Source organism: Nansenia antarctica, assembly GCF_963989245.1.
Source record: "Nansenia antarctica genome assembly, chromosome: 3".
NCBI lineage: Eukaryota > Metazoa > Chordata > Actinopteri > Argentiniformes > Microstomatidae > Nansenia > Nansenia antarctica.
In genome coordinates, this window is record NC_137688.1 from 38,065,714 (window position 1) to 38,209,892 (window position 144,179).

The 144,179-nt window shown below is 44.6% G+C and overlaps 8 protein-coding genes across 10 annotated transcripts in view; 3 read left to right on the forward strand and 5 right to left on the reverse strand.

Annotated features, from left to right (window-relative positions):
* Positions 1-2,879, forward strand: part of donson (DNA replication fork stabilization factor DONSON) — a gene marked incomplete at both ends in the record, with an annotated part of 5,665 nt that extends 2,786 nt beyond the window's left edge. The window contains 6 exons of the mRNA XM_080527782.1: positions 117-295; positions 1,102-1,207; positions 1,432-1,551; positions 1,670-1,868; positions 2,119-2,319; positions 2,739-2,879. Coding sequence (XP_080383908.1) covers positions 117-295; positions 1,102-1,207; positions 1,432-1,551; positions 1,670-1,868; positions 2,119-2,319; positions 2,739-2,879 — 946 coding nt within the window. The remainder of the gene's footprint in view (positions 1-116; positions 296-1,101; positions 1,208-1,431; positions 1,552-1,669; positions 1,869-2,118; positions 2,320-2,738) is intronic.
* A 1,978-nt stretch (positions 2,880-4,857) lies between these two features.
* On the reverse strand, positions 4,858-26,021 carry sonb (SON DNA and RNA binding protein b). 2 transcript variants are annotated; one of them, XM_080526750.1, is made up of 14 exons: positions 25,913-26,021; positions 25,343-25,422; positions 24,860-25,034; positions 24,208-24,245; positions 22,458-24,119; positions 21,053-21,477; positions 20,598-20,732; positions 19,797-20,123; positions 18,457-18,567; positions 17,669-17,785; positions 14,281-14,428; positions 14,004-14,069; positions 5,760-5,875; positions 4,858-5,451 (listed from the first exon to the last, which is right to left on the reverse strand). In XM_080526750.1, exons 1-14 carry the CDS (start codon positions 25,993-25,995, stop codon positions 5,263-5,265), a joined length of 3,672 nt encoding a protein of 1,223 aa, XP_080382876.1. In that variant the 5' UTR covers positions 25,996-26,021; the 3' UTR covers positions 4,858-5,262. The 2 variants fall into 2 exon arrangements, with proteins under 2 accessions (XP_080382876.1, XP_080382875.1); XM_080526749.1 differs by lacking the exons at positions 4,858-5,451; positions 5,760-5,875; positions 14,004-14,069; positions 14,281-14,428 and adding an exon at positions 14,435-15,477.
* A 7,209-nt stretch (positions 26,022-33,230) lies between these two features.
* LOC308153081 (adrenodoxin-like) lies at positions 33,231-38,994 on the forward strand. Its single transcript, XM_080526176.1, has 4 exons — positions 33,231-33,538; positions 34,563-34,687; positions 34,912-35,041; positions 37,362-38,994. Exons 1-4 carry the CDS (start codon positions 33,363-33,365, stop codon positions 37,468-37,470), a joined length of 540 nt encoding a protein of 179 aa, XP_080382302.1. The 5' UTR covers positions 33,231-33,362; the 3' UTR covers positions 37,471-38,994.
* Positions 38,995-42,272: 3,278 nt separating this feature from the next.
* On the reverse strand, positions 42,273-53,645 carry arhgap20 (Rho GTPase activating protein 20; the record flags this gene model as incomplete). The annotated part of the gene is made up of 16 exons (XM_080527229.1): positions 42,273-42,341; positions 42,542-43,164; positions 43,462-43,576; positions 44,426-44,615; positions 45,013-45,128; positions 45,782-45,946; positions 46,112-46,290; positions 47,467-47,667; positions 47,762-47,828; positions 47,919-47,996; positions 48,203-48,287; positions 48,589-48,630; positions 49,038-49,190; positions 49,344-49,514; positions 51,582-51,667; positions 53,559-53,645. The coding sequence occupies 16 exons, from the start codon at positions 53,643-53,645 to the stop codon at positions 42,273-42,275; spliced, it is 2,427 nt and encodes an 808-aa protein (XP_080383355.1).
* An 8,227-nt stretch (positions 53,646-61,872) lies between these two features.
* pspc1 (paraspeckle component 1) lies at positions 61,873-94,498 on the reverse strand. Of its 2 annotated transcripts, XM_080526523.1 has the most exons (9): positions 94,048-94,498; positions 89,955-90,256; positions 82,891-82,986; positions 82,368-82,564; positions 79,234-79,318; positions 79,057-79,162; positions 69,568-69,625; positions 67,342-67,487; positions 64,856-65,873 (listed from the first exon to the last, which is right to left on the reverse strand). In XM_080526523.1, the coding sequence occupies exons 1-9, from the start codon at positions 94,423-94,425 to the stop codon at positions 65,598-65,600; spliced, it is 1,644 nt and encodes a 547-aa protein (XP_080382649.1). In that variant the 5' UTR covers positions 94,426-94,498; the 3' UTR covers positions 64,856-65,597. The 2 variants fall into 2 exon arrangements, with proteins under 2 accessions (XP_080382650.1, XP_080382649.1); XM_080526524.1 differs by lacking the exons at positions 64,856-65,873; positions 67,342-67,487; positions 69,568-69,625 and adding an exon at positions 61,873-62,096.
* A 7,935-nt stretch (positions 94,499-102,433) lies between these two features.
* On the reverse strand, positions 102,434-104,180 carry LOC308152405 (gap junction alpha-3 protein-like; the record flags this gene model as incomplete). The annotated part of the gene is made up of 2 exons (XM_080525380.1): positions 102,434-103,837; positions 104,112-104,180. 2 exons carry the CDS (start codon positions 104,178-104,180, stop codon positions 102,434-102,436), a joined length of 1,473 nt encoding a protein of 490 aa, XP_080381506.1.
* Positions 104,181-108,298: 4,118 nt separating this feature from the next.
* On the reverse strand, positions 108,299-109,456 carry LOC308152176 (gap junction beta-2 protein-like; the record flags this gene model as incomplete). Its single annotated transcript, XM_080525096.1, has 2 exons — positions 108,299-108,665; positions 108,984-109,456. 2 exons carry the CDS (start codon positions 109,454-109,456, stop codon positions 108,299-108,301), a joined length of 840 nt encoding a protein of 279 aa, XP_080381222.1.
* Positions 109,457-119,847: 10,391 nt separating this feature from the next.
* Positions 119,848-122,785, forward strand: LOC308153308 (histone deacetylase complex subunit SAP18-like). Its single transcript, XM_080526411.1, has 4 exons — positions 119,848-119,997; positions 120,220-120,329; positions 120,545-120,667; positions 122,473-122,785. The coding sequence occupies exons 1-4, from the start codon at positions 119,926-119,928 to the stop codon at positions 122,627-122,629; spliced, it is 462 nt and encodes a 153-aa protein (XP_080382537.1). The 5' UTR covers positions 119,848-119,925; the 3' UTR covers positions 122,630-122,785.
* The last annotated feature ends 21,394 nt before the right edge of the window (positions 122,786-144,179 follow it).

A 144,179-nucleotide genomic window follows, 5' to 3' on the forward strand; every position in this document is an offset into this window, starting at 1 on the left:
AAAATCAGGCTGGAACTGTCACTAACTGTCACTCCTTGCCCTGTGTGCCCTCTTCCCCCCTCTCTCTCTCTCTCTCTCTATCTCTCTCTCTCTCTCTCTCTCCCTTTCCCTCCCAGGTCAGTGAGTCTGTCCTCTCTGTACAGTCTGTTGAAGGCCAGACTGTGTCCGTATTTCTACCTGTGTTCGTACCAGTTCACCGCTCTGTTCAGGGCCTCTGGTCTGAGTGGCAGCGGCAGCATCACTGCACTTCTCACCCCCACCACCAGAGGGCTCCGAGAGGCCATGAAGGCAGAAGGTGAGCTATGGGGGGGATCTAAAACCGGTCTCCCAAGTCAGTGAACTACAATAGATGTTGGTATCCAATATGGCACAATTTTACCCTAGCCTATCAGGGCAAGATGGGGCTGTTTTGCATTTTTCTATATGATTATTCTTGATCTAATTCAGCATTTCTCATCCTCTTGCACACTCAGTGATTAAAAATGTAAGAAACTTGAACATTTTCCTGCGCCAAAGCTGTGCATATATATTGAGTGTGCGGAGGATTTGAAAATTGTCCAAGAGCGCAAGTCTGGTTCAAACCAGAGTACCGAGTACTCTGCTTGCGCACGTTTGAAAACCGCCCTGTTAAGCCCAATTTATACTTCTGCGTCGAATTTACGTGCGGCTACGGCGTAGCATACGCAAGGGCTCTGCCAATTTATACTTCTGCGGTCGCGTTGGTCGGTGTACTCAAAGCGGCATAATAGCGATTTTTTTTTGTTATGCTTGTTGTAAATAAAGGTTCTATGATGCATTGAAATGACATTAAACTAAGATAATATGATGGTTATCATCATTTTTCAAATCTTTATTAATAAGTAATTACAGAAAAAGTAAATGACATTTCTGTCATGGCTTCCGCATTTTGGCCTACGAGAGAGTCGGAATCATGTCGGAATCATGTGCTACCAAGCGGACCAATCACAGTGCTTACGGTCTGCGTAGGCACTGCCGCGTAGTTACATTTTTGGAGAGGTGCGCGTCAACCTACGCCGTAGATTTTACGCAGAAGTATAAATTGGGCTTTAGAATCAAACTAAGTTGCAGCTTGTTGAGCAGGTATTGAGTTCACACTGCCCCTGCTGGAGGAGAAGAGGAAGGTCAAGGAGAAGCTGTCAGCTGGACACAGCCAACAGGCGGAAAAAGAAGAGCAACGTCACACAGAGTGAGTCATACACACGCTGAATACAAACTTAAGTAGGGCATAACAATTCTCTAGGGTGTCGCTAGCCTTTTTACTTCCTGCGCCCCCCAGAATCCCAATCAAAAGATGACAAATGGGTTCCAAGCACGTACACAAGCAGGCACACACAAAGCTTTTCTCTCAAACACACATCCTTCTGTCCATTAAGTGACGTTGTTGCTGTGTTGCAGGCTGTCTGACCACAGCGACAAAGAGGAGGATGACGAAGATGATGATGATGATGATGACGATGGTGGATTTTCCTGGCTGATGGAGATGGGGGTGCAGGATAAGATAAAGAAACCAGATAATATCTCCATCAAACTGTATCCTTTTGCCCTGCTTGTGTGTGTGTGTGCGTGTGTGTCTCGAGTTGGCCAAAACCTGGTATAGAAACCTGTGTGTCCCTCCTGTGTGTATACACCTTGACCCTCCACCCTCCAGTCGTAAAGAGCGTAGCTCCGTGTGTTTAGACCACAGGCCAGAGTCGGTGGTGTGTGTGGAGGGAACACACACCTTCACCCTGATCAACTTCCTCATCAACTGTAAGAGCCTGGTGGCTGCAGCCGGGTCTCAGGCAGGCCTGCCCCCAACGCTCCTGGCTCCTACAGCCTTCAGAGGAGCTACGCTACAGGCACTCAAGGTGAACATACACACACACACACTCAAGTTGAGGATACACACGCTCAAGCTGAAGACACACATGCACTCAAGCTGAAGACACACACACACACACACACACACTCAAAATGAAGACACACACACACACACACACACACACACACTGAAGCTGGACACACACACACATCAAATGTAAAAGTGTGGTAGATCAGGCTTCATGGAGTTATCATAAGGGTTAATGTATCTTGTCTCTCTCTCTCATGTGTTTCTAGGCACGGAGTGTGAACGTGAAGACGCAGGTGCGCGCTGGGTACCAGGACGTGTGCAGCCTGGAGGTGACAGGTCCCATCATGCCTCACTCCCTCCACAGCCTCACACGCCTGCTGCGACCAGCACAGAGAGGGGGCTTCTCCACAGTGCTCTACACACATGAACCTACCGCCGTACTCAACACACACACCGCCAGGGAGCAGGTGGGACACACACACACACACACACACACACACACACACACACACCGCCAGGGAGCAGGTGGGACACACACACACACACACACACCGCCAGGGAGCAGGTGGGACACACACACACACACACACACACACACACACACACACCAGAGAGCAGGTGGGATACACACACACACACACACACACACAAAAGCCCACACACTTCACAGACCCATACATAGAGAAGATTTCAGATTTCCAGTTTCACACATTTAAGCCTGGCTGTGTCCTACTGATATCAAACCGTGATCAATATGCTTCATCCTCCATACGTCAACTGTGCAGACCATGACTAGAGCATAAATATGACCAACTTTAATCAGAAATGTGATGGTGTTTGCACACTTCAATCTCACGCTCAATCTCTCCCACAGGGTCAGCAGCAGCAGCAGCAGCAGGCAGCAGAGCTGGTAGGTTGTGGTCTTCACCCCAGCACTGTCCAGCAGCTACAGGAGCCCTCCACTCTCGGCAAGAGTGGCCTCAGACAGCTACACATGAACAATTACTCCTACTCATGGAAGTCCTGAGAGAGAATGTGTGCACACACACACACACACACACACACACACACACACAACTACAGCTTCTTCAACAGAAACTGCCACCATTGGACTACTGAGAAAACACCTTTATGACTGCCAATATCCTTCATACATACAGCATACTTCACCATACCTGTAGTAGAGTGTATACCACTGCCAAGGGACTGTTGTTAAAAATGACACTGACCGACTTCGTGGTCTGCTTATTCCAACTTCCAGAACCGGTAGGATCCAGCGTAATGGCTAATGTAGGTCTTCTCTCAGTATTTGAAATTCATTTGAGGTGGGATTTTTTTAGACACTTCCTAGGTTATATTTGTGAAAGTCATGAAGCAACCTGCCTACCTGTTTTGAGGGTGGGTTGGGGTTGGGGGGGGGGGGTTATTAATAGAAACAAGCATGTTTTACATTATATCTGTACTTTTATTGGATTAAATCTATATATGTTTGGCCTCCTTTGACATTTCCATGTTTGTTTGTTTTACTTTTCATGAGATGGAATGTTTCAATTCTATGTTTTCTGCAAATGAATGTAATATTGTTAGAGTGAAAGACCATGTTATACTTGATATTATGTCATATATCAGATGGATTACATCAAACGGTAGGCTACATTTCCAATAAGTAATGATCGTTATATGCATCAGTGTGGTTCAATTCTCGATTTTCAAATCCCACTCAGTATATTTGCCCTTGAGGAGATTGTCAGCAGGTGGCGTCATTTCCGTGGGTGCATATCTGGCTCATCACTGGGGTTCTACTGATGACCACTTTGGTCCTGGGAGTTCTGTTAGCACTACACAAGATCTGACCCACCAAGACCCAGCAGGAGGCCCAGTCAGTCCGCATACCCAAGTTGAGTCTCTGTACTGTGTCTACTGTGCAAACGGAAAACAAACAAATAAACAATTAGGGTTAGGTGCTACCAAATGAGCTGACTTGCCTAGCTGAGTGCCTCCTTCTGGTCAGTTAATCCAGGGAGGCAGGAGGTCGCCGGTAGAACAACTGGTGATTACCATCAACTGCATGTAAAATGAAATTCACTTCCAAACCAAAAAGCTGCACACATTTTGCTGGGGAACAACTAGATATTCCTGTGTAAATTCTCTTTCATAGCAGATAGCAGCAAACATCATGTCTGAGGCTCTACATCTGGCCTGATATATTGATTTTATTTTCAATGACTGACAAAATAAAAATTGAACATGTAAAACATAATTACCTTCAATTTTATTTGTATTCAATGAAATAGTTGTGAAAATGGACAGGATTTTCTCCAACTATGATGAGACGCACCTTAGTCTGGTCTAAAAGCAGGTTTAAGTTTGGGCTTGTTAGGGAATCCTCTGGAGGGGGCATCATGTCACTTGCAAATGTTTGGGAAAAACTGGCAGGAGTTGGAATCATCATTTGGAAACACAGCACTGAAATGTGTGTGTGCCTTGCAAATAAATACTAAGCATACTTTAGTTGTGGTTCATTCTTCCAGAGCACCAATAACCTCAGCTCCTAGACGTTCTTCTCATCTCATTCAGAAAGCATTGGGGTGGTTGTGGCAGACAGTACATTAAAGAGGGGTGGAGACCTGTAACACATTCAGCCTCCACATCACACTCTCACACCATCTTCCAAGGTCTAGAGAAACTATCAGGCAATTCCATTTAAAGTGAGCGAAGGCTGGTAGAAGTCACATTTTCATTGAGTCTGAACCGAAGTGATCAGCAAAGCCAATCAAAATGTACACGCTGAACATTTGAACACTCCGCCAGCACACCATTCAAACGCACCTTCCAATTATGAGGTCTCCGAACTTCCGAAAGACGGGTACTAATGAGAAAAACACCCTCATCAATATGTCAACAACACACTAAGGTAGACAATGACACACAGAGGCAAAGGGCTATAAACATTATTTAATTGGATAAAACAAACAACATATTACATTTTGATATTCCAAACTGATACCCCTTCCTGATAGCACAGTTTCACCTGACTCTTCGTATGCTATACAGGTTTCAGGTGGTCTGATAACGCTATGAAAAACAAACAAGCCATGACTATATAACCATGACACAGTCAAGTAGTTTGTCCAAATGTGAATTCCGAAAAACAATATTAACAACAGGATCTTTGACACATCATGCATTAATAATAACTTATTAGTGGAAAGAACCCCTTTTAAAAACTCTCAGTCAACCTTATATCCTGTGAACGAGAAGTAATGGTATGTCTCTAAAACAAATGCAGCATGTGACAACCCTCTCTGGATTGGGATACCATGCTCCCATCAACACTCCACATTCCACGTTGTCGGTCAGTAACACTACTAGACCAAAAAGGTGTGTGTGTGTGTGTGCGTGTGTGTGTGTTATAAATTGGAGCCAGAGGAAAACAGAGGCCCAGTGGAGGCAGCGGTGAAGACTGGTCCAGAGAAGAGTCCGGTGTCTCCTGCCACCTCTCCCAGGGCCTGCAGGGCCACAGTGGCAGCCATGGCCTTGGCATGCTTCTTATTAGGACTGGCTGACGGGGGCTGGTACTCTACACCATTCGCCACCACCTTGGTTAGACAGAGGGGGGGGGGACAACAACATTCCATCACAAGAACTATATGACTGTGCATAAAGTGGCGCAGCACACTAAGGCGCATGCCATATCACCGCAAGTTCCCTGGTTTGATGACGGCACATTACATTGTCAATCCTGTCAATCTCTACTGTCTCTAACCCAATAAAGCAGAAATGCCCTAAAAACATGTTTAAACAAAAACCAAACAAATAACTATATTACGATAATAACTGCATAGGTCACGGACCTTTGATTGAATGTTGTATGGACGTGGACGGACACAGAGACACACACACAAACCTTGAAAAGGAAATTCTTGCGGTGGTCTGGTCCGCTGTGGTGCACCATGACGAAGTCTGGAGGGACCCACCTCTTCTTGTTACACAGCTCCATCAGGGCCGACACTGGGTGCTTACCTGAGGAGAGGAGAGGACAGACTGAGTACTCACGACAAGACCCGGGACCGCTTCACAGCTTTTTAACCAACATTAAACAAATCTTAACTGCTGTTGATGTTAATGTGACTGTATCGGTGTATTCTGAACCCTTGGGCAGGTAGACTGGCTAAATTCTCTAAACTCTCTCACCCATCCTTCCTGTCAATCTCTACTGTCTCTATCTGATTAAAGCAGAAATGCACTCAAAATATATTTCTTAGAAATAACAATATTAATTTAAAAATGTGGCTGAAATCAACCTGATTTGGTTTGGTCTTTTTTGGTACATCTGTACTGCAATGGCAGGTAGAAACAACTGTTTAGATGTATATAAAAATACATGGATGATATAACAATAGTTCATCTAGATTTAAGTACGGTATTTGATCTTAATGTTGGCCAGTTTGTTGTGTTTGGGTTTTTCTCACGTGTGTGAGTTTACTTCATGTTTTAGCCTTTCACCTTGAATGTAAGAGAGCGCAGTGACGTGTGTGTGTGTGTGTGTGTGTGTGTGTGTGTCACCTCATCTCAACAGGCCCGTGTTGGGATTGAACTTTCCTACCTGTTCTCCCATGCATACAACCTTCCCTACCCCTAACCAACTCCCCTAACCCTGCCACCCCCCTCCCCCCCTGGACATTGCTGTGTTAATTGTTCCCTGTGCCTGTTGGTTAATTCTGTGTTCTATGTGCTCATGTTATCTGTTGCTTGTTGTTTCTGTGTCTTCTGTTTTTCCCATATTGTCAGCGTCTTTGAGCCCCGGAAAAGCGCTATATAAATACAATGAATTATTATTCAGGGCTTAAAGTGGGAAAAAATCCTGTGCTTGAAACTTTTTCTTGGGGAGGGGGGTCACAGTTTGAGATATTGGGAGAGCGGAAAGAAGACAGCTTCTTGTCTCAATGTTTAAATGCATTAATACTATTTTATAGTCAATACAAAATATATGTCTCAATGTTAAAATGCATTAATACTGTTTTATACTCGATACAAAATAAAATAATATATTTAGATGTCTTTAAAAGAACAAACTGATCCTGGGACAGAATGATTTCTAGATTCGTTTGGAATAGTAAAAGACCAAGAATAAAATTTACGACGCTTCAGCTACCTAATGGTGCTTTTCCACTACGTTGCAGACCTGGTGCTGACCTGGTGCTGACCTAGGTCAGCCCGCTTCGGTCCCCTTTTCCATTCGTCGGTCCGGGTCGCTTCAGTCCTAGGTCCCAGGTACCACATCCGAGCAGGGACCTGGGACCTGGGACCTGGGACGCACGCAGTGACGTGTGACGCTGCACACCGTTGATTGGTCAATGGACAATCGTCATCCCATGTCCCATCCCATATTATTTCTTCACAACCGCCATCTTGAAAATACCACATTCACTAGGAAAATGTCACTACATTTTCTGTAATAGCTTATTAATAACTGAGACTACAGGTGGCAAAAAACAGCATCGTAGGGGATAGCTGTGTGATTATTCTGACCGAAACCTGGCTAAACGACAACATTGTGGACGCTAACGTTAGCTTAGAGGGCCGAACGCTTCATCGCGCTGACCGCACGGAGCTTAGCGGTAAGTCAAGAGGAGGTGGGATCATAATATCGACGAAGGACAGCTGGTGCTTAAACACGAAAACTGTAAGTAGCCACTGCTCACCAGACCTAGAATACTTGACTGTTAAATGCCGACCCACATACCTGCCTAGGGAGTTTAACGCGGTGCTAATTACATGTGTGTATATTGCACCTAGCTCAGACAGCAAAGTAGCATTGGCGCGACTATACGACGTCATTAGTAGCCAACAAAGTTCTGATCCACAGGCTATCCACATCATAGCGGGGGACTTTAATCATGTCGACCTGAAGGCAGTACTACCCAAGTTCTACCAGCATGTAAAATGTGCAACGAGGGGAGAAAAAACACTGGATAAGGTATACACCAACATCAAACGTGCTTACAAGGCTAGTCCGCTAGCTCATCTAGGCATGTCTGACCATGTGTCAATCCTCCTGATTCCTGCATACACCACAATGGGGAAAAGTGCTCCCACCACCACTAAGACTGTCAGAACCTGGCCAGAAGGGTCCGCTCCACTGCAGATCTGCCTAAATGACACCCTATGGCAGGAATATGAGCATGAGGACCTGGAACAGTACACGTCGTCGGTTCTGAACCACATAGTGAACTGCACCAACTCAGTCACCGTGGACAAACGGGTCCGGGTCTACCCCAACACGAAGCCATGGATGACTGGGAAGGTCCAAAAACTGTTAAATGAGAGGGACAACGCCTTCTTCGCAGGGAAGCGCACACCGCTGTACAGCTCCACCAGGGCCAACCTAAAGCGCGGCATCAAAGCGGCCAAGGCAGAGCACAGAGAGAAGATTGAGGAATGCCTCCTGAGTAACGACTCCAGGCGGATGTGGCAGGGGGTTCAGCAGATGACAAACTTCAGAGCCAACAGGCTCACAGCCGCAGAGGACGACCCCCTGCTGGCGGGAAAGCTGAACACCTTCTACGCCCGGTTCGACGAGGGGCGAACGGAGGTAACCACAACACAGACACCACTCTCTCCAGCTCTCAGCAGCCTCACCCTCACAGAGCACGAGGTGAGACGCGTACTGAAGGCGGTGGACCCCAGGAAAGCCTCGGGGCCGGATGGCGTCCTGGGACGGGTGCTGAGAGACTGCGCCGACCAGCTGGCCGGGGTTTTCACCAACATCTTTAACCAGTCCCTGTCCCAGGCCACCGTCCCACCCTGCCTGAAAACCTCAACTATCATCCCAGTCCCGAAGAAAAGCACGGTGAGCTGCCTAAACGACTACCGCCCGGTGGCACTCACACCAATCATCATGAAGTGCTTCGAGAAACTAGTCCGGGCCCACATACTCACACGCCTCCCGCCCAACCTGGATCCATACCAGTTCGCCTACAGAGCCCACAGGTCCACAGAGGACGCCATAGCGACGACTCTCCACGCCACTCTATCCCACCTGGAGAGGGGAAACAGCTACGCGAGACTGCTCTTCGTGGACTTCAGCTCCGCCTTTAACACCATCCTTCCAGACAGGCTAGTGACCAAACTACTAGACCTGGGTCTATCACACTCTATATGTGCGTGGATCAAGGACTTCCTGACCAACCGCCCCCAGAGGGTGCGGGTGGGCCCCCACACCTCCACAGCCCTCAGCCTCAGCACTGGGTCACCCCAGGGCTGCGTGCTAAGCCCCATCCTCTACAACCTCTACACCCACGACTTCACCCCCATCCACCCCAGCAACTACATCGTAAAGTTTGCAGACGACACCACCGTGGTGGGATGTATCTCGGGGGGGGACGAGGCGGCGTACAGGGATGAGGTAGAGCAATTGAGCAAGCTGTGCAAGGTAAACAACCTGCTGCTAAACAAGTCAAAGACCCAGGAACTCATCGTAGACTACAGGAGGAAAAAGTCTGAGATCCTGCCCCTGCTCATCGACGGTGAGAGCGTAGAGATGGTCTCAAACCTCCGTTTCCTGGGACACATCATACGGGATGACCTGGCCTGGAAGGACAACACTAAAGGCACCATCAAGAGGGCACAACAGCGGCTATACACCCTGAGATGCCTCAAGAAACAACACAGCAAGCAGGAGATGCTGGTGGCCTTCTACCACGGCGCAGTGGAGAGCATCCTCACCTTCGGCATCTCCAACTGGTACCACAGCTGCACGGCAGCGGAGAGAAACGATCTACAGAGAGTCGTGAGAACAGCACAGGGGATCACCGGCGCCACCCTCCCCTCTCTGGAGAAGCTGTACGAAACACGCTGTCTCAGGAGGGCCTCCAAGATCTCCAAGGACCCGACCCACCCTGGGCACGAACACTTTGTCAAGCTGCCCTCGAACAGGAGGTACAGGACCCCGGCCGCTAAGACAAACAGACTGAAGAACTGCTTCTACCACAGGGCCGTCAAGGCCCTGAACACAGAAAAGGCCTAAGTTCTGGGCCCAGGACAAGTCCGGACGGATTGTAATGGCAGCTAGTGCTGAGGCACAAACATGTACATTTTCAAGCCTGCAAACTGTGACACTTTAAAAAAATGTGAAAAAATACTTTCTTGTGCAATATGACAACCCTAGTTGACTATCTGTGCAGTATAGTACAGTGGATTGTGTACATAGCCTCTATTGATGTAAACCAGCTCTTTATCTTCTTGTGATTTTATGCATCTATGCTTTTTCCAAAATGTGTTTCTTTTTCCTTTCTTAAACACCAGGGGAGCCTCCCCTCCTAAATTTCGTTGTTTGGTACCTGTACTGTAACAATGACAAATAAAGTCTATCTATCTATCTATCTATCTATCTATCTATCTAATAAAGATTCGGAAAATTATTCTGACCATCGTATTATCTTAGTTTAATGTCATTTCAATGAATCATATAACTTTTATTTACAACAAGCACAACACAAAAATCGCTATTATGCACCGTGTTTGTCCGTGAATAACACCGGCTGTGGAGGTGGTAAAAAAACACAATACTCCTTTGCTAACTTCACCATCTGTCTACGGTCATTTTGAGCCCTTAACCACCGCGCTGACACCCCGAGAAGTTATGCCTTTAACCGTAAACTCGATGAACCGGGAGTTCGCCCGCAGCCGTCCAGCCATTTTCACCATTCACTCATGAGTCAAATGCCGGTTTTAACAGGGAATTCGCTCCGCGCTGTGTCCACGGTGATAGGAGTGGAGGATCGACTCCATTCAAAAACTTTTGAATTCCCTGGCTTCTCCTCTTTCCGGACACGTTTGAATTGTTATCCTAACCCCCGGTAAACCGAAGTTATTAACCCGCAAACGGCACCGTGTTTGTCTGTGAATAACACCGGCTGTGTCAAATTCCGGTAGATTCGCGTCTTGTCGCTGTTTCCCGATGATGATACTACAGTTCATAAAGCAGACAAGTGAAGGCAGTGGTTTTAAGGGTTCAAAAAACATGACTTTATTATGTGTACATAGCTTCCTCTCTCTCTTTCTCTTTCTCTCCAAAAAAATCACTGCTGTTGCTGTGTACACCCGGAAGCTTTTTGCCAGGCTGCGTGTGACGCGTAACTCCGCCTACTATCCTCTACTCCTCCTACTAGTCCGGGTCGGTTTGTGTATAATGGAAACCAGAACAGATCAAAAGTGACCCGACCTGACCCGACCCGACCCGACCTGACCCGACCCGGGCCGACATATGGAAAAGCGGCTTAAGAGTAAAGGGGGAATGGCTTTACCAAATCTCAGGGAATACTTTTATGCAGCTCAGCTCAGACCTTTGGCCTGCTGGTGTAGACCCGATTATGGATCTAGATGGAAAGATATGGAAAGGGAAGTGCAGGGTCATCACGTTCAGGCCTTGGTGGGGGATAGAAATTTGGTGAGGGCTCTGAGAGGTGAGATGGATCCAATAGTTGCATTTACACTAGAAGTCTGGAAGGCGGTAGTAACAAAATACAAATTAAAGAGAGGGGTCCACGCGCTGAGGTGGTTTGCATACGATTCCAATTTCAAACCAGGGGTGTATGATTCAACTTTCAAAGAATGGGTGCGAAAGGGCATGACGGCAATGTGTACGGTTTCAGAGAAGGGTGAATTGAGGAGTTTCCAGGATCTACAGACGGATTATGGTATTCTAGACAGGGATTATTTTAGATACATGCAATTAAGACACTATTTTGTTAAAACGATAACGTTGAATGCAGATGAATCTTTAGATACTGTGACTGGGGTGATTGTGGATGCATACCAGCAGAGGGGGTCTCGGATCATCTCTGCTTTCTATCAGGCTTTGGGGGGAAGCAGGGGGGACTCGACTCTTTACATAAAAGCAAAATGGGAAGCGGAGTTGAAAATCCAAATATCAGAGGAAGAATGGTTTCAAATGTGTGAGACGCAATTTACATCCACAAACTCATTAGTATGGAGGGAGTTCTGCTGGAAGAACCTGACTCGCTTTTTCATAACACCCAGAATAAAGAGCAAGCAACTTGGCGTACAGCAACAGTGCTGGAGGATGTGTGGGTACATGGAGGCTGACCACTCGCACATTTTCTGGAACTGTACAAAGATAAGGCCATATTGGGAGATGGTTAATGCAGTGATCAAAACTATTATGGGATATGGAATCCCAAATACCTGCCCGGTGATGTATCTTGGGAACATTAAAGATGTTGTGGGGGGAGGCGATCTCTATCTGACTAAGGTTTTGCTTGCAGCTAGTAAGAAAGCTATAACCAGGAATTGGCTTAATGTGAACGCTCCGAAACAGGAACAGTGGCTGGAAATTGTACACGATATTTTTGTTATGGAAAAGTTGACATACGTTCTGAGAATCCAAGAAAACGCATTCAATAGGAAATGGGAAAAGTGGAATATTTACAGAGTTGACACCTAAGAGTAAGCTGTGCATTTTATTATGTGTATCTCCAGACAACTAGTGTGTATATTGTTGTTTTTTTGTTGTTTATGTGTTGTGTTGTCAATGTTTCATGAAAACTCAATAAAAACATAAGTGTGAAAAAAAAAGAACAAACTGATTAAATCACTTAAGGCCAAACTGATTGCATCACTTATTAAGCCACTATCACTATAACAATAGATCAATAGATCTACATCAAGTAGAATACTGATGACTAGTGACCAGTCAAGACCATTGGACTCCAGGATATCTGAGGTCCTGCATGAGGGCTGACGAGTTGGCGATGTTTACTTTCCTGCTGACTAGGTGTTGTGTTGTTACTTTGGCCAGATCATCATAAAAAAAACGAACAAGGACATTGAGGACTTATGTTAAGATTAGTAGCTTCGTCGATATTAATTGAAAACGTTGCTTTTTTAAGCTTTTTTAAGCCATGTGTGTTTAAATAGCTGGCGTGCTGATTGGAAACGGACAGCTTTGTCAGTGCATTTTTGTCTTCTGATAGCTTCTTGCACAAATCGACGAGTGGCTGAGCCATTGTGAAAGACAGATCATGTTCAGCTATAAACGCGCACACTCTGATCTTTTGCTCGCAAACACGGTCGGTCATTGAAGATGAAGTGGTACCTGTTGCCGTCGCTCCCGGCAAGGTTGTTGTATGAGCAAGCGCTCCGAAGCTTGGTGACCGGGATCTGAGGCGTGTCGAGCAATAACCTTCTTCCCACTACGATATTACTACTATACTGCCGTAGAGGACTTTCTTTGAGCACGGCGTACAGAAACAAGCACCCGGCTCCCTCAGTTTGAGGCACCACGTCCCATAAGGCTTCCCGTCACTACTCTCCTCTATCCATGCCCAGCGCCATTTATTCCTTACTCCTCGTTCTAGTATAGCTGTGTCTTCGCCAGGTAACTTGGCTTCCATTTTAATAGACTCTTACTAAAGTTAGCGAGATAGCGGGCTTGTTAAGCCTCATTATGTAATAACTGCACATTATGTAATAAAATTCCAAAATGTAATAAAAAGTCACTTTCAATATGTAATAACACCGCATTATGTAATAACCTGCACATTATGTAATAAATCGCCTGAACGCAAAATGTAATAACGTTTGCCTTTGTTAAGCCTCATTATGTAATAACTGCACATTATGTAATAAATCGCCTGAACGCAAAATGTAATAACATTTGCCTTATTATGTAATAAATGTATTACATATTGTGCAGGTTATTACAAAATGCGGCGGTTGCACTTTTTTGTAACACAATTGAAAAAATGGAAATGTAATAAATATATTTCACCATGAAAAGCATTTTAATTCTCCAACATAAAAAAATAATCCAGAATTGCATGGCCCGCCCCACTACTCTGCCTCCGATTGGCTAGAAGTCGTTGGTTGGCTTGAGCAATGTGATACCATTGGTAGGCGGAACTGTCTCTTTGCTGAAGATGACTCTTTAAATTACGATGTAAACAAATAGCATGTGATTTTTAAATTTATTTTTTGCTCAAAATTCCCCCGCGCCGGAGAACTTTAAGCCCTGATTATTATTATTATTATTATTATTATTATTAACCGAAACTCATGTGTGTTCGCGTGCGTGTGTGTGTGTGTGTGTGTGTGTGTGTGTGTGTAAATGAGTATAAGCAAGACCCACCAAGTAGATCTTTCGTCACAACCAGACCACCAGACCTCTGAGGCTTCTCTCCCAGAGCGACCAGACCTGCACACAAACACAATCAGATTTATACAGACATATTATGGATCTGGATCATCAATAGGCTTTATAGATTTCCCCTCTTTCAAAAATCATACAATCCACATTCCCTGTCATCTCATAGGGGAGGTCAGCAAATGTATAGACAGCTGTCCTGCCCCAACTCTGCCTTCTCTACTAGGCCACATGTTGTGAGTCCGTTTGGTTGACCTCTCACCTTTGCGGTCGGTCTTGAAGTCGATGACGATCGGCTCGACGGTGCCCTCGCGGTGCCGTCCTAGTCCCTCCCCTGTTCGCCATCCCATCTTCCTCATCAGGAACTCACCCACCCCCCCCGAAACTGGGGCCGCACGCAGGAACTGATCCTACAGAGACGTGTGAGAGAGAGAGAGAGAGAGAGAGAGAGAGAGAGAGAGAGAGGGGGGGAAGAGGGCACACAGGGCAAGGAGTGACAGTTAGTGACAGTTCCAGCCTGATTTTCCATACAGTTTCTAACTGACAGCAAAGAGCAGAGCGAAAACACCATAACAAACTAAATAAGTGTAACCTCTGCTCTCTCTGTATTTAGCAGTTTAGATAGGTCTGTGTGTGTAACTCTGAAACAGTGTAGCCTACCCTACGGTAGCAGCTTTTAAGTCCATGAAAACTACTATGTCCTGGAAAACCTAACTACTATGTCCTGGAAAATCTAACTACTAAGTCCTGGAAAACCTAACTACTATGTCCTGGAAAACCTAACTACTATGTCCTGGAAAATCTAACTACTATGTCCTGGAAAATCTAACTACTATGTCCTAACTACTAGTCTACAAATTGTGATTATGCGGGGGGTTTAATCCCTCACACTATGGCTTTTCTCTCACTCATTCTCTGTCTGTCTCTCTCTCTCTCTCTCTCTATCTCTCTCTCTCTCTCTCTCTCTCTCTCTCTCTCTCTCTGTCTCTCTCTGTCTCTCTCTGTCTCTCTCTCTCTCTGTCTCTCTCTCTCTCTGTCTCTCTCTCTCTCTGTCTCTCTCTCTCTCACAGCTGAAAGTGACTTAGTTCTTCACAATAAAATGCCACACAAGTGAGTAAATAAGTGCTGTGAGACTGTTTCATACACCCTCTCTCTCACATTGACACCCACACACACACACACACACACACACACACACGTGCATAAGTACACACACACACACTCACTCACACATAAACACACACACACACACACACTCACTCACTCACTCACTCACTCACACATAAACACACACACACACACACTCACTCACTCACACATAAACACTTACAGTAGATGTATAGTAAGGGAGCTGCGTGGCGTACGTACCTAGCCCCCCATCACCGGCCGAGCATCAGGCAGCAATAGAGAGGGGGCCTGACTGTGACCATGGCAACAAGGACAGCTACAAGGACTGACCCTGAAACGAGTGTCCATATAGAGAGGTGAAAGTTCACAGGTCACCCCTGTGAACCTCCACCTCTCCCTTTCTCCCCACTGAGCAGACCCGACCCCAACTTTCTCAATCCCCCTCCTCCATCCCTGCCTCTGTCCCCCCCCCCCACCCAATGGAAGGGGAAGGTGCACAGGCATTGCTACGGATGCCCATAGCTAGGACCCCAGAGCTGTGATCCCCCCCTATGGCACTGGTCTACCAACCCTGGTCCAATGTACCGGGTCTGCAGGCTTATGGTCCATCCCAGCACAAACTCACCTGACATCTTTATAAGTTGAATCTGGTGTGTAAGTGCTGGTTCGGAACCAAAGCCTGCACGCCGTGTAAGCGCTTCAGGACCAAGGTGGGTAACTAACCAGGGGTCTAAACCCCTGGCCCCGCTCATCTCCTGGTTACAGTATACCCCTTGACTGGTTGCTAGGGGCACACAGCAAACACAACCCCGACATAAACACCATAGTCCAGTTGACACCGAGACTAAGCCATGTAACGTTCGCATGATCAGTGTCCCCTGTCACGTCTCTGAAAAGGCCTATAGGGTGGCCATGTCCTTCACAGAGCATGTAAATGACGTGTCATGTTCAATTGAGACTAAAAATACATTTAAAAACACAGCAGGCACATGTTTCTCGACAGATTATGTGACGTTGTTGTTGTAGCCTGACTAGAGGGTGACATTCCTCGGGTCTCTCTAGGTTAGCCCAAGGGCTGCATATTAAACAGCAGCAGCTTATCCTCGCCTGCCTATACGTCCACAGAGGCCAGAGTTGGGTTACACACACTGGTCCCACGCTGCCACTGGGACATGAGGGGACAAGTGGGGGGACGCAAAGGACTCTGTGTATGTGTGTGTGTGTGTGTCTTGTCCTGGTATGTTTGTACTTGGATGTATATCAAAACAAAGACCACACTAAAATCTCCATATGTGCATGTTCAGACTGAAAAACGATGGGCTTCTCTGCTGGACACTGCTCTATACCTCTCCTACGTCAAGAACAGCAGTCAATTACCCAATTCAAAAAACGGGTGGATATTTGGGGCAAAGTGACCGCGTGGTTGCCTCTGGACTAGATGGCATGGGTTGTGGTTTCAATACTCTTGAGTAGCTTCCTCTCATTCTCTCCTCGCAATCCTTCCTTTATCACCACTGATCGCTAAACAAACTGGATAGAGTCGTGTCAGACATGGAGAAGAGACATGGAGGAGCGAGGAGACTGAGCTGAGGAAGCTACTCATGAGTATTGACACCCAGCCATTAGCTGAGTGGTTCAGGAGATGGGGGGGGAGGGAGATCACACTCTGAATACTTTAGAAATGCATCCTTCCACCCTTCCTATGACATGGTTTGATGAATTGCTTGTTTTGCGCTACATTGCTGTCACCCATCAAACCTTGTCAAATCTGTGATTATGGTAAAGGACGGTAGGAAGGAGGGGGGGGGGAAACAATGGATTTCTTAAGTAATTCCAGCAGGGCCTGAGGTGGTAGAAAAAGAGGGGGGGGGGATCTGGGTCTGCAGACTTACGTCCGTCTCTCCTCTTCTTTCCTCCCCCTCCCTCCCTCTTTCTTTCTTTTTCCAAGCCCCTTTTCCCAGGGTGCTCTTTATAGAGGACAGGCTAGAGCACCCCAAGCGGTCGGGGGCCCAGACTGCACTTGTACCTGCTTTGATTAGAATGTCACATGTGAGGCATCTGCATCGCTGTCCATAGATTGTACCCACTTCACAACACAGTGTGTGTGTGTGTGTGTGTGTGTGTGTGTGTGTGTGTGTGTGTGTGTGTGTGTGTGTGTAAAAAGAAGGGGGCTCAATTGGGAGGTGAAAGTGCATGGATATTTAAGTTCTAGGGCATTTCATGATATCTGAATTCATTACACCAGGTCCTACACAGAGGTAACTAAACATTGGCTTGGGTACACAGGGAGACTGTTGTACAAGCCCTGCCATCACGCCAAGAGACACGGGATGACATGGGGAAGGGGCTAGGGATTGATTTGGGGACATGTCAGAGAACTACTTAGTGTGGTGAAGTGGGTACAACAGTGGGCATAGCGGATACATAGGCCTGTATGAGAGTAGGGTGGTATGTGTGGGGGTTGACTGGGGAGAGGAGGGTGTGAGGAGAACAGGGAAGAAAGAAGGCGTGGTGTGTGCTACCTTTTTGATCCAGGCCTGAGGGCCGCTGTTGGAAAGTTCCTCTGAGCTCAGCACTTGGGCTCCGGTGGAACCAGTGAACAGACCAGGGATGGTGTTAGACTGGGCCCACGCATCCACCTGACAATTTAAAGGGGAAGTTAGAGTGTGTTAGAGTGTGTGTGTGTGTGTGTGTGTGTGTGTGAGCCTAGCTCTAGCTTTTGCTATACGAGTATGACCCAGTGTGCTTATTTTTTTATTTCGATCACAAAAACTGTGCTTATTTCTTTACCTCTAAATATGATATGCGCAGCTCCTTGCTCAAAGTAACCACCCCTCTCAAAGGCGAAGACTCACTGATTGGTCGTATCTTCCTGCAAGTGTTTGCAAAAGCAAAAGCTGCAAAAAGCTTTTTTCTCCTGCTTTTCTGTTAAACTGCTTTTCTGCAGATAGCAAGCGCGTGCCTGTTTGGCCATTGCATTCTTTTGATTGGACCAAGCAAATAAAACCTCTCAGATTCACAGAGATAATATCAGATAATAATAGAGATAATATCGTCTCGTCTTACTCAACAAAAAAGAAACAATTTCCGTTTAGTTATCGCTTTTCCTGGGTCTATTTAGTCAGTTAAAATTTCACCACAGAAAATGTTATGTTTGACAAATATTTTCATCATTAATTAACACTGGTGTGTGCATCGTCCATATACATGTTTGACAAGGCTGAGGACGTCTCTGAACGTAGCTGATGATCGGCTGTGTTTGGCATTGAACTGTGACACACACTCTCTCTCTGTAGGATGTTGTCTTTACCTGTTCCTGTGCTCGGTTCAGCATGCACATAGCACTGACGTCATACGGGTTATCAGCCAGACGCCTCTGAGCCTTGATCCTCTCACTCACCGCCTGGGTGATATCTACAGGCTAGAAGGGGAAAGAGAGCGAGGGTCAACTCAGCATACACACAGACGCACTCACACACACAAGCAGACACACACACACACAAGCGCATACAAGCACACACACGTCACTATGCGCTCTCTTACAGTCAAGGTGAAAGGCTAAAAACAAGAAGTCAACTCACCCACGTGAGGAAAACCCAAACACAACAAACTGGCCAACATTAAGATCAAATACTTGTTTCATGGAAATCTAGATTAACTATTGTTAATGTATTTTATGTACATCTAAACAGTTGTTTCCACTTGCTATGGTAGTACAGATGTGCCAAATAAGACTAGAACCAAATCAGCGGGATTTCAGCCAATTTGTTTAATAACAGTTGCATCAAATACAAAACCAAAACACAATCTGCACAGGAAAAACGGACAGCAAGGCCACAGATTTAACCAACTTCTCATTTTCCCCAAATCTGATAATTAATCATTGATTTATCCTACCATCAATTACAGAAACTTTTAACAAATTGTCTTAGAATGGGTGTCAAATTCTTCAGGATAACTTGCATAGCTCTTTAACTTTAAGGGAAAAACAATTCCATTTAAAAAGTATTCAATTTCAAAAGGCTAGGAAGTCAGCATTTATGTGCAAGCCTAAGCATCAAAACATTATGGCCAAGATGTGCTAGTCAAGCAGAACATACAGGGTGACATCAGTCACCGTGCTGCAAAGGTAAGATAGGGTTGGTTATGTGGCATTACAAAAACAAACTACTCATCACAAGATCGACCCCTAAACCTTTCTCTCACTGCGAACCACAAACTTTCATGGTAACCTATTAGGTTAAATACATCTTTCTAGCCAGGACCCGGTCTTACATAGCAACCTAAAAAGAAAAAAGGCAGCAGCTGCTGACAATGAAATTGTTATTCTTAATAAACTGTTAATATTAATCGTTATGGGAATTATTTCAATTGCCATCGAAAGAAATAACTTGAAGTCGCTCACTTAGTATACTGAAGTCAACCATTTTTTTTATTTTGAATAGAATCATTAACTTCAGTCCCTCTGTCCTCTTCCCTCCATTAGGTCTCGACGATGCTCTCCCAACCGAACACACTCCCTCCCTCTCCTACAACTCGTCTCAACCTTTCCCCTCTCTCTCAGGACTTCCTTTAAGACCCCCTCACTTCCAGGCCACCCTCTTGCGGACCTCCCACCTCCCAGCCCTCTCCCACCCCGCCGTGTCCCACCTGTGATGGCGGCTCCGGGAACACACTATCGCTCTCCTTGACGACCGCTGGCTCCTCCGCTGCCGCGGGCAACACTGTGGCTGTAGCAGCAGTCTCCCCCGACGGCGTCGCCTTGGCAGCGGTCGTCGTCGCCTCCAAAGCCGCCTTGGCCGCCGCCGCGGCTTTAGCCTTCTCCGCCTTCTTGTCGACGGGCACCCACTCTCCGTAGGCCCCCGCCCCCTCGCCCTCCTTCTTCCTGTGCTGAGAGCCCGACGACACGGGGAACTCCTTGGCGAACGCCGCGTCACTCCGAGCCGTTACCGGTAGCGATGGACGCACAGACGCGTTCTGAGAGAGGAGGGAGGAGGGGGGCAGCACAGGAGGAGGAGGAGGAGGGGGGGTGGGGTTACTGTAAAAATTGGGGAGGAAAAAGAGGTGTGTTTCAACAGGGTGAATGGTTTAGGGGGGATTGTTGCCTGGTTATAGTATAATGTGTAGGACACCCGCAGCCATAGATACACAGAGCTTGATGATCATCCATGTTGGCACCAAACATTCACAGACAATAGTGTTTTGGTTCTCCAGGTGCCAACATGGCCGCCATGCAGATTCTGCATTTCCGAGTTCTCTGTATCTATGGCTCCTAAGATATCTCTGCACAACTAGAGCGTACCAGGTCAGAAAAACAACAGTCTGCAGTTCACCTCAACCATTCACCCAGTTAGGCACAACTCTTCAACCATAGATACTTCATAATATCTAAACAGTTGTGCCTTGTGTGTATGCATGTGTGTGTGTGTGTGTGTGTGTGTGTGCCCTTACATTGAGGCTGAAGGAGATGCCCTTGACCTCCCTCAGGGCAGCTCCACCAAACGGTTTTCCGTCATCCTCGTCGTCAGAGACGTGGGGCTGAGCGATGGCTAGCTCCCCCTTGCTTTCCACAATCTTCTTGCACTTCTACAGAGGGATACAGCAAAAGGGTGAGGCTCTATTCAATGTTTCCTCCATTCCTACACCTCTACAGACAGAAATAGTGTAGGGGCAGAATAATCCATCAAGATACCAGCAATATTGACCATCCTACACTTTTACAAAGAAATGAAGCAAATGGGCTATGGGCTAAGGACTTTCAATACTCAAGATCACTGAAATCATTAACACGCCAAGCAAATAAACCATACCAACAAGAAATATTTAGCCCTCTTCCCCAGATCTCATAGTACTCATCTCTGCAATCAGTCCATCATCATTGAACATCCACACATTGGATCACTTACGTCAGTGAACTCCTTGATGCTGATGATGTTAGCCTGCTTAGCCACCTTCCTCTTCACATCCTCTATGGTTGCGATGGTTGCCATGTTGGGCTGCGGGGGGCCAGGCGGTGGCTTGTTGGTGATGGTGGGAAGGGGAGGCATTTGGTGCATGTTTGTCAGGGCACCCATACTGGTCAGGGCAGCAGTCATGGTGGCCGCGGTCATGCTAGCCAACGCCGCATTCATGGTCAGGTTCATGGGCATGGGCATGGTCATGGACATGGGCATGGAAAGTGATTGTTGTGATTGAAAAGGATTGTTGGAAGGCATGGGTAAGGGAAGCTGAAGGACGGCTTTAGGCTTCAGGCTCTCTGGGATAGGCATACCAGCCTTGGCACACATGGCGGCTGCGTTAGCCTTCGCAATCTCCAATAACTGGTCTTTATCTATGAGACAGACATAGATATGAGCACAAAACATGAGCATAAAACTAGGGTTTTTCACTTTACTTACATATGTTTTCATGACGGTTACTCATATCATGACAGACATTAACAAAGACTTTTTGAAGAAAAAATTCCCTACACAACACATTTTTTTCCCCTATACCGTTCACTGCTATTAGGTGATACATCAGAGTCTATAGATTCTTGTGACTACAATGTAATTGTAATTGCAATGCCCACACTGACCTGAACATTCCTAACATTGTACTGTACATAGGGCTGTTACGATTAGTCGATGCCATCGACGTCATCGACTACGTCAATACGTCGGTTTGCGTAATATGCGTCGGTTAGTCGTAAATAAACAAAATTTACCTTTATTTTACCAGGCGAGACAATTAAGTGTATGAGTGAAAAATTGATAGCTACTAGCTAATGTTACACAAGCAATATAGCTCACCACAGTTCGTATGTCTTGTCTTCTGGTGTTAGTAACGTTAGCTATGTAGCTGGCTAGCTACGGTAGCCTATTGTCATTGTGGTGCGAGCACCTACTGTACGTTATCTAGCTCGTAGCTCGCATGCTACGTTAGCATCAATTTAGCTAATAATAACATAGCAGCGAGAGTAACGTTAGCTAGCTATGTAGCTACTAGCTAGCTATGTGTTGTGGTGATGGACAGACTTCTAAATGGCCATGTTGGCATTCAAGTTGGCTAAACATAGCAGTGAGGTGGAGACAAATAAGAATATATTTTTAAAAAAAACTTTTTTTTCGAACAGTACAAAAATTATCATTAGACTTATCGATAAATTAGTCGTTAGACTAATCGATAAAATAATCGCTAGATTAATCGTTAGAAAAATAGTCGTTTGGGACAGCACTAACTGTACATTCCATCATTGCTGATCATTTAGGCTATCATTGGAAATTTGACTCATTTGATAGAGCTTGGTTGAAAACAACAAAAAGGTCTTACCCAACTCTGTGAGTCGCGATGGGCTTTTGCTGGCGGTGTTTGTATGCGTGGGGGATCTCTTCTTGCGGAGGATGAGGACAGGGGAGTGGCTGGGCTCACGCTTCCAGCGGTCCCTCTGGCTCAGTGTGTGGCTTCCAAAATTACCCCTCCGTCGCCGTGAATCTGATCGTGACCTCGACTTCTTTCGAGACCTCCGAGTGGGCGACCGTGACTTTGACCGTTTCCTTCGAGGGGAACGTGACTTTGACCGCTTGGCTCTCGTCCTGGACCTGGACCGTGATTTCTTCTTTCGCGTCCCGGACTTTGACCGCGACTTCTTCTTCCGAGACGGCGTCCTGGATTTAGACTTCCTCTTGCGGCTACGGGACGAGGACCGTGACTTCTTCTTCTTTGCTGGTGATCTGGACCTGGACCTCTTCTTCTTTGTGCTGGATTTACCTTCCACTCGTTTCTTCTGAGCCACTGGGGACTCAGACCGCAACTCTTTCGTCTTTGATGGAGATCTGGACTTTGAATGCTGTTGTCTTGAAGGTGTATTTGACCTTGAAGACCGTTCCTCCTTCACTGTTGACTCAGCCTCTCCAGATGTTGGCTGTGGGTTTGACTGTGCTGACCCTTCCTCCTCGCCAGAAGGTGGCACACTCAACTGCTGGTCACAGTGGTTTGAATCATGGGAGGCTTCAAGCTCCTCACTCAAAGGCACCTCAGGGGGGATAGGGCACTTCTGTGGAGATGTCTGACATTCTGAGGGCTGTGGGGTGACTGTTGGTTCTCCAGTCTTCACAGAGGAACTGCTGGGGTTTAAGAAGGGCACTGGTTTCCACCCTGCAGAAGGCGCAACGTCATTCAAACCTGCATCTGTGCCGTTTTCAGAGGCCAGAGTTGAATCATCAATGGGGATTGATGGAGGTTGAAGAATTTCCTCTTCCTCAACAGGCTCAGTTGCAGTCACGGATTCGGACGCTTCATTTTCAACCAGACATGGTTCTTTCTGAGTCAACTCCTCATCTCTTGGGACAGACCTGGATTTGGACTTGCTTTTAGAGTTAGACCTAGATTTTGTTGACCGAGATCTTGACCTAGATTCTGACTGCCTCCTTGAGGTTCTAGATCTGGACCGGGAACGGTTGCTTGGCCGGTTTCTAGATCTTGATCTGGTCCTTCTGTCTCTTCTTAGGATCACGACGGACCGGGACCGGGTTCTCCTGGCTCTTCTGTTGGACCTGGACCCTGACCTCCTCTGCCTTGATCTGGACCGTGTGCGGCGACAGCCTCTTCTCCCAGATCTTGATCTCGAATGGCGGCCATGCTTTGGTGACCCTGACCTGGACTTCCTGCTCCTGTTCCTAGACCTGGACTTAGAGCGTTGGTGTCTTCTAGCAGAACGAGATCTGGAGCAGGACCTGCGCCTGCCTGAAGAAGAATGGTTAGGACTCAGTTTGGGAATAATGTCAGGCAGCTCCTGAGGTTTGTGTTTTGCGTCCTCACATTCCGAATCCTTGGTAGCAGGCTGAGTCTTGCTTGATGGCTTCGACTCAGATTCTGACTCAGAACCAGATGGAGATGAGCTATCTGCCTTGTCTCCATCTTTCTTGCGCTTCTTTTTCTTCTTCTTCCCAGAATGTTGTTTATGCCGCTTGGATCTCCCGTCATCCTCCTTCCCTGTTGGAATAGGCATTTTGTTTAAACTAGGTTTCAAGTTTTATGTTATTCATATTATATTTACATGTTGATACTTTTGACAACTGACCTGAGTTCTTAGCTTTGTCGGATCGCCCCTCTCGTCCACTAATAGGAAGCAGAAACAGAATATTGTGGTTTACAAAACAGGTGAAAATTAGGTCACAGGAAAATGTATCCTAAAGGCACCCAGTCTGTGGAGACAGTCAGATGGCCAAATTCACACAGAACAAGTCATGTAAAATGTATTGCCTGAAATTTTTTGTTTAGAATTTATTAGAATTGAAGAAAATGTATTTGAATGGATAATGAATCAAGAACCTACAGTTATTGTTGTCATGTCAACCTCATGAACAACTATGTAACCTTGCATGTATGAAAAATAGAACAGTAGCTTTTAGGATAATCAGGTATGGGGGCACTGGGCTAAAAAAGGTTGAGAACCTCTGCCCTAAATATTAACATTTACATAATAATAATAATAATAATAATAATAATATAGGCTTGCTTGCAGCTTGCACTCCTGACTCACAACCATAGCAACACCACAGCAACGCATGATGTAGGCATCTGGTAAGCGAACACGTTTGTTAAATCAACTTAAAAGCCGGAACAAAAGCGATGGCAACATTTCATTGAAATAAATAAGGAGACGCCAGCATAGCTTTGTTTAGTAATGATAAGTCTATGATTGTAAAAGTTTAATGAAACTGATTGCCCACCTTGCTCCATGTTGAGTCTCCCCATCCGACTCTGCGGCAGACACTGAGCTGCTCCCTTTCTCTTCCTTTTTTCTCTTCTTTTTCTTTTTGCTCTTGTGTTTTTTGTGCTTCTTGTGCTTCTTGTGAGGGACGTCCTCGTCTTCCTTGTTGGATACGACAGAGGCTTTATCCGTACCTGCATAAACAATATAACTTAATTGTTATATAATATCATATATAACAGCACCAACAATAAAAAGAAGCCACGGTACGGTAGTCACATATGTTTACTAGGGACGTACAGATTAATTGACCATAAACAGATTAATGTCTAATTCATGTCATCCCCCTCTCTTTCACCCATCCTTCCTGTCAATCTCTACCGTCTCTATCCCAATAAAGCAGAAATGGCCCATTTTTATTTTTGTATATATCACACCAAGGACAATAAGTTAAAGCTAGAGTGAGTGCTGAGTGGCATGAAGCCAAGTCTTCTTTACTCACCGGGTGTGTTTTCGTTTGCTCCTACTTCAGCTTTATGGGAATGTGACCCTGCTCCACTGGGATGTCCGTCATCGGTCGGACTTGCGAAAAAAAAAAAAGTAGGCGACAAAACAGTAAATGAACTGAGAACTTGAGTGCTGCGCTACTGAGTTACTAAGTCAGGGAAAGGGGAACAACGTTACAATACCGAGCCACAACACAAACACAAACACACGAGGAGCTGCTTGGTAACGGTGGTTGCTAGCCGGGTCACTGGCGGCCTGTACCAGCGAGCAGAGCAGAACTAGTAGTCGTACGTCCAGTCAATAGTATTTACCCTGAATGATATCAACATGTAGCCTCTCTATCCCTGATCAGGACGAGGGCTATTTGGGTATTAAAGCAGGCCAATAACCCTCGGCCTGGATCAGGGCTAGCTTAGCCAGAGAACTAGTTTACACACATGAATGGACTAGTAGTAGTCGGTGTTCGCTACACTGTAAGTGAGCTCATTGATTTAAAAATAAACATTTTCTATAACGTCTGGAAGCTACAACAATAAATGGGGACTTCATTTAAACCGATATTTACCCGACATCCTGACTTTCATCTTCGATTTCCTTTATTTTATTCACTACAAAATCGCGGAAGATTTGCTCTATGTTGGCCGCCATGTCAAAACCCGAGAATCTTTGCTTCCTGTTCCTTCTTCTTCTCTCCGAGTTTCCGGCAGAATAGACAGCTCTCGATTGGTGTACTGCCACCACCCGCAGGGGGAGGTATACACACTCTGTGACACAGTAGGACATAGGTGCTTGAAATGATCAGGTCTGTTCTTGGAGATTATTGGGTCATATTAGTTTATGGTAAACGTGCATTTTACCAGACATTTTAAGTGAAGGGTACAGTTGGCTTTCTGGGGCTAATAGTCACAAGTCATTAGTCGATTAGTAGCACAGTAGCCATCCCATGATGGATGTATGTTTATCTTGTAGATAGTACTAGTTATTTGTCTGTATTATCTTGTAGATAGTACTAGTTTTTTTTGTCTGTCTTACATGTAACGATGAATTGAGAATCAAGGACCCCAATTGAAATAAGCCAGTGGCTTTCTTGGGTTTTTATCCTGTTAGTTGACCTTGTATGTAATATGTACTTTCATGTACCTACTTCTGAAAATCTTCTAATAAAGTTTTCAATCAATCAATCAATCAGTCAATGTAGAGCATTTCTATTATCGATAGGGTTCATTCTACTGAGCATTGTATTCACCCATTCATAATCCTTGTTTGGACTCTTACCGTCTTATCGTTCTAAAATAACTTCTGACCTTGCTTTTCTTTTCAACATGTTGAAGAAGAGACCCTAGAGAAGAGACCCCTAGAGACAAGCCTAAGAACACTAGTCTCAAGCCTAGCAGGGTTACCACAAACTGTAAAAAGAGACTGGCTACTACAGAGGACAGTGTACTTCACAATGGGTGTGAATGGAAATTGTTGGCCCTGAATGAACACTTTACAAATCCTTCTTCTCTGTTCTTCACTGTTCTGAGAAGGTTGTATTTGTGAAAGCAGTTGGGTGGAATACTTGTGATATATGAGATCAATTGTACCAATCAAATAAACCATTGTGCAATCACAGTCATATGAATCATGAACCTCAAAACTATTTGGCTTCATTGGTCATTGTGGGAGGACACTGTTGCTATAGTTTTATTGAAAAATGTTCATAAGTCACCAGAAAATCCTGCTCTATTTAATACGAGGAGACAACTGTATAATAAGAGACGCTTAATATGCTCAGTTTTTTATTGACAGAAAGGAGAGAATGATTCAGAATGTATTTTCCTGACAAGAACACAAAGAGGATGCCAAACGATTAGCCCATGCCCACCCATTATGGCGACAGAACTGATTTCTGAGTGTAATCATTCTGAATTAATCAAACATTCCAATGACACATCATTGAATATGGCCACCTGTGCACATATCATAGAGGGTGTGTTTGTAAATACGCTCTGGAAATCTGATCAGCCTCATGTCTCTTGTCAAATCAAATTACTTGGTCGCTCTATGACGTTGAACCCAGTGTGTGCTCCGACACTCCGCACCCAGAATATAAAGAATATTGCTTAGTTCAGAATGTTACAAATGATTGTTCTATGACTATGGTGCAGGGCCCCTTATGCTGCCACAGGGTAGGAGCAGATAGATGCTCTCTTTAGCTCGCAGTCCACAGCCGTCCACCAGCTCTCATCTGTGTGTGTGTGTGTGATGGAGAGAGAGAGATGGAGAGAGAGAGAGGGAGAGAGAGAGAGAGAGAGAGAGAGAGAGAGAGAGAGAGAGAGAGAGAGAGAGAGAACATACTAGTTAATCAGGGAATTCTCCATTCTTTGGAATTGAGTAGACCATATAGAATTTCTACTGTCTAACTTGTCATGAAAGAGCTATGTTCAAAGCCTCTCCTTAACTTATCTTGTCTGATTATAATCTTATCAGGGGACTGGTTTACATAATCACATTTCTCTGGGTCCTCTCCAAGCCTTTGTGGTTCGGTCTCATTAATTAAAAAACTCAAAGGTAGTGTTTCATAATGCTTTTATAGCTTCACAGCAACGTTTTTAAGCCTCTTACTGATATCACCCCAAGATTGGATTTTTTTATCAGTGTCTCACCGATTCTGAACATCTCCAGACAGGCTGGCCTGTCCCACTGTTTGTTTGGATGACCAGGCATCCAGTCACTGTAACCCCAGGCTGAGCCATCTATCCACTCATTCTGACGGTCCTGAGGTCATCATTCACACACACACACACACACACACACACACACACACACACACACACACACACACACACACACACACACACACAATGTGATTTAATGAAGAGAAATGTTATTATGAGACATGTAATTGGATAAGAGTGAGAGGTTGATTGAATACTGACCTTCACAACTCCGCCCAACCAGGTCAGTACAGGGCCGTTGCCAGCGCTAGTCACCATGGAGGCCAGGCGGGAGTGCAGTTCGCCGTTGGTTACAGACGCCAGGTCTCCGTTAGGGGAGAGAATTTTGCAGGTAGACTGAACACACACACACACACACACACACACACACACACACACACACACACACATTAGGACAGTTAAAAAAATGGTAAGCAGGACTTAAAATGTGGTAAAATGTAGTCAAAAACAACAACTAGTTATTGAAATAAGATGTGGTTGATTCATTGAGAGTGTATCATGTTAGTAATGTTACTATGTGAGTGAGTTTCACCTCTGCCTCACTGAAGGTCATCGGAGTAGGGTTGAAGTGATAGCAGTGACCTTTGATGACCTCTCCAACACACCCTGCCTCTGACTGACCCTTCACCTTTCTGGAAACCACTGTAACACAGAACGGGTGGTCACACCCACAGTAACATCACACTGTTACCAGGTAATGACATGGGGTTTCAACATGGGGTTTCAACACTCACACATTACATTGTAAGCCATGTAGAAATGTAACACGCAGGGATGAAAACACACACAAACACAGTCTCACCCTCAGGTTTCATCATGAAGCTTCTCTCCATCTCTCCGACTGGCTGAATGACGAGTCCTGTCCTGGTGTCCACCAGAGTGGCCTGGGAGTTCTGGGTGCCCTGTCTAAACGTGTCCATAGAGGGAGGAACATACACTGGAGAGGGAGACATTAACATGCACATTTGACACTTACATAACAACACAAATGTCAGCACAGAAAACACACCTTTTGTTACGGAATGTTTGTAGCCAACATGGAGGGTTTGCAGAGCACATTGCAATATAGATATGGCCCCGGTTCCTACCATGTCCCACTCTCCTGTCCATCTCACTGATGGGTTCCTTCAGCAGGGCGCTGTTCAGGTCCATGAGGAAACGTCTGGAGGGTTCTGTACCCTGTCTGCGATCCTCCACTGGGGCACTGTGGGTCTCAACATGAACCTTAGACCTCACCTGCCTCACATCTACAGATAGAGGGGGCAAAACGTTACAAAATGTATTTAATGTTACTTTCATAACACACACACACACACACACACACACACACACACACACACAGTCTCCATCTCTTCTTCTCTTTCTCACTCACTCACACAGACACAAACACAGTCTCACCCTCAGGTTTCATCATGAAGCTTCTCTCCATCTCTCCGACTGGCTGGATGATGAGTCCTGTCCTTGTGTCCACCAGAGTGGCCTGGGAGTTCTGGGTGCCCTGTCTGAAGCCGTCCACAGAGGGAGGAACATACACTGGAGAGGGAGAGGAAGAGAGAAGGAAACACAAAGAGGCAGGGGGGAACAATATCATAAAAAAAGTCACTGAAGAGACTACGTGCAAGATTTGGTTAACGTTAGCAATAAACAAATGTGTATACATACTATGTCCCACTCTCCTGTCCATCTCACTGATGTGTTCCTTCAGCAGGCCGCTGTTCAGGTCCATGAGGAAGCGTCTGGAGGGCTCTGTGCCCTGTCTGCGCTCCTCCACGGGGGCACTGTGGGGCAGACTCAGAGCATCCCTCACCCAGCCACCACCTGCCCTCTGGGCTGGGACATCTACAGGGACTGCACAGGAAATGTGGTTAAATCCTTCATTCTTCAACCCTGGCTCCTGGGGAACCATGGTGTGCAGGCTGTTGTTCCAGCCCAAAGCAAACAAACCAGACACAACTAATCAGGGTGGATTGATCATGAGTTGAAATAGGTTTTAGAGCTGGGTTGGAACAAATGCCTGCACAGCCAATGCGTCCTGGTATTCTCATGTTAAACACACATACAGTATCAAACACGCACTTCCTCTCTTTCTTACCCTCAGGTTTCATCATGAAGCTTCTCTCCATCTCTCCGACTGGCTGGATGATGAGTCCTGTCCTGGTGTCCACCAGAGTGGCCTGGGAGTTCTGGGTGCCCTGTCTGAAGCCGTCCACAGAGGGAGGAACATACACTGGAGAGGGAGAGGAAGAGAGAAGGAAACACAAAGAGGCAGGGGGGAACAATATCATTAAAAAACGTCACTGAAGAGACTACGTGCAAGATTTGGTTAACGTTAGCAATAAACAAATGTGTATACATACTATGTCCCACTCTCCTGTCCATCTCACTGATGTGTTCCTTCAGCATGCCGCTGTTCAGGTCCATGAGGAAACGTCTGGAGGGTTCTGTACCCTGTCTGCGCTCCCCCACGGGGGCACTTTGTGACAGACGACTCAGGGTATCTCTAACCTGTGCCACACCTTTAGGGGGCGCTACAACGTGATCCCTCAAGGGCAGAGCATGAAGGCCTGGGAACACATGCAATCGCACACAGCAAATTATCAGAGTAACAAAGTAGAGGAGCCACAATCAGATGAAACCCAGTTTGATTAGAAAGCACTGCCCTACTTGTACAATAATTAACCCATGTGCCAGAAAAATTGTATGATAACAATTACTGGAACAAAGTTCAAAAGTGCAACGTCAAAGTAACAAGAGTGAGTGAAAAATACTGTTAGAACATTGCATTTTATGAATTATAACAATTGTATATTCTAGTACTGTGTAATACAACATCTCAATACAATATTAGCTTGAGGGCTTTGATCAATAAAAAAAAATATATAAATTAGTTTTATTCATAAATAATCAAGAGATCGAGATCCTTACCTGACAATGCCAGGAAGAACAAAACAAACGTCTGCATCCTGGAAACACAATAATTATTCCATAAGCTGAGAAAAGGAATATAATCAGTAAACCATGGACATAAATTACCAATACACCTGTCCTACTAGCCTCACAGGTAACCCTACCAGGTAACCCTACCTGTCTCTTGAAGAGTGAACCGATCTGTGGCAGTGTGCTGAGACTGTTCTAAAGGTAAATGCCTCTGCAGTATCGCTACAGCAAGCTTATCAGTGTCTTAGCCTCTATGACTAGATAAAGTGTTGAGTGTCACGCAACACTGAGTGTGTTTCTGTGTCCTTGCGATTCACTCACCTGTTTTAGTGGTGCTGTAGATAGATCTCTGAGTAGAAAGGAGACTCTGGGTAGTCTGAGAAAGGAGATGACTCACTGATCAATAAATATTTAGTGTCAGTCGTAGAGCAATAAGGAAATAAGGGGTGTGAACACTGATATCCTGACAGCATTTATTGATTAATCTATTTGTTTTTTTGTCAGGAACATCTGATCTGATCTGTCTATTCTAATCAAATGTTTCCCGTGGTATTCCACTAAGCACAGTTAGGCCAATATATATTTTAAATGTTTGTTATTTTAGCTGTTTAATATAATTACAGCTCTATATGTGGCCCCCTCTTTTTCAAGGGACCAAAAGTAATTGGACAATTGACTCAACAGCTGTTTCATGGACAGATGTGAGCTATTTCTTTATCAGTTAAGCCGGTAAAAGGTCTGAGTGGCATTTGTGTGGCAAGTATTACAAATTAATTTTATTTATGAATATGTTAATTTTCCAATTACATTTGAGCCCTGAAAACAGGGAACTGTGTATAGAAATTGTTGCAATTCCTAAACGTTTCATATGATATTTTTGTTCAACCCCTTGTATTAAAGCTGAAAGTCTGCACTTCAATTACATCTCAATTGTTTCATTTCAAATCCATTGTGTTGGCGTACAGAGACAGAATTATGGAAATTGTGTCACTGTCCAAATATTTCCTAACTGTAGGCCTATGTCACTCATAAATACTGTCATGTGATATCATGTACAGTAAATACAGATAAATGTTCATTTTGCTTGCTCACACCCTCTTAACTATGATTAGTTCATTATTTTCATGATAAAACGTCATAACATCTTCATATACACCATACAGGATAAATACTGATTTACAGTAGGCTACTTTGACAAATGCCCATTGAACAGATTTATTTATTATCCTACCTTAAGAAAACGAATGTAACACTCTCATCTGGGGAAAGCCCACGGCAAATCAACTGAAGAACTACAAATCCCTGATGACAGGGAGATGACGTATGACTGCACTGATGAATCAACCCCTATTTCATTAATTTTCTCTATATAACGACGTCGATCATTGATCAGCAATGACACTATATAATAGTTTGCCTAACTGGCCATCGGATTTGTGCTCCTAATATCTAAAAAGCACTACGGTTTTCTTATTTTATCGGATTAAAGTAGCAAAGACCAGAAATTCCCATTGACCGCCAGTCAAACTTCTACTCTTCTATCACCCAAAAAGGGGCGTGGACATTACGGGAGGGGAAAGTACCCGGATGCGTTGCTCTGATGAATCGCGTCGGAAGATGAGAGATTGGCAGTGAAATTCCAGATAAAATCCATGATGGGACTTTGCTCATCATCCTCCGTCACACTCATGTTTTCCCCCCTCCATTAATCTTCTGTTATTCATCACGAGTGTGAAAACGGATTGTATCCATGATCTCAGAGACACTATGGCATACAGTTTCTTAAATAGGCCTACTCAATTAATTTGGGTGAGATGATAGGCCTACTTTGCAACTTTACAGTTTTGGTAACTGTTTTTTGTTTCTCTACTGTAACATGACCAGGTACATTAATAATAATAATAATAGTAATACTTATTATTATTAATAATTTACAATAATAGTATTCATAACAATGATCTCTTAACTATGATATAGTAGGAAGGAATATCTATCTACCTATGAGGCTGTTGCCCCTAAGCTAGTACGAAGTGTAGAGTAGTCAGATGTTTTTCTCTAGTTAGTTCGAAAATAAACAGGTCTGAAAATCGTTGCTTTATCGTGTTTACTGTTACTAGTCTGTTCAATAGCGAGCTGTCAGGTACCCGTGTTACGTAACACATGTGACCCAGTCTCTCAGGACCTCGGGGTGTGTGTTTGTTAGGTAAGAGCAAGTTAGCTCAACCTAGCTAGCGCGAAGTCTGCTTGTTAGCTTGTCGTGACTTACAGTGCTTACAGTAGGGGTCACATATCAGACGAAAACAGTATCCCGTGAAGTTAAAGACCTTTTCCCCCGTTGAAACGCCTGTAAACTAAGCAATGGCTCTGGCGACCGCGAGAAGATTGTTTCATGTTTCGTTACGAGAGACTTCGACACGGACAGCAGTCATATTATCATCAAACACAACGCCGGGGAATCCGAATCCATTGAACTGTAGTAGGAGAAGGGCCTGCGTTCGCCAGAGGGGATTCAGCACGCACACGCAACCCCTCAGGTAGGTAACAAAGTTCCCAATCGTATAACCATAATGCCCAATAATTTGCCCAATGTAGCATACTCTTAGAGATGTGAAGGTTAGCTAGCTCGTACTGTCTGAACTGAAGCTAGGTGGCTGATCACAACCAGGAAAGAACGTGTCGTTCGAGTTAGATGTTTGTATCGGATGAATACTAGTCACTGCACCGACTATCTATGAACTAACCTGTGAATAACGTTACCTAGACGTGTTTAAGTCCGTTTGTCAATGTGTCAGCCAAGGATGGCTGGCATTGCCAGGCTCATTTCGCCATTTCGGCATTAAGGCTATATCAATTGGTTCATTCTTCAACCTTTCTTCAATACCTGGCTTTAAATGTCTGTATGGTTCGGTAACAGTTTTAGCCATATTCATGATTTAGTTTAGTACGTCTACAAAATAAGGTGCCCCCCAACCCTTTCCCCTTCATCTTCACTTCACTGTACAGGTGAAAGGCAAGCGTATTGTTTCTGGTTGGTAGTTACAGTCCTGAGTCTCTGATATGAAATGATGATTTATGATTATCACTCTGTCAACTCTTCCTAAGCACTTGATAAAACTGTATCTGTCTGTGGTTGAGCTCTGTCTGTAACCATGTTCATGTACAAGTCAGATGAACCTGAACCTTTGAAATCCAGGCACTGGTCATGTCCTGAATGGTTGCTCAACAGTTTGAAATGTTGTTACTTGTCTTGAAGGATAGTTTATCTTCAATACCCGTGGCATGAAACGTATGCAAAACATATGTGCAATACCGTATGCAAAACATTGTGCAATACAGCTTATATGGATAAATGTGAAAGGTTACAGGATTTGTGAGCAGGAACCAAACATAACCTCTAGAGGGCAGTATGTCTCAAAAAATGTAACACTACCCAGGACACTCTCCAACACCTACCCTTTGGTGTTTGCAGTCTTAAAGGACAACATGGTGTCAACAATGTGCTAGGCTAATGGCTCCAACCAGTCTGTAATATTCATGGTCTTCCTTGTTCCTGGGCAGATCTGACAACAAGGTGACGGTCCATTTTGTCAACCGAGATGGAGAGAAGATAACAGTGAAAGGTTCCCCGGGTGATTCTCTCCTAGAAGTCATCATTGACCAGGACCTCGATTTTGATGGCTTTGGTGAGTTTTTATACTGGTAATTATATCATCACAGACAGACACACACAGACACACACACACACACACACACACACACACACACACACACACACACACACACACACACACACACACACACACACACTTTACAACTGTATTCTGTTGACACATTTGGCAGACATTTGAGTTATTTCTCTGTGTCATAGAGGGAAAAGCTTGTATCTCTCTCTCTCCCTCCCTCTCAGGTGCATGTGAGGGGACACTAGCCTGCTCTACTTGTCACCTGATCTTTGAGGAGGATGTGTATAAGAAGCTGGGCCCAGTCACTGACGAGGAGATGGACATGCTAGACCTGGCCTATGGACTCTCAGACACGTGAGTAATACACACACACACACACACACACACACACACACACACACACACACACACACAGAGCTCCACACTGTTATGTCACACTGGCCCAATCCCATTTCTTTTTTTTTTTACTAGGGTTGGGTTTAACCGTTTTGTCAAAACCGTCATAAATTGCTATTGTAGAGGACGCTATACTGTGAGACGCTTGTTTGCATGGTGGGAATTGGGCGAGGGCCCTTTAAGGGTTTGAGTCACAGTTGTGACGTATGGGGGTGTCATGCAGGATTTAATCGACAGATGTGTTGACTGTTATGCTAGCCAACAGAAGAAGAAGACTGTTAAAAAAAAAGAAACTTTGATTAAAACTCTGACACTGTTTTCATTGCAACCGAAGTCTCTTTGTTCAACTCCTTGTTGACCCTGACTCGTTTTATTTTTTCAACCACCTCCTCAGTGTTTCCCATACATAGTCTCATTACGAACCAAAAGTATTTTTTAGTGCTGTTTGTATTTATTTATTTGAAGCATTTTTCAGCACTGCTCGTGGAAAGTGTTTGAGCAGGTTTGCAGAAAGGATAGGGCCTAATCATTTGAAATTGGCGGCTCAAAGTCTTACAACAGTGTGATTTTGAATGCCACGGTGTAACCAAAAATCGTGGTTTCATTTGGGGACGGTTTCCCGGTATCAAAAATGTTCAGCTTACCCCTCGGAACAGAGTTACAAGGGGTAGTGGTTGAAATCTTCCCCTATGAAATGGGACAACCGTTCAAGACCCTGATACGTCAGCAGTAGTATTGTATAAAAGCATGGACTCTTGCGATTCGTTCACAACTTGTACGTTTCACGCTATCAATCGATCAAACAAGCCATCAAATGAAAAAGAACAATGCTTCATTATCAGGCCAGTTCATGACAGAATAGCAGTGCTCTGTAGGCTCGCAACCCGTGCTCCTACCCTGCCAGTTTGCACTGATATTAGAGGAGCGGTAACAAGACAGTGCAACAACTTCACTGTTGGAATTGATTTCAATTTCGGGCGTCATGCCCTTCATATCAAGGGGGGAAATGTAAATGTAAATATGTAAATATATCAAAATGCGTGAATGTCATGCACAAATCAGGGTTAAAACAATATTGTAATGTTAACTAGCTAGCTAGAGACATCAGCGTACTAGTGATTTTTTTGTTAGAAAGAAAAGGTCTATAATACATTGAAATGATAATACGATGGTTATCATAATTTAAAAATCTTTATTAACGAAGAAAATAATTACATTTGTGGTTTTCTTTTGTTGCTAGTGCGTTCGCCACCACTGTGCCGATGATTCGCAAGGCATTCTGGGAGATTTTGCATAACGCTCCGTTTGGAGTGTGCCTCTGAAAAAACTCAGTCTGGAGGGCCATGCAGCCCTACCACTTCGCCATACCCCTCCATCCCAACAACAATCTGGACACCCTACCCCTACACGTGAACGCGCAAAACGGGGCTAAGTGGTAGGGGCAAGGGGTGAAATGGGATTGGGACACTCTTATCCCTGCAACTGTTCGACCGTTGTATAATGCTGATTAGATTTTAGTTATAATGAGATTAAGAGATGATGGTGGTTGAGCGAACAAAGGGATAAACTCACGTGTCGTGCTTCAGCTCCACTACCCTATTTTCTGCTGTGATCCATCTAGAATCTTTCTCATTTACCTCCACTCCCCATCCCGTTATAGAGAATGGTGACCGTCACTGACTGGATGGATTGACGTTGCAAATGATATTGTGCTTGTTGACGAAAACAACACGGTCACCACCGTGCTTTCTCTATTCTTGGTGCTGAGAATACAGGCCCCCCCTAGATACATTTACATTAAAAAGGGATATTAGGCAGCATGATTATTGCACAGATGTGCCTTAGGCTGGTCACAATAAAAGGCCACTCTAAAATGTGCAGTTTTATCAGCACAATGCCACAGATGTCGCATGTTTTAAGGGAGCGTGCAATTGGCATGCTGACTCCAGGAATGTCCACCAGAGCTGTTGCTAGTGAATTGAATGTACATTTTTCTACCATAAGCTGTCTCCAAAGTTGTTTCCAATTCGAATTCCAATTCGAATTCTCAGAAATGGCTTATGGTAGAGAAATGAACATTCAATTAAAAAAAAGAACTACTGGTAGTATTGTCTCGTAACAAGGGGCAGGCAGAGATGGGTTTTTCCATGACCAATCAGGAATGACTTATATTTTATTACCTTATTGTATATTCGTTGATATTGCTCCCCACCTCTGGCATGGATGTGACCCTCCCATGTTTTTCTCACAATTCTTCTTCTTCTTCACCCTCTTGCAGGTCCCGTCTGGGTTGCCAGATCTGCCTGACCAAGTCTCTCAATGGCATGGAGGCGCGGGTCCCTGACAGTGTGGCAGACATCAGACAGAGCGGAGACGGGTCCTCCTAATGGCATCCCTCAGACCCAGAGCCATAGATGGAGTATTCAGCCACCTCGGGTTGAGATTCTAAGGCATTCTAAAAGGCCACCATGTTTGGAAGATAGTTTGCCGGACTCTGCATGGCTTTCCCTCAAACCGTCCCTCTACACACAAACCTGCCCACAACCTACTACCAAGCTGCCCCTCCCCATAGCCCCCTACTAGGCTTGGGCGGTATCGAATGACATCGAATACATTTTAAAAATGTAATGGTCTGGGCCACGTTAAAGTCTCTTGTTGTTTCGGTCATTATCGTTAGAAAGCGTCACTGGTATTGCTATATAAAGCTATATTGCTATATAAAGCTACGCTCCTGTTCCAACAGCTCTTTATAGAACATAGCTGTTCAATCAGATCACGCATCTGTGTTAATAGTCACATTGTCCATCTCCATGGCTTCAAGTTTGGTATAGTTCACCGGTTGTTTGGTCCTCAGGTGTAAAAAGTTGAATGAAAAAACAATAGGACAAAATAGTAATCCAATGTCACTCATAGATCGGTGAGAATTACAGCGTACAGAACGTAGCTAGAATGTTAAGTTCTAAAAAGAATTTGACAATTGTAAACAGGCATGCGCGATACGGTCTGAGTGCTAGTTAGTTTTTAAATTATTTACATTTATATTACAATTTACAAATTGTTCTGTCATCACTTACATAGCATCTTCAACCATGTTGCTGGACAAACACTCTTATGACGTTTATTATAGCAATTTCTGACGGTTTTATGGCGACATTGACAAAAAAACATTGCTAGTTTTTAAACAGAGGTTTATGGTTTAACCGTAAATCCGCCCAACCCCCTACCTCCCCTTGCCTACCGCCTACCTCCCCTTGCTTTACCATGCCCCCCTCAGCCCTGGTCCTGTACTGTATTCAAAGAGAATGAAATTATTTGTAGTGATATTTATATTTCATAACTATAATTATGTTTTAGAGATAAATCTATTTAATTTACTCCTCAACATCACAATGACATTTAGCAATATCAAGTTTCTCACTTGTTGCATTTGTGAGGCTTTCTTCTGTGCAATGCAGCACAGTGTGGATGTTCTCTAGGGCTACGCTTACTTTTCCAGTCTACTACCTCACTAGTAATTACTTAGAAAGGATGTGGTAAAATGCTAGGGAAACGATACATAATGACTACCTTTTGGTTTCTTTGGGATACAAGGAAACAAGCACCTTTGGACCATTTTGTGATGAAATTGCTGCTTGTTGCCACATCATTTCTCAGTAAATACCAGTTCAATACCAGCTGAAAAGGGACTGTACAATCAAGCCAGACTTTCATAGTGACTCTCACCAATGTGTCTAGACTCACCAGTGATTATGCCTTAAATTCCTGATTTCCATAGGCTTTGTTTTATCAAGTGTACCCCTACTACTCATAGTACCACTCATGTAACCAATATTAATTTCATTTTCCACATGATTGTGCTGCCTGTGTAATGTAAGAAATGCTTTGATCAAATAGACTGAATTTATAATGTCTCTTTCTCTTCTCTCTGTCTCATTTCCTCTGTGTCTGAAAAGGCCTCTTAAGGGCTCTGCACACAGCGTGCGATTTCTGTTGCACGTCAACGTTCCATTTTGAAGTTTGAATGGAAGTCTATGAGAGCATCGCATTTACCCGCACACGGCCCCGATTTTAATCGCACGGCGAACATTCGATTCCATTCATTTTGAATGGGACAAAGCAGTGCGACAAAACTCGCACGCCGTGTGCTTTGTCCCATTCAAAATGAATGGAATCGAATGTTCGCCGTGCGATTAAAATCGGGGCCGTGTGTGGGTAAATGCGATGTTCTCATAGACTTCCATTCAAACTTCAAAATGGAACGTTGACGTGCAACAGAAATCGCACGCTGTGTGCAGAGCCCTTTAAGGGGTTGGTGTTAGTTGTTATTGTGGCTGTTGTTATTCATCATGAATTGGACTAGAACATAGAATGTGGGTCGCATACTCCAAGATGTACATGTGAAAATGATACATAACGTGTGGGTATTCCTTTACATTACTTATAAAATACAACAGACAATGTAATAATGGCAAATAATGTAATAACTTTCTGGATTATCTAATAACCTTGTTGAACGAAATAGCTTTATTTAATTATCTGGTGGTTATTACGTTGAGTAGACGTTTTTGATTAATAATGTCATCACTTACCGAAACCACTGTCTTTCTGTTTTGTGTCATTCATTTTAAGTCACAAACACACAAACGATGAGTGCAACATAGTCAGGTTTACTAAGTTCATTTTATTTTGATCCGCATACATTATATCTTTATGCGTTACATACGGTGAACACAGGAGGAAGCGGATACAACAGCCAATCTACTGTAAGAACGCAACCTGCCCTTTACAAAGACAATCAAACTTGTTAGAGTTGCTTCTTAAAAGCAATACAAGCACAAATCATCAGAAATACAAAGAATGGGCCTATAGAAGGTTTCTTATTAAGAAATGACCTACATGAAAAAGCACATCCACATCATTGGCAGCAATCTGAATGTAAAGAAAATCATGTAAACAATAAACAAATATGTCATACTGCATTGTTTGTACAAATTCTATTGTACAAGGTAAAACCCATATACACATAGGCAAGGACACATTGATACTGTGCATGCGCACAAACATACAAACACAAATACAATCTCACTGTCTCTCACTGTTTATAGACACACAAAAATACACTTGCTATCATACAGATAGAAATACAAATATATGTATAAATTAACGGGTACAGCTTAAAGCAGTCCCTTTGTTCTCATCAACATCTGCATCTGCTTTATTGGCTGGCAACATTTTCTCACATGTCTCGCAATCACATGCTCTATTGAAATGAGTTCCATTAACAGCCAGGTAATATATCACTATAGTCGTAAGGAATGTGGGTTTTAAATTGCACTAAAGGAAACACATAAGATGCTAACCTTTTTTTTACGTTTTTAATCAGCATAGGCAGTGGGTTTCTAAATAAACAAATTATTGTCATTGAATAACACCGAACTAAATAACCAAAAAACAACTAACAACAAAAACACACAACTGTTAACCTGTGGCATTTAAAATGGCTTACTGACTACACAGTGACACCACACAACTCTCTATCCTCAGATGTATTTAATCCTAGGTGACTGTCCTTCATCTAAGCATAGTTGTAAGTGTTTACATTCTTAAGGGGAAAGGCCTCTCTTTTTTCATCACATAATCACTACAAACAACTCCAGATTGATTTGAGTCTTGTAACCAAATTGTTCGAGTGAAGTATTAATAGTACAGGCATGTTTCTACTCCATGATGATTGACCAGTGGTTGATTGTTAGATTAGCTTCTCCTAAGCAAAGTGTGTAGGAGAGGGGGCGGTCAAACGGCTTCAGTGTGATGTTAATTACGGTTAATGTACTTGCTAATGTACTCATCTCTGATATATTACTTTTTTTATTACGTCCATTCAAACATGGCCATCTAGTCACTACCATCTTACCCAGCCCATTCTAACATGGCCACATTTATGGTTGTTTTACACATGGGACTCTTCAGCGAAAAGCAGTTTGTCAAAGTCCGGCTCCACCATCACTGCACCTCCCGAGCCTCTCCCTCTTCCCCTGGCCCAGCCTTGGCAGCACTGTGAATTATTACACCTGTGAGACAAGAAATAGTCCTTCACCCTCTTCACCAGGACAGAGGGACACAGACTGAACCGGGCCTCCATACTCTTCAGAGACTGGCCGCACTGTGGCTCCACGTCAGATATCCTCACCCTGTGGTCACCATTCATACTCTGACCCTGTTTGGCCTCTCTGTGGAGCCTCTCTATGTGTAAGACCCGTTCCAGAACCAGGGCCTCCCCTAGGTGCACTGCCGCAGGATCTGAGGCCCGGCGCTTTGGGAGCCCATCACGGTGGAGGCCCTCGGATGGCCCACGGATGGCTGGTGTGAGAGAGTGGGACTTCTGTCTGTACATGGACAAGGAGGGCTTGCTTCGCTCATAGGACACACCCTGGGACGGGCGTTTGGGCTCACAGACCTCACTTCCTGCCAATCTGCCCTGGGTGGTAGCGCCACTTCCTGCGATCCCATGCTTGTGCTGCAGACAGGCATTGTTGTGTATCTCTCTCAGCTGTCTGACAGTGAGGGGTCTCTCTGAGGGTTCGGAACTAGGGGACCTGCTAGAGTCCTGGATGTGCCCCAAAGACCTCTGCTTCGAAAGGGGACTCACTTTCCCCTGCCTGGGGGCCAGAAGACCTTGTTCCTGGCTTACCCCAGCCATCTCCTGCCCTCCTCCATTTGATGGGCTAATGACCATACTGGCCAAAGTGAGGTCGGCAGACGCCTGTCTCACTACTCCTGCTTTCTCCTGCACTGACTTACTGGCAAGGAGAGTCTGGTCATTGGATCGCACCTGTTAGAGAGAGAGAGAGAGAGGTGGAGCAGCGAAGGAAAAAGAGAGAAGCGGTGGAGACAGAGAGTACGAGTCAACAACTAATTCTGGTTAACACACATAAACATGTCTGTTTATGTGTGTTAACAGTATGTCGCTGGCTGCGTCGTTTGTAAGACAACAACCACCTACCACTACTGCGACACCCGCCACATGATGGTCATTTAACTCACCACACCACTCTCTTCCTCCTCTCCCTCTGCGTTTTCCTGCAGCTGTAGTGACAACTTCTGTCCTCTCTTCAACCAAGTGTTCGGGTGGAGCCCCTTACTGCTGTTAAGAGAACCCCAGGAAAGAGCCTCTATCGGCGGGGCGCCTTTAGGACAAGGCTCTTCGGTTGGTGCTGGGGCTGGGGCTGGGGCTGGGCAATGAGTGGAGGCTGGTAGACTAGGGGTGGAGGTTGAGGGGTTAAGGGGAGGACTGGAAGGGTAGAGGAGGGGTGCAGAGGAAGGAGGCAGCTTTGCACTGGGATGCCAGGTTGGGTTGCGATGGTCAGTAAAGGGGGAAAGGAGGCTGTCCAGGGAGTTGAAGGAGGCGCGTGTGGGGGTTGGGGAGTTGGAGGGAGAGGAGAGGCTGGAAGAACTAACACAGAGGGCCAACGACGTGGCGCCACCCAACCCTGAGCCTTCACACGCACCCCTACTGCGGCTCGCTGTGTGCACTACGCCCCCCTTATACACCTCGTCACCAGAAAGGTTCTCAAAGCTCCCCGCCTGGTCTACGTTCCGCACCAGACGGGCCACCAAGCCTGCCGCAGAGAAGCCGATCGTTGGCTCAGAGCTCCTCCTCTCTCTCCGGTGTCCACCCACTGAGAGGGGAGGATGACTGGCCTTGGTGCCCCCACGTGGGGCAGCAGGGTGGGGGCTGGCAGGGGAGTGGGCTGGGGAAGCTGGGGAGCGTCTCCTGGTCCTGGGTCGGGCTAAAGCAGGCAGCTGTAGGAAGTGGTGGTTGGGTTCGCCAGATTGGGGGATTGTGTTTGTACCATGGGGGCTGCGGTTGCCAGGTTGAGTGGTTGTGTTGGGGTCAGTGTCTATTTCACGCTGGTCCAGGTCGTAGTCACTCAGCGTGAGGACAGAGTCCAGGCTACCCTGTCGGGCTTTGACTCTCCGACGCCCCCTACGGCGACGGCCTGGATACTCACTACTGTCCTCATTCAGCTCGTTCTCCAGACTGTCATAGGACGAGTCTGTCAGGTTAAAGGTGGAGACATCTGTGGAGAGAGAGAGAGACAGAGAGAAAGGAGGGATACTTTTATCACTTCTTAGTGTTGAAATATTGATTGTTGCTGACTGAGCAAGGAGCAAAATCCCAATCCATTTCCGGCTGTATGCAATGTATGTGACAAATAAAATTGGATTTGATTTGAAAAAAAAGAAAGTGACGTATTGTGTGTGTGTGTGAGAGAGAGAGAGAGAGAGAGAGAGAGAGAGAGAGAGAGAGAGAGAGAGAAAGAGAGATGTGTGTGTGTGTGTGTGTGTGTGTATGAGGATAAGTGTGTTGTGTGTACCTGGTTCATGCTCACTAACAGTGCCCTTTTGGGGCGGTCCTCCAAACAGAGTGGTGACATCTTCTCCTAGGACCTGCTGGCAGTGCTCTATCATAAAGCGCACCAAGTCACACACCTGGGAACAGGAGAGAGGGGGCTTTAGTCTGGGGAAATCTACTGTACACATGCACTAACAGTTGACACCAGAACAGAACAGTGAGGTTCTGAAAGGTAACTACGGATCTCAAATAAATCGGATTTCCATACCCCCTATCCTAACCTTTTAAAATATGGAATAAGATTTTTGTGTTTGTTGACAAGGCCTTGATTTAGCCAGATACATTTAAGCCAACCAGTTTTTCTCATGAGAACATGAGAATTTATTCTTAGAACACAAGGCTATATAACTTTTTAAGTGGTTGTTGTAACATGAATATAGTAATGACGTCAACGGTGTGACTTTAAAAGATAAGATAACCCTCTGAGAAACAGATCCAACTATTCTGAGAAGGAAGGACATTTTGTTCATATGGCAATGAATTAACATAATGAAGCAAAAATATGGTACCAATAGCTACATCGTCGTGATGCTCTTCTTTCTTTTCGTTCAGAGCACAAGATAAACAGCTGAACTATGTCCCGAAACACTATTATATAATAATGTTGCAACATTACATTTCTGTGAGCTGAGGTAGCGACAAAGGAATTAGCTGACACCCAATTAGAATTATCTGAAACACACGGAGGGGGGTGAGAGTGGTGTGTGTTTCGTCATGGCAGGAGTGCAAGAGCAGAGCTGACTCTGGGAGTGAAAGGAAATGCTTTGCATATTTGTATACAAACACGCCAGACCCAGTCGGCTCATGAGGTCAAACGGTTTATGTGATGAAGTTCAGTTCAGGGGTGAAATTAAGGTTCATGTCTGGGTAGAGGATTATTGATACTGCGGTAAGAGTTAGCTAACCACCCCCCTCCCTTCGCCCACCTTCTTGGCCCCCTCTCCCTCCACCTCAGGGCTGCTTGGTCCTGGAGCCCAAAGCATGCTGGGAGCAATGCACACCGACAGGTTAAAGGAATTCATCTGGTTGTCGTGGGCGTTTCCTTGGATACCGTGGAGCACGGCGACCACGTACCGTAGCAACAGGGCATTCTGCTTGGGCAGTCGAGCAATCAGTCTGCAGAGAGATGGGGGTCAGTGTGGAGCAAAGTTAATGAGACTTGATTTGATTTGTGGACATGTGCTCTGCTCTCCTTACCAGGGATATGTTGATAATGTCATTTTGTCTGCTTTTTTCCTGATATTTTTGTACTTTTCTGTTTCTGAACCTACACAGTCTCTCTCCCACCAGATATCTCTTGAGAAAGGAGTCTTAAAGCTTTATTAGAACACTGAGCTGAGTGACGCAGTTGTTTCCTCCATGGGGACACACTGTATAATAGAAAGGGGGAATGGCGTGCTGGACTCATTCAAAAAACAGAAAAAAAGGCACCTCTTCCAGCACTGCTAAAATATCAGAGATGTTGTGTGTGTGTGTGTGTGTGTGTGTGTGTGTGTGTGTATGTGTGTGTTACCTCTGTAGAACCTGTGCCTGCTCGTCCTCCACGCCATGTGCTTCCTCCATCACATCCATCCACTCCTCGTACAGATCAGAACACAGCAGACTGCCAGGAATGTTTCGTAAGAAATCCTGAGGTGGAACAGACACTAGAGTCACCAAGCAGAGTCATAAGACTCATAACCATAAGCTATGCTGCTTATAAACCAGCAACCAACAACAATAATTGTTGTTAGAAACCAAAATGCATGGTGCTCTCAGGAAGTAAGAATATACAGTAACACAACAATAATAATAATATTCATTTATATGGCAAGAATGCAGCTCAAAGTGCTGTACAATATAGTGCAAAAGATTAAAAACGAGACGGATTAAGGGCATCTAGATGCAATTTTGGGGTATACTTTAACACGACTCGAACACTCAAACACTGTTATGTCATCCATTGCAATGAGCTATAGATAACTCTAAACAAGCTCATAATGGCCTCTTATCATAAAGAGGATCTCTGTTGGCAGATTAAGAGAATAGATTATGAACTAGATTAGATTCGACAGCAAATCTCACTCAGCTCCATTTTAGTACAGCCTGTGCTGGGATGCTGTGGATACACGTGTCGCTCAGCGTTATATGAGTGAATGAGACTGGATCAGATTAAGTATGCTTCATCTGTTAGGTCAGTTACCGGGCACGTACCCAGGGTTATACACACAGTATGCTCTACCTATGTATTCCAACAGTATGAGTGGGCCACTATTCCGCCAGTAGCGTGTGGTAACGTGTACCTTAAACACAGCAGCAACAATGAAGATGTGTTCCCGTGTGAAAAGGAGGTCCTGGGCTCCATAGTCTAGTCTGTCCCTGAATTCCCGACATGCCCTGGCCCCCGCCGAACGCCGGAATATCCCCCGTGTGAATGACCCCTCATGGTACAGAAACACCAGCATGTCCTGTAGAGGGGGAGGGGAGGAGAGGGGGGAGTGGGTGAGGAGGGGGGCAGAGAAAGAGAGACATAAAAAAAAACAGATAGGGCCTTTGACTAATTATTGCAGTTCTTCCTCAATGACAACCTGATGACATTCTGATGTCAACTGTGACATCATTGCTTCTCTCACCATGACTGGCTTGGGTAGAGCGTCACCCAGACACACGGAGCTCAGAGACTGGCCGAACAGGAAGCCCGGGGCGGGACAGGAGAGGGAAATCGACAAATCGTGGAGCTGGGGGTTGGAGCCCCGCCAAAAAGCCCAGTTGATGAGGGAACGCCTCCTCTTGATGGGCTTCTGGGGGGTATCTGCAGTAGAGAGACAGCCAGTTACAGGGAAGAGAGGAGAGGAGAGGGGGACAGGGGAGAGGAGAAGAAGAAGAAAGAGAAGAGGGGGACAGGGGAGAGGACAAGAAGAGAAGAGGGGGACAGGGGAGAAGACAAGAAGAGAAGAGGGGGACAGGGGAGAAGACAAGAAGAGAAGAGAGGAGAGGGGGACAGGGGAGAGGACAAGAAGAGAAGAGGGGGACAGGGGAGAGGACAAGAAGAGAAGAGGGGGACAGGGGAGAAGACAAGAAGAGAAGAGGGGGACAGGGGAGAGGACAAGAAGAGAAGAGAGGAGAGGGGGACAGGGGAGAGGACAAGAAGAGAAGAGAGGAGAGGGGGACAGGGGAGAGGAGAAGAAGAGGAAAGAGAAGAGGGGGACAGGGGAGAGGAGAAGAAGAGGAAAGAGAAGAGGGGGACAGGGGAGAGGAGAAGAAGAGGAAAGAGAAGAGGGGGACAGGGGAGAGGACAAGAAGAGAAGAGGGGGACAGGGGAGAGGACAAGAAGAGAAGAGAGGAGAGGGGGACAGGGGAGAGGACAAGAAGAGAAGAGAGGAGAGGGGGACAGGGGGGAGGACAGAGACTACATGATCACTAATACATCAGAAGTAGATGAGTCATAGATTAGTGATAGCACATTGCACAAACCAGGGAAGCTCTTATTTTATTACGTCTGACCAAATAAGAATGTATTGGACTACAATTTTGGTTTCTATTTTTGGCTAATATAATATGTAGTGTTGTCCATGGGGCCAAATGTTTGTCATAGCAACAAGCCACTTAAATTTGTTTTCGAAATGTTTTATCGAAAGCACGTCACAAGCATACACGCTTTGTCAAAGGCGTGTGCATCGGTGAGTAGGTGAACCCGACACAGGTCAGAAAACACTGAAGTGCGCCTCTACCTTAGCAACAGCAACTCGTGCCTCGGTTGTTGCTACCGATCTGATTCCGCTATGAATGTTACGGCAGCGCCCGTTCACGGCAAACTGCTGGATTCCTGGATCACTGCCACAATCACATCTCTCAAAGGAATCCATTTTGGTGGGTGGGCAGTGGTTCACTTCATCTAGTTATTTATTCCAAGATGATCGATGGTACAAACAGATCAGTAATAGTTAGCAGTAGTATATGAGGTGTGACAGAAGGCCCTTCTCCTTACCCATCACAGGGTGTGGCGTGGCGGTGACACATCTGTGCTTGAGGATGAACTGGCACTGCTTGTTGGCCTGCAGCTGCGTCTGTTCCGTGTGCGCCATCCTCTGTCTGTCTATAGGAGGCGTCGCGTCCCTGCAGCCTCTCCCAGCCTGAGTCAGAAGGTCTCGTTCGTGACTCATGTAGATACTGAAGGGAAACTCGTGCCCTGGGAGAGGTCAGAGTGTAAAGGTTAGAGATGAAGGGGTCACCGGGGACCCTGGGTCTTGGAGTGCTACAGGCTGTTTGATGATGGAGCTCACCTATGAGAGGGTAGGGGGCATTTTCTCGCTTTGAGTTCACCCACAGCTGGTAGTCCTTCACACAGCCCTGGAGAATGCCGAGACAAAGATACTCAAAGACCCAGGACATTCTAAAATGGGGTTTGCTCATGTTTGCAGTTAGGTCTCAGATACACACCGTGATGCCAAACTGCTGCAGAGCGAGGCGGACAACCTCGGTGGTGGGATCAGCGTTAGTGACAGCCAGGGTCTTCTCCTATACGAGGAAGAAGAGACCGTCAAGAGAATTGCCATAATCAGCAATGTCACACACGTGTACAGACACAGATAAGACACAAACAAACAAACAAACACACACACAAACACACACATACACATACACACACACATACACACACACACACACACACACACACAGAGAGAGACACAGTGTGGCATGAACCTAAATGGTCGTGTACTTACAAGAGTACAATTCCCAATACCTTTCCCAAAGACCTTGAGTGGGATAGTTTTGGGATCTTCCTTTTCTTTCTCTTCTTTTACTCGACTGGAAAGCATTGGAAAACCCCCACAAACAATCAGACAGATAAAGACACCCACTGTCATGGAAATACTATCATATATATATATATATATGGACCAGGCAATGTTCATGCTTCTGTTCACACCTAAGCCTTCCCTGTAAATTCCATGGAATCACACAAGGTCCTGACCAGGGAAATTGTCTGAGCGAATTTCCCTGTAAATTCCATTCACACATACCCCTTACCAGGTCAATTCCATGGATAGCTCTTAACTGTGAATGGGGCTTGAGATTAGCCAGTCAGGATGCTTGATCTGCTATTTACCTTTTGAGGAGGGAGAGCCATCTCTCCTTCTGTTCCACAAAGCTGAGGGCAAGAGGTCACATAAATGTCAGTCATACCAGCAACATAAGACAAAAAGGTAAACACCCCCTCAAGCCTTGTACATAACTGTAAAGTCAACTTGCCACTAACAGAGGGTGGAAAGAATGGTACAGTCAGCAATGTCAGTGTTTCACTTGTTCTATGTGCCCTTAACAAGGTTGGTGTCTGCTCACTAACGCGCATGCCACGTAATCGCAGAGTCCCCGGTTCGATTCCGGTCATCCTGCATGTCATCCCTCCTCTCTCTCACCCATCCTTCAATCCTGTCAATTTCTACTGCCTCTATCCCAATAAAATGCCCTAAAACACATTTAATAAAATAAACAAGGTTGGAGTCAATCATCAGTGTTGTGGTTGTAATGTAAATTGTGGTTGTGGCTGCAGTGTACCTGAATGTGGCCACGCAGTTGCAGGTGGGCCAGCCCATGACGAAGCTCTTCTCTGGGCTTGTGCTCCCCTCACACACCTCTTCCATACACCCAGTATGGGTCCACATCTCACACACGAACGCCTGTGCCTTCAGCTTAAAATGTGTGGGGGACCTAAGGATGATGAACATGAGAGGAAGAAAGAGAGAGGCACACACACATCATGCATTGCACACTGATCTCTCATATTCACAAAGACACATCCATGTTCATCCACTGTTCACTCTTCCCTTTCTTTACTCCACTCCCACTCCCCCTCTCTCTTACTTGGCCTTGGCGATGACGAGTATGTCAGTAAAGAGGAAGAGGTGCCTGTCCTGGGTCTGCAGCCCTGTCTTCAACTGGGCTTGGGCATGGAGGAGAAACACCCTACCAGGAGTCAGGAAGGACTCGACCAATGAGCATGTCTCTGGGCACAACGGAACCAGGAAGTTCTCCCTGAAAAAAGAGACAAGATTTGAGTCTCCCACATGACCTCACAATGCACTGATAAGAGTTACATACTGTATACTTGTTTAGCTCTGTCCAAGCAAGGCATTTGATTGGGCTGATGTGTCACAAGGTGTCACTCATTTCAAATGGGTTTCCACCTTTTTGTAGCTGCTTTCTGCAAAGGATTTCCCCAGGCTTTCCGAACTCTTTAACAAGTTTATTTCTCCCGAATTAGAAAGGCCCAGTCTCAACGAGGTTAGGCTGAATGTAACAGCACCGAGGTATTCTCTCTGAAGAGAATCTGACAAACTAGAACATCTTTTTATTTATTTATTTTTTTACAGTTCTCTGTGGTTATTCTCTCTAGATAGAATGTTCCATTCTTTAATCTCCCTGATGGCAAAAAGCCAGAACAACCAATAAACAAACTGAGACATTGAGCAAGAGTCATCCTCTCTGTTGACAAACAAGGGCAGGAGGAACAATTTATGGATTTCACCTTGAAAAAGAAGAACATCTCACATGACGTCCTCCTCCCAAAATACTACTTTAGGCCATAGCAGAGGGGGGGTGTCTAAAGGGAATTCGAGCACACCTCTAGCATCTCTCTCCTTCCCTCACTGAAAATCTCTACCTTTTTCTATTTATTATGAAGCAGGTCAGGGGGAGGTAAAGGAGAGATGAATGTAACTACAACTGCACCAGTACATCAGCATCTCTTTAACAAGGTTATTTACTTCCTAGGATATTAATAGATCCCAGATCCGTAGATTGCACGGGGGGGGATTATCTGTTTGAAGAGATTATCTAGGCCTGCCAGAAGAATCACTCTGCAACAGGCAGATGTGTGTAAGTGAGAGTGAGTGTGTGAGTACTGGGTATAGAGCCTGTTACTGAGGTCAATGTCGTGGGAACCATGACAAACTCATTCACTATGACATACAGTGCAGATACAGTACAGAGCCATTACAGAGCCATTGAGTCAGATAATGGAGGGCAGACACACTCAATGGGGATATTTTACACAATGATATTCTACCATTGTACCCCTTGCTCCTACCCCCTCATTGTTCAGATATCTGAAAGGACTGGATGACTACAAGCCATACAGTGCCTAGACCTTCATTTAGCCTAAGTGGATCCGCTGCCATATTATGTGACAGCAGCTGGTGAAAGCGGGAACAAGTCGGCAGCTGACCAAATGTTCAGACTTTTATTCTGAAAAAATGTGAATACATTTCAAGCCAAACTATTGCAATGCAATGGATTCAGTGAGTAAATGGTAAATGGACTGCACTTACTATATAGCTCCTTATTCCAAAGCTCTTTACAACGGCCTCTCATTCACCCGTTCACGTACACATTCACGGCCAGCTACCATGCAAGGCGTCGGCCCACTCATTGGTAGCAATTTGGGGTTCAGTGTCTTGCCTGAGGACACCTCGACACGTTGACAGGAGGAGCCGGGGATCGAACTGCCGACCCGCTGATCATTAGACCCCGGCTCTACCTCCGCCGGCTCTACCTCCGCCGGCTCTACCTCCGCCGGCTCTACCTCCGCCGGCTCTATCTCCGCCGACTCTACCTCCTGAGCCACAGCAGCCCCAGTGCGTAATCCCCACTACTACCTAGTTAGTGTAGAGTAGTGGGGATTACTCACCGAATCCATTGCATTGCAATATTTTGGCTTGACTAGCGAGTGTGTCATTGATTTTCAACAACGTTGACATTTATTTACATTTTCTCAGAATAAAGGTCTGAACATTTTGATTGGTTGCCGACTTGTTCCCGCTTTCACCAACTGCCATCACATATTGCTTCTGTAACAAACTGAAGATCGTATACGGAGCGGGACTAGGAAGCCCAGCTGTGGAAATTCAAAAGGGGTTGTTCACTACTATGCTCGAAACACCAGGCTTGGAGCTGGCCGCTAGCAAGCTTTGGCACGCACTGGCACCACTGTTGAAAACCAGCTAATGGAACCAGGCCATACACACGTCATTGAACTTCACCAGTTGACGCTGTCACCTGATGTGGAAAGAGAAGTGTTCCTCTGGCCACAGTGTACAGTACCTGGAGACAGTTCTGGATCTGGTGAGAGCCTTGCTGAAGACCAGGGACGGAGCTGACTGTCTGCGATGGCTATAAGACTTCATCCTCTGTGTGGAGAACAGAGAGACGAGAGAGAGAGAGAGAAATAAGAAGTCACCCAAATATTGAGAGAGATTACACTGATAGGCCCGCAAAATGATAGAATGTTCTTTATTCACATTCTTGTAAGTGTATAACTTGGATCCTCTCCAGATGCAGGGTTCAGATTCTAGGATGCCTACTCCCATGGGATTGATGCACACTCCAGCCCACTATTAGTAAGGCAGCCCCAAAGAGTATATCTACTCTATCTACTAAAAAAGACATATTTCCTTCTTGTAGCATTGTGACTGCCATCATAAGATTTGTGTTTATGATGACTGATGTATAGACGATTCACTTACTTTAGACAAATGTACTCGCTTTGGATAAAAGCGTCTGCTTAATGTCAAACATGTCAAATGTAAATGTACAGTATCATTTGAACACTGCCCATATTTTTGAGAGATGGAGAAAACATTCAAGCAGGGGTTTCTCTACCTAAACACACACACCTGAGCAGTAAAGAGAGAGAATAGACCATGACCCATGTGTTGGACAGTAGACACTGACTCATGTTCACTCAGATACATGTGATTACACAAAACGCACAGAAGCACAAGTGCTGAGCTGTTCCCACTCACGCACGTACACACGCACACACGGTTCATGGACTACCAGAAAAGGACAGGTAATGCATGTAAGTGATTGATGCATTTTTCTTGTTGCTTATGTATAACTGTGAACACATGGTTCCTCTTGAAGGACAATGAATATCATTCATCCAAAGAACACAGATTCTGAAGGGGAGTGAGGGGACCATGTATCAAATTATGTTCCTGTGGAATTCTATTTTGTAGCATATATTCAAAGTAAATAGTTAGGCCAGATGTTCTTACAGTCTGAATTAAACTGAAAACTCAGAAATGATGCCACTGGTTAGAGGAATGTAGTGCGGGTTAACGCAAGTATGCTAAGTCGCACCACATGCACTACATTTGCTGCAATTATACAGTATTTTTAACTGATGTGTTACTAATATAAAATATTATTCAGGTATGCTGGGTCCATTACAGTTCAATCATTGTTTAACCTTATCTGCAGCTACTGAGTTTGCATGGGTAATTACACTCTGGTTACCAAAGTAGTAGCTAGCCTAGATGGCAACTATGAAAGCACTACATGTCCTTAAGGCTTAAGCCAATATCCATGGTGTACATTAAATCAGAAATGCTGATTATGTGGATAATAATAGCCTATATGTAACATGCAGTTTAGCCAATACAAACGTATTGCATTCTCACCAACAAGTTTAAACAGGACATCTTCTCCTCTAGCTCATTGTTCTCACCAATGCATATGTAATATAGCCTATCATTTTATGTTAAAATATTATTTGAAATCCATTCGATACTTTTTTAATAGGGTCACGTGGTTGAATGCTCCTATCTTACAAATACATTCCTTGTCTTTATACATAAATACTCTCTTCAATGTCTAAATATCTCTTCAATCTGAGGTTGCCTGTAACAAGGATTTCCACCTCCCTCCAACGCATACGCACAATCCCCAGCGAGAACACATTTGGACACCAGATGAAACACCACGCTGGCAGGCGACAGTCTCACCTGCCCCACGCATCCATCACAGGCTAAACAACTAGGCTGTGGAATGATAAAGCCTTTGGTCTAGACAGAATTATGGAATTCAGACGGAATTGTATCACACAATTCCGCCTAGAGAGAACTTTATCACACAATCAACGTTATTGATTAGTTGATTATTAACTTCCATACAAAAATCCAATTATTGATTTCCTGAAGCATTTAATCAGCATCAACATGACTTTAGTACAACTAACAACTCACATAGACTCCAATGACTTAGTGCGTAAAAAAAATATGAACAGGGTTAATTTACCCTCTTGTTCTCATACTGCCCGCTGATCTTGGTCTCGCCCGCCAGTGTCCGGCTGCGGCTGAGGCTCTCTTGCTGTTGTGGTGACATGGTGATGTCCATCCAGTTAGCTTCGACGCGCGCGTATTGCTCCACGGTTATCACACGAGGAAGCAATGCCTTTAAAAGTAATGAATTAAATCCATCAAATTAGTCTTCTTTCGAAACATTCCACCGTATGGTGGCCCAGTGCGTAAAGGTATTGGCTACTGATTGTGGCAGTCAAACCGATGTGAGTGACTAAAATGGAAAAACAACAACTCCAGAATATCAGGCGACTCTCTGCACGGCAAGTGAATAGAAGTTTAGTGAAGGGAAGGTCTTTACTTCTGCATTCGCTGTATCTACGGCAGAGGTCCAAGAGCGCATCTCATTCGTATCCGCGCTTTGCGTGGCTACTGAATCAAATTCGGTGTACCACTGTTTACGCGTCTTTACGCACCGCCTCGCAGGAGGCGGCTCCACTGGGTCCTAGGAAAAACGGATTTGGGGTGTGAGGAGTTCAGAAAAGCGGTAGGCCTATTTCAAAAGTCGAACGGGGTTAGGTGGTGTGACACAAATATAGATAGTGTAATACAGTAATATAGATAGTTATTTGAAAAACAACATTATGCCTAATGATCATGATGGTGAATTAGGCTACCTGATAAGCAGAAGGATGGTACTCAATGGCACGTCATTTATAGCGCGTAGGCCATTAACACCATCACACTCACTGGTAGATAAGTAGTTAATTGGTAACAGAAACTACCGGTATGCATATTAGAACGTTGTGGTGAAAAAGAAGATGAAAAAAATACAATACAATTTCAAATCAATTTTACTGCGGCAGAAGTGGGCCACAAACTGGGGTAAAGTGAGAAGAACCAGGACAGAGAGAGAGAGGGGGGGGGGGGGGGGAGAGAGAGAGAGAGTTTAGAGAGACCCTAAACTGGTCCTAATAACGGCCCCATTTAAACTGGATCACACAATCAGATCAGATGGTTACTTTACTGATTATTAAATGCCTTGGGCAGGGCAAAGAACGGCAACTACACTCCCTCAAATTAGAGAACACATGAGGGTATCAAATACCCTGATGACAAAAGATACTTTCTCCTCTAAACTTGGCCGTCCACACAGAAACTAGATGTACATGTGTACAATGTAAACTTATGTATAAGGTATTCAAATCCAGGCCAACTGGTTTTCTCTTTTTCCAGTGGATAATAAATCACTGAGCCTTTGAATGCCCTTTTACCTCTACGCTGGACAAGTGGAACGTATTCAGATATTTGGCTGTCAAACTTGATGCTACTGTAATAAAGTAGACTAGTGTTAAATATTTAACTTTCCCCATCATCACAGAAACATTGTAAAAGTGTGAAACAGTGTGAAAAACTGTGCGTTTTCAGCTACAGTCATGTGAAAAAAGTAGGACACCCCATGACATATTTAGTTATTTTTAAAGAAATATGGACATCAATATTTGATCTTATTTAAAATAATATCTATAGATAAATGTGATGTAATTAAACCAAAAACAATGAAAATGTAACTTTGTTATTATTTATTTAACAAACTAACAAAGATGCCAATTCCTACTCAGGAAAAGGTTATGACACCATATGCCCTAATAGCTGGTATTGCAACCTTTGGCAGAAATAACCTCAATTAGACGTTTCCTAGAACTGTCTACCAGTCTCTGACATGAACTGGGAGAAAGTTTTTCCCACTCCTCCACTCAGAATTCTTTCAGCTGTGTGATTTTAGGGGTCTTGCATGCACAGCCCATTTCATATAACCCCACAGCATCTTAATAGGATTAAGATCCGGGCTTTGACTTTGGCCTTTCCAGAACTTTACATTTCTTTCTTTTGAGCCATTGATTTACTGGAATGTTTTGGGTTATTGTCATGTTGCATGGTCCACATCCGCTTCAGCTTACATTTTTGGACAGATGGTCTCACATTTTCCTCAAGCACCCTCTGATACAATAAAAAATTCATAGTGGATTCTATGATGGTGAGCTGACCAGGCCCTGTTACAGCAAAGTAACCCCAAACCATGACAGTCTCACCTGCCCCACGCATCCATCACAGGCTAAACAACTAGGCTGTGGATAAAGCCTTTGGTCTAGACAGAATTATGGAATTCAGACGGAATTGTATCACACAATTCCGTCTAGAGAGAACTATGCCTTACTGTTACTGTGCCCAAATAATTCAACTTTGGATTCATCCATCCAAAGCACATTGTTCCAGAAGTGTTGGTGTTTGTCTAGGTGTTCTCTGGCAAACTTTAGTTTTGTTTTTTTACAGGAAGGGTTTCTTCCTTGCGCACCTCCCATGAAAATCAACCTTGTGCGGTCTCTTGATGCATGTACTTTGACATCAACTGAGCAAGAGCTACCTGTAGGTCCCTGTAGGTCTCCTTCTCTCAATATTGTTAAAATGAATGTCCATATGGTTAAATATGTTGAAAAAGACAAATGTTTTCATGGTGTGTCCTATTTTTTTATATCACGCTCAAAAAATAGCAATGGTATTCTTTGATTATGATACAATCACTTTACCAGCGTATTAGAGGGAAAGTCTAAAAACTAAGAGAGCTGGTGTGAATTTCAATACTTTTGGTCTGTGTATAAATAAAAATGTATAAATAAAGAAAGAAGAGAAAAATAAATAAAGTAAGAGTAACCTCGATAAACATCTCGCCTGACCTCTGTGACCATCCCACTTATGTCAGAGGGAAGTCAAGGTAGGTCACTCATTTTATCTTGTTTTCATCTTTTAAAAGGTGTTTGGCCTGCACTCTATTGGATTTCACGTGGAGACCACCCACCAGACACTTCAGGTATAATTGCCTCACTACCTCCGCTCAGCATCTCTCTTTGTCTTTCTATGTCTCTCTGTCAATTCCTTCTCTTCTTGCCCACACCTCTCCTCCCTCCTCTCTTTCTGGTCATCCCTCTCTCCCTCTTTCATTCTCCCCACTCACTCATTCTCCCCACTCTCTCTCATCTATCATCCAAAAGTGAAGGTTTAAGAAAAGTGCAATGAAAATGTAATGGCAGTGTCCCAAAACAAATCAACAGTTCATCCTCTCACTTCAAATCCATCCCTGAAGTTTGTAGCCTGCGTTTACGTCACGCAAGACTGTTATGGAAGATACATATTTAAGAAGTACATTGGTGATTGATCTGCCAATCCAGAGGCATCTCTGTTTATGGAAAGATTCCTCTGCTATATCAGCAGTGTCTGAATGCTGCACTGATACAGATTAATGTTACTCTAGAAATGATAGGTGTTTGTTTATCTCACATGTTATGGATAGCATAGTTTTCAGGGACAAACACTGAGAAAACTCTCAGAACACTCAAACTTTCTCATACTTTATAAAACTGTATCTCAATAAATCAACCACCACAGCCTGGTGGAGAAAGAAACTTGTTGGTGGATTTGTTTAAAACTTTACAGGCTGGTTTCATGGATGCAGATTAAGACTAATCCTAAAAGCATCCTCTTTGGAGATTTTCCATTGCAGGTGTGATTTAATCCTGGACTAGGCTTAGGTCTTGTCTGTGAAACCGGCCATACGTATACTCTCTTAATGTTATGGGAATACTAGACATTACTGAGTCCGTGTGTACATGGATTGGCAAACTCGTTTTCTGATTTAGAAATCTGCAGGTTACAGTATGAAACCATGCTGAGAGAAGAGTTTCTGGGTTTGTGTTCAAGACTGGGTCTGTGTGGTTTCTGTTCTAGACTGGGTCTGTGTTCTGGGTTCTGTTCTAGATTGGGTCTGTGTTCTAGATTGGGTCTGTGTTCTAGATTGGGTCTGTGTTCTAGACTGGGTGGGTGTTCTAGATTGGGTCTGTGTTCTAGATTGGGTCTGTGTTCTAGACTGGGTGGGTGTTCTAGATTGGGTCTGTGTTCTAGATTGGGTCTGTGTTCTGGGTTTCTGCTCTAGACTGGGTCTGTGTTCTTGACTGTATCTGTGTGGGTTCTGTTCTTGACTTGGTTTGTTTAATAGAGATACTCTCACAGGATCTGTTATCATCCTGTTTGGCCCCAGGCAGCGATCACCATGCTGATGTGTGTGTGTGTGTGTGTGTGTGTGTGTGTGTGTGTGTGTGTGTGTGTGTGTGTATTGGAAGGTGTTTGGCATTAGGTGAGGTGCTTGGTTATGAGGCAGAAATAAAGAACTGCTCAGATACTCTTAACCAAGTTATGACAAAACATAACAACCATAAACAAGCAACAAAATAACCTGTGTCAAGAGTGATGAATGTTGATTTCTTTCCTATACTGTGTAGTATTTGTGTCATATTTTCTATGTTTGTATTAATCATCTTATTTATTTCATCTACATTTTATTGTATTGCTTTGTATATATATATTTTTCAGTATGCATTTGCTATTGTTTTCTTGCGACCTCCTTTCGAAATTAGATCATTGAACTCAAAGTGAGTTTGCTTAACTTTTTTTTAATACAATTAGTAATAAAATAATACAAAAGTTGTACCCTCCAGCTCCTCTCATGATTTTGTTGACCTATTTTTATCTGATCTGCCTTTTCCAGAGAAACAATTCTTAGTGCCAATTCGTACAGATGTCCATGCTGCGCTACAAATGTCAGTTGTTAGACCCAATTTTGTGCTTCAGACACACCGGAGACACTTATGTGTACTGATTAGTCAGAGTGAAATCAGAGATTAGATTACTACTTAAAACAAATGTTTGGTCTCGTCACCCTTATCGGCTCTGCTAATCATGTTTGTATGGAACTAACATACAGCTGCTTTCCCCCCAAGCAAAGTCATGTCAGCTGTCCTCTGTTAGACTTAAATAAGACGAGCAATCCAAATATCACACCCATGTGGAACAGGAGTGATGAAGGCATTCACCAAATAGGGCCACAGTTCCACTAACCACAGCTGGTCAAGCATATCTCTGCAAGTGCCCCTGTTTATCATCTTTACACATATTTGTATTATTATTATATTTTATGACTTATTTACTGAAAGGACACATTTGTATCCAGGGCAAGAGCCAGCAACACTGTCCTTGTAATCCTACCAACAAATATTTAGGTGATACTGTACTCTCACTCAACTAGGTCCCCAGATTGAAATCTCCCCTAAATATTCTTTTTGCTACTATTTCATTGGATATGGCAATAAAGCTTGTCATCATGGTAGATCAGCAACAGGTCGTTATTCTGTTAATTTAACACTATTTCCTCATTCATCTAATCCTCACTTCCTTCTCAAAAACAACTGGGGGAGAAGATCTGAGGTTCCTCACCTCAAAACGATCCCTGTCAATGCATCTTGAGAAAGGAGAGACAAAAGGACATGAGATGTTGAGATTGACCCCTGACTTTGATAGGAAGTACAGTAAGTCATATTCATATTGGGGAATGACCAATGTGGAGAAGTACTGTGTCAACTGTCACTGTGGATCCTTATTCATTGATCTATCTTTACACCTCTCTTACACCGACAAACTAGGGGAGAGAGACCAGGGGGGTATTCCATCAACGTCGCTAAAGGACGCTTATTTTTGATCAATCCTGTGAGAAGTCTTGCGAGACTTTTTAAAATAAGCCTGGATTTTCCTTTAGCGACGTTGATGGAATACCCCCCTGGTGAGAGTTCAAATTGCACTTACTCACACTGTGCCTCAAGGCGCTAGCGTTGTGGACTCTTCTTGGGAACTTCGCCTTGACCCCCATTGGGTCAGTTGAAATATCAAATATGCTCCATGACGTTGGTGTTCAGTAGGAATGTGGCCTGTCAAACGTCACACCCCAACTGACCCAAACGAGCACAGTCTGACAACATGAGTTAGCACGGAAAACTACTGTGAGTAAAAGGCTCCCAAAGATCTTTCACATTCATGGCCCAAAAAAGTTCAAACATTTTGAGAATCCCAGCTTGGAGGTAGAGGCTGCTCCTATCCACTGATATAGAGGTTTGTTATAGACAGACAGCTAAACACCTTACCGTCATCAAGAGTCTGGAGACAGGATGTCGATCTGATTTCATGTTTGTTGACTTAGAAAGGGTGAAACTGAGAAAGAAACAATAATCAATGATATGGTTTCAAATCCACACATGGACTTGCCATACATCAGAATGGAAAAATGATCTATTAAAGAAAATCTACATATAGGCCTAGCTACAAAAGCTAAAGCCAATATAGCATTGCAATCAATTATTCTCTGTTACCTAAAATAACCAATAATCCCCAATGTTTTTTTAATATAATGCTACTGTTGTATGGTCTCACATTAAGATGTTTAAAAATGTTTAATCACCATGAAAACCAATAGCTACAAGCTAAACTAGCATCTTCCATCATGACAACAATGCCTACAAATCACAAAACCACACAAAGTTACAAAATATGATTTATTTATTTTACCTTTATGTAACCATCCATGAAATCAGATAGTCAGTGAATTTGTTACATACCAACAATGCAATCAAAGGCATACAACTTTTGAATATTGGTGTAGAGTCTTCTTAGAAAAGAATTAAGTCTCCTGTTGAATTAAGAGAGTAACTGAGAGTATACAAGCAATGACCAGGCGGGGGACTAAAAACATTACATTACAAAGGTAAGCGTTAACATTTAGTAAACAGAACATGGTCAGATATGTCTCTAGTGTGGCCAGGAAGGTTACTCAAGGGTTTAAGGGGGGTTCGGGGTTGGATGTTGGTTATATGACTAAACTAAGCTGTGTGATCGGCATCCCTAACTAGCCAGCAGATGGAGACAATGTGAGAGACAACTGGGATTTTAGAGAAAACTCCCCGCTCCCTAAGCCCCTCAAATTCATAGGCAAGAGGCTTGCAAAATGACATCCATTAAATAAAACTTTATAAAAAAGAATGTTTGGCCTAGATTCCCTTAGTAACGACCTCCCCCAGACTTGCTTCACTGTGTTGCATCTCTGGGGTGAGTCCCTGTCACTAGGGAAGCCCAAGGCAAGCATTTGGCCGCAGAATGTAAATTGCCTATGAATACTTATTTACTAATTATTTCCCCCTGACACTCCTCCTCCATCATGCTGTATAGCTGAATTCTGGATGTTTTGTAACACTGCCCGCTCCCCCAAGGCAGTTATACTGTTTTATACAACAGTTAGTTCCGACCAAGTAATTTGATTGGACAAGAGGAATTCCATGAGTGCTGATATACAGTATAACAGCACTGGGACTTTTAACTATATGTATCACTCCGCCGCACAGAAATTCTACTAAATGACCGTTAATTAGACTACATTGTTTGTGTTCAGGTTACTAGTAGGCAACAGTCCATTTTTGATTATTAAATAAACAAACAAATCATAATCTGTTGTCACTTATTATTGTTAACTAATAAATTGCGCTGTAGAACTGTTGTATAAAAGCAATATCACACTCGAGGTCGTGCTGTTATAATGAATATCACACTCCCTCTCGTGTGATATTGCTTAATTATATAACCTACTGACACCCAGTGGAGGAGGTCCAGATTCACGCTGATGCTAAACATGAGGGTTATTTTCAAGAACAAAAAACACATAAAAGCAAACTGCCAAGATAAAGATTGGGAGTATAAATAATCTTTAGAGGCTTTTCATACAAAACAACATCTCACTGGCATGAGAATCACTGTACATATCACTATCATTGTCATGTTTTTATATCATGTTTCACTATTTGCACTTCTGGTTAGATGCTAAACTGCATTTCGTTGTCTGGCACTTGTACTCTGCAATGACAATAAAGTTCAATCTAATCTAAACTAATCTAATTTAATTTAATTTAATTTAATTTAATCTAATAACCTATAATCTACACATTATTCAATTTTATGAATAAATGAGATATCAGACACATAGTTGGGGGTTTATAATCATATTTATTGAGAGCAAATTAAACACATCACACTGTTAGAAGAAAGGCACGTACTTACCTGTTTGGAATCAGTCTACTTTATACTTGAATGAAATTGATCACAGGAGAGGGGGGGGGGACTCTCTGTCAATGCTACCACAAGGACCGGAGAGTTGTTGGTGGAATATAACCAACGCAGGATGGCTGGGGAGTTATATTGTGTGTGTGTGTGTGTGTGTGTGTGTGTGTGTGTGTGTGTGTGTGTGTGTGTGTGTGTGTGTGAAGTGTGTGTGTGTGTGTGTGTGTGTATGTATGTATTTGCAGTTTTGTTTGTGAAAGCACCCATGTGTAGCTTTAGCTCATTATGTGTGACAGTATGTACAATACTGTGAATTGTTGGTTTTATATCAGCTTTTAATCTATTGATTATTTAAATGTAAGGTATCCTTGAGTACCCAGAAATACCAGTACACTGAACAAACAAAATGTATTACTTTTATCATTACCATGTCTTTATGGCACAATTGTAGTTATCATAGAATGATATAGTGTGTGTGTGTGTGTGTGGGGGGGGGGGGGCATTCACCTGCTCCTCTGTCTCATCTCTGCAGCATGTGGGGAGAGTGGACCTGAGGGAGGAGTGAAAGAGATGATTAAAATCACATAATCACTGATTTCTCTAGCCAGGTCCAGACACAACAATAACAATTAGCACTTCAATATTCGCTGACCTGATTCAGGATATGGGATATGGTGATGGCATTTCCTACCGGGCCTCTTCCAGAGTGCTGACACCTATCTGACCCCTTCCTACCAGTACTCAGCCATAGTGCTGACACCTATCTGAGCCCTTCCTACCAGTACTCAGCCATAGTGCTGACACCTATCTGACCCCTTCCTACCAGTACTCAGCCATAGTGCTGACACCTATCTGACCCCTTCCTACTAGTACTCAGCCAGAGTGCTGATCCATATCTGACTCATTCAGGTCCACTGCAGGAGTACATTGACATGTGGTGTAAGTATGTAGTAGTATGGGCTGGGGGGGTCAATTCTGGACTCAGCCTGTACAGTAAGGGATCCCTGCATGGGCGTGCAGGTTTTCAAACGCAGTCTATCATCAATATGGATGTTAACATACATTTCAAATGGCCAATGATAAGGCTATTACATCTATTCACAGAGAACTGTGTAGACATCTTACACATGCACACACACAAACTCAGAAACTCAGTGCAGCATTCCTCGTGTTCTAGTGATTTGCAAATTTGTATGCACTGCCATTTTTTGTAATTACAAGTAAATGCAGGGGGGGGGGGGGCGGAGGCCGGTAGTAGCTTTGGCCCGGGGTTGGCTCAGCCCACCCAAATGTGCGTCTTGCCCACCCGGTCAAAAGTTACGATTTTCTTTCTTTCTGAATGGTTGATATTCCGGGGGTGTGTTTGAATGTTTAATGTCATATTTGTTTGGTCCATATACTATGTCTATCGATTTAGCGCTGCCCATAGCCACTGCCGGCTACCGCTAGCACCCCCAACACACCGCCCCAGCCCATCAGCCCCTGCCCTTGGTTCTGGTGCCGGGCCTGATGCAGCATGTAATATACCTACCAACCCCACCGTAGTCAATGTCACCTTCTACACCAACGCATGCGTAATGTGAATAGTTTGGAGCCTAACATCAAATTAAGTCAAGTCTATTTCTCTCTGATAAACCAGAGTAAACACAGTACAAAGTGCCTAAAATGATAGGCATCAATGCATCAAAAATATTTACTCTATGCTTCATAGTATGGTAATAATGTTAGGATAAAACATTTAGGGCCGGTTTCACAGACAAGTCTTAAATCTAGTACAGGATTAAATCACACTTGCAATGGAACATCTCCATTGAGGATGTTTTTTAGTCTAGGATTAGTCTTAATCTGAGTCCATGAAATCAGCCCTGAGAATAGTAGTACATGCATACAATTGTAACCTGTTTGAACATTTACCTGATAAACCAAAACACAGTCCTTGTTCATATTTGGAAGCAGAGGACAATCTCCAACTCGAAGACATTCAGGTTTGACAGGACTCAACATAAAACAAGTCCAATGTCTGGAATCAGATTTTAAGTTGCTTGCAGAAACAGACTGGGTGGGCTATATTTTCAGCATCCACAACAGCAACTGGACATATTTCTACAGACTACAGGTACCTGCTCTACTTTATTGTTGTTCTGGTGTGCACTGAGCATGATGGGAAAGATGTCTGCTGCTCCCAGACAGTATTCACTCATTCTATTCATGCACACACGCACGCACACACCTCTCTTGTAGTCTTCAATATCCCATGACATAATTGTCGTATCTTTCTTCAACTATTTCCTCTTGCCACCATCCTTTGGGCAGGAACAAACCCTGTATCCCACTGTTCTAAGGAGATCCCATGTGATATATGCTGTGTTCACACTTCACAGTCAGACCTGCAGTTGCATGAGGTTAGTTAAGACTGGTCTATGGGCTTAGACCAGTCTTATTTGAGCTGTAAGACGAATTTCAGTGAGCCAGTTGCATAAACATTAAGTTAGACTGCCTACCCCCAGACTAAAATTGAGACCCATGTGACCATGCCAACAGCTGACAAGTCATTAAAAAAAATACAGTCTAACCATTACCATTTGCTTTAGATGGAACTTTAGTTATGTAAGGGGACAAACAAAAGACAACATTTTATATATCCATGGAAATATGCTTAGTTTGTGCAACCAGCTAGATAGGGATAGCAGGCAAGCTAGCAAATGTGCCTAAATGGCTAGCATGTTTGCCTTTCAAAATCTGATTTGGAATACAACAGCTAGCCAACCTAATATGTCATATACTTATATTAAAATATCTGCCAGCTCCCATGCTCTATTTTGTTGAAAATGCATAATTACAAAGTGTTCAATTGCTAACACTAATTCACTTATCTGCGGCCATGTCTTTTTCTGTTCTGTCTTACTTTTACTAAGTAAAGGTCAGTAGTACTTCAGTAGGACTTAAGTTGACCAAATGTCACTTTTATGCAACAGGTGAAATTAGACATTAGAAATGTTAGTCTGACTAACAGTTAGACTTAAGTCAAAGTCTAGGGGCCGGTTTCATAGACAGGGCTTAAGCCTAATCCTAGACTAAAAAGCATCTTCAATGGACATCTTTACATTGAAAGTGTGATTTAGTCCAGGACTAGGCTTGAACCTTGTCTGTGAAACCAGCCCTAGGTCTATGTTTATGCAATTGGGAGATAGAGAGAACTACTTTACGAGAGAGAGAGAGAAAGAGAGAAAGATCCATGACAATGACACTAAACTGAGGTTGCTTTGCAGTCACTTTGCAATGACTTGTTTTTCGTTTTACTTAAGCCACATCAATTAACATTCCACTGTAGTGAATCTGTAGTAACAGAAAACTAAAATACACAAGACAGGATAGTGGAAGAAAGAGCCAGAAATGGCAGAGGTGATGTCAACCAACCCTGCTGAGCAAGATTACTATAACCCATGTTAAAAGTACTGTTAACTACTATACACAGAGCTGGCATTTCACATTTTAGCAGGCTTTATTGCAGTTAGCCAACCAACGACTACAGGTAAAAAGAACATTCCGTGGATGGGTTGAGGTAACCGAGGTAACCATTGTAGAGGCATGCAGGTCTTTCACTATTACCCTACGAACTACTCAAAACAACAATCATAGGAGAAAAAGCATTTGCGAAAAGCAACAAATAATATAAGTCACATGAGGTTACAAGTCTAAACGCTATCTACAGTACAGACCCTGCCAACAAAGAGATGTATTGCAGCTGACACAACATTTGACTGCCATAATTGAAGGTTTGCTCTATGACATTGATTAAAGGTTTGGATCATGATTAAAGGTTTGGATCATGCTTAAAACATGTGCTCGATATTCAACACACACTGAAGAAGCTGAGGAAATACATCATACCAAAATAAAAAAATATGACAGAAAAAACAACAATATTGATTTTGAAAAACAGAAGATCGGCTCTTTTACACATGATGGAAGGAAAAGCAAGGCCAAATATTGACCCTTGGGGTACAGCTTTAAAAAGCAAAATTATTGTAGTAGGCCCTATTTCACACATTCAGTATCTGCGACGTTTGTTGTTGGGCCCGTCAAAGTTTCCCCCAACTGGGTTTCCCCTCCCAAAGCCTGGAGGCCCCCCCACAGCAGACATTAGCCCAGATCCTCCCCCCACTCCCTGTTGCTGCTGCTGCTGCTGCTGTTGTTGTTGCTGCTGCTGTTGTTGCTGCTGTTGCTGCTGCTGCTGCTGCTGCTGCTGGGGGGAGTCAACCCCGGGACGGCCTCCCATAGGAGAACCTATCTGATTGGGAGCTCCCTGTGGGAACCTATCGTTACGCTACAGTATGAACGAGGCCGGTAGTAGGGCAGCGGTCAGAGCAGTACATGACATGGCCAGTCCAGATGGAGAGGAGGACGGGATATTCAGGCACAATGTTCATACACAAGTTCATTTTTTCACAGCAAAAAGTGTTCCGAGCGTCGCAGTCAAAGACAAGCAGTAGTTCCGTTCAGAGCAAAAAAGGGGGAGAGAGGAATCAATCCATTAGTATTGGGTGCAGAGCTGACAGAGGCTGTGATAACGCCTGCTTTGCCTAGCCCTTCAGCAGCCTCTCAGACTGATCAGTGTTAAGGGGAGTCAATCTAAAAAGGGAGGATTTCACCCATAAAATCTACATTTGTCAGTGTTTCCTCCCTCCAACTTGGTCTTGAGGGGAGGAAACAACACAACATACATTACATGGCCAAAAGTATGTGGATACCCAAACATCACACCCATATGTGCTTGTTGTACATCTCATTCAAAAATCATGCGCATTAATATGGAGTTGGTCCCCCCCTTTGCTGCTATAACAACCTCCACTCTTCTGGGAAGGCTTTCCACTAGATTTTGGAACATGGTTGTGGGGATTTGCTCCCATTCAGCCACAAGAGCATTGTGAGGTCAGGCACTGATGTTGGGCGAGAAGGCCTGGCTCGCAGTTGGCGTTCCAATTCATCCCAAAGGTGTTCGATGGGCTCTGTGCAGGCCGGTCAAGTTCTTCCACACCAAACTCTCCAAACCATGTTATTATGGACCTCGCTTTGTGCATGGGGGCATTGTCATGCAGAAACAGGAAATGGGCTTCTCCAAACTGTTGCCACAAAGTTGAAAGCATACAATTCTCCAGAATCACATTGCATGCTGTAGCATTAAAATTTCCCTTCACTGGAACTAAGAGGCCTAGCCCAAACCATAAAAAACAGCCCCAGACCATAATTGTGTCCACATACTTTTGGCTATGTAGTGTATGTTGTTCAAGAGTTGTGAAAACATCGCACCAAGTTAGATTTTGGGTTGATTTATTAAGTATCGCTATTGGCCTACATACACTGATAGCAGAAAGACAGATAAGTCAATGGTTTAAAACTTGAAGGAAAAGATGCCAGAAGAGACCAGTGAAAAGAACAGCTCGATGCAACAACTAAAACTCAGTAACTGGTCTCAGAAACACCATTCGTGCAGTCAACCATCGATCTAAGTCAAGGTCATTAACAACACTCCTTAGAATATTAATCAGCTTATACTTAAAATCGATTTAGTTATCGCCTACTTCACTGTTTTCTGGCACCTCCTCACCACTGGTTAAAAAATCATGACCATACCCAGGGAGAACAATCACTCTCTTGGGGATCTAGAGTTTGAATAGGAAACCCTTAATCAATACACTATATTGCAGTTTTCTTTTCAGTACCAAAGGTTTAAAGGGGGACAGGGAGACAAATAAGGGGGACAGTTAGAGCGCACATCTTTGCGCATACATTACCATAGCTCCATTCTCTGGCATCATTGGTGCACCCATGTTTGGAGTTCCCTCTGGGCCCATGGCTCCGCCCCTTCCACTCATGCCCATGCCAATCATTTGAGGGGGCCCCTGGCTACCCCCGGCAACAGAGGCGGGGTTAAACCCATCTACACGTAAAACAATGTGGTATTTGTTTGGTCATACTGGAAGTTACACCCTCTCCCCACGTGCCCTGTGGCAATTGTTTCTGTTGTTGTAGACTCGACAAAGCTAGCTAACGTTGGTTTGTCGGTTAGATAAGACGTAAAAATGTTTAGAACAAATAATAATAATTAACGATGCTATGACTTGAACTTGCTGATTAATTGATGATAAAACTAGATTTAAGAAATGATATATAAAAACCTGAAACGTTATACTTGAGCCAGTCAAAATTGTTCTTTAAGAGGTACTTACTCCATTGCAATTTATCGATTATAGCCAAATATCACCAGGTCACATTCAGAAGGCACAATGTCTGAACATTTTACAAACATAAATAAGCTTTCTTCAGTTAGTGCCTCCTCCATTTGTGCCTGACTACCGCAACCCCGAAAGAAGTCAAACAAAACAACCAAAAACCAACGTTAGAATATAGCTTGATGCATGTTCTAGTAGGACTAATCAAAGATCATTACGAAAAAGAAGCAGTAGTATAGTACCGTTTGCAGTTATTACAGTAGGATCAATGTGGGAAAAGCTATGAGAGGCTCAGATTGTATCATTGAGTTTCAGATCTAAGGCAAACACCAACATCCAAATCTGATTTTTTTATTTTAAAAATGTTTAAAAACCTGGACTGCACATCACCATTGGATTTAGGTAAAGGTTTCTGTGAATCTTAAAACACAAATCCAACCCATTTAAGTTTTATAGTTAGAAAATACAGGTCTTTGACACACCTCAAAACAGGCATAGTTTTCCACAGGTAATTAAAAAACAAAACAAATGTTGTTGCTCAACTACTCTGAAGGAAGGAAAACAGCCCAAGAAAGGAATTGATGAAGAAGTAGACAGAGCTAATGCTTAGGTTTGCCACCACACACAGCTGAAAATAAAGATATTGACTTGAGGATGGACACACACCTGTGACCACACAAATTCACACAATAAATCTACCATTCCATTGAAACGCACGCACACACACTCACTCACTCAGGCATATGACATGTAGATAAACTATAGATAATAGAAACGGCTTACACATTAAGAACATTTCAAGTAATGTCCAATTTTAGTAACTAAACAATCTGGGATTCCTGAACGCTTCTTTGGTAAAACAGCACTTTATTCCTCCTGACAACCCAGCCACAAAACCAAGGAACAAAACGGATATTGGCTGGTCAATACTCTGTACGTGACTAAACAGAACTTAAACTTCTTCTTTACTGTTGAGTGGGTCTAGGTTGTTAAAGAGAATTAAAGTACGGATTTAGATATTAATGATTCGATCTTGCTATACTTGTCTTTGCTGATAGGTTGTATTGCATTCCTATGTTATAGAGGATGTGCTCTTCTGCCAACTAAATGATTATCTCTACAATATAAAAAATACAAAATAGTACAAAATGTTTTAGATTTGGTTTTGTTTGTAGGGTGTTAAATTAACTGCAGACATAACACATGAACAGAGTTGTTTGCTTCAGTACTTTCTATGAAAATGAAAATAACTGAATGTCAGAGTAGTAAATTGTATAGTGTACGAGCAGAAATCCTCAAAGGTTAAACAACATTTATGATTTTCAAACAATACAGCAAAGGTAGACATGCTCAACAGTGGAATCATGTACTCAAGCTTTTCAACTCCAGGCTTAACCTCACCATCAGGTCTCATTCAAAGACCAAGACCCCCCGCCCATGATAACCGTTATGTGCATAGTCTGGGTAATGTGCAGCCCTGGGTTACATTGATACATTGGTGAAAAAGCCACCTGAAGAAGCCTCTCAAAGTCAATCCCATTCAGAGCATAATATTATTTCTGGATTCATATTTTCCCAAGGCCCCTCTACTCCTTTGGTGTCTGCAGATCTGAGGGAACCTCATAAGTGGTACTCAATAGGGTAGTAGCTCCCACTTTCAACAGGTTTAGGGGAACGCCATATTGAGAACACGTATCTGATTCTTCCAGATTTACAAAGACTAAATGGGTAGTGGTTGGTTGTTTGTTTGAGCAAATAGGTGCAGAGTTATTGTCATGACGACCCTACCTCCCATATTCATGCCTCCACGAGGGCCCAGTTCGCCCATTCTCATATCCTGTTCTCTCTGGAAGAAGTGAAAAAGAGGTGGAAACCGATAAACCTTGTGAATAAACCCCCGTATGACGGTTCTTCACACAGCAGCTTCAACAGTCACACTAAACAGCCAGACAGGATCCAACTGTGCCACAAAAGGGGCAGATACAAAAGCTATAATATGTGTGGTACTATATAGTATAGTTGGATTATATTGGATTGGATATACAAAAATATGTGTCAGTAAAGAGTGAATGTAGATGGATCATGGATGTTGTGGATTCTTAACTTGGTCCATATTTGTCTGTATGTGTGTAATGAAGATTTGATAGCTTAGCCTTAGAAGACAAGCCAAACTATAAAATAAGAAATGTGGGCTTGTCCAACACTGAATTGATCCTGTAAATGGTCTCATGAGTTATTCCTAACACAGATACAAGATTATTGATCAATTGATCAAGATTATTGATCAATTGATCAAAAGAAAGAAGCAGTGAAACTCCCAGGTCTCCACCCCACATGAAGGACAAACAAACCTATCATTACAACACAAAATAAATGTAGGCAAATACAAATAAAAAAGTATATCTTATCCGTAAGTACACATATCACCATCTTTTGACCGACCGACGCACACACACATATGAATAAATATCTGTATTCTGTTGCTCATCATGTCCCCACACATTCACAACAACCATCACACAAATACATGGTGCGTTATTCTGAATGAATGAATGAATGGTCTTTATTGTCATTGCTATAGTACAGGTACCAAACAACGAAATTTGGGAGGGGTGGCTCCCCTGGTGCTAGGAAAGAAAAAAAACTAAAAAAACAAGAAGGGAAAGGAGCTGGTTTACATAAATAAAGGCTATGTGCACTATCCACTATACTATACTGTACAGATAAAACGACTAGGGTTGTCATATTGCACATAGTGTTATTGCACATTCATTTAAAGTGTCGCAGTTTGCAGGCTTGAAATGTACACATTTGTGCCTCAGCACTACACCTGATTTTTCAATCCAGCAGCTGCCATCAATCCGTCCAGACTGTCCAGGGCCCAGAACCTAGGTCTTTTCTGTGTTCAGGGCCTGGATGGCCCTGGGGTAGAAGCTGAGCTTCAGTCTGTTTGTCCTTGCGGCCATGGTCCTGTACCGCCTTTTCGAGGGCAACCGGGCAAAGTGTTCGTACCCAGGGTGGGATGGGTCTCTGGAGATCTTGGAGGCCTTCCTGAGGCAGCGTGTGTTGTACAGCTCTTCCAGAGAGGGGAGGGGGGCGCCGGTGATCTTCTGGGCTGTTCTCACGACTCTCTGTAGCGCATTTCTCTCTGCGGCTGTGCAGCTGGAGAACCAGTTGCAGATGCAGTAGGTGAGGATGCTCTCCACTGCGCAGCGGTAGAAGGCCACCAGTATCTCCTGCTTGTTGTGTTCCTTCCTGAGGACTCTCAGGAAGTAGAGCCGCTGTTGTGCCTTCTTGATGATGGCTGCTGTGTTGTTCTTCCAGGACAGGTCATCCTGTATGTGCACCCCCAGGAATCGGAGAGTTGAGACTCTCTCCACGCTCTCTCCGTCGATGAGCAGGGGCTGGACCTCAGATTTTTTCCTCCTGAAGTCCACGATGATTTCCTGGGTCTTTGACTGGTTCAGCAGCAGGTTGTTAACCTTGCACAGCTTGCTCAGCTGCTCTACCTCATCCCTGTACGCCGCCTCGTCCCCCCCCGAGATGCAGCCCACCACGGTGGTGTCGTCTGCAAACGTTTCTGTCCAGAGTCTTATTCAGGAGGACGCCACATTACACAACATCCACTCCAGATAGATGTAGTGTCTAGAACAGGCATGTTCTCTTAAAAGAGAATAGATAAATTATGTCAAATCTAAACATAACATTCGGTTGGAATAGAGAATTATATCAGTTCTAAACAGAACATTTCTGTAGTAGTGTATCAACGCGAGCATCTTAATATTGGTCATACAGTTAAATACAAATATCATCAAACACTTTTCCATTATCACGACCTCTCTGGACAAGCCAGGATCTGTTAGTTCCAGAGATTGTTTGAAACTGTAAAAAGAACCAACCGAAATTCACTTGTTGGGTCTCTCCTTTTCTAACATTCTCTGGTGAGATAATGGAGAAGCAACTACTGAATGTCCTTGTAGAGGAGAAAAATATATTTTTTAAATATACAAATATATCATTCTAACATTAAATGTCTCTTAAATATTTCAAATCATACGGTGTTTTATGCTTAATCAGGAAGTAGATCCAAAAATTGCCAATCTGATGCGAGTGAGTGTCATAAAGGCGTACAGAACAGTCAAGAGGAGATGAGACAAATATGAACAATTTAAGAACGTATGATAAAACGCGACGGGCAGCTCTGATCACAACTGTAGAAAAAGATGTAACTGAAATAATCTTGCTAGCTCGCCAAATTTCCCTCACAGAAACGACGCTTTGCTAAGACTTTAGTCTAGCATATATATGTATACATTTTAAAATGTAAATATATCTAATATATATTTCACGTATTAACAGCTGATGTTCTAAAACTGGATAGCTCAGATCAATAAAACCGCATTCAAAAACAGTTGCATCCCCTCTTGGCTGTTTGTATTGGTATCCATCTTAAGAGTGAGGCTAGAAAATAGATAGCTATAATGTGTAAGTATCATCAGTAACATCTCAGCCTGCATATACAGTACTTACCTGCGATATAATGGAGAGGGTTCCATATTATTGAAAACAGTACAAAATGTTCTTCAGACAAGCACACACACCACACACACACTTTTAACAGGGCAGAGATATGCATACAGAAAATATGATTAGAAATTTAGTGTGAACATAAATACATTACAAATGATATCAGCATGTAGCAAGTTAGCAACGGTAATTAATTATATATTATATCAATATCCCTCACTCAATCTAATGTACATCCAGTTGTTGAACCCACAAAGAACAACTGTGAATCTATTAACTAACTGTTCAAAGGACCAGGGTAATTTGTTTAATGAATGCTCAAAGAGAACACAGATGGTCTGAAAAACTGAATTTAACGGTGTGGAATTTGATAATGTATGCCATTAAGAAGTAACACATACTCATCATGGCACAAAATGTATTTTACAATTACTGACCCCCAGCTATCATCTCTTTCACACATGCATATCAATTATCATTCAAGCACTCAAACATTCAAGAGTAGAAATTATCAAGAGAAGCCTTTCGTGTGAAAGTAAGGAATTCAACATGGTTTAAGGCAATCTAAAAATACCTAAAAAAAAAAGTATGTTGTAGCTACTAATTTTGCTATCATAATTCTTACCAAAACATTGGGCCAGTTCTAACTGCCCTGCAAACACATAGAACCTTGAGAATGGTCATAAGGTGTGTCACTGCAGTTATACAGTCACACTAATTTACTTCTTACAATTAATATTTACACGACGGTTTAACGCCTCTTACAATCTTTAAATGTGAAGTGAAGTGAAACTTTATTTATATAGCGCCTTTCGGATGCAACGGATGCAACTCAAAGCGCTTTGTTCACTCTAGCCAAGTTATCTATGTGTTGAGTACAAAAAGGTAACTATATACAGTATCTAGGAAATGTGAGTCTGACAGTAATGTGGTTATGTTGTGTGTGTGTTGTGTACAATGTGGTAATGGTATGTGTGTGTTGTAATAGGTGTGTGTTGTGTCAGGGAAGTAAGAGTGGGGTAAGGATAAAAGTAACAGTAGAGGGAGCTTTGTATGCAATTCCAGCTGGTCCTCTTTCTCTAGGGCCTCTCAACTCACCAAAGAAACAGGGAAGAAAAGTTGTTATGCATCAATTTAACATCATAACACACATCACATCCACAAGCATGCAGTATGATTAGATGCACTGTGGGTAAATGTATCAGTAAGCTCATAACATTTCCTGAAAATGTGAAATATAGTGACGTAAGTTGAAATTGTTTGAAAGTTAAATACAAACACTACACAACAAATGTACAGTTTTTTTTCATGTGAGAGGTAGTCTAGTTTATTTTTAAGTGAATTGGCTGTATGTATTCACAAAAATAAAATAGAAAAATTAAGGATGATATATCGGCCATCATATCAGTATTCAGCAGATACTGTATTTAATAACGAATATTCTGTACCGGTATTGCATAGAGTTAAATCTTAGCAAATATAGTCAGCCACTCAAGTTGTTCGAGTTAAAACTGAGGAGTGTGTGCTACTTTTCCTTCATCCCATTGAAAATCCCATAGACTTTGTGGAAGGACACCGTTTCAAATTCTGTTGTTGAAATACACTTTAACCCACGTGACCATCATCTCCCCAACTGTCGGTCAATAACGTCACTCTGACAGGAAGGCAGTTTTACAAAATTCATACATCAGTTAGAGGCACATTCCAGAGGCTGCTGTAATATACAACATGCATTCTAACACGGAGAACAAAAAGACAGCTGATCTGTTATAAGTCCCGTCAAGCTGGGAAGATTGTGTCATTTATTGGTCATTGTAATGTAGTTTCCGTGTAACCCTCTCCAAGAAAGAAATCTGACATATTCTACTGCCAAATATCACAAATAGGTAGCTAGATAGGGTTCAGAACTTAAGTAATCTAAGATATTATCTTCCACATTCATGTTATGTGAAATATTCATGTTATGTGAAATAAACTCCTCAAAAAAAGTTCGGAAACGTTATTTCGGTCGATTATTCCACCCCTTTAATAATACCAATTGGTATTGTATTTTATATCGTTTGAAAGCCTGATTAGTCACCTTTACAACGAGGTACAACTTGTAAGGATGCATTCGTGGAATGAGCAACACAGCTAAACGTGTGGGTAGCGGCCCAAAAATATATATTATATATATATATACTGTATATATATATTCTTCTGCTGGTATTCACTCTCGTTTTGAGTTGCTTGGTGGATTGGATGATTGCACTCTCCCACAGTAATAAGGAAAAAACAATACATATTGGCCATTTTTACACTTTATTCATTTTACACTGTCAGGGACCTCAGTAGCGTGTGGAAGATCCATACACAGTCACAACAGCTTGGCACCTCCTCCTCATGCTGATCATTCCTCAACCAGGATGTGTCACAAGTCAGCCAACATGGTTGCGTTGGTCACTCTGGCACATACAGCACGCCCAAGCTGATCTCACAAGTGTTCAATTGGGTTGAGGTCTGGATGCACAGCAGGCCATTCCACCCTCTCCACTCCCAAATTCTGGAGGTGCTCTGTGATGATCCTGGCTCTGTGGGGGCGAGCGTTGTTATCCTGGAGGATGGAGTTAGGTCCCAGATTCTGGAGATATGGGATCACCACTGGCCCCAGAATATCATTCCTGTCAATTAGGTGCCATTCAGGTGCCAGTCACACACCTGTGACTGACATACACCTGCCAGCACTTGAAGCTCAAAACGAGAGTGAATACCAACAGAAGAATATTGCAGGGGATTTTGGCAAAAAAAATTGGGCCGCTACCCACATGTTTAGCTGTGTAACTCATTTCACGAATGCAGGATCCTTACAAGTTGTACCTTGTTGTAAAAGTGACTAATCAGGCTTTCCAACGATATAAAATACAATACCAATTGGTATTATTAAAGGGGAGGAAGAATCGACTGAAATAACGTTTCCAAACTTTTTTGGAGGGGTTTATATTGAAAACACTTGTTCGATTCAGCATGGAGCAGTATCCATTGAAACTTCGGATACAATTTATTTTCTGTAACAGCGGTACATAATGCCATGTATTTCTGTACAGGCATGGCATGCTGTGATGTGCAGTGTGATCCCCACCACTACTTTTTCAGTCCAAGATGAGACAGAATTTCAATAATAATAATAATCAAAAGATTATGAACCTCACTCTCTCTCACACACACACACACACCCACCCACCCACACACACACACGTACGTACAAAATGATGATGATAAAATTATTTTTAAAATCAGTGTACTTCTATTTACACCTGTCCCCCCCCACCCCCAAAGAATATATCCCTATATACAATATTACATTTATTATATATACTATATATACAGTATTTTAAGTAGTAACTTTTGTGTGCAGCTATTTTCCCACAGGCCATAATGCCAGGAACCGGGATGTAGCCTTGTTCGATAGCTGGGGGGTATTCCATCAACGTCGCTAAAGGAAAATAAAGGCTTATTTTTGATGGGTCTCGCAAGACTATCACCACACCACTACCACTACTATTATCACCACTACCACTACCACTACTATTATCACCACTACCACTACTACTTTTGATAATCAACCAAGATGGCTTTTAAGTGCTTATCTTCCTTATTTAGTTATGTCCAGCGATCACTCACCAAGCAAAGAAGGTTCTTTGGCCAGAGACACGGACACAGGAAGAGAAATAAGACATTATTTTAGCACTTGAAATAAGTTATTTGGTAATATGCCTACCTCAGAGGACAAATGGTTATTAAACAATTAGCTTTGGAATTTCAAAATGGATGCGTTGGTGCTTAATGGAGAAAGAAGCTTCTTAAAAAAGTTTTTTTTATACAGTTAAACTATCCCCAAATTTAACCACGGTTTACGTGGGATTAAAAATCACATTGTTGTAGGGTTTTGACGGAGCCGCCAATTTCAAATGATGAATTTGTGACAGCCTGGTGAAAGGTGGACCAAAGCCTTTATGCGAACCTGCTTGAACACTTTCCACGAGCAGTGCTGAAAAATGTGCTTAAAAATAAATAAATAAAAATAGTGCTAAAAATACTTATGGTCTGTAATGAGACTGTCGGGACAAATTCGACTATGTATGGGAAACACTGCACTCACCAGAGTACAAAGCACAGAGCGCATTGCAGCAGTGTGCTGTGAATCGCCTATCCTTCTTCTTAGGATAAGCAGTCACATGACACACGATTATGATTGCTTCGAAATAGTATTTTTTGACAAATATTTTTTTTTACAAAACGTTCTGTCATCACTTTCAATAGCGTCTTCAACCACACGACAGTGGTGCTGGACAAACAGATGTTCCTCAAGGCGTGCACATTACGCGCACATTACGCAGACTTCTTTTGAAATGAATCAATGAATGAATGAATGAATGAATGGTCTTTATTGTCATTGCTATAGTACAGGTACCAAACAACGAAATTTAGGAGGGGTGGCTCCCCTGGTGCTAGGAAAGAAAAAAACAAGAAAAAAAACAAGAAGGGAAAGGAGCTGGTTTACATAAATAAAGGCTATGTACACTATCCACTATACTATACTGTACAGATAGACGACTAGGGTTGTCATATTGCACATAGTGTTATTGCACATTCATTTAAAGTGTCGCAGTTTGCAGGCTTGAAATGTACATATTTGTGCCTCAGCACTACACCTGATTTTTTCAATCCAGCAGCTGCCATCAATCCGTCCAGACTGTCCAGGGCCCAGAACCTAGGTCTTTGCTGTGTTCAGGGCCTGGATGGCCCTGGGGTAGAAGCTGTGCTTCAGTCTGTTTGTCCTTGCGGCCATGGTCCTGTACCGCCTTTTCGAGGGCAGCCGGGCAAAGTGTTCGTACCCAGGGTGGGTTGGGTCTCTGGAGATCTTGGAGGCCTTCCTGAGACAGCGTGTGTTGTACAGCTCTTCCAGAGAGGGGAGGGGGGCGCCGGTGATCTTCTGGGCTGTTCTCACGACTCTCTGTAGCGCATTTCTCTCCGCGGTTGTGCAGCTGGAGAACCAGTTGCAGATGCCGTAGGTGAGGATGCTCTCCACTCCGCCGCGGTAGAAGGCCACCAGTATCTCCTGCTTGTTGTGTTCCTTCCTGAGGACTCTCAGGAAGTAGAGCCGCTGTTGTGCCTTCTTGATGGTGGCTGCTGTGTTGTTCTTCCAGGACAGGTCATCCTGTATGTGCACCCCCAGGAATCGGAGGGCTGAGGCTCTCTCCGTCGATGAGCAGGGGCTGGACCTCAGACTTTTTCCTCCTGAAGTCCACGATGATTTCCTGGGTCTTTGACTTGTTCAGCAGCAGGTTGTTAACCTTGCACAGCTTGCTCAGCTGCTCTACCTCATCCCTGTACGCCGCCTCGTCCCCCCCCCGAGATGCAGCTCACCACGGTGGTGTCGTCTGCAAACTTTACGATGGAGTTGCTGGGGTGGACGGGGGTGAAGTCGTAGGTGTAGAGGTTGTAGAGGATGGGGCTTAGCCGTTTTTATGACGGTATTGACGACACTGTTGCTATTTTCAAATACCACAGTTTACGGTATTACCGTAATACTGCCCAAACCTAACATACATATGACATTTCTAACATATTTGAAATTACTAATACTTTGTTTGTTTTTAATCACAGTTAATCCAAAAGATTTGAGGACAAGTGACTGTCTAATTTAACTTTCAAGAAGTGAACATCATGGGTCATTCATAGTAACCGCCCCCCCCCTCCCCCCAATAGGCTAGAGTGCTGTTTGCAGGACCTATACCCTCCTTCAGATAATTCAGAAGAAAGATCAATTCTACTTGTGTAGAAGTGTGTAAGCAAAAGGCTTGCTCCCCGTGGCCCATTGGAGCCATCATAACATTGCTGACAACTACAGTGTTTCCCATACATAGACAAGACTGTGGCAATGTTTTTATTCACTTTTTTTTCTCAATATGTGGTCCACCCGCCACAGTCTCACAAAATCCTGTGGGAAACACTGCAACTATCCTTCCTTTACACTTTTGTGAATACTGCAAGAGTAGGCTGTTTTCAATTTAAGTCGTAAGAAGCTTTCGGGAGGCATCAAGACTAGTGCTATTGGTACTCTGAGAAGCTGACTAGACAGTTAGTAGTCTAGTCTCGACCAACGACCAACAAATAAAACAAAAGATTTCCAAAACACTCTCACACATGACATTATGGTACGTGTGCATGGTTGCAATATAGAGAGCTATGCTTTAATGGTAGTGACAGAGGACACTAATATATCATCAACAACATTGTGAACGTACTCAACACACAGTGATAGCACTGGTAAGCACAGATCAGGATAAGGTTATCTGCACAAAATGACAGTATGGTAAAAAAATACCCCAAAAGGTAGAGACCGCAGACCGCAACCTAAGACCCTCTTCTCAAAACCACCACGATTACAACAACCTTCTGCATGTGTGTATGGAGTACATTAGAAGTTTACATTAGAAGAAGAACATTAGTGTGTTGTAAGTGTGTGTACAAGTTCAAGTATGTAAATACACAGCTCAAGGACCTTGTAGAGAGAGGAGGAGGAAGCAATGATATCACCACATAACTGGTGTAGGTATCTGAACAAGTAGCATGCACGTGTGGCCTAGCTCCCAGTGTATTAACGGTCTATGAGTGGCATGTTTATGTGTCCATATAACACTTAAGAAACCGTCCGGAATGTGTGTGTGTGTGTGTGTGTGTGTGTTCCCAGTGTACTCATGTACTCACGCTGTCCATAAAGTTAGGTTTGAATCCGTCTGACTGGCGTCTCATCTCGTCCTGCTCTCGATGGTGCATCATCTCCTCCTCTCGTCTTCGCATCTCCTCCTCGTGTCTGGAAACAGGAGAGAGTGTTACACACAGAAACACACAGACACACACACAGACACACAGACACACACACACCTCATCTCTATCTGCTTGCGTTTCTGCAGTTCCTGGTTGCGTAGCTCCTCAAGACGTCTCAGTTCTTCCTGGCGCCTCATCAGATCTGGAGGGGAGAAGAGTAGAATATGTTTGGTATTGAATTTAAATACTAACCCTAACCCTAAACCAAAGGGAACATTTATTCACTACATAAGAGTTAAGCAGCGTTTCAAGCACGATGGTTGAAGACAGTCTCCCTATGGCAGGGGTGTACAAACAGTGGCCTGTGAACAGTTTTATTGTGGCCCGCGAAATACAGTTATACAGTTAAATATATGTCCATATACAGTATATTTGGACACAGACTGAATTTTTCTTATTTTATCTGTTTACCAAAACATCTGCAAGCTACAGTTATAATGAATATGGGCTTAAAGTGCAGAATCTCAGCTTTAGGGTAAGGGTTTTCATATCCAAATTGGAGCAAAGGTTTAGGAATTACAGCTCTTTAATATGTAACGCCCTCTTTTTCAAGGGACCAAAAGTAATTGGACAATTCACTCAAAAGCTGTTTAATGGGTCAGTGTGGGCTATTCCTTCATTATTTCTTTATCAATTAAGCAGGTAAAAGGTCTGAGTTGATTCTAAGTGTGGCATTTGCATTTGGAAGCTGTTGCTGTATACGCACAACATGCAGTCAACAGAGCTCTCAATGCAAGTGAAACAGGCCATCCGTAGGCTGCAGAAACAACCCAAAAATCCATCAGAGAGATAGCAGGAACATTAGGAGTGCCTAAATTAACTGTTTGGTACATTCAGAGAAAAAAAGAACGCACTGGTGGGCTCGGCACCACAAAAAGGTCTGGACGTCCATGGAAAACAACAACTGAAGACAGCTGCAGTAAAGGCCTGGCAAAGCATCACAAAGGAGGAAACCCAGCATTTGGTGATGTCCATGTGTTCCATGTTAATTTGTCCAATTACTTTTGAGCTCCTGAAAATAGGGGACTGTATATAAAAATGGTTGCAATTCCTAAACGTTTCATACAATAATTTTGTTCAACCCCTTGAATTAAAGCTGAAAGTCTGCACTTCAATTACATCTTGATTGTTTCATTTCAAATCTATTGTGGTGGCATACAGAGACAAAATTATGGAAATTGTGTCACTGTCCAAATATTTCCGGAACTAACTGTACTGTAGTTTATAAAATACATGAAATGATCACATGATTTTTCCCCCCCCATAAAAACATGGAATAATTTTCAATGTTATATGAAAATTAAAGCGCAAAGCGGGCGTGGGATTTTCCGTTCTACGTTCTAATGCTTTGACTTTTCTTTCGAAAAATGTTAACACATTTCCGCGTTGTAGAAAATCAATGACACATCGCTAGTCAACTAACACAGCTTGTTTTGTGAGCCTGCTAAACAATGTACAGTAGTGTTCTAGTTAACTAGGTAGCAGTCCAATCCATTTCGCTGCAGTATTTTGGCTAGACGAGCGAGTTTGTGTTGTGATTCTCAACAAAGTTGAAACGTAGTTTCACCCTTTTCCATATTTTTGAATAATAAATGTGTGGACTGACGATGTAGCGCAGCCTAACTTATTCTAATAATTATTTAACATACTTTTATTGTAATAATTATTCCCCCCTCCTCCCAGACTTACAAGGTCACATTATTATTGAATTGGTTGTTTGCGTGCCGGGTGAAGCTAAACATTTAACCTGCTAGCTAGCAAGAGAAACATAATGTCACTCTCCAAAGGTCTAAAGAGGAAAGTTGACGGTGAAAACAGGGCATTTTAAGAGGAATGGACAGCGAACTATGCGTTCATCCTACCTGGTTTCATCAATGCAAAGCCGTTGTGAGAGACTCACATTTTACGTGCTCACAATGAATGTTCCCTTCCACCTATACATGCGAGTCGTCCTTTTCATCAATGAATGTGATAAAGACGGACTAGAGGAATCGATTGGTGCATAAAAACCTTGAGAACTGCCGGATTAAAGTCAGGGGTGCAAACTGGTGATGGCCTAAAAAGGTGACAACATTTATTTTTTGCCTGAAAATGAAGAAAATTATCAACATGGTTGATTCACATGGATTTACTATTTTGTGGTAAAAACCGCTAATTTAGCAGAAAGGTGACAAGTTTGCACCCCTGTAAAGTGACGTCCATAATAATAATAAAAAATTATAATACAGACTTATAGCGCACTAGGACACTCAAAGACGTCCATATCACCAGATAACAAATAGTGACCGATGGGAGATGCCAGTTTTCTCATTAAGTGAGATTTAATAGCCTAATATTATTTTTTCTATTTTTAATGAATGGCTCATTGTAATTATTATCCCTAGTAATGTAGCGTGTTTGCTCTGTCGTTTCAGGAGCATATAGGCTAAGCCTATGCACCACCACCCCTCACCCTCCATGATCAAGCGGATTCATCTTTTTTTTTTTGCGCCGATTTTGTTGTCAATGTTTTTCATAAAATTAAACTGCATTTGCTTTGTTACTGTTCACATGTGTGGTGCAGTCACATTCACATAGCCTATAAGTAAACGTTAAGTTTGAATGATTTACTGAGCTGGCGTTACTTTTTTCAAACCACCCACCGCATGTCGGCTATTTCAGCACCACGCGTTGTCCACCTACTTATCACTATGAGGGGTTCAGCGGCAGTGCACCCCGCTCTGTTACTGTCGCATAGTTGTAGCCAATAAAGGCCTATATGTAGGCTATAGGCTATTACCGTATATATCATTTATATACCTAATACCGACATCAAAATAGATTGTATGCCTCTACAAATCATATTACACCAGGTAAAATCCGTCACAACTTGGAATAAATCCGTCGTAGCGACGGAGAACTTTAATCCCTGAATATGATATTTATGTCATTCCTCTGTATAAGTTACTTCTTATACCCCTAGTGATCTAGTGTACAACTACTTTCTATTGTAAATGTGTCATTTATAAAAAATAAAAAAATAAAAAACCAGAACAAAACATGGATTTTGACTGGATCTTAATATCTATTTTTGTATATATTTCTACATTGATTGACATACTTAAAACATGGATTTCCAGCTTAACATTTTCTATTTTGACTGTGTGTGTGTGTGTGTGTGTGTGTGTGTGTGTGTGTGTGTATGTGTGTACCTTGTCTCATCATCATGAGCTGATGCTCATGTCTGGCAGCCTCCATCTCTGCCTCCAGTTTCTCCTTGGCCTCTCGAATGTTCCTGTCCACCTGGTCCCGCTGCTGTTTCTCCATCTCATCCAGGGCCTTCCAGCGGGATGAATACTCAAACTCAAAGGTCCCCGGCTGGGCAAACCGTGGGGGCTCCTCCCTCTCCCTAGAGGAAGACAGGAGCAAGTGATTAGTGGTTACGGGTAGGGTTTGTGTCGAAGGATGGACAGTCTATAGTGGTAGACATAGTGTCTCATGGATATATTATGGTGTTTCCGCCTCTGGCGCAACCACTGGTGGGGTTTTTGGTACATTTCCACCACCTGGGTGAGGTCTCAGGCTTTTTTTTTTTGGGGGGGGGGGGTCATTCTCAGATATGGAAACACAAATGTCTGAAGGGCAGACTCAAGTCAAAAAGGTTTTGGTCCAAGAACTGGTACCAAAAGTGTAAGTTGGAAAAGCGCCACTAGTGGCTGCCTTCTCTAAACGTACTTGTGGTACTGGGCTGACTTCTGCAGCAGCTTCTCAGGAAGACCGTCCTCTTCATCCAACTGCTCTGTGGGCTCCACCATGGCCGGACGAGGTGACCTGGAACACAAACACAGTTGAAAGTTGCAGAGCATTCGGTTCAACAGGTTCTGGAACAGCTTCTACCTACCGGCCATAAGACCTCAAGCACCCCCCCCCCCCCCCCCCCCCCAGTGTTTGCACAGCTACATAACACATACAGTTGGAAGTGAAGTGAAGTGAAGTGAAGTGAAGTGAAGTGAAGTGAAACTTTATTTATATAGCGCCTTTCGTACACCGATGCAACTCAAAGCGCTTTACAATGATTGAAAACAAGATTACAGAATAGAACAATGATTGAAAACAAGATTACAGAGATGGGGGGGGGGGGGACGAGACAACAGGAAGGGAGGGGAGGGAGGGGGTTACATCAATAACACTAATAATAACTAATAATAATTAGGGATGCACGATATGCATTTTTTCCAACCGATACCGATATTTACCCGCTTCTCGTGGCCGATAACCGATATGATAACCGATAATTTTATTTAAAAAAAAAAAAAAAAAAACAGGGGAGCCCCCCCTCCCAAATTTCGTTGTTTGGTACCTGTACTATAGCAATGACAATAAAGACCATTCAGATATAATTTCACAGTTGATAACCTGTAGTTCATGCACACCTGAAGGTAAGAAAGGCTATGTAGTGAGCAAAGATTGATGATTTAATATTCCATAGTGATCTCACCAAATCTAAGTTACATCACTATTGTTAACACAACAAAGAGAACACTTCTGACTCTTCAAATGTTCATTTATTATTTCCTCTAACAAACAGAATCTGTTATAGACAGTGCACAATGCTTTTTTTAGCCAAGATCTGGCCTCCTTTTATGAAAACAAAAAAGGCTCACCTAAGAGTAATTAGATGCGTTGTGCGACCCTCCCTCATCATTGTCCGAGTCTCTCCTAGGGTCATAGCGAGCAGCGGTAAAGCTGTCAATTCCCTTGTCACCCAGTACCGGGAAACCGATGTCAGGGCTATGTGGCACTAAGTCCGCCCAGCATGGTGTCGGTAAACCTGGAGACATGTCCGCGTTAGCGTTTCGGCTGCCTTACACAGAAGCGGATCTTCTCCCGACAGGCTAGCCATGCAACTTAGCCGTCAGCGGAGAAGTTTCTTGGGGAACACTGCACAGTGGATACACTCATCGGTAGAGATAACAGCGGCCTGGGCGTGGATTAATCCCAGACACGCTGCGCACTTAGAGTGGGTGTCCCAGCTAGCCATTGACGTCTCGGCTGTGCTAGGTCCGCTAGCTGTGCTAGGTCCGCTAGACACGCTGCGCACTTAGAGTGGGTGTCCCAGCTAGCCATTGACGTCTCGGCTGTGCTAAGTCCGCTAGCCTCAACGTTAGCCATTGCTGGCTAGGGGTTGTAGGCTAGCTGCTAGCAGGCTAGCTGCTAGCAGGCCTCGCTACTTCACCCGTTAGCTTGTCAGCTATCAAGGGAAAACAGAGGGGCCAGGGGAGGGATATTACTATCTACCCGCTACAAGATGTGTCGTTGTGTTGTAACTCGTAGACCTTTGCCCTCCTCTCCGAACTTTTGTCGAACATGTGTTGCAAATTGCAAACGCACTATCTGCCTCAGAAACTCTGCAGAATGTCAGACACACCGGGGAAGCTCTCATGTTTCGCTCTCGTCTGTACGCAGGCGCAGCAGCATGAGCGCGGAACCGGAAGCAGAAATATTTCCGGCTTCATATTATCGGCTCTATAAAAAAAATAAAAAATAAAAAATAAAAAAACGGCTACAATTTTATAAAACCGATAAAAACCGATAAACATTAATTTCCCATTATCGGGCCGTCATGGCAGGGTTCGACAGTGCGACTGTTTTGGTCGCATTTGCGAGTGAATATATTTCTGTGCGACTTGGAAATACATTCAATCGCACCAGTGCGACAAAAAAAAAAAAAAAAAAATGAACTACTGTCATGCGCAGTCAATCTTATGTTCGTTAATAAGATCACAGCGAATCTAAACCAATGCAATCCTTTGAAAACAGAAAAAAATAAAAAAGCAACAAGCACAACAAGCGCGCATTTACATTTGAAAATCCTGTCAGAAAAAGACCGCTGTTAAAATGAATCCGATTACGGCATACTTTAGCAAGGCTAATGTTAGCACCGTTCCAGACAGAGAGGAGGTAGAGGGGGGTAGTGGAGTCAACATTACAGCTGGAGACGAGTGACGAAGAAAACAGTTGTATGCCACACAGGTGAGTGTAAATGCATAACGCTACACTATACATAAATAATTACTACCTACTGTAAACTATAAATACTATGCACTAAATAAATAAGCCTATGATAACACTACCATATACATAAATACTGTACACTATAAATACTATACACTTAATAAATACTACACTTTAAATAAATACTCATGAACACAACCATTCATAGTTGCATTACAATCTCCATACTCTTAACCTTGAAAACATTTTTAATTAAGTGGCAACACATTTGTTTGAGTCTCTTGTGTTGGAAGAATATGTCTGCTTCTTACACAGATTGGAGCTTGCCATACTCACTCTACAGAAGACAGAGCCAAAGGTGTCGATAGTCTATGATCTCCTGCACCTCATCTGGAAGACCTACCACTACAGTGGAAAATCTAAACGAGAGCTCTGTGCTCTTGGACAGGAGCTTGGAGTGGATGTCCACAATCCCAGCAGTGTCAAGTAGGGATGCTCCGATTTATCGGCCACCGATTTAAATTGGCCGATTTCACTCCAAATGACTCGATCGGTGATCGGCAAAAATGGCCGATCGCAAAAACCGATTTATTTTTATTTTTTTATTTTTTATTTTTTATTTTTTCCCTGGGGAAGACAGATAACTGAACAGAAAACATAGGAGGACGTAACAGTATGTAAACCATGAAGGCCACGTTTATGATGTCTTTTATACAGCCATATTGACTGACTTGGGCTTCAGGCCCTAACTGGGTGATAGGCCAGACCTTTACTATGCCATAAAAATGGGTCTGCGTTTGCTTGGTGCCTAATGGATCAAAACTTTTGTCTAAAAAGCAAAAAATATGTAGGCTATCCAGTCAGTAGGCCTACAGTTATGTATTTTTTTTAAAATCGGTATCGGTTGATCTTGAGGAAAAAAATCGGTGATCGGTATCGGCCCCAAAAATCCAGATCGGAGCATCCCTAGTGTCAAGGTGTTGTATTTAATACTTATCTGGAATGTTGTTTTGTTATGGACATGATTCAGATGTTTTACCCTGTAAAACACTTAATAATAATAATTATTATTAAGGGAACTCGGTGGATCCCCCACATTCACCGGGCGCTGAAGGTATTCCTGCAGTATGGAGAGGGGAAGGACCTTGCCAGTGATCCTGATCAATACTCTGTGGTTCTCCAACATATGGAGCATCTGGCAGCCTCACAGTCCACTTCTGTGGAAGTGCAAGGACGGGCCAAAAAGGTCAGTTTTCTTGTGTTGACCACTATGAATAAATAAACTAAAGTTAGGCTTTAAAGAATAGGTTAAAAACGCAAACACTACTGTCATCAAGTTGTTAGATGGTTAAGTTTATTTTCAACAGCTAACCATTTTTTATCGTATCCATTTACTCAACTACTCAACAGATAAAGAAGGAAATGGAGACTACACTTTTCTGTGTATTCTGCCACTTTCTCTGTGACCTGTTTGGCCTGCTAGCCAGCCTCAGCCTCACACTGCAGAGGAACAGTTTAATCCTCCCCACAGCCACTTCAGAAATAAGAAAAACGTTAACCAAGCTTCAGGCACTCAAGACACAGCCAAAGGAAGGTGGCTTGTTTGAGAGAATCCTGGCCACATTCGCACAGCAGCAGGGAAATGAGATTCCAGGTTAGTTTAGGATAAGTCAGTGTTTGTGATGTCAGGGTTTAACATTGATCATCTTGAGGATTATGCAGGGTTGAGAGAGTTTGAGGATGAAATACTGCTATGGTCACAACCATGATTGTGTAATACTGCTATGGTCACAACCAAGATTTTGTGTGTGTGTGTGTGTGTGTGTGTCTTTTGAAGGGAATGACCCTGAAGGGGAACATGAATGGCCTCACACATCCACAGCTGAAGCGACATGTGGATGCTGCCATTGACATCAGCATGGATGCTATCAAAGCGAGGTATGGGCAACAAACACTAAAGGAGCTCTGTGCTCTCTTTTGTTTTTAAAAGCATCACACCAAGGTAAATCACAAATCGATTGTGTTGACATCGCAATAAATCTTCTTTTTTAGGTTTGGTAGTTTGGTGTCAGATGAGGGCGTCAAGTCTACGCTGGACTCTTTCAAAGTCTTCAACCCTGATGCCTGGCCAAAAGACCAAGCCAGCCTACTCACTTATGGAAATGAGAGCGTTGCAGATCTGGCAAGGCATTTCCATGAGCCTCTGACAGGGTAAGAATGCATTTTAAGACATTGCATTGACAGACGTGAGACACTAGTTGCATATGTGCTAACCCAATTGCTCTCTTCTATCCTTCAGAGCGGGGTGTGATATTCCTGCCCTGCAACAGGAATAGGAAGGGCTGAAAGTACTCGTAAGCGAGAACTTCAGCGACAAAAGCTATGCTGAGCTGTGGGAGGTTCTCCTCACAAAGGACCCCTATAAGAAAGACTACCAAGTAAGGCAAAGTAGATCCAGATAGCCCAGTGTTTCCTCTACATGCATTTATTGGTGGCGGGCCGCCACGAATGAATTTCCTCCGCCACGAATTGATTCAGTCCACAAAAAACAAAACAAAAAAAAGTAAAAAAAAAAAAAGATTTATATAAACATTTTAGCTGATTAAAATATATCTGATCCTAGATCAGCGCTATAATGGATGTTGACTAAAAGTGCACCTAAATCCACGCCCATCTCTCTCTAACCGCTGATCCAAAATCAGATTAATGACATTCAGTTGACGACGTGACACAAGGGCTCCTGATTGGTCTAAATGTGAACTGTGGTATTATTGTTATTGTGTACAGGCCACCGTAGTGACATCAGGGGGGTATTCCATCAACATCGCTAAAGGGAAAATCCAGGTTTAGTCTGATAAATCTCGCGAGAGTTCTTAAAAATATCCAGGCATATTCTGATAGGTCTCGCGAGAGTTATCAAAAATAAGCCAGGATTTTCCTTTAGCGACGTTGATGGAATACCCCCCAGGTCAGGTGGGCAGGTTACGACGAGACAACAAGAGACCGGTATTGTAGAGCTTACAGAGCGAGTTAAAATAAAGACACTTACATTGAAATACAGAAGGACTCACGTGTATGTTTAATAGAATAACACGACATGGTGTCAGAAGTCCTGTAAGTGAGTGTTAAGAGTTAGATCGGCCGACAAGTGTCATTTGAGCTCGTGACGGTGAGAAGGGAGAAGAAAAGATGGATGCTAATGCTAACGCGGGAGCAGCTGCAGTCCAGAGAACGGCGCCAGTTTCAAGTGCTACGTTAGCAGACATTAGCAAGTAAAAAAACGATTCTTATGTGCCGTCACTTTAGCAACGACACAGTATTGTCAAGGGGAAAAGAAGGGGAGACGATTTTTTTATTGACAACGGAATGCTGGAAAAACATGCAGCTAAAATTCAGGGAACATTTGGACAATAAGAGACACACGGGAGAAGTACGGGAAAACAGGGCTCATGTGGGTCTCATCAAAGGTAAGAGTTTGTTTTCTTTAACTCAGCTGATACTCAGCTGTTTACCGAATGCTCCATCTGACTGTGATTTTACTTCTGTAATGTGGTGGGTTGACATAATTCACGCACGGAACTATAGGTTGAGACTATCGTCCGTAGTACCCAAGTTGTTTAGACTGTTCTATTTACTGCTTGAGTGTGTTGTTGACAATCGTTCATGTCCTTCATTAAACGTTTAGCTTTGTCATTTGATACGCCGCCTACGACTACCATCTCTCTGCACTACAGTAAACAGTTAATCAGTAACGTTAGCCGCTTTTGTGCTCATGTAGGCCTACTTCGTATTATATTATAGCTGATGATCTTTGTGTGTGTGTATGTGACTGTCAGTCACAAGTTTATATTCTGTATATTCATATTTAATTTTTTTTGGCCATCCTCTAGTTTTGGCTGTGATTAGAAAAAAAAAAAAAAAAACGTTGTTTTGAGCGCGCGTGCGCGTTTCATGCGCGTGCACGCGAAAAAAATCGCGCGCTGTGCGCGCGGTCACGGCCATCCGCCACCATTGTAAAAATTCCTGGAGGAAACACTGTAGCCCTACACTTAAACACATTCATGTTTATTGTATGTATGTTGTTTTTGAATAGTGAGAGGTGAGGGTTAAAAATTAATTAAAAATGAAAATTGTTCTCCCCTTAGAACATACTGGAACTGGTCCAAATTATGTTGGTGCTCCCAATCTCGGCTGCCCAATGTGAGAGGGGGTTTTCAGCCCAGAACCGCATTAAAGTGCAACCAGAAGTAGGCTGGCCGTTTCTACCACAGAAGACCTAATGCGAATCAGTTTGGAGGGGCCTCCGCTTGAGCAGTTTGATCCAAGTCCAGCGGTTGAAAGATGGCTTGATAGCTCTAAGCGGGCCAGGCGACCAGATTATCAAGACTGCTGGACCACAGACATTCTTTGCATTTAATTGCTCAGAATTTATGAATTTTATATGAAAGCCTGGGCTTAATTATTTATTTATTCATGAATCATTTATTAATAAATGAATATTCTTACTTCCCCTTTACATTGTGTGAGTCTCCATTTTTATTACGGCCAAGAGCCGGTTATGATAATTCTGATATGTTATGATTATGATAATTTGTTGTCGTCATACGAAAATTACGCAATTTTCATTGTGCTACTGAAATTCTTGGTGTGCTACAAAAATGTTTGACATGGTAGCACAGTGCTACCTGGGGAAAAGGTAAGCGTCAAACCCTGCGTCATGGACAAATTCATATAGCTATTAAACACTGACCTACTGTACCACACAGACACACACACACACTTACGTGGTAAGCAGAAGTGCCCCATCAGTACAGCGGTCCAAAGCTTTGCGTGCGGCTGGTTTGTTAGCGAACTCCACAAAACCCTTTCCCGTGGGTCTTCCACGATCGTCCACCACAACGATAGCCCTCTCCACAGGGCCAAACTCGGCAAAGGCCTGCTCCAGAAGTTCGTTGGAAACCAGCGGGGAGAGGTTCTTTACAGTGAGTGCAGAACCATGTGTCGCGAAGCGGATTCGGATCGGCCGATTCCTCAGGACCGTGCCATCCAGCTCGGCTTTGGCAATCTCCGCCAATGTCCTCGTTTCCTAGGAGATGGGAGATGGAAGGTTATAGATAGGCATTGACACAAGTGTACACAAGTGCTTCTCCTGTCGTAACAACTCTTTAACCAATGAGATTGCCTAGTTAGCTCACGTCAATTTACTAATGTTGACAACATGGTCATCCTTAGAAAGCTTATACTTATGGTGCTCCTCATCACATTCAAGAGACGTCGGGGGAAGTACTTTTTCAACCATCTTAAACGTGTACAGAAATTATGAAAACTGTTGATAATTATTTACCTACTACTAGCCTCTCTGCTGTTAAAATCACTTTTTTTCTGCATCTATTTCCATCCATAGAGAAGGTGAAAGGTTACAGGACACTCTGCCTTGTAGTCAGGTTCACTATGTTTCAATTTAAACTTTCGTGGGAATTTTTTGGGGATTTGCTAATCTATACATTTTTGGAAAGGGCATTGTATGAGGAATCAGAAAATATATGTTTCCATTTGCACAGATGTCTGAAAGGCGGCCATCTTGGCATTTACAAAGTGGCCGCCATAATACACACGTTTTGTAATATCTTGGGTTTAAATAAGCTAGAACATTGATTTTAACTGCTAAACCTACATTTTCAGGGTCAATGAATCCAATGGTTGTAGTTACAAAGCTATTTTTTGTATTCTTCAAAATTGGTACTCCAAACATGAGGATGGCATGCTTAAACCAACAACGACAGACGTCCTCCCAGCCCCAAAGTCCATCATTGAGATGGTACAATGCAAATGCAAAACTGACTGTTCTTCTGGCAGATGTTCATGCAGAGCTAAGAACTTAGCCTGTACCGACATGTGTCAGTGCAGCAGCCAGTGCCAGAACGATGACGATTCCCAAGCCGTGACGCACGAAAGTGATGATGATGAACTAATCTAACAACCCAGCTCACATTGGCACGCATTGGACTCGCCATTCACATATCACATCACACATAGCATAAACGCTTATACATAGTCAAGAGACACAACCCGCCTGTCATTACACATAGAGTAAATACACATCCCACAAACAGAACAACCAGCACACCATACACTCCCCACATTCCTCCCAATCATTTATTTTGTTTCATTCCCTATTTTTATCATTAAATATGATATACGGAGCTTATTCTCCATGCCGGACCCGCCTTGAAGTCCTGGCTGAGAGCGTTCCTCACTTCCAGTTTGCGCCAACTCAAGATCCCCAAAATCTGGCGAAGAGCCCTAGTTGTTGCGATCCCTAAACCGAATATGCCTAAAGGGGACCCTAAGAGTTACCGTCCCATCTCTCTGTTATGCATCCCCTTCAAGATCCTCGAGCGTCTCATCTACACCCGCATCGAACCATTTGTCGACCCGCTGCTCCCACGTGAGCAGGCCGGGTTCCGACGCGGGAGGTCGACCGTAGATCAAGTCACCCTTATGACTCAAGACATCGAGGATTGCTTTTCGGCAAAAAAGAAGGCCGGGGCCGTCTTTATAGACCTGACGGCTGCCTACGATACCGTATGGCATCACGGCCTCTCCTGCAAGCTGCTCTGCCTGCTGCCGGACAGGCACATGGTCAGAATGATCATGGAGCTCATCCGTAACCGCAGCTTTACCCTTACCACCGGTTGCGGACAGCTAAGCAGGCTTCGACGCCTTAAGAACGGCGTCCCTCAGGGATCGGTCCTGGCCTCCCTCCTCTATAATATCTACACCTATGACCTGCCCAACACACTCTCGCGGAAGTACGCCTACGCAGACGACCTCGCAGTGGTGTACTCTGCTGGAAATTGGCAGTCTGTGGAGGGGATTCTGAGCCAGGACATGCAGACACTAGTGGCATACTTCCGGAAATAGAAATTGAAGCTTAGCGAGGCAAAGACGGTATCGGCTGCCTTCCACCTTAACAACAGGGAGGCTAAACGTGAGCTTAGAGTATATCTAGATGGAACTCCCATGCCATGTTCCGCTGAGCCAATCTATCTCGGTGTGACATTGGACAGGACGCTCACGTTTCGCCGGCACCTCGAGTCACTGCGCAAGAAGTTAACAGCTTGTGTGGCGTTGATGAGGCGACTGGTTGGCTCGGGCTGGGGCGCCGGCGCAAAGACCTTGCGCACGGCAGCCCTAGCCCTCGTTTATTCAACTAGTGAATACTGCGCCCCAGTATGGTGTCGCAGTGCCCACACCCGCCTCATCGACTCGCCTATAAACGAAGCCTTGCGCATTGTGACAGGATGCCTGCGTCCTACCCCCGTGGACAACCTTCCCATCCTAGCAGGCATCCAGCCCGCAGGCCTCCGCCTCATGGGAGCCACAGCACGTCTCGCCTGCCGGGCCGTGGAGCTTAATAACCATCTGCTCCACGATAGGCTCACTATAACAGCGGAGCCCTCCCGGCGTCTCAAGTCGAGACACCCATTTGTGCCTGCCGCACAGGATCTCAGGCAGCAATGCAGAGATCTTAACATCAGTGCGGCAGGATGGGCGGATTATATGTGGCGCGCGGAGTGGGAGGCAAACACCTCCAAACTCCGCGACCACATCCCAGTCGCCGGCCCTGAGCCCCTCGGGATGGACTTGCCAAGGCTATCCTGGGTGACGCTCAATCGTCTCCGGACCGGCGTCGGGCGTTTCCGCTCATCAATGCACAGATGGGGCTTGGCCCCAAATGCGTCGTTCGAGTGTGGCGCAGAGGACCAAACCGCAGACCATGTTATCCTGGATTGCCCGGTGTACCACCCACCCAACGGGATGCATGGTCTGTCGGTACTAGGTGACGAGACGATGACGTGGCTTCTGGAGGGGTGTCCAGAAATATAGCCCGGGTGAGCCCCTCAACCAGGTCTCGGGGTGGTAAAAGGGTAGCCCCTCGGCCCCGAGCCTGGTGGAGTGGAGAGGAAAACAACTACCCATACGCCGAAAGAAGATCATTAAATATGCCATTAGGCTAAATATTTACCTGCCTCTGTATTGCCTTACTGGTTGCTGGCTGTTGCCATAACATCCAAAAATGTATAGATTAGCAAATCCCCCCAAAAAGCCAACAAAAGTTTAAATCATAACATCGAGACTATCTAATGCAGGAGGTTGTCATGATCATACTGTGGTCTGTGGACTCACGTATGGAAGTAATAGAAAAACTACAATTTCTTAAAGTATAAGTTACACATTTTTATGTGATGATATAAAAAAAAAGAGTACAAAAAAATTGCTTTGTAACTACAACCATTGGATTCCTTGACCCTGAAAATGTAGGTTTAGCAGTTAAAATCAATGTTCTAGCTTATTTAGAAGCCAAGATATTACAAAACGTGTGTATTATGGCGGCCACTTTGTAAATGCCAAGATGGCCGCCTTTCAGACATCTGTGCAAATGGAAACATATATTTTCTGATTCCTCATACAATGCCCTTTCCAAAAATGTATAGATTAGCAAATCCCCCCAAAATTACCACGAAATTATATAACAAACCTGACTATTGGTGGTGATTTGGGAAACTTGTATTTACGAAGATGTGACATGACTTGAACGCACCATTAGATCACTTATTACCCTACATCTGACTTGGATTCTGAACTTTTGCACCCTCTTTTACGAGTCTGTTCTGTTCTTTTTTTTTTTTATTAAAGCAAGGGGCAAAAGCCTGGCTGGTCTAACCCTAGCCAAAGACGTCCAGCCAGTCTGCACGACAAGGAAGCCTAGGCCGGAAACACTAGAAATCCCTCATTTACACCAGGTTTTTGGCTGTTCATTAGGTTCTTAAAAAAACATTTTGAAAGAATAGATGATGTAAGTTAAGTCTTTACCAGTCGAATGAAGCCGAATCCTCTGTCTCTGTTGATAAACACCTCGTTGGCTTCTCCGTACTTGGAAAACAGCTTCTTGAAATCATCCTCTGTGAGATCTGTCGGAAGATTACCGACAAAAAGCCGACAGCGCTGAGTGAAGGTTTTCTCCCCGGGTCTCCTAAAGCTCATCAGATCCAGGGTCATCTCCTCAGCACCCTCGCCATCTGTCCCGGGGCTGGTCGCTGTCGCCGGCTGTGGTGGTGGCGTCGGTCCCTCGGCATTCTGACCACCTCGCTCCATCGCCGGGGAGTCAGCGTTGCGCTTTGTGTGTTGGTGGTGATTCGGCGAGGGAGAGTTGTTTTGAATGTGTACCTGTTTTAGATTTCGGTTAGCCATAGTAACTGAGACCGAGTGTGAAATGTATCCTTCACAAGACGAGGTGTGTCTTGAATATAAGGCAAAATGTCGACAAAATGATTATATTTCTCAATGTAAGAAGACCGTTCATTCAACAGAAGCGTAGTGTTGTATTGACAGTAAAATGGCGGCGAATGCGTGCGCACTGCTGTGCAGGGTTGTTTTTGACGTAGATAGGATTCAAATAATGCTGCGTTCGGCTGCTGTAGGAAACTTCGGCAACCAAGAAAACCTAGGAGAACTTGCGCAAAACATAATATTTTGTACCAGGAGGGGCGCTAATGAGATTAAGGATTATTTATAAATATGAATGAATGAATGAATGAATGAATGGTCTTTATTGTCATTGCTATAGTACAGGTACCAAACAACGAAATTTAGGAGGGGTGGCTCCCCTGGTGTTAGGAAAGGGAAAAAAAAGAAGAAAAAACACAAGAAGGGAAGGAGCTGGTTTACATAAATAAAGGCTATGTACACTATCCACTATACTATACTGTACAGATAGACGACTAGGGTTGTCATATTGCACATTCATTTAAAGTGTCGCAGTTTGCAGGCTTGAAATGTACATATTTGTGCCTCAGCACTACACCTGATTTGAAATGGCAATCTAATTTATTTACATGGACAATGTATGCTTATAGTTAATATCATGACAACATTTTTTTCTGTTAGTTGAAATGTTCTGTTAGTCAGGAACTGGTAACGGGGCTGTGCTATCTCCCCCACCTAGCATAGTGCACCTAGCAGTTTTTACAATCAAAAATATGATCTTACATAGAAACAAAATGACATTGGTTATATTTAATTATCATAATTTAAAAAAGAAAATGTGGAAACGATTTTATTCAGTCCTCGCTGCGGAACACATAACTGGGCGGAGTCAAATGTGGGCGGGGTTAAATATTTTTATAAAATATTATTTTGCACAGCTCAATGGTCAAACGATCAACTTCATCAGCATAACACAACTTTATTCCGCCACAGCAGTGGTGTCATTTCAGCAAAACCAAATAACTTTTATACACTGTCAAGATACACATGGGCTCATTCACAAAGAGAATCATTGTCCGCCAACACAGAGTGGTTGGCTAATGACTTCATTGTATTTATGAGCGGGAGCCTGGCAGTGACCACCAAGGAAGGGCAATATGAATTCGACCACTTAAGATTTAGGAAAGTCATGAGATCAAGGCGATGTGCAGCGCACCTTCATTGTGGGAGATACTTTTCATCATTGGAATATTTTTTTGTCACATCACATCTGTACCTGAATCAGGAAAATACTGTACCTATGTGTAGCCTGTGGTAGGAAATCAATCATTATGGTATTTGAGAGACTGTTGACTGCATACTGTATGTTCAGTTAATGGTTGTGTTATGTGAAGGTTGTTCAAAGAGAATTCATAGGACATTCTATTGAAGATTTTGTAAACAATAGGAGCCATGTTGTCACTGCCATGTTTTCAAACCATGCAGCTGCAATTTCACTACATTGTTTAACTGTTCTCATCTGGCCGTGCCTGGTTTGTAGTCAATTTGGCTTTTAAATTCAAACATATGATTCAACCCAACCAACACACTCTGTCTCAGGTTACTTATGTGAAACAATCACAAAATATATATATATTTTTTTTACATTAAAGCTAAATATTGTATAACTTCAAAGGGTTACTTGTGTGGGAGGTGTACACACACAAACATACTGTCACTTCAGAGGTGTGTGTGTGTGTGTGTGTGTGTGTGTGTGTGTGTGTGTGTGTGTTTTACCCCTTGGCCACTAGGTGGTGTGCGAAGACTTGCAAGTGCAAGAACAGCCTCCATGTCAGTTCAGTTGGCATGGCATAGTGCTTTGTTACTAGCAGAACAGACATGTTCTGTCTCTCAGCCACTAGAACATCGGTCCACCAAACCTCAGTTCCCAACAAGGTGGTAGGATATTAAGTGCAGTGCCAACAGGATTAACTCACTTGGCAGTGATTGGTTTAGGCTCACGAAGGGCAGGATTGCTACAATGTCATGATTCCTATTTTCTTGCAACAGCTGAAGTCTTGTGTGTGTGTATGTCTCTCTCTCTCTCCTTCAGGGTCTCTTTGATATGGCAGTAAGGTGACCCAGTAGAAAACATAAAGAGTTTGACATTCTAATGGGAACAGGGCATTCCACTGAGAGTGCTGTTTCTGTGGAAGGTTTGATAGAGGGTAGTGTGATGACCATTACCGTGGGGTATCCTAGGGTCTTACTGCTGCCATAGGTCTAAACATACGCCTCCATATGCCTCCTAAACATAAATGACCCGTTGATGTGGTTACAAAAGACTGAGGGTAAACAAACCCAGTGTGGCCCAGGGTTTGTCTAACAAATAGATTATTTCAGAGTCACACACACCTACGTGCATGCACACATACACCGCACACACGCACGCACACACACACACACACACACAGGGTGAGTGGAGGGAAAGCAGTTACACACACACCCACATATTCCATATGGGGGAAAGTGGAGGGAAAGGGTTCACCGTGATAAAGGGATAGTTGGCCTCTTTGTATTGGGTGTCTGAGACAGATCATGTGATGAGGGTGGTATTCACGAACCCCCACACAACGAAACGGTCCTGTAGCCACATTTTTGCCCATTGTGATGACATAAAGGACATCAGGGTCACTGGTTGCAGACAGACACAGAAGTGTGACAGTGTGACACACACACACACACACACACACACCAGGGGCAAATCTCAAATGACATCCTGTTCCCCATAGTGCGGGACTGTAGTTTTGTGCAGTAGTTGTACTGTATGTTGCCTGTGTTTTTCACTCTCAGCTCAGCAAACATTGTTCCTGGGGATGAATCAAGTTGACTGGATTGCATGTATTGATGATTGTTGATTCTAGCCACACCTAATTTAGGGAGAGTATCTGCACCTACCCTTAGCTCTATGATTGGTTCATTTCACAGCTTCTGGTGATGATAACCACAAGATGGTTTACATTGCTAAAATAAGAATATTTTTTGGGTTCAAAATATAAGTGCCAAAATGTACGTACCCCAGCTTCTTGTTGCTTTACAGTAATAGCTATCGGTGGTGATGGGATAATAACATTACTGATTTCACCATAACAATGTCAAAGGTCAAGTTCTTGAAGCCCATTGGTCAGTTGTGGTTTCACAGCAACAAATTTGCATCTGCATTTGTGTGCATAGTGGAGAGACCCGCCCCCTCACACTCACTCACCCTGCGGCTGTGAGACTGATCGCTAGGTACAGCCTCACTCTCATCTCTGTGTTAGTCCTAGCATAGCGACGCTGTAGGAAGATACACTTGACTGAGAGATGGACATGAGCTTAGGGGGAGAGCTGCACAGCTTTAAGAGTGTGTGTGTGTGTGTGTGTGTGTGTGTGTGTCCGTGTGTGTGTTTGCAGGTGTGCAACTCTTTGGTGGGGGGGTGTTCTGTACAAACTGGCCGCACTCCAAAATCTGAAGCTACAGTATAATAGCAGTGATCACATGAACACACACACATACTCAAACACACATACTCCCACGTACACACACACCCACACCCAGACGCACAGTCAGGCGAGAGGGAGGTATGTGCGTGTGTGTGTATGTGTGTGTGTGTGTGTGTGTGTGTGTGTGTGTGTGTAGGCGAATGAGTGTGTACGTGTAGAGAGAGGGGGGGAAAATCCTTTCACCCCAATTGTTAGGGCTCAATCCCCTGCGCTTTCAGGGCACATAATGGAAGTGCTGGACTCAGCAGGGTTAGTGGGCTAGGCCCAGGGGAGAGGCCAGAGACCAGGGGGGGAACTATAGGCAGCGATTAGCCAGTCAATCCTCTCCCAATCACATGATATGAACTAATGTGGCCACCATAAAACAACAGGAGAGAAAGGGGAAGAGGGAGATGGGGTTGGGTGGTGGGGGGAGGGGGGGGGGGGGGTTGCGGAAAGGGAATACGAAAGATGGAGAGAGGGACAGAGGGACAGAGGGAGGGAGATTGGACAATAGGTTTTTACTTTCGTGGCTAAAGACAGGAAGTCTCCCGGATACCATCTGGTCAAAAAGGGAAAGTTGCCACGGCCCTTAAGACTTAGTTTGGTAAAAAGGGGAAGTCCTAAGCCAGCAGGGGTTATATTTCACAACTATCATCATGACCTCTTCAGTTTGCAGACCAAAGATTGTCAATGTGTATCAATATCATATTTCAATGACGAATTCTGGTGAAGAAGATAGATGCTCCTCTTCGTCCTCTGATTAGTACAGTGGATGTCCGTATTATGGGTGGTCCAGGGGGCCCCATCTCCTTAGATGGTGCTTTCCCTGGTTTCTCTGCCATGGTTGGGTGGGGCTGTCAGATTGAGGGAGGTCCATACTTTTGACAGACGATGGACACAGGATGGAACATGCATGTGTGTATCAGAGACGTTTTTCCTCAAACACACTAAAAACTATAGACTGATCACAATCACAATTCCTCTGGTTCAGAATCACCCCTGATCACTTGAATTGTTATCGGCCCTTTTCCATTCATCCCTAGCTGCCCAACCCGGGGATGTGCAGTAGTGGTCAATTAAAAGGTGGGTAAATGAACAACACCAGAGAAAAATGCCAATGTTAGAATCCACACATTTTCGTAAAAGATATTCACCATAAAAAACAGAATATAAAGGACTGGGGCAGTAGGTACATCTGTTCAATACATTCAGATCTGGGAGCAGAGAGTGGTATTAGAGATATGTTACACTAAACGGCTAGAATGCTTTTCCTGAGGTGGGATGTCATTCCAAAAGCTTGAGTATAAAACGCTTCAACGATATCTTTCTCCCACTGGTGTTGATTATAGCCTGTCAGCCATGCTATTGCCGTATATCAGACACACCCCCAATTACATTTTGATTGATGTCTCCCAAGACATGGTGTGAAAACCATGTGCGTGTGTATGTGCGTGTGTGACTGTTTTGCATCTCTTTGGATACAATGATGAGGTGTACATGCTGATCAACCCGTCCCATCCTTCTTCCCTTTCCAGTCCACTTCTCCCCTCCCTCTCTCCCCTCCCAACTCTACCATGTCTTCTCCATCCACCCTCCCTTCCCAAACCCCCTCCATCTCTCTTCCCCAACACCTTCCACACCCACGTGTGCTGCCACAGAAACAAAAAACCACGGTGTGACAGATAAGATATGGTACAAAAAGTTTATTCAGTAACAGTTTTGTAAACATTTGAGGTAAATGAACATTTACATCAACATGTTCTTACAAAAGTTCAGACGCAAGGCACTTCTCTCCATAGACAGAGAATTCACAATGGGGATTTGCTCTGAGCATGTCTAAATCTCCTTCCCTGCCTCACTGGCCAATGGAATCTCTCCCTGGAGATTCCATAAGTCCAATAAAAATGTACGTTTTTCCAAAGGGAGGGGAAGGGGTGGGGGATGGGGATGGGGGTTGGTGCAAGAAGGGGGGGAACACATCCATCGAGTATAACTATAGCCAAATGCCTCTATAATCCTTTTAGACAAAAAGTCAACAAACAAGCAATATTTTTTTCAAAATCAAATTTTGAGTCTTTTTTTTTTGTAATTCTCTCATAAATACTTTCAAAAATATTGAGACATTCCTTCTGAAATGTCCCTTGTTATTTTGTCCTTCCTACCTCTATAATTGTCTTAGAACAGCATTCTGTCTAACTGTGCAAATCTTCATCTACATACTAAAGTGTAAACTTTCAACAACCGAAATGACAAGGTTATAAACACTTTTCTCAGCAGAAATGGTAAGTTAACAACACTGTAACCTGTTTCAACAACTCTTGACGAAGTCCTAAGGGTTGCCATTAGTTTTTCTCTACAGTGGTGAGCAGACCTACTCTTTGGGATTTTGATTTGGGATTTAATCACAGCTTGATCAAGTCTCATCCTGCTAGCTGAAAACATGGCTGTTATTTCACCTTCTAGGAAGGAAATATACAGTAGCTGTGATATTATTTGTACTCATGATATGTGAAGACTTTCTGAGGCACTTGGATTCTGTGTGTGGCAACACGACATATAGCAGACCTGAATCTGAAGCATGTGAACACATAATACAGCAGAGCACAGCAAGAGCACATTCACAGTCTCAGTTTTAGCCCACTATCCCAAATATTGTTTACGCCATGTCAGAGTGTGCGTGTGTATGTGTGTGTTTGTGTGTGTGTGTCTGTGTGGAGAGAGAGAGAGAGAGTGAGATAGAGAGTGAGTGAGACAGGAAGAGAGGAGGAGATAGAGAGAGGAGCGGGAACAGCCTGTCTACATTGCTGAAATCTACTATTATACCGTAATCAACTTTTTGTTCTACATTTAAGTGCCAAAATGTAAGTGCCCCTGCTTCTTATTGCTTTACGGTAATAGCTATAGGTGGTGATGGGATAATAACATTAATGATTTCACCATAACATTGTCAAAGGTCAAGTTCTTGAAGCCCATTGGTCAGAGTTGTGGTTTCACAACAACAAATGTTCAAACATAAAGAGGTACAAAATGCAAAGTGAGTTGTCCAAAACATTGTTCGCAAGCTATGCACTTTTCCTGAATGTTTAAATAACAATAAAGGGATCGATATGGAGAAATAAAACCAGGAAGTTGTTTGAAAGAAATACAACTGCATTGAAGGAGCCATTTTCTGTTTTTTAAAAACTGGCAGGTATTTAGAATAACACGGAAATGCACATTCCTACTGATTTTGCTGTTATGATCCAGTAACAAACAAAGAAATATCATTGCCTTAAATCCTATTGCTTATCAATCTATCCTAGCAATTCTATTGGTTACTCTCTATGGGATATATGTGCTATACTAAAACTACCTCCCATCCAGAGTACTGTACCAGTGGGGCTTTAAATCTGTAGAATTTCTTTTACGCTGATGACACACACTTCCTTAACACACTGCAAACACAAAGCATCAGTATGGGTTTTTAAGTTATAATTCTATATGTATAATATTGTATACCGTATGTACTTATGTATTATATTTACATATATATATATATAATTTACCCTGATGTAACTGCATAAATGTTTTTGTAACATTGAAACAAGACTATGATATTTCTAGCACACACAAGCAAACGCACACACACACACACACACACACACATACACACATACACAAACATACACACGCGCACACACACACACACACACACACACACAAAGCTTGTGAAGCCTAAAAGACAAAGCCTCAGGTTGGGATCGCCGTGGTAACGTTGGCTCTAGCTACACGCTGGTATCTAACACACTAAAGCTACCACATCCCTTTCCCTCCGCTCCGCCATTGTGTCAGTGCGTCCCTCTCTTCATAGAGCTTAGTAGGCTGGGTTAGCATGAAGCACACAGACAGACAACCATGAGACAGACAGACAGACAGACAGACAGACAGACAGACACCAGTCGTACAGGAGGTGACTCGGACACATCGGCTTCATCTTAAGGGTCCATCACAGGAAGAAAAGGGGCGAAAAGAAACAAAAGCGCACACCTCCTGATGTCTCCCACCCCCCCCCCCCCCAAAAAACGATGCAGAACGAAAAAAATATCGTGAAATATCGCTAACGTCCCTAAACTAGTTAGTCCAATATATCTCTAACCCATTCATCGCATCTCTGTCCCCAAACAGTGGATGTGAGTGTGCGCTCTGTCAGAACACGTCTCAGAACCCCCCCTGTGGCGCCAAGCGCTTCCACAACTCACCGAGTGCACCTCCAGATAGTTAACTTTTATAGAGACTAATATCAAGAGAATCTCAACTCCCCCTCCCCACTTCACCTCTGTATTTTACACGTCATCTGGCACCTGATAATCAGAGATATACCATGTATAAAACCCAGAGGCATCAGGGTGCGGTGGAGAGGCGTGTATCTGTGTGTGTGTGTGTGTGTGTGTGTGTGTGTGTGTGTGTGTGTGTGCGTGAGTGTGTGTGTGTGTGTGTGAGGGCGTGTGAGTTACACAGCGAGGTCATCAGGCCGGGCTCGGACGCTGCTGGTCTTGCTGGCCCGGCTGAGCCTCCGGGCATCCGTCGCCATGAAAACGGGAGGCTCGTGCATCTCCACCCTGGTGACTGTGACATCATCGACGTGCGGCGCCACCGACACCTCTTCCCCGTCTTCTTCTTCCTGCTGCTGCTGCACGCTCCTCCTCCCACCACTCGAATCCTCCAGGGGAAGGGGGGAGGAGGGGGGAGAAAGGGCAGCATCCTGGTGGTGTGGGGGCTGCTCCTGGTCAGGGTAGGGGGAGGGGGAGGAGGAGGGTGGAGGGGAGGGAGATGAGGGAGGAGGAGGAGGGTAGCAGGAGGCCTTGGTATCCAGAGTCTGCAGCTCCACGGCCATGTTGGACCAGTTCTGTTCCATGGCCAGCTGGTGGTGGCTGCTGCCGACTTCGCTTCCGTAATAGGAAGTGGGAGGAGCTTCCAGCAGGAAGTCCTCGGGGTGGAAGGGATCCATCTTGAGTTCCGCTGCCACCGAGTGGGGTAAGGTGGCCACCGTGTTGGCCTGCTCGGAAGGAAGGTACACCCCTCCCCCCACCACGCTGACGCCCGCGTACGTCGGCAGGCAGTTGAGGCCCGGGGGCGCCATCGGAAGCGTGTCGGACTCTCCCGCCTCGTTCGCGGCCAGGGGGATGAACTGGCGGTCGGGATGAAATTCGTTGGTGACCCCCTGCTTGACCTTCTTCCATCCCAGGTGGTATATCTCCAGCAGGTTGAGCAGCAGGGAGACACAAGCCACCACGAGCATGAAGATGATGAAGATGGTCTTCTCAGTGGGGCGGGAGATGAAACAGTCCACCGTGTTGGGGCAGGGCCAGCGCCCACACTTATACAGAGGCCTCAGCTGGAAGCCGTACAGGAAGTACTGACCCAGAATAAAGCCCACCTCGAAGAGCGTCTTGAAGATGATGTTGAACACGTACGTGCGCAGGAGAGCCCCCCGGATGCGGATTTTACCGTGCTCATCTCTGATAGGGGGCTTCTCCTTTTTCCCTCCTCGCCCCCCTCTTCCTCCTCCTCCTCCTCCACTCCCATCCCCCCCTCCGTTGCGGTACAGGGGGTCCCTCTCCTCCAGGTGGCGGGTGGCCTTCCTGAGCTCCTCCTCCTTCTCCCGGCGTTTCTCCTCCATGCGGACGATGTGCAGCACATGGCCCAGGTAGATGAGGGTGGGCGTGGACACAAAGATGATCTGCAGCACCCAGAAGCGGATGTGCGAGATGGGGAAGGCCTCGTCGTAGCACACGTTCTCGCAACCGGGCTGCTGTGTGTTGCAGGTGAAGTCCGACTGTTCGTCCCCCCAGACCTCCTCTGCCGCAGCGCCCAGTACCAGGATGCGGAAGATAAAGAGGACCGTCAGCCATACCTGGAGAATCCAAAGAGGAGTTCAGAGTTCTGAATTAGTTCATCATCCTTTTTTTTTATCCTTTATAATAATCTGTGGCTAATAATCCATTTCTGATGTGATTAAGACACACAGAAGTGAGCTTGGGCATAGTGAGTGGGCATAAGATACACAGATAATACACACAATAATTTATGCATGGATGTACAGTTTTTTATCATATTTGACAGCTAACTAACCTCCATACCAGTGGTATTTCTAAAATAATCAAACTAGATAGATAGAAAATAATCACCTTGCCGATCACTGTGGAGTGTTCTTGAGCATTCTCCAGCAGCCGACCCAGAAAGCTCCAGTCACCCATGCTTCACACGATTTCTAGCCTGGGGAGAAAGACCACAGCCTGGGGTGAATAGCATTGGGAGAGAGGCCTGGGGAGAGGCTGGGGAGAGTAGGTGAGAGGTGGAAGAGAGAGGGAGGGAGGAGAGAGAAGGGGACACACTGGGGTTGAGCAGGAGGAGAGAGGAATGAGAGAGGGGGCCGGGATCACACAGAATTGAGCGAGTGAGGGAAGGAGAAAGAGCAGGGATTGGGGGTGAGTGGAGAGCAGAGAGAGGGAGAGAGAGAGAGAGAGAGAGAGAGAGAGAGAGAGAGAGAGACAGAGAGAGAGAAGGGAGAGGCATAGGCTGGTTGAGAGAGAGCAGGGAGGCAGGGTGGCAGATAGAACATAGGCTTGCGTTGGTCGAGAGGAGAGAGTGAGGGAATGTACTTCACAGAGCATGATAAACACCAGAGATAGACACGTTATTTCAGTGGAAGCTGTCCTCGAATCCCAGACTGTATACTATCATATATGTTTGCACACTGTAAACCATTCTATGTCCTCTCTGCACACTGACAACAACACCACTCTAATAAGATACCCAACCTGTGCTCACAGTGAAAGCCAATGCGTTTGGAACTAAAGGAGACATAACAGAACACAGCATTTATCAACCCAAGACAACCCAAGCCCTAAGTCAGTCATAGCAGAAAAAAACACTGCCTCTGTAGTGTGTTTAAATGAGGGGGTTTAGTAGTTATAATTGTATGAAGTTCAGAAGACTCAAGTCATGAACCATAACCAGAACATTCCTTGAGATAAGATCAAGTAAGTTTAAAAAAATAAAATAAAATAAAAATAATCTTTTATACACAACATATATGTTATAAAGGAGTTAGTTAGTAACCATTTTTGCATCTAAAGTTCTTAACCAATCATTATTAAGTGTCCAACCAACGTAAACTAGTTGGAAAAGGGACCAGGATAATGACAGTATCAACAGACACAGAAAGTACCCCAGAACAGCGAGAACAAGTGAACTTACTAAAGTGTTGTTGTTTCGTCAGTGATAAATCCATCGACTAGTGCTCAAAAGAAATACAATAGCTGCAAACAGAAAACATTTATAATACGTTACAGGTCTCTACATAAACAGTTTTAATTGATCATTCAAATCAATTATTATTTGATGTGCTTACTTTCCATGCAACTTACAACATAATTCTGTATGTTGTGGAACTATCTAACGAAAGCACTATACAGTGGTTGACATTTGCACCAAAAATAAAACTCCATCATGCCTACAATGTCATACGCCAAATAAACTTCTCAGAAATGTCTATTGTTTTAAACTATGTTAGGGGATATCTTAGTAGGACTACAATATGGATGAAACCATGAACCCTATGCATGTCACAGCATGTCACAGACAGAACTTTTTGTTTTGAAAGGCAGATTTTAATAGAGGAATGTAGACTATCCATCCATCCATAGTCCTGTCTGTCTGTGTGTTGATGGGATAGCGTTTGACAATGGCTGGCCATCTGTGGCAGTCTGAATGAGTACATAACAGCCCTGTCCCTCCCTGGACGAATGCTGGACTCATCAGAACACAGAACTGCTGATAAAGGGAAATACTTGCCTTGGATCGACTGATATGCATTTACAGAAAGAGGGCTTTATCTCACCAATACATAGATACAACAACAACAACAACAACAACAACAACAACAACAATAACAACAACAACAAAAACTAGTATTCAAACCTGTTTTACAAACTTGGAAACTTTCAAACTAGTTCAGCCTTTACTTTCCACGTTTCCCCTAACCATTCTATTACAGTAGGAATTATTGTTGTCATTATGATTATTACAGTATTACAATATATTTTTGGTAGTATGGCTGAATGTTCATATTCAATGGGAACTGATACCCTGTTACAGCCTATGATTGATGATATCAGTAGATTATTCAATGATCCAAATACGGGTAGCCTACTCAATAACGCGCTATCAAACTGGTGCAATGCCTCTCCATACTGACAGTAGACCTATGTGGTGTTCAGCTTTACATTATGTGTTGATCCTTTTGAAGTTTTGACGTGATGAAATACCGTCTGTCAGTCCTGACAATAGAGAATCTGCCAGATGCCCATTGTGCCCGTTGGCACGGGCTATTGACGGATCAGTGTCATTGTGTTAAACCAGCCCGACCGTTTAACTCTTTGACCACTGCTGTACCTATTTAAAAAAAACGAAAACCTTAGTTAAAGATAGATATCTTATTAGAAGACGTATTGATACAGTAATCGATGCGAGCTATGTTAACTTCGTAGTGGACTAGCGTGCGTAAATGCGCACATTTGGATAGATAGGCCTGTTGGATGGAGGATGGATGGTTGAAAGTATCGGCTCTCCAAGCATTGACCACTGAAAGCAATATCCGGTGGCCAAAGCCATCCATATTTTGAGAGCTGGATAATCACACAGGTGGAAAGATCCCTCCCCTCCCCTTCCCCCTTCCCCCTTCCCCCTTCCCTCCCACTCCCCAAATCCTAGCAGCTTTGACAGCTTACCAAACTCCTTTGACAGTGGTCAGCCAAAAACGTTGTGTTGCGATCTCTTGGTTTCTCCCACGGGTTCGAGGCCAGGCGTGCGTGAGAGGAAGCGTGAGCGAGAAAAGCGAGGCTAGTCTAAGGGCGCGTGTGGAACCTGGAGATGGGGTCCCGCAAAGCGCAGCGTCCCGTGCCCAGCCATCGCTACTGTCACATTGTGTGACCATGCATGAGTGCACGCGGGGGAGGGGGGGAAGACCCCCCCCCTCCCCCAATTCACCCCCCACCCACACTGTGGACTACGCCACGCCACGCCCCTGTGAACTTCCAAAATTCCTAACCGGGGCTCCAAAATTGCGCATGGCGTCTCCGCGCGCAGGTTGGAATTAATCACACATAGCGAAGACAACTGTGTACAGTAGGACTTAATTCGACGATGTAATAGTGTTCCTCAACTTGGACAAAAGTAAACATATATTCGTTGTCGGGCATAAGTTGTTTCGCCGACTTGGACATCAGTGCGCGTTTCCTATGATCGGAAAACTTGGATATTGTCTGCCAAAAGATGGATGACAGTAAATGCGTCGGCATTGGAATATGCCTCGGATTTGCCATATATTTGTCCAAAGTAGAAGATAATTTTATTGTGTTGATTAAAATATCAATATCATTCTATTTTTAATTTCCAATGATCATCATGCATCGTCTGGCTACACAGAACAAAACGGAAAGCCATTAAAATACACGTTAACAATCGTGTGTTCCAATAGAATTGAACACAATAATTTGAGTTCATGACCTTGGTTGTAGTCCACTACTTACATCATTTTCAACAAAACTCTCAGTAAAAAGATGACTAATAGTCTGTGAAATTAAACAGAGAGCAATGCTATATCATGATAAATACTTCTTATTAGAACAACAATGGCCAGGGATAACATTTTTTTTTCTTCTTCAGAACAGCAAAATAGCGCATTGATCAATGAGACAAAATATGTGTGAGCAATAATCCAGGTTTATTTCAGGTGTTTCTCTTAAAACATACATCCTTTCATCAAAGTGTGTGTGTGTGTGTGTGTGTGTGTGTGTGTGTGTGTGTGTGTGTGTGTGTGTGTGTGTGTGTGTGTGTGTGTGTGAGTGTGTGTGTGTGTGTGTGTGTGTGTGTGTGTGACTCTTTATCTGTCTGCCTGGTTGCCTGGGTCATGCTCAACTAGTTGGCACGCTTTGGCAACACAGTTTTGCAACTGAAAATGTTGATCTAGGTTCTCATTGGACAAACTCAGGTAGTGCCTCCCGGTTTAAAAAACATTTGCTCCTGCTTCAAGCCTAATGAACATGATTATCGTGTACTAATATTAACTTATTATGTGTGCATGTGGTCATTTTCCCTTGCAGTCTGAACACTGGCCACTAGACGGCACCGTGACACAGTGCCAGTGCCTTTGGCGGGGCAGAAGACATTACATGCAGACAATGATAGCTCTACACACTGCTGTTCTCATCAGAAGAAACACATGTACCTCATAATGTACATAGACTTTAAGTGTGTGCTGTGCATGTGTGTGTGTGTGTGTGTGTGTGTGTGTGTGTGTGCATTCCCTCCCTCACACCGCCTTGCTGCAGGTCGACGCTGAAGACGACAACGACGATGACAGCAGCTTCTCGTTCTTCTTATTCTGCAGCAGAGTTTTGTCTTTGGGGTTCCCGGAGCAGTTCATGTTGCGACCCTTCCGGGACCCCTTTCCCCCCTGTGACGAACACCTGGCACACGTCGCCTTGGCAACCAGGTAGGCCAGTTCGGCCATGTTGAGAACCATGCAGACGCAGGAGGAGCTGGCCATGAAGACGGTGAAGACTGTTTTCTCGGTGGGACGTGAAACAAAGCAGTCCACTAGGTTGGGGCAGGGCCACTGGTCACACTGAACCAGGCGAGGCATGTGGAAGCCATCATACACAGCATAGAGAGCGTACCTATAGAATCAGATGAAGAATGGTAAATAACAAGACTACAGGGCCAGTTTCAGAGACACGGTTTAATCAAGCCTAATCCTAGACTTAAAAGCATCTTCAATAGAGATTTTACATCAAATTGTGATTTAGTCCAGGACTAGGCATATGCCTTGTCTGTGAAACTGGCCCTACTACGTCATAAATGATAGGCCTACACAGACAATGGTGTATGTGTGGTGTCTTAGATTAAAAATGAATCATAAAGACTAACTCTTTCAGTCATTATGGTTTAATCACAGCTCATCGTGCCAGACTTGACTGGGGTTCAGAATAACGTACATGAAGCCTCCCTCGAACAACAGTCGGAACACCAGGCTGAAGGCATAGGTCCACCACAGTTGCCCCACGATCGGCAGCCTCCTCCCCCTCAGGCTCTCTAGCTCCGTCTCCTGGGCCGCAAGGCTCCTGTCGCCACGGCCCCTCGGACCCTGCAGGACCCTCTTCTTGTCGCCGTGGTTACGGTAGGCCACGTACATGGCGACCAGGAGCGGCGGCGTGGAAACGAACACCAGCTGCAGACACCAGAGGCGGATGTGGGACACGGGGAAGAAGTGGTCGTAGCACACGTTCTCGCAGCCGGGCTGCAGGGTGTTGCAGGTGAAATCACTCTGCTCGTCGCCCCAGACGCTCTCCGCAGCCACAACGAGGATCATGACCCGGAAGATGAAAAGGACCGACAGCCACACTTTCCCCAGGCTGGTGGAGTGGCGGTTCACTCCACTCAGCTGGGTGTAGAGGGTGCCCCAGCTCATCGCACCTCCTCTGCCCCAGAACAGACACCTCTACCCTGGCTAGGGAGAGGCGAGAGAAGGGGGGGGTGTTAGAGGGGTGGGAGGTGGCTGGAAAAAAGGGAGAGTTGAAGGGAAGGAGATGGGAGTGTGAAACATCTGGAGAAGGAAGAGAAGAAAAGGGGGGAAGAGAGAGATGGATGATAGGGGAACATGCCTTGGGATCAGGAAAGGGAGGGCCGGGAGAGTCTCCCAACCTTTCCTTATGGACTAGGCAATCAAGCTGTGGAGACAGAGCACAGGAGTAAGGGGTTATGAGGGTGGGGTATGGCTGGTGGATAGAAGGACCGTGTTGGGGGAAAGAGTCGGGGAGGAGGAGAGTAGGTGAATGGCAATAAGAGGTGGGTAGAGGAGAGAGAGCATTAGACACAGACTATTAGGAAGAGGGGAGAGGAGAGAGGGGGTAAGGAATTGGGAAGAGTTGGAGGGAAGGAGAACAGAAGGAAGAGAGGAGAGTTGAAGCAGAGGAGGGAGGATAGAGTGAGTGAATGAAGGAGAGAAGAGTGGGGAGACTTGAATTGAGTAAGTGGAGGAGAGAGAGAGGGAGCTGAATAAGAATGAGATGAGAGGAGAGAAGGAGAGACCGGGCACTGTGTATAGATGCACGGTTAGAGCAGTGCCAACATTCAAATGAACTATTGAACCAACCAGCCCACTCTTGTATTGTAAACTACCACAACTGTACTATCTATTGTAGCCTACTAGTGTACTGTCGTCCCATTGTACTGTACTGTAATTCAAATAGAAAACTGACAGTTGATTCCAAAATACATTTTCAGGTCAAAAAACAAACAAAAAAACAAACATGGAAAATACATGGTATTGTACGTTGTATAACAAATGCATTTTTCATAATCTGTGTTTGCATGTTATGCACTATATAGGCTACTGTTATTATCCACACACATCATGGACGTGTTTATCCTTTCCATGTAATGTACCGGTATAGGCTTACGTACCAGTAGGCTACCCTCTACCCTCTAAAAACAATGAAAAGGAAAATTGTATGGAATAATAATATGATATTTGAGTTAGGCTAATAGCCTAAATACCTCGGTTGACTGTCTGACAAACAAGTGATTTCCAACCTTGTAATCCATCACACACCAGCAAATACGAATAACAATATAACATCTCGACAACCTGTTCTGTCTCACCTTTTTCTCCTGATCTTCAAGACACCTCCATGAAAGGTGCGGTTTACCCAACGGGTCTCTTGAGAAACGATGAAGGATGCCAGTTCTACCTTTTCCCACTTATGGTTATGGTTTGGATGCGAGGTGAAATAAACATGGACCTGTGGGTATTGGGTAACTACAGACTGTCCAGCACCTGCAAAGGCAGATGAGAATGAATTCGTTGAAAGCAGGTGATGCGCCGCTCAGTCCCCGAGTGGGAAAGATGCGTGTTCCGACCCCAGAGCGCTCACAGACTCTCACCTGAACTTGAGGATTCACCTACGTATATGATGCCAGTGGGATGGGCGGAGCTGGAATCTGGAGCGACTCGTTCAAGTTCAAGTTTGAGCGATCCTGTCAGATATTGTTCCCTTGTCAGAATCAGATTGTGTGTTTTTAAGAGTAATCTAATGCAATATGATTACTATACTACAATGATTGTAGTAATGTAGTAATTACTTCAGTATCATGTTCTACCCTTGTATATTTGATATTTCCGTGGACTTCAGATCGGCTGTATGAATAGCCTATAATGATTAAACATTCAATGCATTCAAAATATGCATACTTTTTATTTATTCATTTATTTTATGTATTCATCTGTGAGATGTTGCTGATGCTTGCAGATAACATATCATTGATTGCTAAAATATAACAATGTAGTGAGCGCTGCACGAACGGAGGAATTGACACGCGGCGGTAGATGGATCAGTGAGCTGCGTCGCTCATTTACTCTTTTATTTATGGATTTGATTTGAATTGATTAGACGTGTGTGTGTGTGTGTGTGTGTGTGTGTGTGTGTGTGTGTGTGTGCGTGTGTGCGTGCGTGTGTGTGTGTGTGTGTTTGTGTGTGTTTGTGTGTGTGTGCGTTGAGGCCGAATTGAATCGCACTGCACATGACCCACTGTCCACTTTTGTTTTGAACTCCTCTGTCCTGCCTGCCTGAGGTACTGGATGGATGTGATGAATCTCAGCTTCCCTTTTCTTTCCCTTCTTTTCATCCTTCTTTTCCTCCTACTTTTCATCCTGCTTTTCCTCCTACTTTTCATCCTTCTTTTCATCCCCAAACTGCTCTCACCATATTAGGTTTCCGTCATTGACCCCATCCTGCACCATTCCACTAGGGCTACAACAGGGCACAGGACAGACACACACACACACACACACACACACACACACACACACACACACAGAGACGGACACGCACGTCCGCACACACACACACACAAGAGACAGACGCGCACGCACGTGCACACACACACAGACACACACACACAGAGACAGACACGCACGCACGCACACACACACGAACATAATGTACATGTTTTTTCAAACATGGTTTGTACTGCTCCTCTGTAATGCTTATCTCATAACGAGGGGTCGTTATTTAGGCCCAGGAGGGTGCCTACACTCCAGATAAAGGCCTCCCCTGTCCCGTAACGAGCTACGGTGCACAGATGATAATCGAGGGTGTTGGTGCTGAGCAGCAACAAAGCCTGCACACACACACACACACACACACACACACACACACAGACACAGACACACACACACACACACACACACACACACACACACACTGCGGCCATCCAGGACTTTGTGTTATGACACGGGGGCGAGGGAGCTCAAGGACACGACACCGGAGGCAGAATACAGTGTTAGCCCCGTAGGGTATTTATTTACAGTGCAGGTGGGTGGAAACACAGATGATGAGTCCGGAGGTTTCAGCCTGGCGGGCTGGGGGTTTCAACCTGGCGGGATGGCGGTAGTGGTTGGCATGGGCTGTGGAGGAACAGGAAAGCAGGGTAAGTCTCCACGGTAGGCCAGTACATAAGATATCAACGAATCACAAGAATAGGCACAAGAGCAAAGTTCATAACTAATCACAGAGGATACTTGCCAGGTCATTCTTAGGGAAGAACTGACGATGAATGAAGGGAGTCCAGGGTAGATGTAGCCAGAGGGTAATTGGGAGTGGAGACAGGTGTGTTGGTTTGACTGTGGCTGGATAACCCTCCAATCACCGGGAACGAGCTTCACCTGCGGCGGAGAGCACGCTGTGCTCGAGTTGTGGGGGCGGGGGAGGGCGTGTGTGACGGCCCAGCCGTAACAGGACCCCCCCCCGAGGGGGAGCCTCCTGGCGACCGGCCCGGAGCCTCCGGGTGGGCCCGATAGAAGTCCCTGAGGAGGACTGGGGACATGATCTGGGACCGGGGAATCCAGCTCCGTTCCTCTGGGCCATATCCCTCCCAGTCCACCAGGTACTGGAAACCCCGGCCACAGCGACGAGCCCTGAGGAGCCTCCTTACCGCCCACTGGGGGTGGCCATCCACCAACTGAGGAGGGGGCGGTGCAGGGGCTGGTGGCATCAGGTCGCTGGCGACATGGGGCTTAACCCGGGAGACGTGGAACACCGGGTGGATCCGACGGAGGGAGTGAGGGAGGACCAGCCGGATGGCAGCGGGGTTGATGACCCGGTCGATGACGTAGGGGCCGATGTACCTCGACGCCAACTTCCGGGAGGGGACATTGAGGGGGAGATCCGCCGTGGAGAGCCAGACCCTCTGGCCCACCTGGTACACCGGAGCTGGAGTGCGACGACGGTTGGCGCTTCGGGTAGTTCGGGCGGTGGCCCGAAGCAAGGCCGAGCGTACGGAGGTCCAGACCCGACGACAGCGAAGGAGGTGTGCCTGGACTGATGGTACCGACGCTTCGCCCTCCTGGGTAGAAAGCAGGGGTGGCTGGTACCCCAAGGAGCACTCGAAGGGGGACCGGCCGGTGGCTTCATTCACCATGGCGTTCAGAGAGTACTCCACCCAGGGTAGGTCCTTGCTCCAGGAGGATGGATGGAGGGAGGACATGCAGCGGAGTGCCGACTCCAGGCTCTGGTTGGCTCTCTCCGCCTGCCCATTGGTCTGGGGATGGTAGCCGGAGGAGAGGCTGGTCGTGGCCCCAATCCCAGAACAGAAGGCCTGCCACACCCTGGATGTGAACTGGGGGCCACGGTCGGAAACCACATCCTGGGGAAGCCCGTAAAGCCGGAAGACGTGGGTGGTGAGTAGCTCCGCCGTCTCCGCCGAGGTCGGTAGCTTTGCCAGAGCTACCAACCGCACGGACTTGGAGAAGCGGTCCACGATGGTGAGGATGACCGTGTTGCCTAGGGACGGGGGAAGGCCGGTCACGAAGTCCATGGCGAGGTGGGACCACGGTCGACCGGGCACGGGTAGAGGCCGCAGCAGTCCTGAAGGCGGCCGGTGGGATGCCTTGCTGCGAGCGCAGGTAGGGCAGGCCGAGACGAACTCCCTGACGTTCGCGGCCATGGTGGACCACCAGAACCGCCGGCGCAGGAAGGACAGTGTGCGTAGGGCCCCAGGATGGCAGGCGAAGCGGCTGGCGTGGCCCCACTGCATCACCTTGGTCCTGACGGCGTCCGGGACGAAGAGACGGCCGGGGGACCCCGGTCGGGGATCTGGCTGGGTGCGCTGTGCAGCTCTGACCACCGCCTCGATCTCCAGGGTGACCACTCCAACGACCCGGGAGGATGGAACGATGGTGTCAGGAGTGGTGGGTTCCTCCTCTGCGGCATGGAGCCGAGAAAGGGAGTCAGCCTTGGCGTTCAGGGAGCCCGGACGGAACGTGAGGTGGAAGTTAAACCGCCCGAGGAACAGGGCCCAGCGTGCCTGACGGGAGTTCAACCGCCTGGCCGACTTGATGTAGGTTAGGTTCTTGTGGTCCGACCAGACGGTGAAGGGGTGCTCTGCACCCTCCAGCCAGTGCCGCCACTCGTGGAACGCCTCCACCACCGCCAGCAGCTCGCGGTTCCCGATGTCGTAGTTGGCCTCGGCGGAGGTATAACGGCGGGAGTAGAAGGCGCAGGGGTGCACGGTCTGGTCCTCCGATCGTTGAGAGAGCACGCCACCGACGCCCGTGTCTGAGGCGTCCACTTCCACAATGAAGGGCCTAGAGGGGTCTGGGTTGATTAGGACCGGCGCCGAGGTGAAGAGCCTCTTCAGGTCACTGAAGGCAGCGCTGGCTGCTGGTGTCCACGTGAACTGGCGCAGGGGGGAGGTGAGGGCAGTGAGGGGGGCGGCTACCCGGCTGAAGTCCCGGATGAATCGCCGGTAGAAGTTGGCAAAGCCGAGGAATGACTGCAGCTGTTTCCGGGTGGTAGGTTGGCCCCACTCGACGACGGCCCGAGTCTTCTTGGGGTCAGGGCGAGTCAACCCACCCTCCACGATGAGCCCCAGGAATTCCACAGAGTGAGTGTGGAACAAGCACTTCTCAGCCTTAATAAAAAGGCGATTCTCCAGTAGGCGCTGGAGGACTAGGCGGACATGTTGGACATGCTCCTCAGGGTTCCTGGAGAATACTAGGATGTCATCCAGGTAGAGGACGACAAAGATGTCCAGCATGTCCCTGAGGACGTCGTTCATGAGGGCCTGAAAGACGGAGGGGGCGTTAGTGAGACCAAAGGGCATGACAAGGTACTCATAGTGGCCACGGGGGGTCTTGAACGCCGTCTTCCACTCGTCACCCTCACGAATCCGGACCAGATGGTAGGCGTTCCGGAGGTCCAGCTTGGTGAAGATGGTGGCCCCAAGGAGGGGCTCAAAGTTGGAGCTCATGAGGGGGAGAGGATAGGTGTTCCGGACGGTGATGGCATTGAGCTCACGGTAGTCAATGCATGGCCTGAGGGTTCCATCCTTCTTCTTCACGAAGAAAAACCCCGCTGCCACCGGGGAGTGTGATGGACGGATGAGCCCCTCAGCCAGACAGTCGGAGATGTAGGTGTCCATGGCTGCCTTCTCCGGGGGGGCAAGGTTGTAGAGGCGACTGACCGGAAGTTTGTTGCCAGGGCGGAGCTCGACGGCACAGTCGTAGGGCCGGTGAGGCGGCAGGGTGCGAGCACGCTCCTTGCTGAAGGCCTCTCCGAGGTCGTGGTAGACCTCTGGGATGGAGGAGAGGTCAGGGGGAGCCGGAGGCGGTCGCAGAGGCGATGTGGGGGTATGGGCGGCACGGAGGCACCGGGCGTAGCATGCGGTACTCCAGCTCAGGATACGTCCCTCACCATAGCTGACATGGGGAATGTGGAGCTCGAGCCACGGTCGTCCCAGGATGAGCGGGGACTGGGGGGTCTTGAGGATGTAAAACCGGATCTCCTCCACATGGTTCCCAGAGACGGTCAAGGAGAGGGGTGTAGAGCGGTGGGTGAGAGGCCCCAGGCTGTGTCCGTCTAGGGCTGAGACGGAGAGGGGGGTCTCGAGGGCAACGAGGGGAACGGCAGCTGAGCGGGCCAGCTGGGCGTCCATAAAGTTCTCGTCTGCTCCCGAGTCAATAATGGCCTCGACCGTGAGGTTCTGCCCCTGCCAGGAGAGGGTGACAGAGAACCTGGCTGGGCTGGTGGTAGGTGGGGATTGAGAGACACGGCTCACCCGGATTCCCCCTTCGGGTGAGCCTGCCCTTTTGATAGGGACGGGCAGGTGTCACGGAGGTGTCCCTTCTCTCCACAGTAGAGGCACAGGCCCTGGGCCCTTCTCCTCTCCTTCTCCGCCGTGGTGAGGCGGGCTCGACCAAGCTGCATCGGCTCCTCGCCAGTGCATGGGGTGTAGGTCGACTCCCGTGCGGAGGAGGGGTTGGCTGTGACGATAGGGTCCTGGGGGCGTGGCGAGCTGGTCTGGTAGCGCCCTCTCTCTCTCCGACGCTCCCGGGAGCGCTCGTCAACGTCGATGGCTAGGGCCACTAGTTCGTCCAGGGCGGCGGGTCTGTCCCGGACGAGCTCGTCCTTGATGGCCTCACTCAGCCCCTGGCGGAAAGCAGATCGCAGTGCCCTGTCATTCCATCCGCTTCCGGCTGCCAGGGTGCGAAACTCGGTAGAGTAGGCCGCCGCGGTCCGGTTCCCCTGGTGGAGTGACATCAGTCGCGCCCCGACCTCCTGTCCTGCAGTGGGGTGGTCGAAAACCCTCTTGAACTCCGTGAGGAAGGTAGCGTAGTCACCGAACAGGTCAGGGCGGGCGCAGAGGGTGGCCTGGACCCAATTCAGGGCGTCGCCGGTGGTGAGGTTGGTGATGAACGCCACCCGGGCTGCCGGCGACCAGAACTGGCTGGGCTGATGCGAGAACACCAACTCGCACTGGAGGATGAAGCCTCGGAACTGGGCGAAGGCTCCGTCGAAGGGGCGGGGGCTGGCTAGGTGGGGCTCCCGTGGCTGTCCAGTAGGTGGTGCCGGTAGCTGGGCAGGGTCAGGGAGAGCAGGGGGGGGGGCAAAGGCTGCGAGCGCGGCCACCTGTGCTGTAAGCGCTTGGGTCGTAGAGATGAGGTGCTGCATCTGGGTGGCGCGGTGCTCCTGGTTAGCCTCCTGGGTTGTCATGCGAGTGTTCAGGGCCTGGCACGCTGTAGCGGCCGCCTGGAGGAGGTGAGTGTGTTCAGCGAGGATCTGGATAGCCGTCGGACCGGATCCAGGGGTGGGAGATGGTGCCCGGTCCTTCGTGTCGTCTGAGCCCAATTGCATGGTCAGTTCTTCTGTTATGACACGGGGGCGAGGGAGCTCAAGGACACGACACCGGAGGCAGAATACAGTGTTAGCCCCGTAGGGTATTTATTTACAGTGCAGGTGGGTGGAAACACAGATGATGAGTCCGGAGGTTTCAGCCTGGCGGGCTGGGGGTTTCAACCTGGCGGGATGGCGGTAGTGGTTGGCATGGGCTGTGGAGGAACAGGAAAGCAGGGTAAGTCTCCACGGTAGGCCAGTACATAAGATATCAACGAATCACAAGAATAGGCACAAGAGCAAAGTTCATAACTAATCACAGAGGATACTTGCCAGGTCATTCTTAGGGAAGAACTGACGATGAATGAAGGGAGTCCAGGGTAGATGTAGCCAGAGGGTAATTGGGAGTGGAGACAGGTGTGTTGGTTTGACTGTGGCTGGATAACCCTCCAATCACCGGGAACGAGCTTCACCTGCGGCGGAGAGCACGCTGTGCTCGAGTTGTGGGGGCGGGGGAGGGCGTGTGTGACGGCCCAGCCGTAACACTTTGGTTAGCCTTCCCTGGTTTGAACTTATGTTTGGGCATCTTCCCCACACAAACCATCTCTCATCCCCAGACAAAAGTATAGAGTTATGGAGTTACTGTGTGAGGAGGAGGAGGAGGAGGAGGAGGAGGAGGAGGAGGGGGGGCACTTTTCAGATCTTACAGTAGGTAACCAGACACAGGTACAGTAAATGTGTCTTTTCTCTCTGAGCAGAGCGGAATCCAGCACAACCACAATGCCCCGTTGTGGCCGGCTGATGACTGAAGTAAAGACATTAGAGCTAAGTTCAGAGAGAATGAGAGAAGAGGAAGTGTCCCTTGTTAGAGAGGAGACATAGGGGGAGTCATTGATAATAACAACGACACTTACTTCAGATCCATATCAATGAATGGATATCAGTGTCTCGGGATAGTTCTGAAAGCCTCACTGTTGGTGAGTATGTGCGTGTGTGTGTGTGTGTGTGTGTGTGTGTGTGTGTGTGTGTGTGTGTGTGTGTGTGTGTGTGTGTGTGAAAGAAAGAGAGAGAGAGAGAAGAAAAAGAAGAAGAAGAAGAAGACGAAGAAGAAGAAAAGAAGAGAGAGAGGGAGAGAGAGAGAGGGAGAGAGAGAGAGAGAGAGGGAGAGAGAGAGATGGAGAGAGAGGGAGAGAGAGGGAGAGAGAGAGAGAGAGAGAGAGAGAGAGAGAGAGAGAGAGAGAGAGAGAGAGAGAGAGAGAGAGAGAGAGAGAGAGAGAGAGAGAGAGACTGGCTGATAGATCCTTTCAAGCCGTTCCATGAGAATTCTAGCCGTGGCTGAGAGGGGGTAAAATGGAAGTGATTGTTAGCTGGAGTAGCCCCTGGTCAGCCAGCCAGCAGTAGAACAGAGAGGGCCAGTGTCAGAGCTCTTGGGAGCAGGCCTGAGATACAGTGGGAGAGAGGTTCTGCATGTGACTGAACAGCATGTAGTCATGTAGGTGGACCATGCCACCTAAACACTGGTCCCAGGCCAGTTCTGTTGTATAACTGCTGATGATGGAGGCTATGATTGGGTGCAGGGAGAGCTGATCCTAGTGCAGGGATTCGGGTTGAGTTGTTACTGGTGCAGTCTGTGTGCGTGTTGTCCCACTCTTGCATGCATGCCTTACATTGATGAGAGGGACTGGGGAAGAACATGCACTTCACACAAACAAGACCGGAATAGGAGTTCAGGCCAACTAGAAACACAGAGGGGGTGGGTTGAGACAGCTTCAAAAGCTGAGGTGTGCCCAAAAGGTACATACACACACACACGCACGCACGCACGCACGCACTCACACACACACACACACACACACACACACACACACACACACACACACACACACACACACAGTATACACACAAATTACATGAAGTGACACAATGATCAGATTCAGCATAGAGATATTCAACTAACAAGCCTCCTTTCTTTGTAATATTTAGTTTATAAATAATAAATAAATTAAATGTGTCAGACTTGGTTTTTAGAGCGAGACGCTGTGCAGCCCCACAGTTGCTCCTTACCGACTGTTTGGAACTCCTTACCAACTGTTTGGAGCTCCTTACTGACTACATGGCGCTTCTTACCGACTGTATGGAGCTCCTTACCGACTGCTTGGAGCTCCTTACCGACTGCTTGGAGCTCCTTACAGACTGCATGGAGCTCCTTACCGACTGCATTTAGCTCCTTACCGACTGCTTGGAACTCCTTACCGACTGCTTGGAGCTGCAGGTGTTTCTTTATTGTGGAAGGCACTCTTTATAACCAATCATTTAAAAAAAACATTGCACAGATATTCAGACGATGGTTGTGTGGTGGTTATCCAAAGATAATTCATAGGCTGTATTAAGGTTTTGATTTTTTTTAAACAGTAGCATTCATGTTGTCACTGCCATTATTTCCAAGTTGTGCTGTCCACATTTTGATACAAATTGTCCAACTTGAGTTTGCAGAGTTTTAATAGCTAGAGGAAGTAGATTCTGGGTATGTCTGTATTATAAAATATCTGGTTATACTGTAAATACGATTGTACTGGACTAGCATCTTCTTTAAAAATGTTACACATTTAAAAATGACATATTTGTTTCTGTGGTTTGATTGGCCTATCTCTGGTTCACTCATCTGCTACGTCACTGTGAGGAAACGGAAGTAGCGTTGTTGCACAGTGTCCACACGGTCAAGACATTTGCACATTTTCTGCGGGAAGTAATTCGTTAATCTCCAGAAATGGCTCTCGAATCTAGGATCACACAAGAAGAGATTAAAAAAGAACCAGAAAAGCCTATCGATCGAGAAAAGGTAGCTACGGCCAAATCAAGTAACTATTGCATTGCACGTTGAGCTAGCTAGCGGCTACGGTTAGCCTTGAATGCTTCGCAACTAGCCAGCTAGCTAGCCTCTACTGTATCTAGCTAATGTGGTGATTATTAGCTATCATTTGCTATCAATAGTTTCAATGTCATTGTGTTTTGAACAAAATGCAAGCTGTTTTTTTAATATAACTTGGCCTCGTATCCACAGACCTGTCCTCTCCTGCTGCGAGTTTTCACCACAAACAGTGGCAGGCACCACAGAGTAGACGAATTTGCCCGAGGGAACGTCCCCTCAAGTGAGCTGCAAATATACACCTGGTAAGTTTATCTATAGCTAATACCATCAACTGTGGTTCTACTGTTGCCATAACTAGCTAACAGTGAAGTCAAGGCAGCGTTGTGTACGTGTTACATATGCACTCCTGTTCCAGTTATTAAACGTGTGTGTCTGTAGTTCTGTACAACCCGTGACTACGTTATCTCACAGAACTATTGATTATAGCTTTAACATGTTCACTTGCTTTTTTGTGAAGGATGGACGCCACACTAAAGGAGCTGACGAGTCTAGTGAAGGAGGTGTACCCTGAAGCTCGAAAGAAAGGAACACACTTTGGGTTTGCCATTGTTTATCCAGATCCCAAAAGACAAGCCTACAGGTAACTACGACTATATACATGCATATTCACTCAGCGACTTATGGCCTATTCACAAGTAGGCTATGTAACATTTTGCATCCACTAAAGTGTTTTAGTGTTTTTTTTATGGTTGTCACTTGAACCGAGTGTACAAAAGTCTGCCTTCCCTCTTAAGCCCTGTCCGGACGGCATATAAATTACCTGAGGACCTCGGTAATATATGTTTTACCTGGGGTAACTCGGTCATTTTTATCCCGTCCGGACCGACCATGTCAGTGATTTACTCCGGGGACCCCAGTAATTATTCCGGCTGGAATTACCTACTGTTTTTCAGCAAACCCTGAGGTCCTCTGATAATTATATTACCGTCCGGATTGACATGTCAGTATTTGGTACGCATTGCATGATTTTGCGCGATATTAATACTAGAATTTACCGCTTTGACCGGGCTGTGAGATCTAAGGTATTAGGTGAGCTCTGTGCAAACAATGGATGTGGATGACAATATTGACTCCCTTGAATCTCCACTATCGGATAACCAAACCACCTAAAAGGTTAATTCTAGCGAATTTACCTAACATTAGCTTGTAAACTGTGCAGTTTGTATAGTCTGGCACTCTATAAATCACGGTGTCTGACAACACACCGGGATGAAGTTAGGGGTGGGAATCGCAAGGTAACTCACGTATTGATAACCGTACAATATTTTGCCCCCGTACCCGAGTTAAAGGGAAGCCTTGTTTTGAAATATAATCGTTCCAGACTTTAGATGTCGTATCTGTTTTTCCCCGCTTTGCGCCATTTCAGCCATTCATCTTCTTAATTTGGCTAACATCACAACATTCTGATAGAACATCGACATGCTAGAAACACATAACTACACATAATTAGATGATCACACAGCCCCAAACGCGAACACATCCCAAAACGAACGTATTTACAAAAGTCTCCCTTACCAGTAGCCTATGGCAAAGGAGAATAGTAAATCCAATCAACAAATTATGAGTATTTTGTGATCGTTAAACTGCTGTTTATTATATCGAGTGGGTACTTTAAAACTTAAAGTTTCATGTTATGAAAAAAAACGAGTCTACGAGTGGTTTCGGCTGCGTTCGTAAATTCGCTCTGGAAATCTGATCAGCAGTCATGGAATGTCTCTGATCAAGTAATCAAATTACTTGTTGTTGCTACACGTGCGTTGGGTTGTGGGTCTGACAAAACATCCGGCGGGAACAGCTTCTTCTGTGATGTTAAATGGCAGCTTGCACCCGAAACGCAAACATGCATGGATATGTTTTATTCCATCCGGATCGGTCATTAAAATCACTGGGGTCCTAGGGTAAAAAAATATTACAGAGGTCCTCGGGTAATTTATATGTCATCCGGACAGGGCTTAAGACTCCAGTGTCCACCCACTGTAGCTTTGTCTCTAGTATTAATGTGCTTTGCTTTGCTTGTGTCCTCTCCTCGTGATCTTTTTATGATAAAAATCGAAGTAATATGTTTTGTAGAGTTTGTAGAGATGGATATTGGTTTACCGAAGACAACAGTGATTTGTCTGGTTACAATAACCTACTATATTAACAAGCTACAAGGCACAGTATACACAAGTCCAGTGACAGACTGTTGTAGTCTGCTGTAAGTCCTTTTTAGGGTTTTTTCAGTATCATTAGAAAATGTGTGTAAAAACATGCAAAGGGTAGTCCGGACATGTGCATGTCCTGATGTTAATAATTTATTTGGGAGGAATTGACCCTCCCATTTTCCCAGCCTATGTAAGATAGCCCTTGACTGCTGTTGTCTAACCACGATTTCCATTGCTACAGGGTGAAAGACATCGGCAATACCATATCCGGGCGGAAGGGGGCAGATGACTCCATGAGTCTCCAGTCACAGCGCTTTCAGATAGGAGACTACCTGGATATAGCCATCACACCTCCCAATAGAGCCCCACCACTAAACACACGGATGAGGCCCTTCTGAACGAACACACACACACACACACACACTTTCTCTGACTCAGCAGTCTACCTGGACAGAGCCATCTGCAAAGTCAACAGAGTCCTTACTGAATTTGCAGGTTTTTGTAGCCCTTTTTATTGTGGAGATGGAAAACGGTTGTGAAATAAAGTTCTTTTTACAAAACATTTTTATTCTGTCATCTTTGTGCATATATGATTGTGCTTGGATGCTCTCTCTCTATATAAACCCCTCAAAAAAAGTTCGGAAACACTTTTTTTGTTGATTATTCCTCCCCTTTAATAATACCAATTGGTATTGTATTTTATATCGTTGGAAAGCCTGATTAGTCACCTTTACAACGAGGTACAACTTGTAAGGATCATGCATTCATGGAATGAGCAACACAGCTAAACGTGTGGGTAGCGGCCCAAAAATATTTGCCAAAATCCCTTATATTCTTCTGTTGGTATTCACTCGTTTTGAGTTGCTTGGTGGATTGGATGATTGCACTCTCCCACAGTAATAAGGAAAAAACAACACATATTGGCCATTTTTACACTTTATTCATTTTACATTGTCAGGGACCTCAGTAGTGTGTGGAAGATCCATACGCAGTCACAACAGCTTGGCACCTCCTCATGCTGGTCACCAGCCTGGTCACACACTGCTGTGGGACAGCATCCCATTCCTCAACTAGGATTTGCCGCAAGTCAGCCAACATGGTTGCGTTGGTCACTCTGGCACGTACAGCATGCCCAAGCTGATCCCACAAGTGTTCAATTGGGTTGAGGTCTGGACTCACGGCAGGCCATTCCACCCTCTCCACTCCACTGTGATGATCCTGGCTCTGTGGGGGCGAGCGTTGTCATCATGGAGGATGGAGTTAGGTCCCAGATTCTGGAGATATGGGATCGCCACTGGCCCCAGAATATCATTCCTGTCAATTAGGTGCCATTCAGGTGCCAGTCACACACCTGTGACTGACATACACCTGCCAGCACTTGAAGCTCAAAACGAGAGTGAATTCCAACAGAAGAATATTGCAGGGGATTTTGGCAAAAAAAATGTGGGCCGCTACCCACACGTTTAGCTGTGTTACTCATTCCATGAATGTATGATCCATACAAGTTGTACCTCATTGTAAAGGTGACCAATCAGGCTTAAAATAAAAATAAAATACAATACCAATTGGTATTATTAAAGGGGAGGAATAATCAACAAAAAAAGTGTTTCCGAACTTTTCTTGAGGGGTTTATATAACACTTATAACTTATCACAGTATAACACCAAGTCATTTAAACTTCTGGGATATCAATCTGTCCAATTAGGAAGCGTACATGATTGTTGATCAATTTCACCTGCTTTGGTGCAAATGAAAGCAACAACAGGTGGTCACAGACCATTTCTCTCTCCTTATCCTTACTGACTGATTTTTCTCTAGTTTTGCATTTTGCTAGTGCCCTTGTCACTACTGGTAGCATGAGGTGGTACCTGCAGCCCATTCAGGTTCTACAGATAGTCCAGCTCCTCCAGGATGGCACATCCATATGTGCCGTTGCAAGAAGGTTTGCTGTGTCTCCCAGCACAGTCTCAAGAGCGTAGAGGAGATACTGGCAGACAGGCCATTACACAAGGAGAGCTGGACAGGGCCTTAGAAGGGCAACAACCCAGCAGCAGGACCGGTATCTGCTCCTTGTGCGAGGAGCCTTACAAAATGCAGGCTACTTGTGTACATGTTTCTGACCAAACTATCAGAATCAGACTCCATGAGGGTGGCATAAGGGCCCGACGTCCTCTAGTGGCACCTCGAGCACCGTGCAGCTCATTTGGCATTTGCCAGAGAACACCAGAATTGGCAGGTTCGCCATTGGCACCCCGTTCACACTGAGCACATGTGACAGACCTGAAAGAGTCTGGAGATGCTGTGGCGAACTTTATGCTGCCTGCAACATCATCCAGCATGACCGGTTTGGTGTGTCAGTGATGGTCTGGGAAGGTATATCCTTGAAGTGTTCCCTTAATTTCTTTCAGCAGTGTATGTATATAACTAGCAAGTTATTGAGCACCCATGTTTAAGTTGCAGTAGCAATGTCATGTCAGTTCCTGTAGAGGGCAGTAGCACACAGCGCACACCCACTGGAGTATCAAATCAAACTTTATTTGATTCAACATAATGTGCTTCATATGAAAATAATTAAAACACAAAGAGCATAACAACTAGAACATGGGAGTTTAAAACAGTAAAAGTCAGGACTGTAGAGACTAATGCATGGTTAATACAGTAAAAGCTCAAATGTAATTTAAAAAAAAAAAAAAGCATGAACTCAAACTAAAAGTCGGACTGAAATATATTTAAAAACTAAACAAATATTTCTAAGCTGTTGTTATGTCAGAGTAACGACACTAGCACAGACTCAAGGTTGATTAAATCAGCTTTAATTTATGTATAGATTCCCCCATCTGCTCAGAATGCTTCAGGACTGACCAGGCTGTCTGGCACCACTGCAGCCACTGTCCGTTACTAAATTTGTCGGAAAGTACCAAGGGGGATGCACTTGAATAATCTTGCAAGAGCCGCAAGGATTTCTCAAAATAGATTAAAGCCATGAGGAAAACCCATTCCTTTTTAACAGCCTTTTGATCAATTCTGTCAATAGAGCGAGGCTACGTGGTAGAATTATGGATCAGCTTTTTTGTTTACAGGCATTGGCAGCATTTACGATAATCTATAGAACATGGTTACATACTCAACAGCATTTCAGGTCTGAAATCACTGAGGCTGTTGTTTTAAGTTAAAATGTAAAGTTCAGGGTGGGCAGATCAAAGCTCCTGGACCCATGGAGTACCAATTAGTAGGAGAGGCTACAGTTAAAAGCACAAGCGCTCAGATTGTCACTGATGATATGTATAGGCCTAACCAGAGAATGACTTTTTATAAACTATGATAAAGTAACTATTTATAAATGTTGGTAAATCAGAATGGGCAGGGTATAGGCATCACAAACAAAATGAAATTCCTTGCAGCAGAGAAATTGTAGGTAATAATAATAGGCCTAATAACTTTTATTTGTAGGCCTATAGCACTTTTCCTGCAAACGTTGCAGCTGTGTTCTAGCAGTATCATGCTAGAATGACGATACCTGACATAAGACAATGCGGTTGTCATAACTTGCAAGTGCAAAATGTAACATTGAGGTCTATGGTAGAGATACATTTTTACTGCAACTGCTATGGAACTTTTAGAACTCTTGAATAAAAACAACAAGAGACCTGTATAACACATTCTTAGAGTGTTACACAATGCACTCTCTTGGATACCAGTTCTACTACACTGAACCCACTCTCAACCACTCAATCAATTTTGCAGTTGTTGGACAACAATGACCGTTACGACACCACAGGTCTTACTAGAAAACTTAGTAGAGAAACTTGAAACAAATTTTTTTTTGTTGAAAAAAGCAATCACAGCAAAACTGTAGGTAGTCAAAAATAGGCTATTTAATAGAGGCAGAGGACCCATTCATTGTCCCCTCAAAAGGGATGTGTTCGGCATTTGGAACACAATCCTGTCAGTATCTATGGTGGATCCTTCCTCCTGGGAAGAGTGATAATGATGTTGGCATGGTGATCGCTGTAAAATTCTGAATTCTATTGTAGAAGGGAGGAGCACCATGGCTGGCCAGCCGATCACAGATGTGGTTGATTCCCGTGGTCCAGCAGAGCTGAATCCCATGTCATCTAGGCAAGGGAACCCCTGCCATCTGCTTGTCTGGCTTGGACCCAATAACACAGCAACTGCTTTAGTGCTCTCTATGTATTTGTATTGCCTAGCAGTAGAGTATTTTTCAAAGAAGTATTCATCACATCATCCCATGTGTCTTTCTTGTAACATATGAAAGATCTGAAGCATCTGGATTTGTGTAAGCCATATGATGTCTCCCAAATCCATTTGAAGGCTGTAGATGGAGCCAACAACTAACCTGCTTACATCTATCTGGCCCGACAGACCTTCCAAACACCTGAGTAGTAGGGGGCTAGTGTCCATAATAGTAAAGAAAAATCAATTCATCATTGTTGGGGAAGCTACTCTGACAATGTATTTAACTAAGTTAATGATCACTTTAAGCGAACGTGAACTACACTAAAGAAAAATAGTTTATGAAAAAAAAAAAATGTACTACTGAAACCACTACTAAGATTAGAATTGTATTAAATTACCACCAAGCTGCAGCAAAATGTGGTCAAAACTAATAGTTAAGCTACATGTAGTGGAATTACTCTCCAGCACTGCAATTCATAAAACCTTGTCCTGGCCATTTATTTAGTGGTTTTCACCACTCACAATATCGCTGCTTTAACACGTATGAAATAAGAAAGAGGGACACTGGATGTTCCTGTTATCTTTGACTTTGGTGGTTGTTTTGAGACCTTTTGCCTCTCTCCAATCAGAGGTTCCTGTTGATGGATTAGGCATCAACACTAATGTTGGGAGTCATTACTTCATATTAGTTTGAGTGCTGTTGTTATCATCGGGTGCACCAGACTGAGAAAATTGAGGAGTTCATTATTAAAGACATCAGAGACTCATTTCGGATCTTGCCAAATGGGCACTGTGCAATATGGACAGTTCCCGCCATAAATACTGGAAGGAGGAGGCATTTTGTCTTCTTTTAGCTCTATACTACAACAGTTTGGATTTGCAATCAAACGATTAGGCCTACTATACTATCGGGCTCCAATAGAGATGATCAGCTGACAGCAGCAGCAGAATGTAGAGTTAGGTCTGGAAATATTTGGACAGTGACACAATTTCCATAATTTCAGCTCTGTACGCCACCACAATGGATTTGAAATGAAACAATGGAGATGGAATTGAAGTGCAGACTTTCAGGTTTAATTTAAGGAGTTGATACAAAACGTTGTATGAAACTTTAGGGATTGCATTTTTATACACAGTCCCCTGTTGTCAAGGGGCTCAAATATAATTGGACAAATTAACATAATTATAAACAAAATGCTCATTTTGTTGAGAATCGTTTGTAGGTCAATGACTGCCTGAAGTCTGGAACCCATGGACATCACCAAATGCTGGATTTCCTCCTTTGTGATGCTTTGCCAGCCCTTTACTGCAGCAGTCTTCAGTTGTTGTCTGTTCCTCTGCCTTTAGTTTTGTCTTCAGCGAGTGAAATGCTGCTCCATCAGGATGAGATCAAGTGATTGACTTGGCCACTGCAGAATATTCCACTTCTTTGCCTTAAAAACCTCCTGGGTTGCTATTTATGGTAGACTTAGATAATGATATGCCTACCTCCAGGAGACTGTTCACTTGGCTGTATGTTGTGAAGGGGTTTTTGTATGGCCTGTTTCACTTGCATTGAAAGCTCCTTTGACCGCATGTTGTGCGTTCACAACAACAGCTTCCAAATGCAAATGGCACACTTGGAATCAACTCAGACCTTTTACCTGCTTAATTAATAAAGAAATACTGTAACAAAGTAATAGCCCATACCTGTCCATGAAACAGCTTTTGAGTCAATTGTTTTTGCTTTTGAGTACTTTTGGTCCCTTGAAAAAGAGGGGGCTACATATTAAAGAGCTGTAATTCCTAAACCCTTCCTCCAATTTGGATGTGAATACCCTCAAATTAAAGCTGGAGAGTGTGCACTTTAAGCCCATATTCATATGTTATGACTACGAAGACAAATAAGAAAAAACAACCCGATGGCCCTCCGAGAGGCGGGATGGAAGAAGGGCCAATTCAAACGGATTTCTCGGTAACGACTGGAACGGACATAGACAAAGATGCTTGGATTATGAGAAGATGCAGGTGTGGGTGGGAAAAGGTGACCACATTCCGAGGTCTACGGATCCACCAGGGAAGGAAAAAGTGTGAAGAGGGAGGCCATCAGCAGCAACATTGCACTGCAACCGCAGGTCAGACAAGAGGAACCCAAAGCCAGGTCGCAAACCACAGTGCTGAGGGATCCAACGCTGCTGAGGAAAGGCAGGCGGAGGACACAGGAGGGCCCTCGGTGGACACCAATGCCTCTGAGGGGGGCACCGCTGAAGACACACACAGAACACAAAGCAACCCCAACAGCCAGGGGCAAAGCCGGAGAACAGAGAGGAGAGAACCTGGAAGGAGGCAGCTGGTCAAATGGCCAAAGGCAAACGAGGTTGCAGTCTGGCAGAAGCTGGACAAGGACCTCAGTCTCATCCTGGATCATTCACTGCGTGGCCAGGTGGAAACCAAGCTGAACTGCATTGGAGACATCATGTATGATGAATGCAGAGGCAGATTTGGAGTGATGGCTGAAAAGCGGAGATCAGGCCCAATGCAGAAGGGGAGAAGGGAGAGAGAGATTGAGCAGTTGGAGAAGAGGCGGCGTCAACTCCGAAAGCAGTGGAGGAAGGCAAGTAGAGAGGAGAAGGAGGGCCTGAAGCCACTGTGGGAGGAGGTGAAGGTAAACCTTGCCAGCCTGCGAAGGGCGGAGCGCATTCGCAAACGCAGAAGGCGGAAGGAGAAAGAGAGGAGTAACTTCTCAAAAATCCCTTCAAGCATGCGAGACAGCTGCTAGAGGACAAGAGAAGCGGGAAGCTGGAGATTACTAGACCGGAGCTAGAGAATCACATCAGGGAGCAATACAGTGACCCAGCAAAGTCAACTCCGCTGGGATCCCCTGGATATGTTCCCCGCCCAGCTCCCAGTGGTCCGGAAGGCAAGAGCAGCCTCAGCCCCAGGCCCCAACGGGATACCATACAAGCTGTACAAGTACTGCCCAGGAGTCCTGAGACACCTGTGGAACCTGTTGAGAGTGGCTTGGAAGAACCAAGTCATCCCTTCAGAGTGGCAAAGAGCTGTCACAGTTTTCATCCCGAAGGAGCAGAACTCCACTACCATCAGCCAGTTTAGGAGTATCGCTCTCCTCAATGTTGAAGGGAAGATCTTCTTTTCCATCTTGGCTAAGAGGTTGACCAGCTACCTCACAAGTAACGGGTACATCGACACCAGCTGCCAGAAGGCGGGTGTGCCAGGATTCCCAGGGTGTGTGGAACACTCTGCAGTAATATGGGAGCAGATCCAAAGGGCGAAAAGAGAGAGAGGTGACCTGCATGTTGTGTGGCTGGACCTCGCCAACGCATACGGGTCTGTCCCCCACCAACTCATCGAGTTTGCCTTGGATTTCTTCTACTTCCCAGTCTGCATTAAAGCCTTGGTAGCCAAGTACTTTGAAGACCTCCAGATGTGCTGCACCCATCAGGACTTCACAACAGGCTGGCAACAGTTGGAAGTAGGCATTGCCATGGGATGCTCAATCTCTCCCATCCTGTTTGTTGCAGCCTTCGAGATCATCCTCATAGGGGCCAGGAAGATGGTCGGAGGAGTGAAACTGCCTTCAGGTGAAAGGCTACCAGCGGTGAGAGGCTATATGGACGACATCACCACCATTCTCCAGACAGCAGTGTGCACAACAAGACTGCTGAAGAGGATAGACGAGCTTGTGAGCTGGGCGAGGATGAAGATCAAACCCCCCAAATCACGCAGTCTGTCTATCAGGAAAGGAGTCAGAAGCGACAACACCATCTTTGTCGCAGGTGGTGAGGACATCCCATTGCTGGCAAATCAACCCGTCCGCAGCCTGGGTCGAACCTACACAGCAGAGCTTTCTGACAGGCAGATGGGGGAGACGGTGAGGATGCAGCTCGCAGATGGCCTGGCCAGGATCAACCAGAGCCAGCTCCCCGGAAAGTACAAAGTATGGTGTTACCAGGCGTACATACTAGTACCAAAGTAGTATGTACTTGTAGTATGTACTAGTAGTACATACTAGTGTACATACTGTACCAAAGGGTAATGTGGCCTCTGAAGATGAGCGAAATCCCCTCCTCAGTGGTAAGCAAGATGGACGGGCTGGCAAACTCGTTCATCAGGAAGTGGCTGGGACTGCCAAGATGCCTCTCAGACGTGGGCCTCTTTGGTAGGAACACGCTTCAACTGCCACTGCGATCCATCAGCTCTGGATACAAGCAAGAGAAGGCTCGGTTGGTGCTAGAGCTGAGGGAATCCACTGACCAGCTGGTGAGAGCAGCGGGCACCCAGATAAGAACTGGAAGGAAGTGGAAAGCCCAAGAGGAGGTTGATTTGGCAATCGGCCGGCTGAAGCACCGCGAGGTGGTCGGCAGAGTCCAGGAGGGTAGAGCAGGCCTTGGAAGGGGCGAGACTCCCTTGTTCTGGTCAAAGGCTTCCAAAGAAGATCGAAGAGCGATGGTGGTGGCAGAAGTGGCAAGAACTGAGCAGGAACGCCTTAACAAAAAGGCGGTGTCCCAGGGCCAGCAAGGACGCTGGACGTCATGGGAAGGTCTCACAAACAGGCCCATGTCATGGTCTGACCTGTGGAAGATCCCCCAAGCTAGGCTCAGCTTCCTGATCAGAGCAACATATGACACCTTGCCTTGTCCCCGAAACCTCCACCAATGGTTTTCTGCCGAAGAGACCTGCCCCCTTTGCAACACCATCAATGCGAGCCTCCAGCACATCCTGACAGGCTGCAAGACAGCGCTGTCCCAAGGCCGCTACACATGGCGACATGACCTGGTGCTGAAAAAGCTGGCAGAGGTTGCAGAGTCATGCAGACAGGAGGCAAACAGCAGACCTTCTGCTCCAGACAGACATCCCATCCAGTTTGCAAGGGCTGGAGAAAGAGTCAAACCCTCCCGTCAGAGAGATACAGCAAGACTCCTCGCACCGGGTAGTGAGTGGACCATGAGGGTCGACCTGGGGAGACAGCTCCAGTTCCCCAGGGAGATCGTGGAAACATCACTCCGACCAGATCTGGTCATGTGGTCAGAGGCTTGCAAGACAGTCCTTCTGGTCGAACTCACTGTCCCTTGGGAGGGTGGTTTGGAGGCAGCCAACGAGCGGAAGCGAGCCAAGTATGCAGATCTGGCGGCGGAGTGCAGGGAGGCTGGCTGGAAAGCCGTTACGTGCCCTGTGGAAGTGGGGTGTAGGGGCTTCGTAGGTTCCTCAGCTGCTCGCCTACTCCGTGACATAGGATGCTCGGGAGCAAGGCATCGGAAAGTCATGAAAGAGCTGGCTGAGGAGGCGGAGAAAGGCAGCTTCTGGCTGTGGCTAAGAAGGAAGCATAAGGGTTGGGGGGCGAACAACACCTAGGGCATCAGCAGGGGGTGGCAGGGAGAGATCCCTGCCATCGCTCCGCCACCAGGAGATGTACTGGGATTAAAGGAGCGAAACGTCAATGACTGGTGGTCCCCAGCTGATGACCCAGTTAGGCCCACATAGGTGTTCAGTGAGGTGTCACAGCACACCTGTTCTAAAGGCACTGTTGGAGGTGCGTCAGGCAGCAATGCCCAGCAGGAGTACCATCACCTGTATCATGATTTGTTATGACAAGTTATATAACTGTAACTTGAATATGTTTTGGTAAACAGCTAAAATAACAAAAATGTTGTGGTCATGGATATATATATATATATATCATACAGTAAGACAATGACCACAAACATACTGCCATATCAATTACTGTAGGGAGTTTTCCAGGGCCGAAAAGTGGAAAGTTCTTGACTGGCAAATCTTCAGATTTAAATCCAATTGAATGTGCATTCCATTTCATGATAATAAGAGTTTAGTCAAAAAGACCTAAAAACAAACAATAACTGGAGATGGTTGCAGTACAGTCCTGGCAGAGCATCACCAGAGAGTATACCCAGCGTCTATGGTGGGGTCAATGGGTCGCAGATTTCAGGCAGTGCAAAGGATTGTCAACCAAATGCTAAACACAAGTACTTTACTTGTGCATTCAATTATTTTAGGAGCCCTGAGATATGTTTCAAAAATGTTTCTAAATGGTGAACCCAATCTGAAATCTCCACTTTGACCCCATAGTAAATGTTTGATTTCAAATCCGAGTACACAACTAAAAGAAGACACAAAGCACAAAGTGCTTCCTCATTCCAATACTTATGGAGAGCACAGTATGTTCTCTGTGTGACCATGACAATATCCCCCTGGGACGATAAAGTTGTTCTTACTTTATCTCATGTCTCTCTGTCATTTAATTCTAAGACATTCTGATTTGTTTATGGTAATGCATCATCATTATTTCAGTATTTACCTAAACATTTTTGACTCTATACTGTAACTTATTTCATTATTATATAACACATTCAGACAGCCAGTCCTGTTTTCATCTTGTTTATTTGAGCAGCATCCAAGCCAAAGCACATATGTATACATACTTATAAACCCATGCATAAACATCTGATAGAGAGAAGCTGAAATAGCCACATGAGCTACACAGTGATAGATTTCCAAACAAGAAGCCAACACACACACACACACACACACACACCCACACACACACACACACACACACACACACACACACACACACACACACACACACACACACACACACACATGCACACTCGCTCTAGCACTGCAAAAGGCAAGTGCTTACTCCAGTGCGTGAGAGAATGAGTTCCACCTTATTGACCGTTATAGCCTCTCATCCTATTTGTCTGTGTTCCCTGCCAGCGTTGTCGGGGAACACCGTCTCTAACGGTGACCGTTAGACCCGCGGGACCGTCGTCACGCAGCAGACGAACAAGATACACACAAACTTTGATGAGAAAGGCAAGTTTACCATTAGGGCTGCCCCATTGCAGTGGTAATGTGGTAGAGTGTTATTATCTAATAAAGAGCCTTGTAGCACTGCTCTGTGTGGTCATGTGTGTAATGGGATCCTAGAACCTGTAGACTTGTTAGAGTATCTTACCTGGTAACCTACTTTTTTAAACACACACACACACACACACACACACACACACACACACACATGCATACATACATTCACAAGCCCATTATTTAAGGAGTGTATTCTCTCTATCTGCCTTCATACCCTCCTGGTACATTGATTTGACACGCTGCTGTCAGATGTATTTGTAAAAAAAAAAAAAAAAGCACTGTTGATTCTCAGAGAGCAATCACTCTGGGGCTATTTATAGTTGGCCTCCGACTGGGTATGTGGCACTTGGAGAAATTGCCAATTTAGGAGCGAGCAAGCGATGATTGCTCGACCGCATTGGTGAGGCAGCAGATCTATCAGAGGAGATCTAGAGACAGATATAGCAGCAACAATGGACAGCAGCAGGAAAAGAGGAATCTTTAGCCTGGTGGCCAGACCTGTTCCTGCATCACCACTGTCATGGGGTTGGCTGCAGCAGAAACCAATTTGGCCACCTGGCTAGCTAGTATACAATAGCAAGTGGGTGACAATGTAAAATTCAATGTAGCCAGTTCTAGTGTAAATAAATACAAACCAAAGCACACACACACACACACACACACACACACACACAGACACACACACACGCACGCACGCACACACGCACGCACGCACGCACGCACGCACACACACACACACACACACACACACACACACACACACACACACACACACACACACACACACACACACACACAGTATAGTTAATGAAGGTATCAGTAATGCTTCTTTCATAATCCTTGGCTCATTCCATATTGAGATGTTATTGGAAATAAAATGAGTGGTTTCTGTGTGCTATTAGTGATGGGTATTTGCAGGCATGTGCCCTCCCATGGCGTGTGTGTGTGTGTGTGTGTGTGTGTGTGTGTGTGTGTGTGGGGGTGTGTGTGTGTGTGTGTGTGTGTATGTGTATGTGTATGTGTATATGTATATGTGTGTGTGCTTGTGTGTGTGTGTGTGTATGTCTATCCTTATGACTAGTATTGCTTATCCGTTACCAACCCAACCATGGCAGAGGACTGTCTGAGAGTTAATTGAGATGAATGGTGGCTTCCTGTTGTGAAGTGATCCCTTGAGAGCAATAGTCAAAAACCCACAACCATAAATTGATGTTGCCCCTTACCGTTTTAACCAATAAACATTGTGATAGCATTTAGGCCTAACACATGGCAGCTTGGACTGTCAGAGCCTCCAGGGTAATAACTAGCATTCATAGAAATATGGAATACATGGAGGTAGCAACGTGGAGTTTGGTCCCCTCTCATCTTGACGTGGTGGAGGACCCATCAGTCTGACAGACCAACCTTGACTTGATGGGACAGGGCAAGCGGGATAGTGTGTGTGTGTGTGTGTGTGTGTGTGTGTGTGTGTGTTCGAGTGTCGACACGCCTGGATACAGACGGCTGACATTTAATGACATTTCTGGCAGCAGGTGTGTTTGAAGGAATCCTATTAAGAAATAAAGAAGACTCACACCCCTTTCTCTCTGTCTGTCTGTCCCTGTTTCCCTTCTCACTCTTTCTCCTTCTCTCTACCTCTCGTTCTCTGTCACTTTTCACTTGTTCTTCCAGGGGTTGCAGCGGTGTCTGTTACCGAAGGAGCCTTTTTTGTTCATAACAGGAGTGGCACAATAAATGAGAAAACAAATCTTAGCTTTTAGCAACTTACTCATACACACATACTTCACACTATTGCAATTGCAATATTGCCTATTAGATTGATTTTGAATGCATTCATTACTTTGTTGTGAATTTCTATTTGTCCACTATAAAAAAAAAATCTAATCATCTGTGGAGCCCATCGGAGCACGGGACCCAAGGGATATCAGACAAATCAGATATCAAGTGGAATGGCCTCAAGCTACATGTCTGACTGCCTTGCTGCTCTAGCATTTGTATGTTTTGTGTGTGTGTGTCCGTGTGTGGGTGTGTGCATGTGTGTATGTGTGTGTGTGTGTGTGTGTGTGTGTGTGTGTGTGTGTGTGTGTGTTTGTATACAGAGGGCAATTGGATGTGAATTGTGATTGAAGGGCTGTGATAAAGGGTTGTCCAGCAGGTATTAGAAAATGGAGGAGCAAGAGAACTCTCCCTTTCTCCTCCCTCCCTTTCTCATCCCTCTCTTCCTCCTTTTCCTGTATGCTCTCACTTCTTTTGTTATGGGACATTTTTAATGTTCTCTGTCTGTTGCTAGGTGTGTGTGCTAGTTGTCATGAACAACCCAATATTGATCAGGCAAAATATTGACAAGCAATCCAGCATGTTTAGGTCTGAGGGTGTGAGTAGGTTGGTAGGAGTTGATCAGATCTGATTGTTTTACTGTGACCTGCCTGGCAAAGCTGTGAATGAAAAAGGTAAAAAGAAAGAAAGACATGTTTTTCGAGGCTGGTGACTTAAACAATTGATGAGGATGGGTGACTCAATAGATAAGTGCAGAGCACAGAAGCAACGCTTGTTTCAAACAAACAATCTAAAGACAAATGACTTTACTCTAACACTTGTATTTAAGACATTCATAGTGCAGTGATAGGGACTGGGGACAACTAGGAAACAGCAGTGAGCAGGATGATGGATGGCCTCAACTCGTCCAGGGTTTTACTGTGACCTGTCTTATTTGTCTTATTTGTTAGAAATAGTACATTTGGTATTCTTTTATTTCCTTTATACTGGATGAAAATTGCTGATCCCAAAATGTATGCAGTGAACTAGTTCACCTAACAGCCCTCTGGGATTTGAGAACAGGAACACAATGTGCAGTTTGTCATACTTTCTTTTCCTACTCGTCTAGACAGTCAATAGCACTCATACAATAAAGGCTAGGTACAGTACATGGCCACATGGGAAGACCGCTCTTTTCTGTGGTGTTTATTGTCACCAAACCTGCCCGGCAAAGCTGTGAATGAAAAAGGTAAAAAAAGAAAAGAAAGAAAGACATGTTTTTTTCTGCTCAGTGGAGGCTGGTGACTTGAACAATTGAGGAGGATGGGAGACTCAATAGATAGGGACTGGGACAACTAAGGGGACAGTCTAGAGAACAGCAGTGTGCAGGATTATGGATGGCCTCAACTCGACCACTCAGGGCGGGACAGGGTTTACCGTGACTTGTCTTATTTGTCTTATTTGTCTCCCACAAGTTGTCACTTGTCCAATTGTCTCACGTATGTCTTGTAACTATTGTCACTTTATTTATCTTGCCTTATTGCCTTATTTGTCTTTGTGCTGCAATGTCAAGGAACCGAAGCCTAAGAATTTTACTCTCTTACACAATAAACAACAATAAAGTTAATGTTAAAGTAACTTGAAACTTGACGACAAACACTGCAAATGTGTTTTTGTTTGTGCATGTGAGTCTAGACCTTTCAAAGGATACACTCTAATGTCTCCCTGGTTGGAATTGGGCTGGTTACACCCAGGTTCACATGGAGGCTGAGGTTAGAGGCCAGTGGCCAAGAGACATGCAGGAGTGCTGACTGCGCAGCTCTAGCCATTACTTTGCAAACTGTACAATACATCCCCTCTAGTTAAAGGAGGAGCGGAAGGAATAGATGAGAAGAGAGAAAGCATTAGCAAAGCGAAAATATGGAATAAAAACACTGCTTAGAGCAGCCCTGTGCGTTCACAGACTGTCAACAGCCTTTTACTAGGAGCACAGAGAGTGATTGACAGGCCTTGTCTGGACCACTGAGGCCCTCGTACCCAATCACAGCTCTGTTTACAGTTTTTCCCAATTGCTAAAACACAAAAGCCAATTCTCTAAACCAAATGACCAGTTCTCTAAACACATTTAATAAAACTAGCTCCCATTTGCCAAAACCATAAACACATTTCACATGAAGACACAGTTCACAAAACACAATCCTCCTTTTCTTATAAATCTAAACACATTTTGTCTTGCTAAAACACAAGTTGCAAAAAACTCTGCTCAAATTCTCAAATTAAAGCTCATGTGATGCAAAATGCTTGCCACAGTCAGCAAAATTTGAACACAATGAACACACCTAGCTTCATTCATTAAACATAACGACTCAAAATGTAAGACACTTGTTGCAAATGATTGTGGTGTGTGTGTGTGTGTGTGTGTGTGTGTGTGTGTGTGTGTGTGTGGGTGGTATAGTTCCATAAATAAATTTCAAAAACATCACACCCTGAACATTGTTTTCAGTGAGTATTGTTGTGTGTAATGGATCCTCTGTAGTGTTTGCATTGAGTTGTGATACAGTACAGTAGTGTACATGTTACGGTACATGTGGGAATACGTTACATGTGGGAAAACTAGGGTTATGGTTAGGGTTAGGATTAGGGGTAGGGTTAGGGTTAGGGTTAGACATGCCAGCATGTACCAAGTCACCCTAGCACCTAACCCTAACCCTAGTTTTCCCACATGTACCGTATTCCCACATGTACCGTAATATACATACTGTATTTTCTGTAGATTTACATACTGTTCATATGAAACACACAAATCTATGAATGCCCAATACTCTACAGTGATATATTCTGAGAACAGATACTGTAAGGTTTCTTAAAATGTGCTTTGGCAGTTGTGAAAAAAAAGAACATTCTCACACACTGAACATTGTGTTTTCAGTTGTTTTGTTGTAGTCTGTAATGATGCATATAGTGTTTACATTTTTGCAGGCTTTGAGCAGCTTGAGTTTTGAAGAGAGAAGGTGTGGTTTTGCTTATGTAGCTTTAGAAAAGAGTGTTGTGTTTAGAGTTTTGGTAAAATGGAGGAAAGTTTTGTGAAATGTGTTTTAGCAATTGAGAAAAACTGTAATCCAAGCAGTCATCCATCTACTGTATATAGCCCTCCATTCATCCATCACACCCTCCACACGCACCCAGGCCCCGAGGACTCCCGACCCCAATCAAAGTCCAGGCATCTAGGCCAGGGTTTCCGTTAGAAAAAATTGCCGCCGGACATCGTGTCCGGGAAGATTTCGATTTACCGGACAAACGTGATATATTCCGGACATATTAAAATATAATAAAAATATTTTTTTTCAAAATTATATATTTTTTCCCCAAATCTAATATAGCTGTTTGTCGCGGTGATTACTGTTGTGTAGCGGCCTATATATGCCATTTAATGTCTATTTCTCATCCGATACGATTAGATGCGAGCTATATAATATATAATAATATAACATGATTCGCATGCGCGCTATAACATATTATGTCCAGCGCTGAACGGGCGCCTCTGGGAACTGAACAGACAGCATCGATCAATGAACGGACTCCACATTACGTTAACTGAAGTTTGTTAAATTGTTTGGGATTAATGTGAGTTTTCTATTTTCTCTTTCCAGTTTGACCCTTTTTTAATCAATAAAACAACGTCATTTCTATAACCAGGTCTCGCTGGTTGGGAACGCATTTCGTTTAGCTGATATGTTACGCAACCGAACAGCTTCGGGAAAACGAGTAGCAGCGCACATAGTAGTGAGCAAATACTGACTTCCACTTTTAGTCCTAGGCAAAGGTCCAACACAATCAATTATTACACGTTCAAATGGCTCCCCTATAGCAGGAATGGGATGCAATGGTGCGGGTGGAATGGATTGATTAGGCTTACCCGCCATCTGACAAGTATGGCAACAGCGGCAGTGCTTGGCAACATCCGCCTTCAGTCCGGGCCAAAAGAAATGTTTCAATATCAGCTGATAAGTTTTAGTTATACCTAAATGTCCTGACCACTGGCTCTCATGTGCTACAGATAACACCTGTTGTCTATAACCCACAGGCACAACCACTTGTTTTACAGTATTCCACTCACAACCATTTGCATTAGGAGGAGACCATTTACGCATTAATATCCCATCGTTAAGGAAATAAACTACGTTGCCCCCTATTTCAGATTCCTCACTAGCTGCATGTAAAAAACATTTGTTTAATGACTGATCAGCTACTTGAGCGACACGCAATCGCTCGCCGGTTACCGGGAGAGATAGGCTGTCAGCGGATGGTATGGTAGGACTCGGGGAGGATGGTAACTCTACCACTTTCTCCCTGGGAGAAGCTGAAACAATCGGGTTCTCATCCCTTTCAGAAAAGGCTTGCATAATCACACTATCACAGAGAGAAACATCGCTATCCTCCTCTCTGCCTCGACTCGATTGTGCACGAGTTATAGCGCACACCGGAAACAACCGCTGTTTCGCATAGGCAGCCTACACATTAGGAGACATCATCATGCCGGTGTCAAATCATATCATAATAAAAGAAATACATAGCCTATATATTCGTCTTTTTTAAAATAGAAGGAATCAGAATGTGAACTTTAGCGAATTGTATTCAAATTGTGCTTAGAGGGAATTATTTTCACCGGACATAAATGTCCGACGAGTTTTCATTTTGTCGGACTTCAATAAATTTTACCGGACAAAGACCGGTAATTACCGGTTAACGGAAACCCTGATCTAGGCATACTCCTGTCAGTGGGCTCCCCCTTTACCTGGAGGCAAAGGCAACCTTCAGTCTTGGTCGAGGGGGAGTCCCAAGGGAAGGGTTGTCTTGAAGTGAGTGTTATCTGAAAACAGAGTTTGGTGAACTGAGAGTAAACTACATTTTTGACCTGTGCTTTTTAACTAGGTTTTTGGCGAATGTATTATTGTGTTTTTCTTTTTTAATGACTGTTAGGAGGACACACACACACACACTCATGATGATTTACTTGCTTAGTCAAATGTATCGATTGTAAGTCGCTTTGGAATAAGGTGTCTGATAAATGCCAAAAATGTTAAAAAATTATATATAAGAATAAAACACACACACACACACACACACACATAGGCACATAGGAGCAGTGCTGTCAGTCATAGCCACATGGGGGGAGCTGTCTGTTGGCTGTAAACAGTAAATGTCACCTGTCTCTTCTCTCTCAACCCTATAAATGACAGAGAGAGAGAGAGAGAGAGAGAGAGAGAGAGAGAGAGAGAGAGAGAGAGAGAGAGAGAGCTTCTCTGATACATCTCCCCTTGGAAGACTAGGTGTTGAGTGAGGGGTGGAAGGATCAAAATGGACATCTCAGAGCCAAAACTTCTGTCACGTGGGGAAACCGTATTTAGCTGTATTCATCATCAGTATTCATGAAAGAAAGGTGGTGTGTGAGCTAATGACTTAATATATAAATACATATATTTTCTTGAAATAACCTCAAGAAACACAATGGGAACATTTATAAAGAAAAAGAGTTGCAAGTCCCAGTTCATTTCAATTATCCCTCAGCTTTGAGCAAGCTTTGTTTTGGGGGGGGTGGGGAGGGGGGCAATGTGTGTGACAGGTCAATGGAATAACTCCAATTCTCAATTTGATGTCGGTGATTTACAGCAATTTCAAAAGCAAAGTGAATTAGTCGACTCTGTCTCTAAGGCAACCAGTGGCGAGTGTTATGACTTTCATCATATAACTCTTGTCAAAAGTACCATTAAAGGGACGTTGATTTAAATGTTCCGCTTGAGATTGCCTGGAATATATTATTTCTAGCTATGACGATCAAACATTTGATTTCCACCAGCATTCCTATCCTGTGGTTACACTCTTGGAGGGGTATTCACATACACATGCACGCACGTACGCATGCATGCGCTCTCTCACACACACACAGACACACACAAGAATGAGAATTGGATGCTTTTGTGCCAGCAAGACAAAAAGAAAAGCTGTGACATTTTCATTGCTTGATAAAACTGTTAACTGTATTGTGGCATGTTTTGTTGTGTTTCTTCTCTTCAGGCCTGATTTAGTAACTCTGCAACACTCAATCAGTGACTGTTTACTTACATGAATAGGCATGGTGACGCTTTGATATTTTCTCTTTGTGTTCCGCGTGTGTTTGTGTATGTGTGTGTGTGTGTGTGTGTGTGTGTGTGTGTGTGTGTGTGTGTGTGTGTGTGTGTGTGTGTGTGTGTGTGTGTGTGCGTGTGTGTCTTAGAAATATTGCCTCTGGTATTCTTTTATTTCCTTTATACTGGATGAAAATTGCTGATTCCAAAATGTATGCAGTGAACTAGTTCACCTAACAGCCCTCAGTGAAAGAGGGGATTTGAGAACATGAACACAATGTGCAGTTTGTCATACTTTCTTTTCTACTTGTCTAGACAGTCAATTGCACTCATACAGTGTGTAGGTGCATGGCCACATGGGAAGACAGCTCTTTACTGTGGTGTTTATTGTCACCAAACCTGCAAAGCTGTGAATTAAAAAGGTGAAAAGAAAAGAAAAAGAAAAGAAAGACAGACATATTTTTCTACCCGTAGCTGTACATTACTCATATTCTTGGAGAACTCTCCCTCCTCCTCTCTTTCAACTCCCCTTTCTCTTGCCTCCTCTGCCCCTCCCTATCACCCCCCCCCCCCCCCCCACCTCTCCTGTGTTGCCAGAAACTGTATTGACCTGAGTCAAGCTTTAGCAGAGAGGAACTCAACTGGGGAAACCATGGAGAGAGCAAAACCATCTGAGGCATTCTGCACATCCAGCTAAGATTGAAATATGCCTCCTCATAGCCACGTATACTGTAGACCTTATAGCCACGTATACTGTAGACCATCTGAGACCAAATGGTAACATCATCTCACAGGGCACCTGGTGGCGTAGCTCACAAAGACGCGTGCCATGTAATCGCAGGGTCCCTGGTTCGATTCCGGTCATTGAGCTATCCTGCATCCCTCCTCTCTCTCACCCATCCTTCCTGTCTATCTCTACCCCTCTCTATCCCAATAAAGCAGAAATGCCCTACAAATATATAGAAAATAAATAAATAAACATCACTTAATTTCACCCCGTAAGCATGTTTTAAGTGTGGTCAGGAGACTCCTCTCTGAATGGATGAATGGGTTCCTATGAAGCATTCATGAAAATATGACACCAGCAAACAGCCTCTAGCTTCCTCGTTTATTGTGAAATAAACACTATCGCGCCAGACACTAATTATTGAAGACCTTCATGGCATGCTGAAATCTAATTGTTTATCTCATTTTACTGCTACTGTTTCTCTGCCTTGTTGAACTGATTTCTTTCTCTTTGCTGGAAAGGGATTTTCTTTTTCTATTATTATTAAACTCTATTGATTTAAACCGTTTTTTCAAGGCGAAAGCATCAAACACTGTGTGTTTTTTTTCTTCTTCTTCTCTCAAACCAATTATAAACTTCACAGAGGAATTAATGATGCATACGCCTCCAATCTCTGGTCCTTAATAAAGAGTTGTGAGCTTTATTGGTACATTGGGATGCTTCTGCATTTAAATATGATATTCATGGAACCCCTGAGGCAACGACACTCACAGCTCTGTTCAAATGTATAATGAATGCTTCCTACCCTCCTCCTCTCCTTCCTTTTACCTCTTCCCTCCTTCTTCTCTCTCCCTTCTTTCTTTCTCATTTGGGATCATGGAGCTTACAGCTTTAGTAGAGCAAATTTGAAGATAGACACCACAAAATCAGTACTGATTAAAGGGATTGGTTCAATATTTTTGACACTCACGTTATTTTAGAAATGCCCATGTTTTAGATGCCATGTTGGCGATCGACCCAAGTAAGAGCTATGGCATTAAGACCTTATCCAGCCATGTCAGATCAGTGATCACTCCAAGGAAGGGAAGACCATTTTTGAATATGGCCATAAACACTAGTCTTAGGTATTAGCGTTGTAAAAGGGAGCATGTGACCAGAGGCCAAACCCATCCCTAGCCTGATTGGTGGAGGAGACAGTTCAGCACAGGCCCCTCAGGGCTCAAAGGGAATGCTTCTGAGAAAGACGGATGGTCATACTTGGAAACACGTGGAGACACTCCGAGATAACGTCAGAGACCAGCCAAGGTCCAGGAGTCATGTGCAAGGGCAGCCAGCCTCAACAGAGCTGTCCTTTAAATACTGTAGAATCATCCAAACTACATCACATAAAACAAAAAACAAACCTATGACTGTTGTTCCTCTTGCTATATGTTTAACCAATTAAAATATGAAAAAATAAAATAATTTGTCGTAATTATACCTTAAGTATAATTTATCAGGGGATAAATGGTTTATCAGGATGGTTTATCAGGTGGTCAAGTTGAGCCGACCACAGTCATTTCAGAACGTTACCCTTTCTTCTTGCCTATGGCTCCCATGCACAATGTATTTGAATATACCTCTTTCATATAGCCTCTTTTAAACATCTGTACATTACATGCTGTACATCAGCTACCTTAACTGTACATAGCTCATAACTGTATATACCTCTAAACTACCGTACATGCCATACTGTACCTATCACTATCATTGTCATGTTTTTATATCATGTTTTTATATCATGTTCTTTTATCACTATTAGCACTCCTGGTTAGATGCTAAACTGCATTTCGTTGTCTGGTACTTGTACTCTGTAATGACAATAAAGTTGAATCTAATCTAAAATGGTCATTTCTATGTATACTTTTACATGTTCCCCCTATGTTTAGCATAATTGAGCTGGTTAAAGGGCATGTCAAACGATTTCTCTAGATAATCGACTTATTATCAGAGGCTCTGCACTCTGCAATGAGGGAGAGTAGGCTGAACATTGTGGTTCTCATCTATATAATACACATTCAACATACATCCTCCAGTCAGTTGCACTACTTCTGTAAGGAACATATGAATCAACAGCTTGTCAAAAACAGCCTGTCGAAAAACATTCCTACAGAAACCTTCCACAGGCATTCTCTGTCAAAGCTCCTCTAGAATCAGAAATCAGTGTTCAGTTTCGAGGGGTAAAGGTGATGTCTATGTCTACCTATGTCTACCTTTCGC

Coding starts and splice junctions, on each gene's coding strand:
- LOC308153081 (XM_080526176.1), top strand. CDS start 33,363: ATGGCTCTGGCGACCGCGAGAAGATTGTTTCATGTTTCGTTACGAGAG. Junction 33,539..34,562: donor ACGCACACGCAACCCCTCAG/GTAGGTAACAAA, acceptor GTTCCTGGGCAG/ATCTGACAACAAGGTGACGG. Junction 35,042..37,361: donor GCCTATGGACTCTCAGACAC/GTGAGTAATACA, acceptor ACCCTCTTGCAG/GTCCCGTCTGGGTTGCCAGA.
- sonb (XM_080526750.1), bottom strand. CDS start 25,995: ATGGCGGCCAACATAGAGCAAATCTTCCGCGATTTTGTAGTGAATAAA. Junction 24,120..24,207: donor CGACAAAGCTAAGAACTCAG/GTCAGTTGTCAA, acceptor CTATTCCAACAG/GGAAGGAGGATGACGGGAGA. Junction 17,786..18,456: donor TGAACCGAGCACAGGAACAG/GTAAAGACAACA, acceptor TTAAATTGTCAG/GTGGATGCGTGGGCCCAGTC.
- LOC308153308 (XM_080526411.1), top strand. CDS start 119,926: ATGGCTCTCGAATCTAGGATCACACAAGAAGAGATTAAAAAAGAACCA. Junction 119,998..120,219: donor AGCCTATCGATCGAGAAAAG/GTAGCTACGGCC, acceptor TCGTATCCACAG/ACCTGTCCTCTCCTGCTGCG. Junction 120,668..122,472: donor CCCAAAAGACAAGCCTACAG/GTAACTACGACT, acceptor CCATTGCTACAG/GGTGAAAGACATCGGCAATA.
- pspc1 (XM_080526523.1), bottom strand. CDS start 94,425: ATGGCTAACCGAAATCTAAAACAGGTACACATTCAAAACAACTCTCCC. Junction 82,565..82,890: donor AAGTCAGCCCAGTACCACAA/GTACGTTTAGAG, acceptor GTCTTCCTCTAG/GGAGAGGGAGGAGCCCCCAC. Junction 65,874..67,341: donor TGCCAGAGAATGGAGCTATG/GTAATGTATGCG, acceptor TTCATACTGTAG/CGTAACGATAGGTTCCCACA.